The sequence below is a fragment of the Hemibagrus wyckioides genome, linkage group LG20 (assembly GCF_019097595.1).
Source record: "Hemibagrus wyckioides isolate EC202008001 linkage group LG20, SWU_Hwy_1.0, whole genome shotgun sequence".
Taxonomy (NCBI): domain Eukaryota; kingdom Metazoa; phylum Chordata; class Actinopteri; order Siluriformes; family Bagridae; genus Hemibagrus; species Hemibagrus wyckioides.
This window is the reverse complement of record NC_080729.1, coordinates 15,530,063-15,672,154: the sequence shown is the minus strand read 5'-3', so window position 1 is coordinate 15,672,154 and position 142,092 is coordinate 15,530,063. Positions and strand designations below refer to the sequence as shown.

Sequence of the window (142,092 nt, the reverse complement as noted above, 5' to 3'; positions counted from 1 at the left end):
TGCTGGGTTTTTTCACATAAAATATGTGATCCAAAAGTAGACATTTTAACATATTCAAAATATTAGATTCCTGCAGCCAGCTTGTAAGCAATAGTTTGTTTTAACTTCCCTAAATTTCATTATTCTGTAAAGGTGTGTAATGATAAAACGGTTAGAATTGCTGCAAATTAAAATGTAACAATTGAAATTACAGTGGCAACAACCACAGATAGATTTTTGCATTAAATTTATTCTAAATCTATTATAAAAAAGGTAGAGAACTGGTGTGTAAAATAGCTAGCAATTTGCACTCAATTGTGGATCACGTAGTGGAAACTATATATTTTACTAATAATAATGCACCATAAGTTTTGATCTCTGTCCCTGACAATCTGCAAAAAACTAACTAGCAATCATCCTCACAAACTAGAATATTTCAGAAGTCATGAAATTACATCAGCTATCATGTATAGATTATATCAAGTATAATTAAATGGTGGTGAATACATATGGACTTTACACTTCTGTTTCATTTACCATTTTTGTGTTTCATTTATAAATAGCTTCTAAATAGTTACTATTTTGGTTGATGTGAATAAGAAATTGAATAAAAGTCAAAATTTGCTCCAGAAATGCACACATAAGCAAGTTGGCTTACTTCTGCCATGTATTAAACTTTATTTGCAGCAATAACATATTGTAATGGATTTTAAGTCAACACAGATAATTAAAATAGTGTTACAATATTAAAATACAACTCCCAATATACACTATATTGCCAAAAGTATTCGCTCACCCATCCACATAATCAGAATCAGGTGTTCCAATCACTTCCATGGCCACAGGTGTATAAAATGAAGCACCTAGGCATGCAGACTGTTTTTACAAACATTTGTGAAAGAATGGGTCGCTCTCAGGAGCTCAGTGAATTCCAGCGTGGAACTGTGATAGGATGCCACCTGTGCAACAAATCCAGTCGTGAAATTTCCTCACTCCTAAATATTCCACAGTCAACTGTCAGCTGTATTATAAGAACGTGGAAGTGTTTGGGAACAACAGCAACTCAGCCACGAAGTGGTAGGCCACGTAAACTGACGGAGCGGGGTCAGCGGATGCTGAGGCGCATAGTGCGAAGAGGTCGCCAACTTTCTGCAGAGTCAATCGCTACAGACCTCCAAACTTCATGTGGCCTTCAGATTAGTTCAAGAACAGTGCGCAGAGAGCTTCATGGAATGGGTTTCCATGGCCGAGCAGCTGCATCCAAGCCATACATCACCAAGTGCAATGCAAAGCGTCGGATGCAGTGGTGTAAAGCACGCCGCCACTGGACTCTAGAGCAGTGGAGACGCGTTCTCTGGAGTGACGAATCGCGCTTCTCCATCTGGCAATCTGATGGATGAGTCTGGGTTTGGCGGTTGCCAGGAGAACGGTACTTGTCTGACTGCATTGTGCCAAGTGTAAAGTTTGGTGGAGGGGGGATTATGGTGTGGGGTTGTTTTTCAGGAGCTGCGCTTGGCCCCTTAGTTCCAGTGAAAGGAACTCTGAATGCTTCAGCATACCAAGATATTTTGGACAATTCCATGCTCCCAACTTTGTGGGAACAGTTTGGAGCTGACCCCTTCCTCTTCCAACATGACTGTGCACCAGTGCACAAAGCAAGGTCCATAAAGACATGGATGACAGAGTCTGGTGTGGAGGAACTTGACTGGCCTGCACAGAGTCCTGACCTCAACCCAATAGAACACCTTTGGGATGAATTAGAGCGGAGACTGAGAGCCAGGCCTTCTCGTCCAACATCAGTGTGTGACCTCACAAATGCACTTCTGGAAGAATGGTCAAAAATTCCCATAAACACACTCCTAAACCTTGTGGACAGCCTTCCCAGAAGAGTTGAAGCTGTTATAGCTGCAAAGGGTGGACTGATGTCATATTGAACCCTATGGATTAGGAATGGGATGTCACTTAAGTTCATATGCGAGTCAAGGCAGGTGAGCGAATACTTTTGGTAATATAGTGTATTTATAAAGAGATGATTTTTTAAGCTAAAATGCTGGTTGGCTGACATGTCTAATATGGTGAAATGAAGGTGTCTAATTTACCCAAATTTAACAATTAGTCAAATTTAACAGTGCAGACATTAAACAAGGCGATTAGTAATGAGTATTTGATAAAAGGTCAATATCAGACAAAATCAGTATGGTTATATAAATGTATATGCAGACATACTGATGGTTATTATATTCTACACAGGACTGCAAGTGCATTCACGCTCATGAAAAATAAAATGAAAATCAAAATATGAAAATAAAATGTCTAATATTTCAGGCAGAAAGACCCCATATGCATAGTTACTAAATTAGTTTGTGATCGTCAGCTCACAAGGAGAAGCACATTTCTATTTCCTGCCATAAGTTTCGTTGAATCTTGACAGGAGATAATCCAGCGATTTCACTGGAGGATATTTGTTTGAGCCATCACAACACGTAATGATGGCATCATCATCCGGCTGCACAAAGAACACCAACGACTGCCTTGCACTTGAGTCACACACAGGAGGTAGTAGAACTCTGTGGACCTGAAACAGGGTCGTGTAACATTAAATATAAGATTAATGATGTAAGGTTAGTAGAAAACAAGGCTTTACTGTGAAAGAATGGCCATATTTACAGCAGACACCAACACGTCACTGGTCCACCTCTGCATCATATCTGCAATGTTGATCAGCACTGTTCCAGGGATACTTGGAGCTGAGATAAACTCGCCTTTGCGATTTAATACCTAAAGGAGAAACACATGGCAAAATAAATGAAATGTACTTCACTATAAAAGTCAGACAAAGGCATGAATCTACTGCATACAGATGTGGCATTTAAAAATGCGCGCTTTTCTGCGAGTCGGCGCTTTGGTATTTAAATGCATGTGTTGTACTTCACAGAATTTCCACCAGGTGGCACATGGTACAACTCTGGCCAGAGCACATTATACAGTATAACGCAGTTCTTTTATATATATTATATATATATATATATATATATATATATATATATATATATATATATATATATCTATAAAGACATATATAGACATATTTACATCTGCCATCTGCGCATAACTTTTTTTGTTCAACTTTAAAGATGTCTGTGCAAAGATAAAAATTAAAATGGAAAACCTGTTGAGATTAAAGTCATTATAATGCAAAATTGAACTGGTAGTTATTAGGTCAAACTAAATAAAAATTGTGACAAAGTAGTGATATTTCGCGAATAAAATTAACACTATGAGAATAAAGTAAAAATCACGAGATTCGTAGCAATACGGGATTAAATCCGTAATATTTTGAGAATAATGTCATTATTTACATTAACGTGTTTAGAGTGATGAATAATATATTAGGCCTATTTGTGTATAGTGAAATGAATGTATTAATAAAACGACTTAATGCATTAAGCGACGTTGAGAATACGCATAAAAGTGAAACTTTACTCGTTGCATGCGCATCTACCTGTTTTAATAATAAGGTAGGTATAACTTATCTGCTTTGAACATTACTCCAAACACGTTGATGTAAATGGCATTATAAATAAAACATTACAACTTAATCCCTATTGTTAATAGCCATTGTTATAATATTATAGCAATATGTAAAAATTTGTTTATGGACTGGTCAAATGGCTCTAACATTTTTATGGCTCAGTTATTAATAGATTTTACATCATACGCGTTTGGTCGTTACTGTAGCACTTATATATTATCTTATGTCACGTTTATATATTCTCTAAAACACTTCTAAATATGAAATATATCTACCTATCTGAACATGGTCTCTGTTTAATAATCAATGCGGCATCTCACTCCCGCAGCCTGCTGCTACTGTAGAACTGTTTAAGATCCAACAGTTTTCTTAAAGGTGCAGTCTGTAATGTTTACAATTGTAATAATAATAATAATAATAAAAATAATAATAATAATAATAATAATAATAATATTAAGCCAACATAATAACAGGAAATGGTCATCATGTGACCATGCACAGGTTTAACAGACTGGGCAGGAAAAATTATAATATTAATTGTACATGCACTTTATCTAGCTTGCAAAAGAGGGCTCTAAAAAATTTTATAAAATGTACCAATGTCCCAAGAGCTGTAATATATACTGTAACTTCTATGTCTAGTTCGCTGTAAAATCATTCTTACCTGCAGGCCTTCCTGTTGGCTCTGGAAGACTAAAGTGATGCTGCCATAGTCTGAGTGCTCACCACAGCGGATCTGATCTTTCTTCACACTCTCAGTCTTCACCGGAGCGTAATACAGAGAGCGCAGGGTCGTGCCATTATTATCACCTTATTATTGATAGGAAGATCTGTCACTCAGTAGATCAGGGTTTAGATTGTTAATCTTTGAGTCATTGCAGAGAGACACTTCACTGAGTTTGTCTTTGGACTTAAACATTTTTATCCATGAACGAGATTCACTTGTAGCAGTAGATTCAGTGGGTCAGGGTCAAATCTTTCATTCCTGACTTTGGGTTTTTTTTAGTGTTCAGGCAATTGAATCTTTCTGTCATAATGGAGATTCACTCCAATCATGGTCAGGTCAGGGTCTGAGTTAGTGAATTCTTAGATCATGGCAGAGATCGACTCGTGTCATTCAGCAGGTCAGTTTTAAGATAGCGTATCTTTCATGACTGTCATTTACACTTCAGTCACACAGCAGGTCAGCGTGTGTCCTATGTTGTCCTATTCTAAGTGAATTCTGACAGTTTGTTGCATGCAAGAGTAGTCTTTATCTGTTTTTTCTAAACATAAAGGAACACACAAATGTGTGTGTGTGTGTGTGTGTGTGTGTGTGCGTGTGTGTTCAGCTTACCTCCAATGTTGCAGTGTTCTTTGAGAAAAAACTCTGAATCCAGGCCTAAACTGAGAGCCATGACCCTCAGTACACGGAGAGACAGCTCCTTACAGTGTAGGAAAAAGTCGACTTTGATATCACGAAAGCCATCACAACCATCGGAGGGCCATTTCTAAGCAAGAAAAAGAACACCACAATTAGAGTCCTTCTAAATATCCTCAATTATATATCACTAGCTGTTGCAGTGGTGTTTAAAATAATTACAATATCAGGGTGCAGGGATGTAGTATTAAAGACCTCCTTCAAGTCACCTGGACGTCGAGGATTTAAACTGTGGACAGTAAAAGTGAATTTACACTTTAAATACTCAAATATTTCCAAGCTGGATGCCTTTATATAAATGACAGAAGAGTCAGCTACCTTTCTGTTTCTGAGGACACCCAACCGTGATTGCCGTTATTTGCATAACTGCCCCTACTGAAGGGCCTTTTCTGTTCTTCAGGAAGCAGGAAGAATTTCTTAGAAATCTCCATGACACGATCCACCTAAAACAGACAAGAGATTTTCTGCAAACACCTTAAAACAAACCCAATCTGCAATGTCTTTTTAATTTCTCAAATTGAGTAAGATTGTTCTAGTGGAAATACACACCTCTTTTTGATCTATTCCAGTGTTTTTGAGATACACAAACCCCACTTCAGTGAAGGCCTTTTGAATTTCTTTGCCTAACTCTTGCAAGTTTTTGTCAGCGACATCGCTGGTACCAAGTTTGTAGACATTGAAATCAACCACAGGTATAAATGCCATTGTCCAACAGAAGGGTAGAGCTTCTATTTTTTAAAACCAAAAATAACTCAATAACTATGTCAAATTGCTACACATAAGATCCACATCTTACTTACATATAAAATGCCAGCTCACGTATTATCAGGGGTCTCACACACAAGCGGCGAAAACGTCAGCGTTATATAATAGGGTGAAGTTCGCTGGAGTCTACAGCTGCAGCCAAAGGTTTTGAGAATGGCACAAATATTAGTTTTCACAAAGTTTGCTGCTTCAGTTTTTATGATGGCAATTTACATAGTGCAGGAATGGGCTGCCATTAGTCAAAATGTGGTCCAGAAGCTGATTGACAGCATGCCAGGGCAAATTGCAGAGGTCTTAAAGAAAGGCCAATACTGCAAATATTAACTATTTACATAAACTTAATCTAATTGTCAATAAAAGCCTTTGATATTTATGAAATGCTTGTAATTATACTTCAGTATACCAGAGTAACATCTAACAAAAAGATCTAAAAACACTGAAGCAGCAGACTTTGTGAAAATTAACAGTTGCGTCATTCTCGAAACTGTTGGCCACGACTGTGCTCTTCAACTGAACTTTCCTGACAAACCAGACAACCACGGCACAAACTCTTTCAGTTTCACTTTAAAAGCCCAAAAGTGTGCAAAGAACAATCCTACATACTACATTAAAAACACCCATCAGAAATAATCTGCATAGTGTGATAACAAATGCACTTAAATTTACGAACATAATCGAAAGAGAGAAAAAAAACCACGACGTTACTGCTGTGTATTTAAGTAGAGATGGCTTATGAAAGAAAGTTAAGCCTAAAAACAGTAAAGTTTCCACAGAATGTACTTCATCAGCTCACAGCAAGTGTTTCTGTACCTAGATATTCAGGATAAGTTATATTTATCTTTAGCATGTAAAGGATGTTACTCATCGTATGATGTTCAGCAAAAATACATGTCTTCTATCCATAAACAGCTATAAAATATATTCAACACGAGTTCATATCTAAACAAAAGCAATCAGAGAGTCAGAGAGGTTAATAGAGTCTCACCACCAGCTCCAAAATTATAATGTAATTTATGGTTTCCTGATGCACAACGAGGCAGAGACGAAAATAAATAAATGTACTGAACCTGTGAATGTTAGGGTAGTGCAGACTTAAGAGGAAGTAGCTCTCTTGCGCTCTCTCTCTCTCTCTCTCTCTCTCTCTCTGTGTGTGTGTTCACATTTTAAAATAAAATATGAAATACAATTAATAAATATAAATAGTATAACATATACAGTTAAAAGGGTGCAAAGGCGTCAACAGCATAGGTATGGTTAAGGTCCGGTGTAAATAATGCACTTATTCCAAGTAAAGAAATAAATAATATAAATATGAATATTGGGCGTGTCCATTGATGGTTGGGCATCAGTCTAGTTACACTGATGAGATACACTATATTGCCAAAAGTATTCGCTCACCTGCCTTGACTCGCATAAGAACTTAAGTCACATCCCATTCCTAATCCATAGGGTTCAATATGACGTCGGTCCACCCTTTGCAGCTATAACAGCTTCAACTCTTCTGGGAAGGCTGTCCACAAGGTTTAGGAGTGTGTTTATGGGAATTTTTAACCATTCTTCCAGAAGCGCATTTGTGAGGTCACACACTGATGTTGGACGAGAAGGTCTGGCTCTCAGTCTCCGCTCTAATTCATCCCAAAGGTGTTCTATCGGGTTGAGGTCAGGACTCTGTGCAGGCCAGTCAAGTTCATCCACACCAGACTCTGTCATCCATGTCTTTATGGACCTTGCTTTGTGCACAGTCATGTTGGAAGAGGAAGGGGCCAGCTCCAAACTGTTCCCACAAAGTTGGGAGCATGAAATTGTCCAAAATGTCTTGGTATGCTGAAGCATTCAGAGTTCCTTTCACTGGAACTAAGGGGCCAAGCCCAGCTCCTGAAAAACAACACCACACCATAATCCCCCCTCCACCAAACTTTACACTTGGCACAATGCAGTCAGACAAGTACCGTTCTCCTGGCAACCGCCAAACCCAGACTCATCCATCAGATTGCCAGATGGAGAAGCGCGATTCGTCACTCCAGAGAACGAGTCTCCACTGCTCTAGAGTCCAGTGGCGGCGTGCTTTATACCACTGCATCCGACGCTTTGCATTGCACTTGGTGATGTATGGCTTGGATGCAGCTGCTCGGCCATGGAAACCCATTCCATGAAGCTCTCTGCGCACTGTTCTTGAGCTAATCTGAAGGCCACATGAAGTTTGGAGGTCTGTAGCGATTGACTCTGCAGAAAGTTGGCGACCTCTTCGCACTATGCGCCTCAGCATCCGCTGACCCCGCTCCGTCAGTTTACGTGGCCTACCACTTCGTGGCTGAGTTGCTGTCGTTCCCAAACACTTCCACGTTCTTATAATACAGCTGACAGTTGACTGTGGAATATTTAGGAGCGAGGAAATTTCACAACTGGATTTGTTGCACAGGTGGCATCCTATCACAGTTCCACGCTGGAATTCACTGAGCTCCTGAGAGCGACCCATTCTTTCACAAATGTTTGTAAAAACAGTCTGCATGCCTAGGTGCTTGATTTTATACACCTGTGGCCATGGAAGTGATTGGAACACCTGATTCTGATTATTTGGATGGGTGAGCGAATACTTTTGGCAATATAGTGTATCTGAGTTCAGTAGTTTAACATCTTTTGGGAAGAAGCTGTTTTTCTGTTTCTTCTGCCTAACAGACTGTGTCCAGGATGATACTTTTAGAATGTATTGTCTCACTCTCGTCTCATGATCACGCGCTCACTTCAAAACATAACTCAGCCTGCAGAAGTAAAACCACTGCTTTAGAGGAACTTCAGATCCTCCAGACTACCAGGAAAAAATATTTACCAATTACTTTTATTTTTAACCTTTTTTAGGAAGGAAATGAGTATACTGAAAACATGTTTTTGGACAAAAAAGCTTTTATTTTAAAAATATCATGTAGTAGACACATTGTACATATGAAAGTGGTACATGTAAGTCTGTCCTTTTCCATTTCTACAAAACTAATTAGCAAAACTAGTACAAAACCAATTAGGAAAATTAGAGTTTAGGTCAGGACTCTGTGCAGGCCAGTCAAGTTCCCCCACACCAAACTCGGTCATCCATGTCTTTATGTACCTTGCTTTGTAACTGATGTGCAGTCATGTTGGGACAGGAAGGGGTCATCGCCAAACTGTTCCCACAAAGTTGGGAGCATGAAATTGTCCAAAATGTCTTGGCATGCTGAAGCATTAAGAAATCCTTTCACTGGAACTAAGGGCCAAACCTAACCCCTGAAAAACAACACCTGAATTCAATTATATGGAGAAGTATCCCAAAACTTATAACAATATAGTGTAGTGTGTCAATATTAAAACACAACTGTTAAGTATATTTATAAAGAGATGATTTTTTTAAGGTAAAATGCTGGTGAAATGATTATTTTGCTATTTTTAATTAAGGCTACACAAATTTATAGAAATAAAATAAATCTTTAGACACATCTAACATATAGTGAAATGAAGGTGTCTAATTTACCAAAATTTAACAATTAATCAAATTTAACAGTGTGGACATTAAACAAGACAATTAATAATGAATATTTGATAAAAGGTCAATATCAGACAAAATCAATATGTTAATGTATAATATATAAATGTATATGCAGACATCCTGATAGTAAACATCCTTATTATATCCTACACAGGACTGCAAGCACATTCATGCTCATGAAAAATAAAATGAAAATATGAATACGTCTTATATTTCAGGCAGAAAGACCCCATATGCACAGTTACTCAATTACTTTGTGATCATCGGCTGACAAGGAGAAGCGCATTCTGTTTCCTGCCATAAGTGTGGTTGAATCTTGACAGGAGATAATCCAGCGATTTCACTGGAGGATATTTGTTTGAGCCATCACAACACGTAATGATGGCATCATCATCCGGCTGCACAAAGAACACCAACGACTGCCTTGCACTTGAGTCACCCACAGGAGGTAGTAGAACTCTGTGGACCTGAAACAGGGTTGTGTAACATTAAATATAAGATTAATGATGTAAGGTTAGTAGAAAACAAGGCTTTACTGTGAAAGAATGGCCATATTTACAGCAGACACAAACACGTCACTGGTCCACCTCTGCATCATATCTGCAATGTTGATCAGCACTGTTCCAGGGATACTTGGAGCTGAGATAAAGTCGTCTTTGCGATTTAATACCTAAAGGAGAAACATATGGCAAATTGAATATTTATTAATGTACTTGAAAGTCAGACAAAGGCATCAGCTTACTGCTTAGAACTGTTTAAGATCCAACAGTTTACTTAAAGGTGCAGTCTGTAATGTTTAAAATTGTAAGAATAATAGTAATAATAATAATAGTAGTAATAATAATAATAACAACAGGTAATGGTGTATCATGTTTCTGTTTTCTGGTCCTGAAATTAGCTCCACCCACATTTACAACAGCTCATCATGTGACCATGCACAGGTTTAACAAACTGACCAGGAAAGAATTATAATATTAATTGTACATGCCCATTATCTGGCTTACAGAAGAGGGCTCTTAAAATTACAAACTGCTCGCTTAGTAAAATGTACCAATGTCCCAAGAGCTGTAATATATACTGTAACTCATATGTCTAGTTTGCTGTAAAATCATTCTTACCTGCAGGCCTTCCTGTTGGCTCTGGAAGACTAGACTGATGCTGCCATAGTCTGAGTGCTCACCACAGCGGATCTGATCTTTCTTCACACTCTCAGTCTTCACCGGAGCGTAATACAGAGTGCGAAGGGTCGTGCCATTATCATCACCTTAATATTGATAGGAAGATCCTTTCAGTCATGACCGTCATTTACACTTCAGTCTCACAGTGGGACAGCGTGTGTCCTATGTTGTCCTATTCTAAGTGAATTCTGAAAGTTTGGTGCATGCAACAGTAGTCTTTGTCTGTTTTTATCTAAACAACACAAAAATGTGTGTGTGTGTGTGTTCAGCTTACCTCCAATGCCGTAGTGTTCTTTGAGAAAAAACTCTGAATCCAGGCCTAAACTTATAGCCATGACCCTCAGTACACGGAGAGACAGCTCCTTACAGCGTAGGAAAAAGTCGACTTTGATATCACGAAAGCCATCACAACCATCGGAGGGCCATTTCTAAGGAAGGTGAAGAACAAAACAATTAGTCTTTCTTAATATCCTTAATTATATATCACTAGCTGTTGCAGTGGTGTTTAAAATAAAAGGTAATTACAATATCAGGGTGCAGGGATGTAGTATTAAAGGCCTCCTTCAAGTCACCTGGACGTCGAGGATTTAAACTGTGGAAAGTAAAAGTGAATTTACACTTTAAATACTCAAATATTTCCAAGCTGGGTGTCTTTATATAAATGACAAAAGAGTCAGCTACCTTTCTGTTTCTGAGGACACCCAACCGTGATTAACTCTATTTGCGTAACTGCCCCTACTGAAGGGCCTTTTCTGTTCTTCGGGAAGCAGGAAAAACTTCTTAGAAATGTCCATGACACGATCCACCTAAAACAGACAAGAGATTTTCTGCAAACACTTTAAAACAAACCCAATCTGCAATGTCTTTTTAATTTCTCAAACTGAGAAAAACGTGAGATCAAATGGAAATACACACCTCTATTTGATCTATTCCAGTGTTTTTGAGATACACAAACCCCACTTCAGTGAAGGCCTTTCGAATTTCTTTGCCTAACTCTTGCAAGTTTTTCTCAGTGACGTCGCTGGTACCAAGTTTGTAGACAGCGAAGTCGACCACAGGTATGAATGCCATTGTCCTAAATTGTCCTACACAGCTGGTAAAGTGTGATAAAAAAAAAAATTCAAGCCAGGCCCCTCGATTCACAGTCACGTTTAGTAAATCATCTGTGGAGCGTGCCTGCAAGGGTTGAGAAATTAAGAAAATTAAATCAGTAGTCAGAACTCTCTAACACCATCCTCAGAACAATAACTGAGTACAGTTTCTTAGACAGGCAGAGTGTATGATAGGCACACTGGCATACATTTAGGCAGCTAGTGGGGCTCCAACAACTAACACAGACTTTTTTGGGTTTTCCTATTAATTTAATCACCCATCTGTTAATGACACCAAATATATTTGCCAAATATGACGCTCTCATTAAAATGTTTAAGTTCTGACCTGTTAAATCAAATTGTTCAAACTTTTTAAGAAATAATAAACAATTATTCCACAGTAATTTGACATTTCATGTATTTCTCATTTTTATTTTTTGTATTTCATGTCCATGGAGTCTCTTCAGATGTCATATGGGCACAGACTTACAATGCTGTAAAAAACATTACTTCTTTGGACCATTCTGAAGAGCTTAAAACTGTGTTAAGCTGAAGGTTATTGGATTGGATTACATTCTACCTGGTATCTGCATTGAACTTCCTCAACCAACTGAATGAACATTTTGGAAGGTTTGAGGCACAGAATAGGACACCAGCAAGAAAAGCAGTACCTCACTCGGATGAGCAGGCACTAACCCTTGAAACAACAGCCGTCCGCAGGATCTTAAAGAAGATCAACACCCGGAAGGCAGCTGAGCCAGATGGCATACCTGGGGGGCTGCTCAGGGAGTGTGCGGACCAGCTGGCCCTGGTTCTGATGGACATTTTTAACACCTCCTTGAACCAGGCCATTGTGCCATCCTGTTTCAATACAACCATAATCACACCAGTGCCAAAGAAATCCACTATAACCAGCCTAAATGATTATCGCCCCATCGCACTCACTCCTATTATGATGAAGTGCTTTGAGAGACTCATAAAGCAACATATGGTCTCCCAACTCCCCTACACATTCGACCCATGCCAGTTTGCTTATCGGCCTAACCGCTCCACAGAGGACGCCATCTCCACTGCAGTACACCTAAGCCTTCAGCATCTAGAGGAGAAGAATACACACGTGACAATGCTGTTTGTGGATTTTAGTCGAGCGTTCAACACGATCATCCCCCAGCATATGGTAACAAAACAGGGCTTTGATACTTCTTTGTGTAACTGGCTGTTAGACTTCCTCACCAATCGGACCCAGTCTGTGTGAGTGGGGAAGAACACTTCCTCGGTCATCATTCTGAGCACCGGCTCCCCACAGGGCTGCATCCTGAGCCCCCTTCTTTTCACCTTGATGACTCATGACTGCATTGCCGGGTCCACTGCAAACCACATCATCAAATATGCCGATGACACAACAGTAGTGGGCCTCAACAACAACGATGACGACAGGGCATATAGACAGGAGGTGGAACAGCTGGTGGAATGGTGTGGGAAGAACAACCTCTTCCTGAATGTTGATAAAACTAAGGAGATTATTGTGGACTTCAGGAAGAGCCAGCCACGCCACGCTCCGCTGCTAATTAACAACACAGCAGTGGAGATTGTGGGAAGCACCAGGTTCCTAGGGGTGCACATCAGACAGATTAACCTGGACTGAGAACATCACGTCTCTGGTGAAAAGAGCACAGCAGCGACTGCACTTTCTCCGCAGGATGAGAAGATCACATCTCCCCACTCTGATTCTTACCACTTTCTATCGAAGCACCATAGAGAGCACTTTGACAAACTGTATCTCTGTATGGTGTGGCAGCTGTAAAGCTGCAGACTGGAAGAGAGTGGTAAGGACAGCAGAGAAGATCATTGGGACTTCTCTCCCTTCAGTCCTGGAGACCGGACACAAACGCTGCCTGTCTCATGCCCTCAGCATCATCAGAGACTGCTCACACCCTCATCGAGGACTGTTTTCTCTGCTGACCTCTGGCAGGAGGTACCGCAGTCTGAAGTGCAGAACAGCCAGGTTCCGTAACAGTTTCATTCCACAGGCCATCAGAATCCTGAACTTAGTTTATACAATATAACAAGAATTTCAAATCATAGGTCTCTTGCTGTGTGAACCTACATGGTGTGTTACAACTCAATCGCTGTGGAATGTTATACAGTCTTGTTATAATAAACAGTATGAAAGTGCAATACATGGGCAATAAGTGCAATAGATATCATTCACTGGTATGTCTGTATAGAAATCATTTTAGTCTTGTTAGTGATATTCACATAGCACATGTACAGTATTTTTATTTGGGACTTCTAAGGTTTGTGCACTGTAATCCTATTCATATTTTATTTTATTTCATCTATTATTTTTATTCTATTTAGTCCTTTCTATTTTCATTACATATTCTACCTCTTCGCTACTTATTTTACCTCTCCTCTACCTTGCGAGCAATGAAAATGTAATTTTCGTTCATATGCATATTTGTGACATAAAAATGAATGACAAAGTTGAATCTGAACTTTGTCTTTCCTATAAATTTGCTGATTTTATATAAACTCTTCTGCAACAGGTAAACTGAATTTGCAATGCACACAGTAAATGCACAGGCTTCTACACGTACAGGTACTGTTATGATTACAATATATTAATAGATCCCTAATATCAGTGTCTTTATACTGCGTGATTAAAAATAATGACTTGTATAATGTTTGATGTTTTTTAATTATTTCTTGGCCCTACATCCTGCTCTTTTTATTTTGCCATTTACCACCATGATAACGATGTCGATACTGCTTAACCAAACAAAATGCAAAGAAATGCATTCAAATGCAAAAAAACAAAAAAGATACATTAAAACACTAACCTACGTGAAGATGACTATAAACAAACAGGTGGAAACAGGTGTTCGGAGAAATTCTGTTCCCCCGTTTCCCCTTGAGCTCGCAGGCTAAATGTTCTAACCTGTTTAATCAAATTGTTTTACCTTTTTAAGAAATATAAACAATTATTCCACAGTAATTTGACATTTCACATGACATGTCATGTATTTCTCATTTCTATTTTTGTATTTTATGTCCACAGAGTCTCTCTACAGCCAAAAGTTTTGAGAATGACACAAATATTAGTTTTCACAAAGTCTGCTGCTTCAGTTTTTATGATGGCAATTTACATATATTCCAGAATGTTATTGAAATTGCAATTTATTAAATTTAATTAAATTTATTAAATTAAATTTATTAAATTAAAAATTCCTTCCAGAAAGCCTTCCACAAAAGGACCAGCTGACATCATGTGAGTGATTTTCACGTTAACACTTATGAGAGTGTTGACCAGGACATGGCTGGAGATCACTCTGTCATGCTGATTAACTGACTGTAAGCTTTAAAAGGAGGACCGAAATCATTGTTCTTCCTCTGTTAACTATGGTTACCTGCAAGGAAACACGTGCAGCCATCATTGGGTTGCACAAAAAGGGATTCATGGGCAAGGATATCGATGCTAGTAAGATTTCACCTAATCAACCATTTATCGGATCATCAAGAACTTCAAGGAGAGAGGTTCAATTGTTGTGAAGAAGGCTTCACGGCACCTAAGAAAGTCCAGAAAGCACCAGGACCATCTCCTAATGTTGATTCAGTTACGGGATCGTGGCACCACAAGTGCAAAGCTTGCTCAGGAATGGCAGCAGACAGGTGAGAATCCATGTGCATGCACAGTGAGGTGAAGACTTTTGGAGGATGGCCTGGTGTCAAGAAGGGTAGCAAAGAAGCTACATCTCTCCAGGAAAAAAAAAAAAAAAAAAAAAAATCACGGAAAGACTGATATTCTGGAAAAGGTACAGGGATTGGACTGCTGAGGACAGAGGTATAGTAATTTTTTCTTATGAATCCCCATTCCGATTGTTTGGGGCATTCGGAAAAAAAGTTTGTCTGGAGAATAAAAGGTGAGCGCTACCATCAGTCCTGTGTCATACCAACAGTAAAGCATACTGAGACCATTCATGTGTGGGGTTGCTTTTCAGCCAAGGGAGTGGGCTTACTCACAATTTTGCCTGAGAACACAACCATGAATAAAGAATCGTACAAAAACATCCTCTGCAACTTCTCCCAACCATCCAAGAACAGTTTGGTGACGAACAATGCCTTTTTCAGCATGATGGAGCACCTTGCCATAAGGCAAAAGAGGTAACCAAGTGGCTTGGGAAACAAAACATCGAAATTATAGGTCAATAGCCAGGAAACTCCCCAGGCCTTAACCCCATTGAGAACTTGTGGTCAATCCTCAAGAGCTGGGTGGACAAACTAAAACCCACAAATTCCAAGCATTGATTATGCAAGAAATGGCTTTTATCTAATTGTCAATAAAAGCCTTTGATATTTATGAAATGCTTGTAATTATACTTCAGTATACCAGAGTAACATCTGACAAAAAGATCTAAAAACACTGAAGCAGCAGACTTTAAGAAAATTAATATTTGCGTCATTCTCGAAACTGTTGGCCACGACTGTGCTCTTCAACTGAACTTTACTGACAAACCAGACAACCACGGCACAAACTCTTTCAGTTTCACTTTTAAACGTTTCCACATATTCAGACTGATCAGGTTGCTGAACTAAGGCCTAGTCCACATGTACACTGGTATTTTTAGAAACGGAGTTTTTCCCTCCTTCGTTTAAAAAAAAAAAAAAATCTCGTTCACCTGAAAACGCAAAAACGTGGTCTGAAGCGCTGTCAAGAGCATGCAACACCAACAGGTGGCGCTATAATCTCAACCGTAAAGCCATGTTGGCCAATCAGAAGCCTGAGACGCCGACTTCACAAGCAGTGTTGCCAGATTATGCGCGTTTTCCGCCCACGCGTCTCACCGGGAAAAAGTACACTGGGCGGGTCGATAAAACCTGGGCTGTTTTTTTTTTTTTACTATAAACATGATATTTTATTAATTTTCTATTCAAACGATTAAATAAAAAGTGTAATATGTAATGTTGAGGTTTTAATTATATGGTTCAGTTTAGCCAATAAGGTTCAGGAGAGTCCTGTCCAGTCAGACTTCAGTCTTGCTTAGCGGGTTGTTGTAATCGTTCTACTCGTTAAACCGATATCACAAAGTTATTAACTGTTTGTTATTGTATTTGTATTAGTTACAACAGTGTGCATTTTGGGCCGGAATTTTTTATTTTTTTAAACGGGCGGGTTTTAAGCTGTAGTTGGGCTGGAAATCTTCAGGCCAATCTGGCAACCCTGTTCAAAAGCCAAAAATGTCTGGTTTCGCTGTCTACAGGATAACACTGAAACCGGAGTTTTTACAAAACTTCACCCTGGCAGAAGTTTTCAAAAAATGTTCGGTTTCAGTGACCTGATGCTGCGTTTGCGTGTGGACGAAAGGCCAAACCGCATAAAAAAGCTGCGGTTTTAAAAATATCCACGTTCGCGTGGACAGGGCCTAATAAGAGAGACATTTGATAGCCCACAAGTTTGTAAACAAAGAACTGTCCTACATAACCCGTAAAAATACCCATCAGAAATAATCTGCATAGTGTGATAACAAATGCACTTAAATTTACGAACATAATTGAAAGAGAGAGGAAAAAAAAACCACGACGTTACTGCTGTGTATTTAAGTAGAGATGGCTTATGAAAGAAAGTTAAGCCTAAAAACAGTAAAGTTTCCAAGGAAAGTACTTCATCAGCTCACAGCAAGTGTTTCTGTACCTAGATATTCAGGATAAGTTATATTTATCTTTAGCATGTAACGGATGTTACTCATCGTATGATGAGAAATACATGTCTTCTATCCATAAACAGCTATAAAATATATTCAACACGAATTCATATCTAAACAAAAGCAATCAGGGATTCAGAGAGGTCAATGGAGTCTCACCGCCAACTACAAAATTATAATGTAATTTATGGTTTCCTGATGCACAACGAGGCAGAGACGAAAATAAATAATGTACCTGTGAATGTTACGCAAGCGCAGACCTAAGAGGAAGTAGATCACACTCTCTCGCTCTCTCTCTCTCTCACTCTCTCTTCCTCTGTGTGCGTGTGTTCGTATTTCTAAGAAAAACAAGAAATATCAAATACAAGAATTAAATATAAACAGTATAACGTATACATTTACAAGTGTGCAAAGGCGCACAGGTATAGTTAAGGTCCGGTGTAAATAACGCACTTATTCCAAGTAAATAAATAAATAATATACATATGAATATTGGGCGTGTCCATTGATGGTTGGGCATCAGTCTAGTCACACTGATGAGATATTTGAGTTCAGTAGTTTAACATCTTTTGGGAAGAAGCTGTTTTTCCTGTTTCTTCTGCCTAACAGACTGTGTCCAGGATGATACTTTTAGAATGTATTGTCTCACAATCGTCTCATGATCACGCGCTCACTTCAAGACATAACTCAGCCTGCAGAAGTAAAACCACTGCTTTAGAGGAACTTCAGATCCTCCAGACTACCAGGAAAAAATATTTACCAATTACTTTTATTTTTAACCTTTTGTTAGGAAGGCAATGAGTATACTGAAAACACGTTTTTGCACAAAAAACAGCTTTTAAAAATATCATGCAGTAGACACATTGTACATATGAACCTGGTACATGCAAGTCTGTCCTTTTCCATTTCTACAAAACTAATTAGCAAAACTAGTACAAAATCAATTAGGAAAATTAGAGTTTAGGTCAGGTCTCTGTGCAGGCCAGTCAAGTTCCCCCACACCAAACTCGGTCATCCATGTCTTTATGTACCTTGCTTTGTAACTGATGTGCAGTCATGTTGGGACTGGAAGGGGTCATCGCCAAACTGTTCCCACAAAGTTGGGAGCATGAAATTGTCCAAAATGTCTTGGCATGCTGAAGCATTAAGAGTTCCTTTCACTGGAACTAAGGGGCCAAACCTAACCCCTGAAAAACAACACCTGAATTCAATTATATTGAAGTATCCCAAAACTTGGGTTAGGGTAATATACCGTAATATGTCAATATTAAAATACAACTGTTAAGTATATTTATAAATAGATGATTTTTTTAAGTTAAAATGCTGGTTGGTCTGACTAAAAATATTTTTCCCTGACTACTAATTATTTTACTATTTTTAATTAAGGCTAAACAAATTTACAGAAATAAAATAAATCTTTAGACACGTCTAACATATAGTGAAATATTGTAATGAAGGTCTCTAATTTACCAAAATTTAACAATTAGTCAAATTTAACAGTGTGGACATTAAAAAAGACAATTAATAATGAATATTTGATAAAAGCACATTCATTCTCATTAAAAATAAAATGAAAATATGAATATGGAAATAAAACCTCTAATTTTCCAGGCAGAAAGACCCCACATGCACAGTTACTAAATTACTTTGTGATCATCGGCTGACAAGGAGAAGCACATTTCTATTTCCTGCCATAAGTGTCGTTGAATCTTGACAGGAGATAATCCAGCGATTTCACTGGAGGATATTTGTTTGAGCCATCACAACACGTAATGATGGCATCATCATCCGGCTGCACAAAGAACACCAACGACTGCCTTGCACTTGAGTCACCCACAGGAGGTAGTAGAACTCTGTGGACCTGAAACAGGGTCGTGTAACATTAAATATAAGATTAATGATGTAAGGTTAGTAGAAAACAAGGCTTTACTGTGAAAGAATGGCCATATTTACAGCAGACACAAACACGTCACTGGTCCACCTCTGCATCATATCTGCAATGTTGATCAGCACTGTTCCAGGGATACTTGGGGCTGAGATAAACTCACCTTTGCGATTTAATACCTAAAGGAGAAACATATGGCAAATTGAATATTTATTAATGTACTTGAAAGTCAGACAAATGCATCAACTTACTGCTTAGAACTGTTTAAGATCCAACAGTTTACTTAAAGGTGCAGTCTGTAATGTTTAAAAGTGTAATAATAATAATAATAATAATAATAATAATAATAATAATAATAATAATAATGACAGGAAATGGTGTATCATGTTTCTGTTTTCTGGTCCTGAAATTAGCTCCACCCACATTTACAACAGCTTATCATGTGACCATGCACAGATTTAACAGGAAAAGAATTATAATATTAATTGTACATGCACTTTATCTGGCTTACAGAAGAGGGCTCTAAAAATTACAAACTGCTCCCTTAGTAAAATGTCCCAAGAGCTGTAATATATACTGTAACTTCTATGTCTAGTTTGCTGTGAAATCTTTCTTACCTGCAGGCCTTCCTGTTTGCCCTGGAAGACTAGACTGATGCTGCCATAGTCTGAGTGCTCACCACAGCGGATCTGATCTTTCTTCACACTCTCAGTCTTCACCGGGGCATAATACAGAGTGCGCAGGGTCGTGCCATTATTATCACCTTAATATTGATAGGAAGATCCGTCACCCAAGAGATCAGGGTTTGGGCTTGTTAATCTTTGAGTCATTGCAGAGAGACACTTCACTGAGTTTAAACATTTTTTATGCATGACCGAGATTCACTTGTGTCAGAAGATTCAGTGGGTCAGGGTCAGAGTTAGCAAATCTTTCAGTCCTGACCAGGATCCTGATCATTCCTTTTTTTTTTCCTCAGTATGTTGGGGTTCAGGCAATTGAATCTTTCTGTCATAATGGAGATTCACTCCTATCATGGCCAGGTCAGGGTCTGAGTTAGTGATTTCTTAGGTCACGGCAGAGATTGACTCGTGTCATTCAGCAGGTCAGTTTTAAGATTTTTTAACACTTCAGTCACACATCGGGTCAGCATGTGTCATATGTTGTCCTATTCCAAGTGAATACTGACAGTTCGGTGCATGCAACAGTAAACTTTGTCTGTTTTTTTCTAAACGACACAAAAATGTGTGTGTGTGTTCAGCTTACCTCCAATGCCGTAGTGTTCTTTGAGAAAAAACTCTGAATCCAGGCCTAAACTGAGAGCCATGACCCTCAGTACACGGAGAGACAGCTCCTTACAGCGTAGGAAAAAGTCGACTTTGATATCACGAAAGCCATCACAACCATCGGAGGGCCATTTCTAAGCAAGGTGAAGAACATAGCAATTAGTTTCCTTCTTAATATCCTCAAATATACACTGCCTGTCCAAAAAAGTGTCACCACCTGGATTTAACTAAGCAAATGGCTAAGAGCCTCCCAATAGATAATTACTGCTTGGACGATTATGTTTCAGCTGGCAACAAGTTATTTAACCCTAACTGAAGCAAGGAGTAGCTTCTCATTTCCTAAACAACCATGTTGGAATACACATCCTGTGGTCGTGGAAAAGACGTTAATCTGTTTCAGAAGGGTGGCATGAATCAAGCAAAGAAAACATTAAGAAAATTGCTGAAACTAATAAAATTGGGTTAAGAACTGTCCAACGCATTATTAAAAACTGAAGGATAGTGGGGAACCATCATCTTCAAGGAAGAAATGTGGTCAGAAAAAATCCTGAATGCTCGTGATCGGCAATCACTTAAACGTTTGGTGAAATCAAATCGTAAAAAAACAACAGTAGAACTCACAGCTATGTTTAATACTGAAAGTAAGAGCATATCCAGACGCACAGTGCGGAGGGAACTGAAGGGATTGGGACTAAACAGCTGTGTAGCCTTAAGAAGACCACTTATCAGTGAAGCTAATCGGAAGAAAAGGCTTCAATTTGCTAGGGAGCGTAAAGATTGGACTCTGGAGCAATGGAAGAAGGTCATGTGGTCTGATGAGTCCAGATTTACCCTGTTCCAGAGTGATGGGCGCATCAAGGTAAGAAGAGAGGCGAATGAAGTGATGCACCCATCATGCCTAGTGCTTACCGTACAAGCCTGTGGGGGCAGTGCTATGATCTGGGGTTGCTGCAGTTGGTCAGGTCTAGCTTCAGCAACATTATGTGCCCAAAGAATGAGGTCAGCTGACTACCTGAATATACTGAATGACCAGGTTATTCCTTGAATGGATGTTTTCTTCCCTGATGGCATGGGCATATTCCAAGATGACAATGCCAGGATTCATCGGGCTCAAATTGAGTGGTTCAGGGAGCATGAGACATCATTTTCACACATGGATTGGCCACCACAGAGTTGGACTGTGAATAGACCCCATTGAGAATCTTTGGGATGTGCTGAAGAAGACTTTGCGCAGTGGTCCGAATCTCCCATCACCAATACAAGACCTTGGCGAAAAATTAATGCAAATAATTAATGCAAAAAATTAAAGAACAATTAAACTCTGGACGGGAATAAATGTTGTGACATAGCAGAAGCTTATCGAAACGATGCCACAGCGAATGAGTGCTGTAATCAAAGCTACAGGTGGTCCAACAAAATATTAGTGTGTGAGACCTTTTTTTTTTTTGGACAGGCAGTATATATCACTAGCTGTTGTAGTGGTGTTTAAAATGAGAGAGAATTACAATATCAGGGTGCAGGGATGTAGTATTAAAGGCCTCCTTCAAGTCACCTGGACGTCGAGGATTTAAACTGTGGAAAGTAAAAGTGAATTTACACTTTAAATGATCATAATTATTATATTTCCAAGCTGGATGTCATTTATATAAATGACAGAAGAGTCTACCTTTCTGTTTCTGAGGACACCCAACCGTGATTAACTCTACTTGTGTAACTGCCCCTACTGAAGGGCCTTTTCTGTTCTTCAGGAAGCAGGAAGAATTTCTTAGAAATGTCCATGACACGATCCACCTAAAACAGACAAGAGATTTTCTGCAAACACTTTAAAACAAACCCAATCTGTATGTATGTCTTTATAATTTCACAAATTGAGAAAAACTTGAGATCAAATGGAAATACACACCTCCTTCTGATCTATTCCAGTGTTTTTGAGATACACAAACCCCACTTCAATGAAGGCCTTTCGAATTTCTTTGCCTAACTCTTGCAAGTTCTTGTCAGTGACGTCGCTGGTACCAAGTTTGTAGACAGCGAAGTCGACCACAGGTATGAATTCCATCGTCCAAAAAAATTGTAGGCTAAACACAGCTGGTAAAGTTTTTTTTTTTTGAAGTTCTTTTTTTATTTTGTCTAAAGAGAGCAGACACAGTGACAGATAAAGCATTAACAATGTGCAATCTTTAAAGGAGGAGGAAAAGAAGAAAAAAAAGACAGCAGTGTGGTCAAAATCAAAACAATATTACCATCATGTAGACAGTTAAGGATACTTAATAAATTTACAATCAATGCCAAGACAATTCAAAGGAGTTACCCATATCTTCTGAAATGATTTAGATTTACCTTTCAATATATATCCAATCTTTTCCATAAGTATAGTATCTTTAATCAAGATTATCCAGTCCTCGATAAGAGGGGGTTCCGTCCCGATCCATTTATTCATAATTAATTTCCTCCCCAACATAAGCAAGGATTTAAAGACATCTGAATGTTCCGAAAAGGAGGAGGGCAAAACACCCAGCAGGCAAATTAACGGGGAAGCCGTGACCTTCTGTTTACATATTATAGATAGTTTATCACAAACACCATTCCAGAAGTCAGCAATCATAGGGCATTCCCAGAGACAATGAAAGAATATGCCGATATAGTTATTGCATTTGGGACATTGGGGTGATGCAGTATTATTTATTTTGCTATATTTATTTGGAGCTATATAAGCTCTGTGTACAATATTAAAGTGCATTTCTTTAAATTTATTGCAGACTGAGATATTTAAGGGTAGTCTAATAATGTCTTCCCAGACATTTTCGTCAATGTACAGCTAGTAAAGTTTGATAAAAATGAAAAATCAAGCCGATACTGCTTAACCAAACAAAATAAAAACAATAAAAAAATTTTTTAAAAAACACTACGAGAGGATGAATATAAACAATGGGGTCATATACAGTATTACACATACCGGTACCGGAGGTTTTAAAAATAAAATTAATGTAGAGAATATTTCAAATTATTACATATAAGATCCATATCTTACTTTCATATAAAAATGCAGCTCACGTATTATCAAGAAACACCTACGCACGCGCACACACACGCACTCGTAGAAGCGTGCACTGCTACCGAACTTTACTGACACACTAAACTACGCCACGCCGCTGGCCCCGCCCTCTCCGTCTTGCTCAGCAAATCACATCGGCCCTGTCACAACTCGAACCGTATAGGAAACACGATCTGCGCATGTGCGGAAACTCAGTCTTTGTTCTGCGCATGCGCTAGCTGCTGCCGCTTTTGCAGAGGGTTTTTTTGAGGGGGGGATACAAACGTCATTTTTGAACATCATAAAGACTGGTTTACTATTAGTATATTTACATTTATGAATATAGAATTTAGCCAGTGGTGGGCCGTCAGGGCCAGCAAGGCCTTCTCTGCTGGCCTAAACAGCAGGGATCTGAATCACTGACTTGCATTTTAATACATTAAATATATTTTTCCATGAATGTGTATTAAATTATTCCCAATAGTCTATTCTCTACATTTCATAGCTTTTCTCTTGGTTGCACTGCTTCCATTAGTGTATATTTATTGTATTTATCCAACCATATTTCAGCTAGTGGCTGGCATCATGTGTTGCCAGGGTGAAAGAAATCTGCCTTAAGGCCTTCAGAATCAATAGTGCAGGCGCCCGTAGCTTAAAATAAGTGGCAATGAAATTGTTACATTAACCAATCAGATTTCGAGTTGGCGTCACTGGGGCCATCTAGCAGGCATACGATTACATTAGCAATTTCCCGTCCTTTGATTGGATAATTGGAGTAGTCAGAGGCAGCGAACCGCACAAACTAAATAAAATATATATCTATTTTAACTCACAATGGCTGACAGAGGAGAAGAAATCGATTTGGTCACAGACATCCTTACAAATGCATTTGTAAAGGCAGACTGTAATAAAATTGACTATTGTCCTCTGATCCTCGCTCTGCGACGCCACGGTCTGCGGACTGAAGAACGCGCTGAAGGACGGGGAGGAGCCGAAGTCTGCCGCCGTTTTTATATGAAATTCAAAGGGGACTGAGGCGATCACAAATTTGTGTACAGTTTATGGAGACTTGCAGAATTTTAGAAGGGCTGAGTAGAAATGTTAGGGGGGATACCCCCTAAAAATGGTCTAGCGACGCCCATGGTCAAGAGCACCAAATTCCTTGGTTTTCACCTGGCGGAGGACCTCACTTGATCACTCAACACCAGCTCCATCACCAAGAAAGCGCAGCAGTGTCTCATCTTCCACCTCCCATCCTGACCACCTTCTACAGACCACCATGTACTGCGTCAGCTATATATGGTTGAAGTGAAAATATAGCTTCTTTGACTTTTTTGCTTTGATTTAGAATTTTAAATGTCACTTCTTTGGCTTTAGGAAGGATTGCATATGCTAAATATCACTTTCTTATTTTCTTTGCCTCTTCTTTACTAAATTTTTGAAGAACATATTTTCTTTTCAGTTGACTGGGTAAGTATTGTTTTGCTAATACTTTTCTAATAAACTTATTTGTAAATTGTTTGCTCTTTAAAGTTGTACCTTTAATACAGAGTGATCTCATTTATGGTACAGTATTAAAGTAAAACACAAACTGTTGAATCATTGTTTGAAGGGGTAATGGGATGGCCTTCATTACTTTGTTGTATTTTCTAATTGAGCATTGTAGATTAAATTTATCACACAAATCACTATAATATAAAAAATTACCATAATTATCCATCAAATACGATATTGCCCATATTCCTTTTTCCATCCAAGTCCCTACACACAGTGATTACTAAGAATACATCTATTGTTCCACAGGGGTGTATTATGTGGAGTAAAATTGTGTTTAAATATTAAGTTCCAGGATTAAAGAACCTGCTGATGAAAATCTGATAGTTTCCCAGGCAATTTTTGTAAATCATAATCACAGCACAATAAAAAATCAATTCCACCCAGTTTTCCAAAAATCACATTAGGGATGTTAAACCAGAAGGAGTCCTTATTACTAACAAAGGAATTCAACCATGTCAACTTTAGTACACCATTCATCACAGAAAAATCTATAACATTCATGCCACCTTCCTCAATACTCTTAATCATATCAACTTTCCTAATGTAATGGCATTTTTCTTTCCAAATAAAGTTGAAGTTTGTTTTGTTCAATAAATTAGATATTATATTTGAAATCCCTAATGAATAAGCTGGATAAATACCTCTGGATATACTCTCCATCTTGGACAGCAAAACTGCCAAATACAGTTATATCCCTTCGTAGCAATAATTTTCTAAGAATATTTTCTTTCTCTCTTATTTCATTATTTTAGGTGACTGTAATATCTAAATATTTAACTTTTGTTTTAAGACTTATGTTACTGATTAAGCGAGCTTGCTGTTTATCCAAAGCAAGAATTTCATACTTATTAATATTTAACGTAACACCTGACGCTTTAGAAAATTGATGAATTAAATCTAATGCTGTAACAATTTTTTTTTTTCAATAAAGTTGTATCGTCTGCAAATTGAATTGTTAAGATGTGTTTCCCCAATATGTTAAAGCCTACAGATCCACTGTTCTCCACCATAATGGACTGTATGGACTTTACCATAATGAATTCAGCAACCATTATAAAAAGTAAAGGAGAGCTGTTACACCCTTGCCTAATGCCCTTCTTAACTGAAAATCTTGGGCAAGTGCCATGTTCTAAAGATACACAACTATTAATATCATTATAATGTATAGTAATTAGATTACTAATTCTGACCAAAACCAAAACAGGCCTTTTCCATTCGAGCTGCTATAATTCCCAATAATAAATTGTAGTCGGTGTTTAAAGGTGTAATGGGTTTTAAATTATTTAGTAATCTCGTCTTTGCCCTGTTTAGGAATTAGTATTCTTAGGCCTTGCTTCATACTTGTTAGTAATTCTTTCCTTTCTAAGCATTCTTGAATCGCTTTGAATAACAAATGTCTAATGTCTTTCCAGAAGAACCTATGAAATTCAGCCCCTCTGAGCCAGGAGCCATTTATTCAAAGACAGTTTGACAGCTCTCATCCAATTCTTTTATTCTTAAATCAGACTAACAAAATTCTTTAAATGCGTCATACATTTTGACTATCACCTTTTAAAACCACCATTAACCAATGACCTTGATCATCTGACCTTGATCATCTGTAATTATGTCACCTGAAAACCTATTAAAACAGTTTGTCACACCAACACCAACTTTCACACTGCCTATTGTCTTCATGGACACTGTTCAGACCTGCGGCAGTTTGCCAGCACAGGTGTGTGGCCTTCTGAAGCTCGCAATAGACCTGCTCGTCACCAGAACAAGCGGTATGACATGTTTCAGAGGATATGTATAGAAAAAACATAAAACCATACCGTGTGATCTATAGGTTGCTTGCCAACTGACAGTGTTTGTTATAACGTTACAGATGCAGTGTCCAGTGCAGGCCTGTGAACAGACATCACTTTTTTCCAGATTCTCCCACTCAAGTTACTGAGGAGAATTTGGTATGTAAAAGTCTCAATATGAGAAAACTCCTTGCTATCCTCTAAACACTTTAGTTATTGCTTAAATTATACTGCCATGAATGCAGACTGTTAATGGATATTTTATTCAACATGTTGTTCCCATTGGGCCCAGCACTTCTGTCAAGCATGGTCCCCACACCAAACAAACATTCACTGTGCTTGTGGTCCCTTAGTCACCACCACTCCACAGCCCAGCAGAACTCCAGCCTCTGTAATAGTCCATTAGCCAAGCAGTGTTCCTTCAACTTCAGCATTTCAACCACATGCATACGTTAGGTGAGTGGAAGGCCAACACTTGCAGAAATTGTGGTCGTTATAGGACATCAGTAACTGGACATAGCCAGTACAAGGGCAGAATTTTGAATTTCTATACATATGTATAAAAAAGCCATAATTTGCATCGAATTAAATCACCAATATCAGTACACTACACATGAGTAAAATCATTTTGATGGCAGGAATGTTTCTGTAGACTAACAGATGTCGTTTCAAAACTGAGTGCAATATTTATTTTTTGTCTGTGGTGGGATTCGAACCGTATCAGTACTGATGGCAGGGGGACTTCAGTTTTTTGTGAAGTTTGCCTGAAAAAAGCATGTTTGTTGGAGAAAAATACAAAACAAGCACATATAAATCATATATGGCACTCTCTCTCTCATTTTCAAGATTCTCTCAAGGCTATGCTCTCTGAATCTCATGTCTGAGTCTCATTCAGCAAACCTCCCTGAGTGCTGGTACAGTGGCAGCAGAGCAAATACAGACTTCTTGGTCAGAATTGAACCCAAAGAAGTATATCACAGGGTGTGTTATGTCCTCTGTGATATTCCCAGCCCTGCTTACAGAGCGAATGCTGTGAAGACACCCTAGTGAAGGCAGTTCTGTTTCAAAAATGTCTTGTGCTGCTTTCACAACACACTGGAGGACTTTTTTAAAATCAGGTTTGGTAATGCTGATTTTTGCATTTAATTTATTCTGAATCAAATATAAGAAAAAGGGGGTGTGTAAGAAAAACTGTTGTGTAAAATAGCTAGCAATGTGCACTCAAGTGGCCATCTGTTAATCAAGGTGTGGATTGTGTAGTGGAAACTAGACAATTAATAATGAATTTGTGATAAAAGGTCAATATCAGACTAATTCAAGATAGTTATATAAATGTATATGCAGACATGCTGATGGTAAACATAGGTAGGTAGGTAGGTAGGTAGGATACTGTATCCTACACATTACTACAAGTGCAGTCATGCTCATGAAAAATAAAGTTACTTACTAAATTACTTTGTGATAATGCGCTCACAAGGAGAAGAACATTTCTATTTCCTGCCATAAGTGTCGTTGAATCTTGACAGGAGATAATCCAGCGATTTCACTGGAGGATATTTGTTTGAGCCATCACAACACGTAATGATGGCATCATCATCCGGCTGCACAAAGAACACCAACGACTGCCTTGCACTTGAATCACACACAGGAGGTAGTAGAACTCTGTGGACCTGAAACAGGGTCGTGTAACATTAAATATAAGATTAATGATGTAAGGTTAGTAGAAAACAAGGCTTTACTGTGAAAGAATGGCCATATTTACAGCAGACACCAACACGTCACTGGTCCACCTCTGCATCATATCTCTAATGTTGATCAGCACTGTTCCAGGGATACTTGGAGCTGAGATAAACTGACCTTTGCGATTTAATACCTAAAGGAGAAACATATGGCAAATTGAATATTTATTAATTTACTTGAAAGTCAGACAAAGGCATCAACTTACTGCTTAGAACTGTTTAAGATCCAACAGTTTACTTAAAGGTGCAGTCTGTAATGTTTAAAAGTGTAATAATAACAATAATAATAATAATAATAATAATAATAATAATAATAATAATAATAATAATAATAATAACAGGAAATGGTGTATCATGTTTCTGTTTTCTGGTCCTGAAATTAGCTCCACCCACATTTACAACAGCTCATCATGTGACCATGCACAGGTTTAACAGAATGAGCAGGAAAAAATTATAATATTCACTGTACCTGCACTTTATCTGGCTTACAGAAGAGGGCTCTAAAAATTACAAACTGCTCTCTAAATAAAATGTACCAATGTAATATATAATAAAGCTGTAATATATACAGTAACTTCTATGTTTAGTTTGCTGTGAAATCTTTCTTACCTACAGGCCTTCCTGTTTGCCCTGGAAGACTAAACTGATGCTGCCATAGTCTGAGTGCTCACCACAGCAGATCTGATCTTTCTTCACACTCTCAGTCTTCACCGGAGCGTAATACAGAGTGTGAAGGGTCGTGCCATTATCATCACCTTAATATTGATAGGAAGAGCCGTCACTCAGTAGATCAGGGTTTATATTGTAAATCTTTGAGTCATTGCAGAGAGACACTTCACTGAGTCTGTATTTAAACATTTTTTATTCATGACTGAGATTCACTTGTGTCAGTAGATTCAGTGGGTCAGGGTCAGAGTTAGCTAATCTTTCAGTCCTGACCAGGATCCTGATCATTCCTGGGTTTTTTTAGTGTGTTATGGTTCAGGCAATTGAATCTTTCTGTCATAACAGAGATTCACTCCAATCATGGTCAGGTCAGGGTCTGAGTTAGTGAATTCTTAGATCATGGCAGAGATTGACTCGTGTCATTCAGCAGGTCAGTTTTAAGATAGCGTATCTTTCACGACTGTCATTTACACTTCAGTCTCACAGTGGCTCAGCGTGTGTCCTATGTTGTCCTATTCCAAGTGAATTCTGACAGTTTGGTGCATGCGAGAGTAGTCTGTGTTTGTGTTTTCTAAACATAAAAGCAACACAAAAATGTGTGTGTTCAGTTTACCTCCAATGTTGCAATGTTCTTTGAGAAAAAACTTTAAATCCACGCCTAAACTTAGAGCCATGACCCTCAGTACATGGAGAGACAGCTCCTTACAGCGTAGGAAAAAGCCGACTTTGATATCACGAAAGCCATCACAACCATCGGAGGGCCATTTCTAAGGAAGGTGAAGAACAAAACAATTAGAGTCCTTCATAATATCTTCAATTTTATATCACTAGCTGTTGCAGTGGTGTTTAAAATAATTACAATATCAGGGTGCAGGAATGTAGTATTAAAGGCCTCCTTCAAGTCACCTGGACGTCGAGGATTTAAACTGTGGACAGTAAAAGTGAATTTACACTTTAAAATATTGCCAAATATTTCCAAGCTGGGTGTCTTTATATAAATGACAGAAGAGTCAGCTACCTTTCTGTTTCTGAGGACACCCAACTGTGATTGACACTATTTGTGTATCTTCCCCTGCTGAAGGGCCTTTTCTGTTCTTCAGGAAGCAGGAAGAATTTCTTAGAAATGTCCATGACACGATCCACCTAAAACAGACAAGAGATTTTCTGCAAACACTTTAAAACAAACCCAATCTGCAATGTCTTTTTAATTTCTCAAACTGAGAAAAACTTGAGATCAAATGGAAATACACACCTCTTTTTGATCTATTCCAGTGTTTTTGAGATACACAAACCCCACTTCAGCCTTTCGAATTTCTTTGCCTAACTCTTGCAAGTTTTCGTCAGCGACGTCGCTGGTACCAAGTTTGTAGACAGCGAAGTCGACCACAGGTATAAATGCCATTGTCCTAAATTGTCCTACACAGCTGGTAAAGTGTGATAAAAAAAAATTCAAGCCAGGCCCCTCGATTCACAGTCACGTTTAGTAAATCATCTGTGGAGCGTGCCTGCAAGGGTTGAGAAATTAAGAAAATTAAATCAGTAGTCAGAACTCTCTAACACCATCCTCAGAACAATAACTGAGTACAGTTTCTTAGACTGGCAGAACGTATGATAGGCACACTGGTATACGTTTAAGCAGCTAGTGGAACTCCAACAACTAACACACAGACTTTTTTGGGTTTTCCTATTAATTTAATCACCCATCTGTTAATGACACCAAATATATTTGCCAAATATGACATTCTCTTTGAGGTGTCACTTTATACATTAAAATGTTTAAGTTCTAACCTGATAAATCAAATTGTTCAAACTTTCTTAGAAATAATAAACAATTATCCCACTGTATTCCCAATTATTTGACATTTCACACGTCATGTATTTCTCACTTTTATTTTTTGTATTTCATGTCCATTCTCTTAGGATGTCATATGTGATTACAATGCCATTCTGAAGAGCTTAAAACTGTGTGAAGTTGAAGGTTATTGGATTGGATTACACATTCCCTGGTATCTGCATTAATCTTTGTTTGGATTATATAAACTCTTCTGCAACAGGTAAACTGAATTTGCAATGCAAACAGTAAATGCACAGGCTTCTACATGTACAGGTACTGTTATGATTACAATATATTAATAGATCCCTAATATCAGTGTCTTTATACTGCGTGATTAAAAATAATGCCTTGTATGATGTTTGATGTTTTTTTAATTATTTCTTGGCCCTACATCCTGCTCTTTTTATTTTGCCATTTAAAATTTCAAATGCAAAAAAAACAAAAACAAAAAAGACACATTAAAACACTAACCTACGTGAGGATGAATATAAACAAGGGGGTCATATACAGTATTACATTATTACACATACCGGTACCGGAGGTTTTAAAAATAAAAACAACTCATTAAATATCTCAAATTATTACATATAAGATCTGCATCTTACTTACATATAAAATGGAAGCTCATGTATTATCAGGGATCACACACACACACATCCTGCAACCGAACTTTACTGACAAAAGCTGAACGCCTCGCCTCTCCCCCATTTCTCCTTCAGCTCACAGGCATGAAATCATGACGTTAAAATTAATAAATAAATAGCAGGACCAAAAAAGTGCTATAGAAATTTGAAAAGCTTTAGAATTTTTATTGTTTTCATATGTTTCTTATTTTGCGATCTCCTATTAGAAAGGGTTTCAAAATATATTTTAAGATCAGTGTTATAAAAGGTAATATATGATGGTTTCTACTGAATTCTTTTTGTCTCATGAATATAATACTTTGCTAAGATAATTAATAGATTAATGATGTAATTTTGTTTATCAGAACTTAGTCCAGGTGGAACAGTTACAAATACCAGACACAAAACCTTCTGCTAGAAAGCTGAAGACGAAGAGGATCTTCATCTTTCAGCATGACAATGACCCAAATCAACAAAAGAATGGCTTCACCAGAAGAAGATTACAGTTTTGGAATGGCCCCGCCAGAGCATAGACCTGAATCCAATTGAAAATCTGTGGGGTGAGCTTAAGAGGGCTGTGCACAGGATATGCCCTCGCAGTCTGACAGATTTGGGGGCATTTTTGCAAAGAAGAGTGGGCAAATATTGCCCTGTCAAGATGTGCCATGCTGACAGACTCATACCCAAAAAGACTGAGTGCTGTAATAAAATCAAAAGGTGCTTCAACAAAGTATTAGTTTAAGGGTGTGCATATTTATGCACACCCAAACTAAATAACCAAATAATTTTTAGTAATCAATTCTCCAATTATGGGATTGAAGTCAAATTTAGTGGGCCATCTGTCTTCCCATTCATCCAGGGTCATATTCCAATCATCTCCCATTAAAATAAAATCTGTAGGGTGCAATGTTTCGAGCTCTAATAGGTCTGCAGTGGTCAGTATCTATTAAAAGTGGTCCAAGGAAGGAACAGTGGTGAACCGGCGACAGGGTCATGGGCGGCCAAGGCTCACTGATGCATGTGGGAAGCGAAGGCTGGCCCGTGTGATCCAATCTAACAGATGAGCTACTGTGGCTCAAATTGCTGAAGAAGTTAATGCTGGTTCTGATAGAAAGGTGTCAGAATACACAGTGCATAGCAGTTTGCTGCATGTGGGGCAAACCAGTCAGAGTGCCTATGCTGACCTCTTTGCATCACTGAAAGCTCCAACAATGGGCACGTGAGCATCAGAACTGGACCACGGAACAATGGAAGAAGGTGGCCTGGTCTGATGAATCAGGCTTTCTTTTAAATTCACGTGGATGGCCGGGTGCATGTGCGTCGCTTGGCAGGGGAACACATGGCACCAGGATGCACTATGGGAAGAAGGCAAGCCGGCAGAGACAGTGTCATGCTTTGGGACCAACACAATATTTGGCAGGTGGTCATAATGATATGCTTTATATGTATGTTTTATATATAGATACTTTGTTTCAGTAGTTTTTCTCTTTTGTTTATAGTTAAATATATATATATATCTATTTTATAATTTGTCAGTTGAATTTATTGTTAGGGTAAATGTAATGTATTATTCTTAATCTGGTGTATTTGTTTATTTAGTTTCCAATATCTTGTATTTGAGTGTATTCTTTGTTTAATCATTATAAATAAGTTTTAGGATGTTATTGCATATTTATGTATGTGCTTTAATATTTATATTTAATAATATAAATATAGATAGTGTTTTGTTTATGAATTTTTATACTTTGTTACAATTTTATAATAATTTATCACTTATGTATATTGTTATGGTGTGTGTCTTGTCTGAATTGTTCTTATCCATTTTTTTAAATTTAGTTTTTAAATAAAATGACAAAGTTTTATATACCATTGACGAGTCAGTGATTTATTTTACACTTTTCAGTAATCAGTCTGTGACCTGGGATGGTAAAAAGTTCTGTTATTCCATTATTTTTGCATTCTGAAGTACCTTAACAACAGATCTTTACATACACTATATTGCCAAAAGTATTCGCTCACCTGCCTTGACTCGCATATGAACTTAAGTGACATCCCATTCCTAATCCATAGGGTTCAATATGACGTCGGTCCACCCTTTGCAGCTATAACAGCTTCAACTCTTCTGGGAAGGCTGTCCACAAGGTTTAGGAGTGTGTTTATGGGAATTTTTGACCATTCTTCCAGAAGCGCATTTGTGAGGTCACACACTGATGTTGGACGAGAAGGCCTGGCTCTCAGTCTCCGCTCTAATTCATCCCAAAGGTGTTCTATCGGGTTGAGATCAGGACTCTGTGCAGGCCAGTCAAGTTCATCCACACCAGACTCTGTCATCCATGTCTTTATGGACCTTGCTTTGTGCACTGGTGCACAGTCATGTTGGAAGAGGAAGGGGACAGCTCCAAACTGTTCCCACAAAGTTGGGAGCATGGAATTGTCCAAAATGTCGTGGTATGCTGAAGCATTCAGAGTTCCTTTCACTGGAACTAAGGGGCCAAGCCCAGCTCCTGAAAAACAACCCCACACCATAATCCCCCCTCCACCAAACTTTACACTTGGCACAATGCAGTCAGACAAGTACCGTTCTCCTGGCAACCGCCAAACCCAGACTCGTCCATCAGATTGCCAGATGGAGAAGCACGATTCGTCACTCCAGAGAACGCGTCTCCACTGCTCTAGAGTCCAGTGGCATTTTACACCACTGCATCCGACGCTTTGCATTGCACTTGGTGATGTATGGCTTGGATGCAGCTGCTCGGCCATGGAAACCCGTTCCATGAAGCTCTCTGCGCACTGTTCTTGAGCTAATCTGAAGGCCACATGAAGTTTGGAGGTCTGTAGCGATTGACTCTGCAGAACGTTGGTGACCTCTTCGCACTATGCGCCTCAGCATCCACTGACCCCGCTCCGTCAGTTTACGTGGCCTACCACTTCGTGGCTGAGTTGCTGTCGTTCCCAAACACTTCCACGTTCTTATAATACAGCTGACAGTTGACTGTGGAATATTTAGGAGCGAGGAAATTTCACGACTGGATTTGTTGCACAGGTGGCATCCTATCACAGTTCCACGCTGGAATTCACTGAGCTCCTGAGAGCGACCCATTCTTTCACAAATGTTTGTAAAAACAGTCTGCATGCCTAGGTGCTTGATTTTATACACCTGTGGCCATGGAAGTGATTGGAACACCTGATTCTGATTATTTGGATGGGTGAGCGAATACTTTTGGCAATATAGTGTAGGTAATGGAGCATTCATGAAAAAATAAATTCCTAACAGTACATATGTATAGAGAAGGCATAAATTGCATAGAATTAAATCACCAATATCAGTACACTACACATGAGTAAAATTGCACATGAGTGCAATATTTATTTTTGTCTGGGATTCGAACCGTGTCAGTACTGATGGCAGGGGGACTTCAGTTTTTTGTAAAGTCTGCTTAAAAGAAGCATGTTTGTCTGAGAAAAATACAAAACATGCACATAGAAATCACACATGGCATTCTATTTCTTGTTTGCTTTCTTTCTTTCTATCTTTTTTCTCTCATTTTTTCTCTTTTTACCACCTTCCCCTTTTCCCCCATCTTTTTCCTTTCTTCCCCACCCGAAACAGACTATTGTTTTGAATATATTTGCTCGCTCTTGTCTCACGATCACGCGCTCATTTCATTTACTTTGTTTCCCGGTCTTGTACACCTCTTTCTTGATGACTTGGTATTAATTCATCCTTGCTTTTGAGACTCTTTTTGACATAAAACATAACCCAGCCTGCAAAAGTAAAACCAGTCATATGAGGTAAAGTTTATAGTAGTGTCTTGTGCAAAATAGACATTTTTTATTCGGCATATACTCTGTGCCTCTCAGTAAGCTCTGGAAGACTGTGCTCTCTGAATTTCATGTCTCTGAGTCTCATTCAGCAAACCTCCCTGAATGCTGGTACAGTGGCAGCAGAGCAAATACAGACTTCTTGGTCAGAATTGAACCTAAAGAAGTATATCACAGGGTGTGTAATGTCCTTTGTGACATTCTTAACCCTGCTTATGGAGCGAATGCTGTGAAGACACCCTAGTGAAGGCGGCTCTGTGTCAAAAATGTACAATGTAGTTTAATCTGCACAGAACTAACTAGCAATCATCCTCACAAACTAGAATCACTCAGAAGTCATGAAATTACATCAGCTATCATATACAGATTATATCAAATTATATCATATAATTAAATGGTGGTCAATACATATGGACTTTACACTTCTGTTTCATTTACCATTTTTTGGGTTACATTTATAAATAGCTTCATCTACTATTTTGGTTGATGTGAATAGGAAATAGCATCAGATTCAAAATCTGCTCCAGAAATGCACACATAAGCAAGTTACTTCAGCCATGAATTAAACTTTATTTGCAGTAATAATGTAATGTAATGGATTTTAAGTCAATATTTACAATTCTATAAAAAAAATACAAAAAATAAATGACTAAATTATTTTGCTATTTTTTAATTAGGGTTAAACAAATCAATGGAAATAAAATAAATCTTTAGACAAGTCTAATATGGTGAAATGAAGGTGTCTAATTTACTGAAGTTTAACAATTAGTCATATTTAACAGTGTGGACATTAAACAGGACAATTAATAATGAATGTTTGATAAAAGGTCGTTTTCAGACTAAATCAATATGGTTATATAAAAGTGAATGCAGACATGCTGACGGTAAACAGCGTTATAGCGCCCTCTGGTGAGTAACTCTCTACTCAGGACTGCACGCGCATTCATACTTATTTAAGAAAATGAATATGAAAATAAAACGTCTTAAACTTTTCAATCTGAAAGACCCAATACAAACAAACAAACTGGGGAATCTATACTTCATTATACCATCAGCATGCATTGTCCTCCACTACTCTACTGTTTGAGCAACAATAACGCTATGCTGTGATGCTTATGATGGTGTAATGATACACTTGTCCAGTTCATTAAAATACTCTTTAGCATAATAACAGGAAGTGACACGATACTACAACAGATAAACCGTACGACACTGACCAATCAGATGAAACTAAATGACGTAGGATTTAGAATCCGAATCCGAATCAGTGACGCAGTCAAACAGTGAGAGAGTAAACGTCAGTCTACTAAGATACACAGAGAGAATGGACGCGTATTTCAACGCAGAGAAAATGAGATCTCCGATTCATGACCAGATCTCAGAGATACAGAGAAAAATCCAGCTGTTGGAGAGAGACAGGAGCTTGCAGTATGAGAGTTCAAAGTCTTTAATAGAGAAGAATAGAGAGAAGATCCTGCAGCTCAGACGGGAGAATAAACTCATACACAGGAAACTGGCCAAGGCACTCGCTGCAGATGAGCAGGTCATCAGGGAGGCTTTTCAAGCCCACAGATCAGAGATGGGTGCCTACAGGAAGATGTCCGGGAGGGCTGCAGTGGAGGTTTTGGATCAGAAAGTGTGTGATAAAGTGAAAAAGCTGAACGCAATGAAACACATGACGAACACACAGCGCCACCGCCTGGAAGAACTGAACGCCGAGTACAAAAGTGTGATAGCAACCAGTCCTGGCCTGCTGACTGATGGGGTCACCATGAATAAAGTGGACTTCGCTGATGAGCAATCCCAAAAGAACCTGCGCATGTTGGAGACCCAGCTAGAGAAAGCACAACTGAAATGTCAGGAGACCAAACACATCATAAGGAGCTACCAAAACCTAAAGGAGCACGTGCAGGAGGAGAATCAGACGTTCCAGTCTCAGATGGATGACTTGGAGTGTGAGGTTAATCAACAGAAACAGGAGCTCAGATACCTGCAGGAAATGTACAAAAACGTACATGAGGCCAAACGTCAAGCCAAGGAGGAGCTGCAGAGTCAGAAGTTGATTATGTGCGATGAGAAGAGAAAGCAAGAGATTGTCCTGAACAGCTACAAAAAATACATAGAGGAACAAAAAGCACAAAGTGACAGGGCAGAACGCAGAGCACAGATGATTGCTCTGAACACAGGTAAGCTGAGCAGTGAAGCCCAGCGCTGTGGACCAGTAGAGGGAGAGGAGAATAAAACCTTCTCCAGCATGAAGGAGGCTTTCAATCGCATCAAAGGAGCTATGGGAGTCACTGACACACAGAAGTTGGTGGACAGGTTTGGTTCTCAGTGCAACACTCTCGCACTCCTGGAAAAGATGAAGTTGCAGAATGAGCATGAACTTCAGCAACTGAAGGAGGAGAGAGACGCAATACACACTCAGTACCAGGACCTGAAATACTCAGCTGGAGATACCGAACTGATACCTGACCTAACCGATGGAAGGATGGTATTATCTCAGCTAGAGAAGGAACAACAGAAACTCACACACACAATGAAGTGTGTGGAAATCCTTGTGGAACTTCTGTGTTACAGGCTAAAGCACATCACACTGCAGGATGCTACTCTGCAGCGAGAGTGTGTGTCTCCTGTGTGTGTGTTAAATCTGTTTCAGGTGGCGAAGCTGAAACTGATGCAGCTGCAGGACGAACTACAGGGACATGATATACCCGCAGTGATGAAGGAGATAGAGGAGCTCCGTGCCAGCACTGAGAGGAACCGTTCTGACTCTAGCACCAGCAGCACACTCCTAGATAATCAGATAGCCGACCTGTACAAAGAAGAGTACGACGGTGAGGATGATGATGATGATGATGAAGTCGTCACTCGGATGTCCCTTAAACAGCAGTCGCAGTTCATCATCGACTCAAGGAAGAACAATAAACATGAATAAAATAAAATAATCCTTAATAAAAAAGAAAGAAAACATTTTGTTTTTAATTCCTAGTATTTTGTGTTCTTTTCTTTTAGTTATTCAATTCTGTGATTAGTCAAATTTAACAGTGTGGATATTAAACAAGACCATTAATAATGAACATGATAAAAGGTCAATATCAGACAAAATCAATATGGTTATATAAATGTATATGCAGACATGCTGATGATGAACATTATTATATCCTACACAGGACTGCAAGTTATTAAAAATAACTAACTAAAATACGCACAGTTAATTACTAAATTACTTTGTGATCATCGGCTGACAAGGAGAAGCACATTTCTATTTCCTGCCATAAGTGTCGTTGAATCTTGACAGGAGATAATCCAGCGATTTCACTGGAGGATATTTGTTTGAGCCATCACAACACGTAATGATGGCATCATCATCCGGCTGCACAAAGAACACCAACGACTGCCTTGCACTTGAGTCACCCACAGGAGGTAGTAGAACTCTGTGGACCTGAAACAGGGTTGTGTAACATTAAATATAAGATTAATGATGTAAGGTTAGTAGAAAACAAGGCTTTACTGTGAAAGAATGGCCATGTTTACAACAGACACAAACACGTCACTGGTCCACCTCTGCATCATATCTGCAATGTTGATCAGCACTGTTCCAGGGATACTTGGGGCTGAGATAAACTCACCTTTGCGATTTAATACCTAAAGGAGAAACACATGGCAAAATAAATGAAATGTACTTCACTATAGACAAAGGCATGAATCTACTGCAAAGAACTGTTTAAGATCCAACAGTTTACTTAAAGGTACAGTTTGTAATGTTTCAAAGTGTTTTCAGATTAACGACAACAATGATAATAATAATAATAATAATAATAATAATAATAATAATAGGAAATGGTGTATCATGGTTCTGTTTTCTGGTCCTGAAATTAGATCCACCCCTATTCACAACAGCTCATCATATGACCTTGCACAGTTTTAACAGACTGAGCAGGAAAAATTATAATATTCATTATTATAGCAGCAGACAGCTCAAAAAATAAAATGTACCATGTCTGTTTTGGTGAAGAAATTGTTACATATACTGTAACTCATATATCTAGTTTGCTGTAAAATCAGTCTTACCTGCAGGCCTTCCTGTTGGCTCTGGAAGACTAGAGTGATGCTGCCATAGTCTGAGTGCTCACCACAGCGGATCTGATCTATCTTCACACTCTCAGTCTTCACCGGAGCGTAATACAGAGAGCGCAGGGTCGTGCCATTATTATCACCTTATTATTGATAGGAATATTTGTCACTCAATAGGTAGGGGTTTGAGTTAGCAAACATTTTTGTTCATGAACAAGATTCACTTGTGTCAGTGGATTCAATGGGTCAGGTTTGGAGTTAGGAAATATTTCAGTCCTGATCTTTCCTGTATTTCAGTGTGTTGGGATCCGGCAAGTGAATCTTTCTGTCATAACAGAGACTCACTCCAATCATGTTCAGGTCAGTGAGTTAGTGAATTTTTATTTAAGGATAGAGATCAGCTCACGTGTCATTCAGCAGGTCAGTTTTGATTTGTCGTATCTTTCAGTCATGGCCGTCATTTACACTTTGTTTACACAGTGAGTTAGCGTGTGTCCTATGTTGCCCAATTCCAAGTGAATTCTAAGTTCAGTGCATGTAACATTGATCTGTGACTGTTTTTTACAAACAAAAAGCAACACAAAAATGTCTAGGCCTAAACTAAGAGCCATGACCCTCAGTACACGGAGAGCCAGCTCCTTACAGCGAAGGAAAAAGTCGACTTTGATATCACGAAAGCCATCACAACCATCGGAGGGCCATTTCTAAGCAAGGTGAAGAACATAGCAATTAGAGTCCTTCTTAATATCTCCAATTTTATATCACTAGCTATTGCAGTGGTGTTTAAAATAATTACAATATCAGGATGCAGATAGATGGATGGATGGATGGATGGATAGATAGATACTTTATTCATCCCAAAGGGAAATACACAGTTTCTAGTAGTATCCACAAACAGGGGTAATAGATAAAATAGGAAGGAATATAACAAAAATACTAAAATACCCAAATTAGGGTACAAAATAACAAAAAAACAAAATGTTTCCAAATATAGCAGAATATAGCAATATAACAAAATATAGGAGAAAAATACTACAATACCCAAATTACGGTCAAAAATATAACAAAATATATATCAAATAACAAAATATAAGATATAGCAGAATATAACAATATAACAAAATATAGCAGAAAAATACTAAATACAGAGATTTAGGAATAACTATGGAGAATGAGATGAAAAACAAGATAAGTAATGTGCAAAAACAAGTGTTTAAGGTTACAGACCTAGTTGATGTGCAAAAACTGCATGTTTATGAGTCCTGTGCAAATCTCAGTTTATTGAGAGTTCTGTATAAACCGGAGTGTATTATGTGTAGTGTGTTTTATTGTACAGTCCAGTACAGAGAGAAGAGTAGTGTCAGCACTGACTCCTCCCACCCCGTGTTGAATTAAAGAGTCGCATGGCATGGGGGATGAACGACCCCCTCATTCTGTCAGTGGAGCAGGGCAGTGACAGCAACCTGTCACTGAAGCTGCTTCTCTGTCTGGAGATGATGCTGTACAGTGGATGCAGTGGATTGTCCATGATGGACAGGAGCCTGCTCAGCGCCCTCCTCTCTGCCACTGATGTCAGGCTGTCAAGTTCTGAGCCTACGGTCGAGCTCGCCTTCCTCACCAGCTTGTCCAGACGTGAGGCGTCCGTCTTCTTTATGCTGCCTCCCCAGCACACTGCCGCATAGAAGAGGGCACTCGCCACAACAGTCTGATAGAACATCTGCAGTAGCTTTTTGCAGATGTTAAAGGAAGCCAGCCTTCTTAGGAAGTACAGCCGGCTCGGTCCTTTCCTACACAGAGCGTGTGTGTTGGCAGTCCAGTCCATTCTTTCATCCAGCTGTACTCCAAGGTACTTGTAGGTCTTGACAAACTCCACACAGTCCCCGTTGATAGTAACAGGCTCAGGTTGAGGCCTGGGCCTCCTAAAGTCCAACACCATCTCCCTGGTCTTTGTAGTGTTGAGGTGCAGATGGTTAATGTCACACCATGCACCAAAGTCCTGTATCAGTTGTCTGTACTCTTCCTCCTGTCCCTTCCTGATACAGCCAACGATAGCAGTATCGTCCGGAAACTTTTGCACGTGGCAGAGCTCTGAGCTATACTGAAAGTCTGAGGTGTAGATGGTGAACAGGACCAGAGAGAGAACAGTCCCTTGTGGTGCCCCAGTACTGCTGACCACAGTGTCAGATCTGCAATCCCCCAGTCTCACGTACTGAGGTCTGCCGGTCAGGTAGTCTGTGATCCACGCGATCAGGTGTGAGCTTACTCCCATCTCTGTTAGTTTGTCTGTGAGGAGCAGCGGCTGTTGAATGCACTGGAGAAGTCCAAAAATGTTATTCTCACAGCCCCGCTGCCGCTGTCCAGGTGAGAGAGGGATCTGTGTAGCGTGTAAGTAATGGCATCTTCGACTCCCACCAGTTTCCTGGTATGCAAACTGCAGAGGGTCGAGGGCGTGGCAGACCTGTGGCCTGATGTGATGTAGTATTAAAGGCCTCCTTCAAATCACCTGGACGTCGAGGATTTAAACTGTGGACAGTAAAAGTGAATTTACACTTTAAATACTCATAAATATTTCCAAGCTGGGTGTCTTTATATAAATGACAGAAGAGTCAGCTACCTTTCTGTTTCTGAGGACACCCAACCGTGATTAAATCTACTTGTGTACTGCTGGTCCTGAAATTAGCTCCACCCACATTTACAGCAGCTTATCATGTGACCATGTACAGATTTAACGGAATGACCAGGAAAAAAATTATAATATTAATTGTACACGCCCTTTATCTGGCTTACAGAAGAGGGCTCTAAAAATTACAAACTGCTCCCTTAGTAAAATGTACCAATGTCCCAAGAGCTGTAATATATACTGTAACTTCTATGTTTAGTTTGCTGTGAAATCTTTCTTAACTGCAGGCCTGCCTGTTGGCTCTGGAAGACTAGACTGATGCTGCCACAGTCTGAGTGCTCACCACAGCGGATCTGATCTTTCTTCACACTCTCAGTCTTCACCGGAGCGTAATACAGAGAGCTCAGGGGGCTGCCATTATTATCACCTTATTACTGACAGGAATATTTGTCACTCAGTAGATCAGGGTTTGGGATTGTAAATCTTTGAGTCATTGCAGAGAGACATTTCACCGAGTCTGTATTTAAACATTTTTATTCATGACTGAGATTCACTTGTGTCAGTACATTCAGTGGGTCAGGGTCAGAGTTAGCTAATCTTTCAGTCCTGACCAGGATCCTGATCATTCCTGGGTTTTTTTAATGTGTTGTTGTTCGGGCAATTGAATCTTTTTGTCATGACGGAAATTCACAATCATGGTCAGGTTAGTGAATGAGTTAGTGAATTCTTAGATCATGGCAGAGATCGACACGTGTTATTCAGCAGGTCAGTTTTAAGATAGCGTATCTTTCAGTCATGACCGTCATTTACACTTCAGTCACACAGCAGGTCAGCGTGTGTCCTATGTTGTCCTATTCTAAGTGAATTCTGACAGTTCGGTGCATGCAACAGTAGTCTTCGTCTGTTTTTTTCTAAACAACACGAAAATGTGTGTGTGTGTGTGTGTTCAGCTTATCTCCAATATGGCAGTGTGAATTGAGAAAAAACTCTGAATTCAGATCTAAACTGAGAGCCATGACCGTCAGTACACAGAGAGACAGCTCCTTACAGCGTAGGGAAAAAGTCGACTTTGATATCACGAAAGCCATCACAACCATCGGAGGGCCATTTCTAAGCAAGGAGAAGATCATAATTAAAGTCATTCATAATATCTTCAATTTTATATCACTAGCTGTTGCAGTGGTGTTTAAAATAATTACAATGTCAGGGTGCAGGGATGTAGTATTAAAGGCCTCCTTCAAGTCACCTGGATGTCGAGGATTTAAACTGTGGACAGTAAAAGTGAATTTACACTTTAAATACTCAAATATTTCCAAGCTGGGTGTCTTTATATAAATGACAGAAGAGTCAGCTACCTTTCTGTTTCTGAGGACACCCAACCGTGATTGCCGTTATTTGCGTAACTGCCCCTACTGAAGGGCTTTTTCTGTTCTTCAGGAAGCAGGAAGAATTTCTTAGAAATGTCCATGACACGATCCACCTAAAACAGACAAGAGATTTTCTGCAAACACTTTAAAACAAACCCAATCTGCAATGTCTTTTTAATTTCTCAAACTGAGGAAAACGTGAGATCAAATGGAAATACACACCTCTTTTTGATCTATTCCAGTGTTTTTGAGATACACAAACCCCACTTCAGTGAAGGCCTTTCGAATTTCTTTGCCTAACTCTTGCAAGTTCTTGTCAGTGACATCGCTGGTACCAAGTTTGTAGACATCGAAGAGAAACACAGGTATGAATGTCATTGTCCTAAAAAAAAATATATATACATATATATATATATATATATATAGATAGATAGATAGATAGATAGATAGATAGATAGATAGATAGATAGATAGATAGATAGATAGATAGATAGATAGATAGATAGATAGATAGATAGATAGATAGATATGCTTTTTATAAATTAAATGCCAGATGTATGTTGATCAATTGCATATGTTTGTTTAGAAAGAATTTTGCGAGTAGCCAAAAAAATACATGAAAAATGTAATTATTATATGTGCAAATGTAAGTGAAGCCTTTTATTTAGTAGCTTGTGGTACCTCTATTTGCAGCCATTCCTTCAACCAAACATCTTCTCTAACCACTGACCAGTCTCTCACATCTGTCTTTGAGGATTTCTGCCCACTCCTTGCAGAAGCCAGTTGAGAGAGGTCGGAAGGACATCGGGCACGTACCGCCCACTTCAGGTCTAGCCACAACATTTCAATTGGATTGAGATCCAGACTCTGACTAGGCCAATCAAGAGTGTGAAACTTCTTTCTTTTAAGTCATTCCTTGATGGATTTGCTTGAATGCTTAGGGTCCTTGTCTTGTTGCATCACCCACTTTCAGCCCAGCTTCACCTCTCTGACTGATGGCAGGAGATTCTCTTCAAGAATTTGTTGATAGGTCTGAGAATTCAAGTTTCACTGAATAATATGGAGTCGCCCAGAGGCAGAAAAGCAGCCCCAGACCTTCACATTTCCACCACCATGCTTCACTGTTGGGAGGAGTTTCTTTTCCGGGAATTCAGTGTTGGCTTTTCTCCAAACATGGCAGCTTTGATTATGACCAAATAAATCTATTTTGGACTCATCTGTCCGAAGAATGGACTTCCAAAAGGCCTCTGGTTTGAAACGGGCAGCTGTGTTCTTTTTTGAGAGCAGAGGCTTCTTTCTAGCAACCCTCCCATAAATGTCATGTCTGTTCAATTTTCATCGGATTGTAGATGCATGTACGTTTACCCCAGATGGGGCCAGAGAGGTCTGCAACTCTCTAAAGGTGATCTGTGGGTTGGCCATTACCTCATTTGTTATTTTTCTGGTGCTTCTTGATGATAGTTTTGATGGGTGTCCACTTCTAGGCGGAGTTGTGGTCATTCCCTCCATTTGCAGATGATATGTCTTACAGTGAATGGATGGAGTTGGAATCTCTTGGAGATGGTCTTATAGCCTTTCCCAGACTGATGGGCTGTCACCACCTTCTTCCTGATGTCCTCGGATATCTCCTTTCCTCTTGGCATTGTTTGACTCCTTGGCACTACAGTGGTGTGGTTGGTTTCCTCTCGATTTTAATCGGTGTTGCCCAACCACTTTCCTAAGAATGTCTAATTTGATTGGTCTGCTTAACTGATCAATTAAGAACCCAAATGTTTTTCACGTGAATCTGTTACCCACTTGACTTTACCAATGCAGCTCAGGCTTCACTTACTTTTGCACATACAATAATTCAATCTTTCATGTAATTATTTGGCTACTCGCAAAATTCCCTCTAAACAAACATATGCAATTGATCAACATACATCTGACATTTAATTTATAAAAAGCAGGTGATGATAAAAAAAAAAGAAAATCAAAATAAAACAATAGAAAAGTCTGAACAGCTCAAGGGGTTCACAAGCTTTCAAGCAGCACTGTATGCCTTTGCGAAACACAAAGTTCGCAAAAATTCCCTTTAAATTTCTATAACTTTAGATCTAAAAGAGGTATTGCCTTCAAAATGGATGTTTCTCTGTAGAAAATGTCGCTTTTAACATAAAACCACTCTATACAAGTGATTTTTAAATAGAAATTCAGTACGTTATTATTTATTTTCACGGATGATCAACTCATCTAGATCATTTTCAACATGTAAAACATCACCTCACATAAAAAATTAATAAAAGTGTCTTGTAAAATATAAATAATTTTTTATAGCTGAAATCTTCAATAAATCTGGTAATTAATGCATATTTTCAGTAAAATCATGATGGAATATAGTTATATATTTGGCATCATAGTTTCAGAGTTACAGTGAGTATACATCAAGTAAATTATATGAAAAGACTCTATGCACGACTACTTCCGCATTTCGTCTCTATCATTTCAATGAGAGCTATGAGCATGGCATTTTACACTCGCTGCTTGCAAGAACTTCCACGGATTACAGTCAACGATGTCAGTCGAATTGTAAGATTAGCATCGGTCAATCCTTCAATTAAAAAGGAGAAGGGCTTCAAATTGTATGTTTCGAGTTATATCGATCACTTTGAAGGCACGTATTCTCAAGCTAACAAGCTAATGTTAGCTAGTATCGTTTGTGACAGTGCATACTCTAATCGTCAGTGTTTTGTGTTCTGTTTACTTACCCTTTTTAAAATCTTCTGTTTTATAGTTTCAATAATGTTATGTTAATACGATATGTATGAACATTTAAAGCTATAAATGTCATTTTTTCAGTTTCTGAAAAGGATCAGGCGACAGGAGAGGTCAGCGTGAGGGCGACTTGTTTCAGATCTATGAGGAAGACAGAGAAACCACAAAGTTGTATCAAAGTTATAAATATTTACATGTTCACATGAACACTATCAAAGTTATTTATATTTACATGTTTACTGAAACGCTGTATCAAAGCTATTTATTTACAGACACATTATTAAAAATGTTTAGAATTAATCAACATATTTACATTATTTACAAATAAATGTAAATGAATCCATCCCCTACAGCAAGTGTCCTGTCTAGTCTTTAGTCCTTTGATTAAAGATCACAGAATTAAACCTTGAGGATGTTTCACATAACAGGACACAGAAATACATAGACGCTGCACCTTCACGCTGAAGGCACTTAAAGCTTCTTGAACTCATTAATAAAACATAATATACTAAAATGTTATGTTAACACAGTTAATATATAAATAAAATAATTGTTTGTAATAGCTATTACCACAGCTTGCTATCGGAGAAGGCTAAACCTAGCGGAAATACGTAGGCAGTGGGTCGTCCATAGAGTCCATTAGCATTACTAAAATCTTTATTAATTAAAATCTTCATAATTATTCTGGGATCATGCCAGAGGCAAGAAGAATTTCTGGCTTTACTTTTATCACTGTAATCAATGTTTTGTCTTTAATTTGCTATGAAACACAATCTGGAAAATATTAAGTTGTCAAAAAACGCGCACCTGCTACAATCATGACCTACGATTTTCATTTCATTAAAAAATGTAGTACCATATAACAGTGGTAAATAATTACATACATATCAAAAATATTTTCTTACCGAATAATTTGATGCAGTTTTCACTCGTTAAATAAAAGAAAATTTTCCCCGATTCAATGAATAGATTTTTCACCTATGTCAGAAAAGTAGTTCCACAAAATGGCGTCTCGGAAAAGTAGTTCCACAAAATGGCGTCTCTCTAATCGAGGACACCGCGCAGGGTCAAAGGATCGTTTATAGAAAAAAAAAAAAGAAAAAAAAAAAGAAAAAAAATATATATATATATATATATATATATATATATATATATATATATATATATATATATTTTATTATATATATATATATATTATATATATATATATATATATATATATATATATATATATATATATATATATATATAATATATATATATATATATATATATATATATATATATATATATATATATATATATAAATAATATATATATATATAAAACATCAAAATAAAGGTCGTAATCTGTACTTTAAGAATATATAACCGTTTTTGCTGTAGCTGGTCGGGAAGCGCAAATATTTTGGGCTGACTTTTGGAACTAATTTCTCAGCGTAGGGTTATCAAGTGAAAAAGTTTGCACCAGTGGCGGCAGGTGCTAAAAAATGTTGGGGGTATCATTACTGCTAAGATATGAAATTGAAAAAGTCAGGGGTTACAGCATGCAATAAATCTAGTATGAATCAGTGAATCTAAGTTCAATGTGGTTTTATTATCAATAATGAAATAATGACGGTAATCATCAGACTGCTGCTGAATTTGCAAATTGGCTAGATCTGCTCCAAGCTTCTTTATTATTTTATTTTCTTCATCCGAATACCTTGTGAAAGGGTATTTTTGTAAAGATTATAACCAAATTTCCTTTCATCTCCAGTTATTTCGCTTGCTTCCACATTAACCAGTACCTGCCCGTTAACTGACCATCTACTGAGCAGTAATGAGACTCGCTGAGAATGGTCCAATCACATGAGGCCAAATAATATAAAGACGATATTGATTCGCTGACAATGAAAGTAGGCGGTTCCGGGGTGCAGCGTGTAAGCCAATTAGAGCTCAGGTTTAAGTCACATGCTTTTCTAAAGATTACGTAACCACATACACACTCGTTTGGCCGGCGCCCCCCGCGCGCGCGCGCGCGCACACACACACACACACACACAAATGAGCGAAATACAGTTTTGATTTTTTTTTTTTATTTTAAGTAAATGATAATATGATTAACAGAGGAATAGTACGACAAAATGATTTTATTTCGTTACTGAAATATATAATTATTGTTAACGGGTTAAAGTAGCTTTCTTCTCTGGCTAACTAACGCCAAATGTATGATATTTGATACATGAGTTCCTGAGACCTCTGCACCACCTGCATTATCAATACTTTCCTCAAAAACCTGTAGTATACAATCTGACACTTGTCTTCTGCCCCTAGTTGATTTTCCCATGCTCTGCAGTCAATAGCAGGCTTTAGAATGTCATTTCCAAAATGCCTGCCTTCATGGATTGACTTGCTAGTTTTTTGTAGGGACATCTTTGTTCATTTTGAAAAAGTTACGGTAAAATACTGATGCTCATGCTGATACTGATTTTTTAATATAAATATGTACTTTACTGAAGCAACTAATAATGAATTCATATTTCATACAGAATGTTATAGTAAAATCGTGTTGAATATATGTTTATCAAATATAATACAGCAGGTATATAAGGTAATTTACCTTAGACATCACTGTATTGCATTTCATGACGCAATCTTTATTATTCCTGCCAAAAAAATGTCTTTATCATTTATTAAACTAATTAAATATTAAAGTGTCATCTTAAAATAATTTTTAATCAAGCCCAACCTAATGGACTTGAACTATTTATGTGATTTTTTTTATATGCTACCTAATGTTGTATCTTGCTAATAATTGTCTTATGTTGTCATAAATTTTCAGTAACACAATTAAATGATTATCATAATCTACTTCTTATATTTACCAATTCAGAGAAGAAATTCAGAATACATAAACAGTGTTGTTTGTGTATTTTCAGATGTCAAAAAAGTACAGTGATGAAGATGTCATCAGCATTCTTATGGATGGCAATTCAAGTGACAGAGTAGTTAGGAGAAGATGAGGATGATGAGGAGTGGTCTCCAAATGTAAAGCTTAGAGAGGAAAGCTCAGACAGTAGTGATGAAGACTTTGCAGATGATGGTGTCAATCAGACCAGTGCAGAGAGAGAGAGGGTCCATCAGTGTTAGATGAAAGTGTAGACCAGATGAGGACAGAGGGCTCAATGACACAGGACAAAATAACTTCTTTTTTTTTTTGCTTTTCACAAGGTGAAATATAAAAGTAATTAAAAGGTTTGAAACATTTCAAATACAATAATCAGTCTTTGTTTTTGTTGTAAAATAAACATTGTTGTGGTCAGTAAATTGCCATAAATGCCCGGTGTTTCAAATATGATACAAAAAAAAAATCACATTTGTAAATTGTAATCAATTTTTATTATTATTATTATTATTATTATTATTATTATTATTATTTTGTTTAAAGACCCAGTAAACACTTCGTTTTCCAAAAAATAGAATTTTCTGTCAATTATTTTATATGTCAGGCTTTTCAGGGTTAAGGGGGCGGCGCCCCAGCACCCCTTATTGACCGGCCTCCACTGGTTTGCACCTACAGAAACTGTGTTTATTCACACATTTCGTGAATGTCACTTTATTAATCAATCCAAAGTATTTAGCCTTTTACCTCAAAACACACACAATACACAGGATGTTGCAAAATAATGGCATTGGTAATTACACAGGCAGATGGTCAGTTTAACAAAGAGCATTTTGTTTTTGATATATCAGATTAAAGGGAATTTTTTTTAGCTTTCTAAACAATATATTCGCATTCAATTGGAAGCACAAAGAATAATTTAATAGCAATTTTGACTGACCTGAGCCTGTGGACCTGGTGGTGCAGGACACTGATTAAGAGTCTGGGTTGATACAGAGATAAGACTGTGCTGCAGAAACCACCTCTAAATATTCTATCTAGTAAACATGCTCATTTTGAGTACAACACTGTCAGAGCAACCAGACCTGGCCTGCAGACTGATGGCATCATCACGAATGAAGTGGAACGATGGGCAACCCCAAAAGAACCTGCGTGTGTTGGAGAACCGGTTAGAGAAAGCACAACTGAAATGTCAGTAGACCGAACACATCATAGGGAGCTACCAAAAACTACAGGAGCACCTGCAGGAGGAGAGTCTGACATGAACACAGGCACAGAAATGCACACATAAGCAAGTTGCCTTACTTCTGCCATGTATTAAACTTTATTTGCAGTAATATCATATTGTAATGGATTTCAAGTCAACAAAATTAAAATAGTATTACAATATCTATATATTTATATCTGTATATTTAAGCATATTTACAAAGAGAGGAGGTTTTCTCTTTTTTTAATTGAGGCTAAAATGCAGGTTGGTCCTTATTGTAAAATTTTCACAATTCCCTGGCTTTAAATTATTTTGCTATTTTTAATTAGGGTTAAACAAATCTGTGGAAATAACTTTAATCTTCTGACATGTCTAATATGGTGAAATGAAGGTGTCTAATTTACTAGACTAGTTACTAGTTAATTTTAATTAACAATTAGTCAAATTTAACAGTGTGGACATTAAACAGGACAATTATTAATAAATATTGAATAAAAAGTCAATTTCAGACTAAATCAGTATGGTTATATACACCAGTCAGCCATAAAATTATGACCACCTGACTAGTATTGTGTTGGTCCCCCTTTTAATGCCAAAACAGCCCTGACTCATCGAGGCATGGACTCCACTAGATCCCTGAAGGTGTGCTGTGGTACCTGGCACCAAGATATTAGCAGCAGATCCTTTAAGTCCTGTAAGTTGCGAGGTGGGGCCTTCATGGATCAGACTTGTTTGTCCAGCACATGCCACAGATACTCGATTGGAGTGAGATCTGGGGAATTTGGAGGCCAAGTCAACACCTCAAACTTGTTGTTGTGTGACAGGGTCATGGCCAGCCAAGGCTCATTGATGCACGTTGGGAGCGGAGGTTGGCCCGTGTGATCCGATCCAACAGACGAGCTACTGTTGCTCAAACTGCTGAAGAAGTTAACGCCGGTTCTGATAGAAAGGTATCAGAATACACAGTGCATCGCAGTTTCTTGCCACAGCACACCTTCAGGGATCTAGCGGAGTCCATGCCTCCACAGGTCAGGGCTGTTTTGGTATTAAAAGGGGGACCAACACAATATTAGGCAGGTGGTCATAATTTTATGCTTGTTCAGTTTATATGTGTGTGTGTGGGTGTGTGTGTACACATATACACCTTTATGTACATGTAATTTAAAATACTTCAGTGTATATTTTAGAGTTAAGGGCCTGTTCTAATTACAGCCACATTGCTAGATCTTAAGCTGTCAGTATTCAGTATAGCGGCAAAGGAAAAAGCCCTTAGAGTTGGTTGACATAAAGAAGAAACCTCATAAGAAACCAGACTCAAAGGGAAGACAGAATTGTCTAGGGTGACTGGCTGCATAGTGAGATTTTAACTCATTTCTCGTCTATAAATGTATATTATACAGTCAAACAGTATGAAGTGTGAAGCATGATGAAGGGCTGGTCAGCATGATCAGTCCTTATGGTACAAACCTACAGGGTCCAGTTGAGATTATTCATGAATCAAGTGTGAAATTTGGACATTGATTGTTTTTTAGGAATTTTTTGTTTGTTTTTAAAGAAATTTTTAGAGTTGTCTTGTTGAAGCATGCACAGCAGCAGAAAGTGAGTCATAAGCGAAGAAACTCCACTCAGACGTTGGACATCAGGACGAATCAGACAGATGCAGAGGGTGATTATAGTCTGTCTTATATCCTGTATATAACACATTGTATATTTTGAGGTTGTGGATTGAGGTGGACGGTGTGGATCCTTTAATTATTTATTTTTAAGTTAGGTGTGAAATATAATTGTGACGCTTCCCCTCCAGACCACCAAAGGGCAACCCGGCACATATATATCGAACTATATTTCTGTTGTGTTTTTGTTTACGTTGCCATGTGCCTTTGTTTTGTTTCCTGTCCTGTTTCCGAAAGTTGTTTACATATCAATCAGAAGTCACTAAATCTAATTACAATTGAATTCTAACATATCATCAGGAACACTGAGGTTTAAACCCCTGATGCATAACATTTACATGCTCAAGTGGCCACTGTCAATCAAAGTGTGGATCATGTAGTGGAAACTGAATATTTTATTAATAATAATGCAGGATAAGGTTTAATCGCTGTCCCTGAAAATCTGCACAGAACTAACTAGCAATCATCCTCACAAACTAGAATAACTCAATAACTCATCAGCTATCATGTATAGATTATATCAAATATAATAAATGGTGGTCAATACATATGGACTTTACACTTCTGTTTCATTTACCATTTTTTGGGTTACGTTTATAAATAGCTTCATCTACTATTTTGGTTGATGTGAATAGGAAATAGCATCAGATTCAAAATCTGCTCCAGAAATGCACACATAAGCAAGTTACTTCAGCCATGTATTAAACTTTATTTGCAGTAATAATGTAATGTAATGGATTTTAAGTCAATATTTACAATTCCCTGACTTTAAATTATTTTGCTATTTTTAATTAGGGTTAAACAAATCAATGGGAAAAAAATAAATCTAATATGGTGAAATGAAGGTGTCTAATTTACTGGAGTTTAACAAGTAGTCATATTTAACAGTGTGGACATTAAACAGGACAATTAATAATGAATATTTGATAAAAGGTCGTTTTCAGACTAAATCAATATGGTTATATAAAAGTGAATGCAGACATGCTGACGGTAAACAGCGTTATAGCGCCCTCTGGTGAGTAACTCTCTACACAGGACTGCACGCGCATTCATACTTATTTAAGAAAATGAATATGAAAATAAAACGTCTTAAACTTTTCAATCTGAAAGACCCAATACAAACAAACAAACTGGGGAATCTATACTTCATTATACCATCAGCATGCATTGTCCTCCACTACTCTACTGTTTGAGCAACAATAACGCTATGCTGTGATGCTTATGATGGTGTAATGATACACTTGTCCAGTTCATTAAAATACTCTTTAGCATAATAACAGGAAGTGACACGATACTACAACAGATAAACCGTACGACACTGACCAATCAGATGAAACTAAATGACGTAGGATTTAGAATCCGAATCCGAATCAGTGACGCAGTCAAACAGTGAGAGAGTAAACCTCAGTCTACTAAGATACACAGAGAGAATGGACGCGTATTTCAACGCAGAGAAAATGAGATCTCCGATTCATGACCAGATCTCAGAGATACAGAGAAAAATCCAGCTGTTGGAGAGAGACAGGAGCTTGCAGTATGAGAGTTCAAAGTCTTTAATAGAGAAGAATAGAGAGAAGATCCTGCAGCTCAGACGGGAGAATAAACTCATACACAGGAAACTGGCCAAGGCACTCGCTGCAGATGAGCAGGTCATCAGGGAGGCTTTTCAAGCCCACAGATCAGAGATGGGTGCCTACAGGAAGATGTCCGGGAGGGCTGCAGTGGAGGTTTTGGATCAGAAAGTGTGTGATAAAGTGAAAAAGCTGAACGCAATGAAACACATGACGAACACACAGCGCCACCGCCTGGAAGAACTGAACGCCGAGTACAAAAGTGTGATAGCAACCAGTCCTGGCCTGCTGACTGATGGGGTCACCATGAATAAAGTGGACTTCGCTGATGAGCAATCCCAAAAGAACCTGTGCGTGTTGGAGACCCAGCTAGAGAAAGCACAACTGAAATGTCAGGAGACCGAACACATCATAAGGAGCTACCAAAACCTAAAGGAGCACGTGCAGGAGGAGAATCAGACGTTCCAGTCTCAGATGGATGACTTGGAGTGTGAGGTTAATCAACAGAAACAGGAGCTCAGATACCTGCAGGAAATGTACAAAAACGTACATGAGGCCAAACGTCAAGCCAAGGAGGAGCTGCAGAGTCAGAAGTTGATTATGTGCGATGAGAAGAGAAAGCAAGAGATTGTCCTGAACAGCTACAAAAAATACATAGAGGAACAAAAAGCACAAAGTGACAGGGCAGAACGCAGAGCACAGATGATTGCTCTGAACACAGGTAAGCTGAGCAGTGAAGCCCAGCGCTGTGGACCAGTAGAGGGAGAGGAGAATAAAACCTTCTCCAGCATGAAGGAGGCTTTCAATCGCATCAAAGGAGCTATGGGAGTCACTGACACACAGAAGTTGGTGGACAGGTTTGGTTCTCAGTGCAACACTCTCGCACTCCTGGAAAAGATGAAGTTGCAGAATGAGCATGAACTTCAGCAACTGAAGGAGGAGAGAGACGCAATACACACTCAGTACCAGGACCTGAAATACTCAGCTGGAGATACCGAACTGATACCTGACCTAACCGATGGAAGGATGGTATTGTCTCAGCTAGAGAAGGAACAACAGAAACTCACACACACAATGAAGTGTGTGGAAATCCTTGTGGAACTTCTGTGTTACAGGCTAAAGCACATCACACTGCAGGATGCTACCCTGCAGCCAGAGTGTGTGTCTCCTGTGTGTGTGTTAAATCTGTTTCAGGTGGCGAAGCTGAAACTGATGCAGCTGCAGGACGAACTACAGGGACATGATATACCCGCAGTGATGAAGGAGATAGAGGAGCTCCGTGCCAGCACTGAGAGGAACCGTTCTGACTCTAGCACCAGCAGCACACTCCTAGATAATCAGATAGCCGACCTGTACAAAGAAGAGTACGACGGTGAGGATGATGATGATGATGATGAAGTCGTCACTCGGATGTCCCTTAAACAGCAGTCGCAGTTCATCATCGACTCAAGGAAGAACAATAAACATGAATAAAATAAAATAATCCTTAATAAAAAAGAAAGAAAACATTTTGTTTTTAATTCCTAGTATTTTGTGTTCTTTTCTTTTAGTTATTCAATTCTGTGATTAGTCAAATTTAACAGTGTGGATATTAAACAAGACCATTAATAATGAACATGATAAAAGGTCAATATCAGACAAAATCAATATGGTTATATAAATGTATATGCAGACATGCTGATGATGAACATTATTATATCCTACACAGGACTGCAAGTTATTAAAAATAACTAACTAAAATACGCACAGTTAATTACTAAATTACTTTGTGATCATCGGCTGACAAGGAGAAGCACATTTCTATTTCCTGCCATAAGTGTCGTTGAATCTTGACAGGAGATAATCCAGCGATTTCACTGGAGGATATTTGTTTGAGCCATCACAACACGTAATGATGGCATCATCATCCGGCTGCACAAAGAACACCAACGACTGCCTTGCACTTGAGTCACACACAGGAGGTAGTAGAACTCTGTGGACCTGAAACAGGGTCGTGTAACATTAAATATAAGATTAATGATGTAAGGTTAGTAGAAAACAAGGCTTTACTGTGAAAGAATGGCCATGTTTACAACAGACACAAACACGTCACTGGTCCACCTCTGCATCATATCTGCAATGTTGATCAGCACTGTTCCAGGGATACTTGGAGCTGAGATAAACTCACCTTTGCGATTTAATACCTAAAGGAGAAACACATGGCAAAATAAATGAAATGTACTTCACTATAGACAAAGGCATGAATCTACTGCAAAGAACTGTTTAAGATCCAACAGTTTACTTAAAGGTACAGTTTGTAATGTTTCAAAGTGTTTTCAGATTAACGACAACAATGATAATAATAATAATAATAATAATAATAATAATAATAATAGGAAATGGTGTATCATGGTTCTGTTTTCTGGTCCTGAAATTAGATCCACCCCTATTCACAACAGCTCATCATATGACCTTGCACAGTTTTAACAGACTGAGCAGGAAAAATTATAATATTCATTATTATAGCAGCAGACAGCTCAAAAAATAAAATGTACCATGTCTGTTTTGGTGAAGAAATTGGGATCATACCATGATCCCAGGAGCTGTTACATATACTGTAACTCATATGTCTAGTTCGCTGTAAAATCAGTCTTACCTGCAGGCCTTCCTGTTGGCTCTGGAAGACTAGAGTGATGCTGCCATAGTCTGAGTGCTCACCACAGCGGATCTGATCTATCTTCACACTCTCAGTCTTCACCGGAGCGTAATACAGAGAGCGCAGGGTCGTGCCATTATTATCACCTTATTATTGATAGGAATATTTGTCACTCAATAGGTAGGGGTTTGAGTTAGCAAACATTTTTGTTCATGAACAAGATTCACTTGTGTCAGTGGATTCAATGGGTCAGGTTTGGAGTTAGGAAATATTTCAGTCCTGATCTTTCCTGTATTTCAGTGTGTTGGGATCCGGCAAGTGAATCTTTCTGTCATAACAGAGACTCACTCCAATCATGTTCAGGTCAGTGAGTTAGTGAATTTTTATTTAAGGATAGAGATCAGCTCACGTGTCATTCAGCAGGTCAGTTTTGATTTGTCGTATCTTTCAGTCATGGCCGTCATTTACACTTTGTTTACACAGTGAGTTAGCGTGTGTCCTATGTTGCCCAATTCCAAGTGAATTCTAAGTTCAGTGCATGTAACATTGATCTGTGACTGTTTTTTACAAACAAAAAGCAACACAAAAATGTCTAGGCCTAAACTAAGAGCCATGACCCTCAGTACACGGAGAGCCAGCTCCTTACAGCGAAGGAAAAAGTCGACTTTGATATCACGAAAGCCATCACAACCATCGGAGGGCCATTTCTAAGCAAGGTGAAGAACATAGCAATTAGAGTCCTTCTTAATATCTCCAATTTTATATCACTAGCTATTGCAGTGGTGTTTAAAATAATTACAATATCAGGATGCAGATAGATGGATGGATGGATGGATAGATAGATACTTTATTCATCCCAAAGGGAAATACACAGTTTCTAGTAGTATCCACAAACAGGGGTAATAGATAAAATAGGAAGGAATATAACAAAAATACTAAAATACCCAAATTAGGGTACAAAATAACAAAAAAACAAAATGTTTCCAAATATAGCAGAATATAGCAATATAACAAAATATAGGAGAAAAATACTACAATACCCAAATTACGGTCAAAAATATAACAAAATATATATCAAATAACAAAATATAAGATATAGCAGAATATAACAATATAACAAAATATAGCAGAAAAATACTAAATACAGAGATTTAGGAATAACTATGGAGAATGAGATGAAAAACAAGATAAGTAATGTGCAAAAACAAGTGTTTAAGGTTACAGACCTAGTTGATGTGCAAAAACTGCATGTTTATGAGTCCTGTGCAAATCTCAGTTTATTGAGAGTTCTGTATAAACCGGAGTGTATTATGTGTAGTGTGTTTTATTGTACAGTCCAGTACAGAGAGAAGAGTAGTGTCAGCACTGACTCCTCCCACCCCGTGTTGAATTAAAGAGTCGCATGGCATGGGGGATGAACGACCCCCTCATTCTGTCAGTGGAGCAGGGCAGTGACAGCAACCTGTCACTGAAGCTGCTTCTCTGTCTGGAGATGATGCTGTACAGTGGATGCAGTGGATTGTCCATGATGGACAGGAGCCTGCTCAGCGCCCTCCTCTCTGCCACTGATGTCAGGCTGTCAAGTTCTGAGCCTACGGTCGAGCTCGCCTTCCTCACCAGCTTGTCCAGACGTGAGGCGTCCTTCTTCTTTATGCTGCCTCCCCAGCACACTGCCGCATAGAAGAGGGCACTCGCCACAACAGTCTGATAGAACATCTGCAGTAGCTTTTTGCAGATGTTAAAGGAAGCCAGCCTTCTTAGGAAGTACAGCCGGCTCGGTCCTTTCCTACACAGAGCGTGTGTGTTGGCAGTCCAGTCCATTCTTTCATCCAGCTGTACTCCAAGGTACTTGTAGGTCTTGACAAACTCCACACAGTCCCCGTTGATAGTAACAGGCTCAGGTTGAGGCCTGGGCCTCCTAAAGTCCAACACCATCTCCCTGGTCTTTGTAGTGTTGAGGTGCAGATGGTTAATGTCACACCATGCACCGAAGTCCTGTATCAGTTGTCTGTACTCTTCCTCCTGTCCCTTCCTGATACAGCCAACGATAGCAGTATCGTCCGGAAACTTTTGCACGTGGCAGAGCTCTGAGCTATACTGAAAGTCTGAGGTGTAGATGGTGAACAGGACCAGAGAGAGAACAGTCCCTTGTGGTGCCCCAGTACTGCTGACCACAGTGTCAGATCTGCAATCCCCCAGTCTCACGTACTGAGGTCTGCCGGTCAGGTAGTCTGTGATCCACACGATCAGGTGTGAGCTTACTTGCTGTGAAATCTTTCTTAACTGCAGGCCTGCCTGTTGGCTCTGGAAGACTAGACTGATGCTGCCACAGTCTGAGTGCTCACCACAGCGGATCTGATCTTTCTTCACACTCTCAGTCTTCACCGGAGCGTAATACAGAGAGCTCAGGGGGCTGCCATTATTATCACCTTATTACTGACAGGAATATTTGTCACTCAGTAGATCAGGGTTTGGGATTGTAAATCTTTGAGTCATTGCAGAGAGACATTTCACCGAGTCTGTATTTAAACATTTTTATTCATGACTGAGATTCACTTGTGTCAGTACATTCAGTGGGTCAGGGTCAGAGTTAGCTAATCTTTCAGTCCTGACCAGGATCCTGATCATTCCTTGGTTTTTTTAATGTGTTGTTGTTCGGGCAATTGAATCTTTTTGTCATAACGGAAATTCACAATCATGGTCAGGTTAGTGAATGAGTTAGTGAATTCTTAGATCATGGCAGAGATCGACACGTGTTATTCAGCAGGTCAGTTTTAAGATAGCGTATCTTTCAGTCATGACCGTCATTTACACTTCAGTCACACAGCAGGTCAGCGTGTGTCCTATGTTGTCCTATTCTAAGTGAATTCTGACAGTTCGGTGCATGCAACAGTAGTCTTCGTCTGTTTTTTTCTAAACAACACGAAAATGTGTGTGTGTGTGTTCAGCTTATCTCCAATATGGCAGTGTGAATTGAGAAAAAACTCTGAATTCAGATCTAAACTGAGAGCCATGACCGTCAGTACACAGAGAGACAGCTCCTTACAGCGTAGGGAAAAAGTCGACTTTGATATCACGAAAGCCATCACAACCATCGGAGGGCCATTTCTAAGCAAGGAGAAGATCATAATTAAAGTCATTCATAATATCTTCAATTTTATATCACTAGCTGTTGCAGTGGTGTTTAAAATAATTACAATGTCAGGGTGCAGGGATGTAGTATTAAAGGCCTCCTTCAAGTCACCTGGATGTCGAGGATTTAAACTGTGGACAGTAAAATGAATTTACACTTTAAATACTCAAATATTTCCAAGCTGGGTGTCTTTATATAAATGACAGAAGAGTCAGCTACCTTTCTGTTTCTGAGGACACCCAACCGTGATTGCCGTTATTTGCGTAACTGCCCCTACTGAAGGGCTTTTTCTGTTCTTCAGGAAGCAGGAAGAATTTCTTAGAAATGTCCATGACACGATCCACCTAAAACAGACAAGAGATTTTCTGCAAACACTTTAAAACAAACCCAATCTGCAATGTCTTTTTAATTTCTCAAACTGAGGAAAACGTGAGATCAAATGGAAATACACACCTCTTTTTGATCTATTCCAGTGTTTTTGAGATACACAAACCCCACTTCAGTGAAGGCCTTTCGAATTTCTTTGCCTAACTCTTGCAAGTTCTTGTCAGTGACATCGCTGGTACCAAGTTTGTAGACATCGAAGAGAAACACAGGTATGAATGTCATTGTCCTAAAAAAAAATATATATACATATATATATATATATATATATATATATATATATATATATATATATATATATATATATATATATATACATATATATATATAGAGATAGATAGATAGATAGATAGATAGATATGCTTTTTATAAATTAAATGCCAGATGTATGTTGATCAATTGCATATGTTTGTTTAGAAAGAATTTTGCGAGTAGCCAAAAAAATACATGAAAAATGTAATTATTATATGTGCAAATGTAAGTGAAGCCTTTTATTTAGTAGCTTGTGGTACCTCTATTTGCAGCCATTCCTTCAACCAAACGTCTTCTCTAACCACTGACCAGTCTCTCACATCTGTCTTTGAGGATTTCTGCCCACTCCTCCTTGCAGAAGCCAGTTGAGAGAGGTCGGAAGGACATCGGGCACGTACCGCCCACTTCAGGTCTAGCCACAACATTTCAGTTGGATTGAGATCCAGACTCTGACTAGGCCAATCAAGAGTGTGAAACTTCTTTCTTTTAAGTCATTCTTTGATGGATTTGCTTGAATGCTTAGGGTCCTTGTCTTGTTGCATCACCCACTTTCAGCCCAGCTTCACCTCTCTGACTGATGGCAGGAGATTCTCTTCAAGAATTTGTTGATAGGTCTGAGAATTCAAGTTTCACTGAATAATATGGAGTCGCCCAGAGGCAGAAAAGCAGCCCCAGACCTTCACATTTCCACCACCATGCTTCACTGTTGGGAGGAGTTTCTTTTCCGGGAATTCAGTGTTGGCTTTTCTCCAAACATGGCAGCTTTGATTATGACCAAATAAATCTATTTTGGACTCATCTGTCCGAAGAATGGACTTCCAAAAGGCCTCTGGTTTGAAACGGGCAGCTGTGTTCTTTTTTGAGAGCAGAGGCTTCTTTCTAGCAACCCTCCCATAAATGTCATGTCTGTTCAATTTTCATCGGATTGTAGATGCATGTACGTTTACCCCAGATGGGGCCAGAGAGGTCTGCAACTCTCTAAAGGTGATCTGTGGGTTGGCCATTACCTCATTTGTTATTTTTCTGGTGCTTCTTGATGATAGTTTTGATGGGTGTCCACTTCTAGGCGGAGTTGTGGTCATTCCCTCCATTTGCAGATGATATGTCTTACAGTGAATGGATGGAGTTGGAATCTCTTGGAGATGGTCTTATAGCCTTTCCCAGACTGATGGGCTGTCACCACCTTCTTCCTGATGTCCTCGGATATCTCCTTTCCTCTTGGCATTGTTTGACTCCTTGGCACTACAGTGGTGTGGTTGGTTTCCTCTCGATTTTAATCGGTGTTGCCCAACCACTTTCCTAAGAATGTCTAATTTGATTGGTCTGCTTAACTGATCAATTAAGAACCCAAATGTTTTTCACGTGAATCTGTTACCCACTTGACTTTACCAATGCAGCTCAGGCTTCACTTACTTTTGCACATACAATAATTCAATCTTTCATGTAATTATTTGGCTACTCGCAAAATTCCCTCTAAACAAACATATGCAATTGATCAACATACATCTGACATTTAATTTATAAAAAGCAGGTGATGATAAAAAAAAAGAAAATCAAAATAAAACAATAGAAAAGTCTGAACAGATTATAAATTATAAATAATTTTTTATAGCTGAAATCTTCAATAAATCTGGTAATTAATGCATATTTTCAGTAAAATCATGATGGAATATAGTTATATATTTGGCATCATAGTTTCAGAGTTACAGTGAGTATACATCAAGTAAATTATATGAAAAGACTCTATGCACGACTACTTCCGCATTTCGTCTCTATCATTTCAATGAGAGCTATGAGCATGGCATTTTACACTCGCTGCTTGCAAGAACTTCCACGGATTACAGTCAACGATGTCAGTCGAATTGTAAGATTAGCATCGGTCAATCCTTCAATTAAAAAGGAGAAGGGCTTCAAATTGTATGTTTCGAGTTATATCGATCACTTTGAAGGCACGTATTCTCAAGCTAACAAGCTAATGTTAGCTAGTATCGTTTGTGACAGTGCATACTCTAATCGTCAGTGTTTTGTGTTCTGTTTACTTACCCTTTTTAAAATCTTCTGTTTTATAGTTTCAATAATGTTATGTTAATACGATATGTATGAACATTTAAAGCTATAAATGTCATTTTTTCAGTTTCTGAAAAGGATCAGGCGACAGGAGAGGTCAGCGTGAGGGCGACTTGTTTCAGATCTATGAGGAAGACAGAGAAACCACAAAGTTGTATCAAAGTTATAAATATTTACATGTTCACATGAACACTATCAAAGCTATTTATATTTACAGGTTTACTGAAACGCTGTATCAAAGCTATTTATTTACAGACACATTATTAAAAATGTTTAGAATTAATCAACATATTTACATTATTTACAAATAAATGTAAATGAATCCATCCCCTACAGCAAGTGTCCTGTCTAGTCTTTAGTCCTTTGATTAAAGATCACAGAATTAAACCTTGAGGATGTTTCACATAACAGGACACAGAAATACATAGACGCTGCACCTTCACGCTGAAGGCACTTAAAGCTTCTTGAACTCATTAATAAAACATAATATACTAAAATGTTATGTTAACACAGTTAATATATAAATAAAATAATTGTTTGTAATAGCTATTACCACAGCTTGCTATCGGAGAAGGCTAAACCTAGCGGAAATACGTAGGCAGTGGGTCGTCCATAGAGTCCATTAGCATTACTAAAATCTTTATTAATTAAAATCTTCATAATTATTCTGGGATCATGCCAGAGGCAAGAAGAATTTCTGGCTTTACTTTTATCACTGTAATCAATGTTTTGTCTTTAATTTGCTATAAAACACAATCTGGAAAATATTAAGTTGTCAAAAAACGCGCACCTGCTACAATCATGACCTACGATTTTCATTTCATTAAAAAATGTAGTACCATATAACAGTGGTAAATAATTACATACATATCAAAAATATTTTCTTACCGAATAATTTGATGCAGTTTTCACTCGTTAAATAAAAGAAAATTTTCCCCGATTCAATGAATAGATTTTTCACCTATGTCAGAAAAGTAGTTCCACAAAATGGCGTCTCGGAAAAGTAGTTCCACAAAATGGCGTCTCTCTAATCGAGGACACCGCGCAGGGTCAAAGGATCGTTTATAGAAAAAAAAAAAAAAAAAAAAAAAAATATATATATATATTTATATATATATATATATATATATATATATATATATATTTTATTATATATATATATTATATATATTATATATATATTATATATAATATATATATATAATATATTATATATATATATAATATATATTATATATATATATAATATATATAAATATATATATATATATATATATATAAATTAATAATATATATATTTATAAAACATCAAAATAAAGGTCGTAATCTGTACTTTAAGAATATATAACCGTTTTTGCTGTAGCTGGTCGGGAAGCGCAAATATTTTGGGCTGACTTTTGGAACTAATTTCTCAGCGTAGGGTTATCAAGTGAAAAAGTTTGCACCAGTGGCGGCAGGTGCTAAAAAATGTTGGGGGTATCATTACTGCTAAGATATGAAATTGAAAAAGTCAGGGGTTACAGCATGCAATAAATCTAGTATGAATCAGTGAATCTAAGTTCAATGTGGATTTATTATCAATAATGAAATAATGACGGTAATCATCAGACTGCTGCTGAATTTGCAAATTGGCTAGATCTGCTCCAAGCTTCTTTATTATTTTATTTTCTTCATCCGAATACCTTGTGAAAGGGTATTTTTGTAAAGATTATAACCAAATTTCCTTTCATCTCCAGTTATTTCGCTTGCTTCCACATTAACCAGTACCTGCCCGTTAACTGACCATCTACTGAGCAGTAATGAGACTCGCTGAGAATGGTCCAATCACATGAGGCCAAATAATATAAAGACGATATTGATTCGCTGACAATGAAAGTAGGCGGTTCCGGGGTGCAGCGTGTAAGCCAATTAGAGCTCAGGTTTAAGTCACATGCTTTTCTAAAGATTACGTAACCACATACACACTCGTTTGGCCGGCGCCCCCCGCGCGCGCGCACACACACACACACACACACACACACACACAAATGAGCGAAATACAGTTTTGATTTTTTTTTTTTATTTTAAGTAAATGATAATATGATTAACAGAGGAATAGTACGACAAAATGATTTTATTTCGTTACTGAAATATATAATTATTGTTAACGGGTTAAAGTAGCTTTCTTCTCTGGCTAACTAACGCCAAATGTATGATATTTGATACATGAGTTCCTGAGACCTCTGCACCACCTGCATTATCAATACTTTCCTCAAAAACCTGTAGTATACAATCTGACACTTGTCTTCTGCCCCTAGTTGATTTTCCCATGCTCTGCAGTCAATAGCAGGCTTTAGAATGTCATTTCCAAAATGCCTGCCTTCATGGATTGACTTGCTAGTTTTTTGTAGGGACATCTTTGTTCATTTTGAAAAAGTTACGGTAAAATACTGATGCTCATGCTGATACTGATTTTTTAATATAAATATGTACTTTACTGAAGCAACTAATAATGAATTCATATTTCATACAGAATGTTATAGTAAAATCGTGTTGAATATATGTTTATCAAATATAATACAGCAGGTATATAAGGTAATTTACCTTAGACATCACTGTATTGCATTTCATGACGCAATCTTTATTATTCCTGCCAAAAAAATGTCTTTATCATTTATTAAACTAATTAAATATTAAAGTGTCATCTTAAAATAATTTTTAATCAAGCCCAACCTAATGGACTTGAACTATTTATGTGATTTTTTTTATATGCTACCTAATGTTGTATCTTGCTAATAATTGTCTTATGTTGTCATAAATTTTCAGTAACACAATTAAATGATTATCATAATCTACTTCTTATATTTACCAATTCAGAGAAGAAATTCAGAATACATAAACAGTGTTGTTTGTGTATTTCCAGATGTCAAAAAAGTACAGTGATGAAGATGTCATCAGCATTCTTATGGATGGCAATTCAAGTGACAGAGTAGTTAGGAGAAGATGAGGATGATGAGGAGTGGTCTCCAAATGTAAAGCTTAGAGAGGAAAGCTCAGACAGTAGTGATGAAGAAGACTTTGCAGATGATGGTGTCAATCAGACCAGTGCAGAGAGAGAGAGGGTCCATCAGTGTTAGATGAAAGTGTAGACCAGATGAGGACAGAGGGCTCAATGACACAGGACAAAATAACTTCTTTTTTTTTTTGCTTTTCACAAGGTGAAATATAAAAGTAATTAAAAGGTTTGAAACATTTCAAATACAATAATCAGTCTTTGTTTTTGTTGTAAAATAAACATTGTTGTGGTCAGTAAATTGCCATAAATGCCCGGTGTTTCAAATATGATACAAAAAAAAATCACATTTGTAAATTGTAATCAATTTTTATTATTATTATTATTATTATTATTATTATTATTATTATTATTATTATTATTATTATTATTATTTTGTTTAAAGACCCAGTAAACACTTCGTTTTCCAAAAAATAGAATTTTCTGTCAATTATTTTATATGTCAGGCTTTTCAGGGTTAAGGGGGCGGCGCCCCAGCACCCCTTATTGACCGGCCTCCACTGGTTTGCACCTACAGAAACTGTGTTTATTCACACATTTCGTGAATGTCACTTTATTAAGTGACATGTCACTTTATTAAGTTACATTCATATCTTCTGACATGTCTAATATGGTGAAATGAAGGTGTCTAATTTACTAGACTAGTTACTAGTTAATTTTAATTAACAATTAGTCAAATTTAACAGTGTGGACATTAAACAGGACAATTATTAATAAATATTGAATAAAAAGTCAATTTCAGACTAAATCAGTATGGTTATATACACCAGTCAGCCATAAAATTATGACCACCTGACTAGTATTGTGTTGGTCCCCCTTTTAATGCCAAAACAGCCCTGACTCATCGAGGCATGGACTCCACTAGATCCCTGAAGGTGTGCTGTGGTACCTGGCACCAAGATATTAGCAGCAGATCCTTTAAGTCCTGTAAGTTGCGAGGTGGGGCCTTCATGGATCAGACTTGTTTGTCCAGCACATGCCACAGATACTCGATTGGAGTGAGATCTGGGGAATTTGGAGGCCAAGTCAACACCTCAAACTTGTTGTTGTGTGACAGGGTCATGGCCAGCCAAGGCTCATTGATGCACGTTGGGAGCGGAGGTTGGCCCGTGTGATCCGATCCAACAGACGAGCTACTGTTGCTCAAACTGCTGAAGAAGTTAACGCCGGTTCTGATAGAAAGGTATCAGAATACACAGTGCATCGCAGTTTCTTGCCACAGCACACCTTCAGGGATCTAGCGGAGTCCATGCCTCCACAGGTCAGGGCTGTTTTGGTATTAAAAGGGGGACCAACACAATATTAGGCAGGTGGTCATAATTTTATGCTTGTTCAGTTTATATGTGTGTGTGTGGGTGTGTGTGTACACATATACACCTTTATGTACATGTAATTTAAAATACTTCAGTGTATATTTTAGAGTTAAGGGCCTGTTCTAATTACAGCCACATTGCTAGATCTTAAGCTGTCAGTATTCAGTATAGCGGCAAAGGAAAAAGCCCTTAGAGTTGGTTGACATAAAGAAGAAACCTCATAAGAAACCAGACTCAAAGGGAAGACAGAATTGTCTAGGGTGACTGGCTGCATAGTGAGATTTTAACTCATTTCTCGTCTATAAATGTATATTATACAGTCAAACAGTATGAAGTGTGAAGCATGATGAAGGGCTGGTCAGCATGATCAGTCCTTATGGTACAAACCTACAGGGTCCAGTTGAGATTATTCATGAATCAAGTGTGAAATTTGGACATTGATTGTTTTTTAGGAATTTTTTTGTTTGTTTTTAAAGAAACTTTTAGAGTTGTCTTGTTGAAGCATGCACAGCAGCAGAAAGTGAGTCATAAGCGAAGAAACTCCACTCAGACGTTGGACATCAGGACGAATCAGACAGATGCAGAGGGTGATTATAGTCTGTCTTATATCCTGTATATAACACATTGTATATTTTGAGGTTGTGGATTGAGGTGGACGGTGTGGATCCTTTAATTATTTATTTTTAAGTTAGGTGTGAAATATAATTGTGACGCTTCCCCTCCAGACCACCAAAGGGCAACCCTGCACATATATATCGAACTATATTTCTGTTGTGTTTTTGTTTACATTGCCATGTGCCTTTGTTTTGTTTCCTGTCCTGTTTCCGAAAGTTGTTTACATATCAATCAGAAGTCACTAAATCTAATTACAATTGAATTCTAACATATCATCAGGAACACTGAGGTTTAAACCCCTGATGCATAACATTTACATGCTCAAGTGGCCACTGTCAATCAAAGTGTGGATCATGTAGTGGAAACTGAATATTTTATTAATAATAATGCAGGATAAGGTTTAATCGCTGTCCCTGAAAATCTGCACAGAACTAACTAGCAATCATCCTCACAAACTAGAATAACTCAATAACTCATCAGCTATCATGTATAGATTATATCAAATATAATAAATGGTGGTCAATACATATGGACTTTATACTTCTGTTTCATTTACCATTTTTTGGGTTACGTTTATAAATAGCTTCATCTACTATTTTGGTTGATGTGAATAGGAAATAGCATCAGATTCAAAATCTGCTCCAGAAATGCACACATAAGCAAGTTACTTCAGCCATGTATTAAACTTTATTTGCAGTAATAATGTAATGTAATGGATTTTAAGTCAATATTTACAATTCCCTGACTTTAAATTATTTTGCTATTTTTAATTAGGGTTAAACAAATCAATGGGAAAAAAATAAATCTAATATGGTGAAATGAAGGTGTCTAATTTACTGGAGTTTAACAAGTAGTCATATTTAACAGTGTGGACATTAAACAGGACAATTAATAATGAATATTTGATAAAAGGTCGTTTTCAGACTAAATCAATATGGTTATATAAAAGTGAATGCAGACATGCTGACGGTAAACAGCGTTATAGCGCCCTCTGGTGAGTAACTCTCTACACAGGACTGCACGCGCATTCATACTTATTTAAGAAAATGAATATGAAAATAAAACGTCTTAAACTTTTCAATCTGAAAGACCCAATACAAACAAACAAACTGGGGAATCTATACTTCATTATACCATCAGCATGCATTGTCCTCCACTACTCTACTGTTTGAGCAACAATAACGCTATGCTGTGATGCTTATGATGGTGTAATGATACACTTGTCCAGTTCATTAAAATACTCTTTAGCATAATAACAGGAAGTGACACGATACTACAACAGATAAACCGTACGACACTGACCAATCAGATGAAACTAAATGACGTAGGATTTAGAATCCGAATCCGAATCAGTGACGCAGTCAAACAGTGAGAGTAAACGTCAGTCTACTAAGATACACAGAGAGAATGGACGCGTATTTCAACGCAGAGAAAATGAGATCTCCGATTCATGACCAGATCTCAGAGATACAGAGAAAAATCCAGCTGTTGGAGAGAGACAGGAGCTTGCAGTATGAGAGTTCAAAGTCTTTAATAGAGAAGAATAGAGAGAAGATCCTGCAGCTCAGACGGGAGAATAAACTCATACACAGGAAACTGGCCAAGGCACTCGCTGCAGATGAGCAGGTCATCAGGGAGGCTTTTCAAGCCCACAGATCAGAGATGGGTGCCTACAGGAAGATGTCCGGGAGGGCTGCAGTGGAGGTTTTGGATCAGAAAGTGTGTGATAAAGTGAAAAAGCTGAACGCAATGAAACACATGACGAACACACAGCGCCACCGCCTGGAAGAACTGAACGCCGAGTACAAAAGTGTGATAGCAACCAGTCCTGGCCTGCTGACTGATGGGGTCACCATGAATAAAGTGGACTTCGCTGATGAGCAATCCCAAAAGAACCTGCGCGTGTTGGAGACCCAGCTAGAGAAAGCACAACTGAAATGTCAGGAGACCAAACACATCATAAGGAGCTACCAAAACCTAAAGGAGCACGTGCAGGAGGAGAATCAGACGTTCCAGTCTCAGATGGATGACTTGGAGTGTGAGGTTAATCAACAGAAACAGGAGCTCAGATACCTGCAGGAAATGTACAAAAACGTACATGAGGCCAAACGTCAAGCCAAGGAGGAGCTGCAGAGTCAGAAGTTGATTATGTGCGATGAGAAGAGAAAGCAAGAGATTGTCCTGAACAGCTACAAAAAATACATAGAGGAACAAAAAGCACAAAGTGACAGGGCAGAACGCAGAGCACAGATGATTGCTCTGAACACAGGTAAGCTGAGCAGTGAAGCCCAGCGCTGTGGACCAGTAGAGGGAGAGGAGAATAAAACCTTCTCCAGCATGAAGGAGGCTTTCAATCGCATCAAAGGAGCTATGGGAGTCACTGACACACAGAAGTTGGTGGACAGGTTTGGTTCTCAGTGCAGCACTCTCGCACTCCTGGAAAAGATGAAGTTGCAGAATGAGCATGAACTTCAGCAACTGAAGGAGGAGAGAGACGCAATACACACTCAGTACCAGGACCTGAAATACTCAGTTGGAGATACCGAACTGATACCTGACCTAACCGATGGAAGGATGGTATTGTCTCAGCTAGAGAAGGAACAACAGAAACTCACACACACAATGAAGTGTGTGGAAATCCTTGTGGAACTTCTGTGTTACAGGCTAAAGCACATCACACTGCAGGATGCTACTCTGCAGCCAGAGTGTGTGTCTCCTGTGTGTGTGTTAAATCTGTTTCAGGTGGCGAAGCTGAAACTGATGCAGCTGCAGGACGAACTACAGGGACATGATATACCCGCAGTGATGAAGGAGATAGAGGAGCTCCGTGCCAGCACTGAGAGGAACCGTTCTGACTCTAGCACCAGCAGCACACTCCTAGATAATCAGATAGCCGACCTGTACAAAGAAGAGTACGACGGTGAGGATGATGATGATGATGATGAAGTCGTCACTCGGATGTCCCTTAAACAGCAGTCGCAGTTCATCATCGACTCAAGGAAGAACAATAAACATGAATAAAATAAAATAATCCTTAATAAAAAAGAAAGAAAACATTTTGTTTTTAATTCCTAGTATTTTGTGTTCTTTTCTTTTAGTTATTCAATTCTGTGATTAGTCAAATTTAACAGTGTGGATATTAAACAAGACCATTAATAATGAACATGATAAAAGGTCAATATCAGACAAAATCAATATGGTTATATAAATGTATATGCAGACATGCTGATGATGAACATTATTATATCCTACACAGGACTGCAAGTTATTAAAAATAACTAACTAAAATACGCACAGTTAATTACTAAATTACTTTGTGATCATCGGCTGACAAGGAGAAGCACATTTCTATTTCCTGCCATAAGTGTCGTTGAATCTTGACAGGAGATAATCCAGCGATTTCACTGGAGGATATTTGTTTGAGCCATCACAACACGTAATGATGGCATCATCATCCGGCTGCACAAAGAACACCAACGACTGCCTTGCACTTGAGTCACACACAGGAGGTAGTAGAACTCTGTGGACCTGAAACAGGGTCGTGTAACATTAAATATAAGATTAATGATGTAAGGTTAGTAGAAAACAAGGCTTTACTGTGAAAGAATGGCCATATTTACAGCAGACACAAACACGTCACTGGTCCACCTCTGCATCATATCTGCAATGTTGATCAGCACTGTTCCAGGGATACTTGGAGCTGAGATAAACTCACCTTTGCGATTTAATACCTAAAGGAGAAACACATGGCAAAATAAATGAAAGGCATGAATCTACTGCAAAGAACTGTTTAAGATCCAACAGTTTACTTAAAGGTACAGTTTGTAATGTTTCAAAGTGTTTTCAGATTAACGAGAACAACAATAATAATAATAATAATAATAATAATAATAATAATAATAATAATAATAATAATAATAATAATAATAATAGGAAATGGTGTATCATGGTTCTGTTTTCTGGTCCTGAAATTAGATCCACCCCTATTCACAACAGCTCATCATATGACCTTGCACAGTTTTAACAGACTGAGCAGGAAAAATTATAATATTCATTATTATAGCAGCAGACAGCTCAAAAAATAAAATGTACCATGTCTGTTTTGGTGAAGAAATTGGGATCATACCATGATCCCAGGAGCTGTTACATATACTGTAACTCATATGTCTAGTTCGCTGTAAAATCAGTCTTACCTGCAGGCCTTCCTGTTGGCTCTGGAAGACTAGAGTGATGCTGCCATAGTCTGAGTGCTCACCACAGCGGATCTGATCTATCTTCACACTCTCAGTCTTCACCGGAGCGTAATACAGAGAGCGCAGGGTCGTGCCATTATTATCACCTTATTATTGATAGGAATATTTGTCACTCAATAGGTAGGGGTTTGAGTTAGCAAACATTTTTGTTCATGAACAAGATTCACTTGTGTCAGTGGATTCAATGGGTCAGGTTTGGAGTTAGGAAATATTTCAGTCCTGATCTTTCCTGTATTTCAGTGTGTTGGGATCCGGCAAGTGAATCTTTCTGTCATAACAGAGACTCACTCCAATCATGTTCAGGTCAGTGAGTTAGTGAATTTTTATTTAAGGATAGAGATCAGCTCACGTGTCATTCAGCAGGTCAGTTTTGATTTGTCGTATCTTTCAGTCATGGCCGTTATTTACACTTTGTTTACACAGTGAGTTAGCGTGTGTCCTATGTTGCCCAATTCCAAGTGAATTCTAAGTTCAGTGCATGTAACATTGATCTGTGACTGTTTTTTACAAACAAAAAGCAACATAGAAATGTGTGTGTTCAGCTTACTACCAAGGTGGCAGTGTGCTTTTAGAAAAACCTCTGAATCCAGGTCTAAACTTAGAGCCATGACCCTCAGTACACGGAGAGACAGCTCCTTACAGCGTAGGAAAAAGTCGACTTTGATATCACGAAAGCCATCACAACCATCGGAGGGCCATTTCTAAGCAAGGTGAAGAACATAACAATTAGTCTTTCTTAATATCTTTAATTTTCTTTCACTAGCTGTTGCAGTGGTGTTTAAAATAATTACAATGTCAGGGTGCAGGGATGTAGTATTAAAGGCCTCCTTCAAGTCACCTGGACGTCGAGGATTTAAACTGTGGACAGTAAAAGTGAATTTACACTTTAAATACTCAAATATTTCCAAGCTGGGTGTCTTTATATAAATGACAGAAGAGTCAGCTACCTTTCTGTTTCTGAGGACACCCAACCGTGATTGCCGTTATTTGCGTAACTGCCCCTACTGAAGGGCTTTTTCTGTTCTTCAGGAAGCAGGAAGAATTTCTTAGAAATGTCCATGACACGATCCACCTAAAACAGACAAGAGATTTTCTGCAAACACTTTAAAACAAACCCAATCTGCAATGTCTTTTTAATTTCTCAAACTGAGAAAAACTTGAGATCAAATGGAAATACACACCTCTTTTTGATCTATTCCAGTGTTTTTGAGATACACAAACCCCACTTCAGTGAAGGCCTTTCGAATTTCTTTGCCTAATACTTGCAAGTTCTTGTCAGTGACATCGCTGGTACCAAGTTTGTAGACATCGAAGTCAACCACAGGTATGAATGTCATTGTCCAAAACAGTTGTAGGCTAAACGCAGTTGGCCAAGCTTAATAAAAAAGAAAAAATTCAAGCCAGGCCCCTCGATTCCCAGTCACGTTTAGTAAATGGTCTGTGGAGCGTGCCTGCAAGGGTTGAGAAATTAAGAAAATTAAATCAGTAGTCAGAACTAGCAGAACATATGCTAGGCACACTGTCGTTTTGGCAGCTAGTGGAGCTCCAACACAATTTTTGGGATTTTCCTATTCATTTAATCACCCATCTGTTAATGACACCAAACATATTTGCCCAGTGCCACGTTCTTACTGAGGTGTCACTTTATAGATTGAAATGTTTAATGTTTCTAATCTGTTCAAACTTTTTCAGAAATATAAACAGTTATTCCACAGTAATTTGGTATTTCACCCAACATGTATTTCTTTTCATTTTTTGTATTTCATGTCCATTCTCTTCTGATGTTAGATGTGCACAGAATTACACTGCTGTAGTGTACTTCTTTGGACTTCGGCCTGTAAGAAACTACAGACTGCCTCAACCCAGATTCCACTCCACAGTACACATCTGAAAGAGCTCATTCCCAAAAAGGCTTACATATCATATAGATACATGTTTAATTCCAAACAGTTTATCTATTTGGTATCTTTACATTGGCTTAAAGCAGTGTTACCAAACATTTAGAACACTTAATCCAATCAATTATTAGTCTGGGAGTGGCAGCAAGACATCAAGAACCGTCACTGAACAAAGGGTATACGTGACCGTGATTACCATTTAGTGGCGCCCGACCATTTGGATGATAACACCTAGAACAATACCTAGCCAAGGTGTACGTGAATGTGATTACCATTGAAAGACATCTGGCTAGACGACAGTATCATCCAGCCATTTGGGGAATACTCATTTCTTACACTAATTTACATTTAAAATGAAACTCATTTAAATTACACACGGGAAACACTGTATAAAAGGTTTGAGCAGGATTTTCCCTGCGTTCTTTTTGACTCCGATGAACCCAAAGTACTTTATGTATTTTGTCACTGCGACGCTGCAGTAAACTTCTACATTAAGATCTTCAATGCCATCGTTTTATTTTTCTTACAGGACTGTTCTGAAGAGCTTAAACTGTGTTAAGTTGAATGTTTTTGTATTGGAATACATTTTCCCTGGTATCTGCATTGAACTTTGTCTTTTCTATAAATTTGCTGGATTATATAAACTCTTCTGCAACAGGTAAACTGAATTTGCAATGCACACAGTAAATGCACAGGCTTCTACATGTACAGGTACTGTTATGATTAGATTATATTAATGGATCCCTGATATCAGTGTTTTAACACTGTTTGATTAAAAACATCTTGAATGATATTACTTTGCAAACTCTTTAATACATTCAGGTATATAGGGTATATTATTTCCTGACCCTACATCCAGCTCTTATTAGTTTACCATTTACTGCTGTGATAACGATGTCAATACTGCTTAACCAAAGACAATTTAAAAGATGCACTTGATTCAGAGAAAAAAGACAATAAAACAATAAGCTACGAGAGGATGAATATAAACAACAGGATCATATACAGAATTACATAAACACATAACAGTAGCAGAGCTTCTGGTTTTAAAAACAAAAATAACCCAGTAAACATTAAATTACGACACATAAAATCCACATCTTACTTACATAAGAAATGCCAAGTCACGTATTATCAAGGGTGTCACACACTCTGAAAGTCTAATATTATATAATAGGGTAAAGTCTTCTGGAATTATATGGTTTCAAACTCAAATACTTCAGTGTATGGTTTAGAGTCAAGGGTCTGTTCTAACTACAGTCCTATTGCTAGATCTTAAGCCGTCAGTATTCAAGGTTCAGTTTTGCAATCAAAATATCTTTACATTCTTTTCTGAGAGGTGGAGGAGGGACAAGGTTCACTGGGTAAGAAATGCTGCTTTAAAGCTTCAAGGTTCAAAGTTTGATCCTGAGCTTGTTTTCTTGTCTTGCACAGAATTTGTTCCTACTACTGTCCCAAAAGAATGCCAGGGGAATGACTACAGTAAATTGCCTATTGGTATGAATGAGTGTGTATGTGTATACATGGTGCCCCATGATGGACTATTTTCACATCCAGTGAAATATTGACCAACCCGACCTGCTGGTTTTTTTTTGTTTGTTTGCTTGTACCCACCCCCAGTTTCTCATTTAAATTGGTTATATTTCCTAAAATATAAACACGTGTAATTTACAGTAATTTTACATGTAAATTTTACAAAAAATAGCAAGTGGAAACTTCGTGAAATTATCCATGTTTATTCCGTAATCAAAGCATCAGGGTTCTTCTCTCATTCATTCTCACAGAAAAAAAAAGAAAAGAAAAAGGTCTTTCAACTTGCAATCTTTAAAAGTTAAGTAGTGGTCTTTCAGATTGGACAGGAAATGATGCATAATAAAGTCTTACACCGAAGGTTTAATGGATTCTGTTACACCTATTGCACATACTGCCTACAGATACACAAATGGTCGTTATTCAACTGACTTGTTTCATTCCTTATTTTCTGTCACACCACACACACACACACACACACACACACACACACACACACATTAAAGATGCAGTTGTTTACAAAAATGTGATTCACAATATTGTAATGACTGTAATGGATCTGATTCTCTCAGGTTTCAGTATCTTTCTGGCCAGGAAATTAGCTCATCCCCTAGTTGAAGCAATCCTTCTCCTTAAAAAGGCAACTCACAATTCACACATCATCAGCTTCAACATCTGGGTGAGATCAGATTGGAAACAGGGCTAATCATTTTTCATTGAAATGATCTTCCTTAGACAGCAGAGAGCTCTAAAAATTTATAACTGCCTCTTTAATATTCTCTCACACACAAACTACATAAGCACTATTTATACATAAAAAAAAAAACACTTTCAGATTAGTGCCGAACCCAGAGTACAGTAAGCACAAATAAAAGTTCTGCAATTTTTAAAAAAAAAAATGGAACAGAAGATATTTTGGACATCTAAAGCCCACTCCTCATTTTCTGTACAGTCAATAAACCTGGCCTTAAAATGTTGAGTTCAGTCCAGTGTCCAGATCAGACCAGGTCTAGTTAGTCTTTAAATATTATGGTGCATTTTTCTCTACCAGCTTGGAATAAAGTTGTATGAGGAGCAAAGGTCTGCATGCGAGTAAACATTCCTGCAAGACGGCCCTTTTGCACAACGGCAGGTCGATGCATAGACGTCTATGTACGGAGTTGTAACGATGGGAGACTGAACAGTGGTACCCAGTTATAAATTAATGTGGAAGATTGGATAGTGGTAATAAAGTCTGTATGAATGTATACGAATGTGAGATATTCTGTGGGCTGGGCGTGTTCAGTAGGTTGTATTTGGGGCATCGTGGGCAGAACTAAACAGAATGTCCGCCTTTGAGCTGATAAAGTATGTCACCACCAGGGACACCAGCAAAACAGCTATGCCCACTCCTAGTGTCAGCATCTGTGAGACAAGAAGAGGAAGGTTTGACAGTTTGCACATAAACAAAGCAGCTCTTTTAGTGGCTGCTGGTGGCGTTTGTGATGATTATATTTCTCAATTAATAAAACATTCTACTGCTACACTGGATTACCTGTAATTGTGGACTTGCGACTAGAAAGATACGCGCTTTGATGGTCTTCCAGCGTGACTCTGTCCATGTGGAGTACTCTCTGGAGCCATATTGGCGAAGCTCGAATGCAGGGGACATAGCCTTTGCCAGGCGCACGGGAGCACGTACACAAAAAGGTTCCCCTGCTGTATGGTTCTCTGACGCGGGGCCGGATATCCAATCATATATGTACAACTGAAACACAACAGTAAGAGAGACCTTCTAAGTATAGTGTAATTCTGAGTGAGTGTCTTTACAGGCATACTAATGAAATTACTATTATCTATATTAGGTGATCCTTTAAATAGCATATGATTAGAATAAATCACAGAAATAATTGGACTTGTATGTGCATGTGTACTGGGATACCTGGATAAACCCAGGAAGAAGTAAAACGTGTCCTTTGACTTTAGTGACTTGGCAGAAAAATTGCAAAATCAACAGCAAAATTTTTCTCAGAAAGAAATCTGATCATTTCCTCATGCACGTGCATCCAGATATTTTACTGTTTTATTTCCCTGATTAAATATATTATAATTCCTTAAACAGTCGCCTCTGAAACAATACAAGGATCTCACTTTTCTAAATGCCCCATAGATTTAATAGGATCTGCTCTTTATAGACGTTTGTGTGTCATATCCAGACGTTACAACGTTAAAAGAATCACAACGAAGGGTTAAATGTGACCCAGACACCTATTTACAAATCATGTTCCATTTAGCAAAGCTCTATCAATCTATATCGATATAGAGTGCCGACTGCATTAACACTGATGTGCACAGACTCTGAAAATGAAGCCATGAAGATTCTGACAGCTTTAGTGTACTCGAGTGTATTAATTTGGACGTACGTCTTTGCTCTCGCCAGGAATGTCTTTCGGATTCTGGCACTGACTCTGGTTCAGGTTGGTGGCGGTGCCGGTCATATTGGCCAGAATGTACTTCACGAAGGTGGTCACACTCTTAGGTTGTTGGTTCTGCGACAGGCTGACGTAGTACTGAGGAGGGCTTGACTCTGCAGAGGTTGGAAGGAACAAGAACAATAAATGAATGAGGGAACAGTGATGAGTATTGCAAGGTAAATATTTACAAGCAAAAAACAAAAACAAACCCAAGATGCGATCCTTGGACACCATTTCACGAGGCAGCAAGGAACGAAACCAGCTGTTATTGGACTTGACCAGAAAGCCATACAGCAATTTGGCCATCTGAAACAAAGAGAGACAGAAATATATGATCTCACTGCTTCCACTTCCTCCAGCAGCAGATCATGTGATGATGTGAGTGAATCAGTGCATCATGTGACTCACTGTCTTTGTATCAGCAGTGATGTTCTTAAGCACGCTGTTTTCCCCTCCAGCCTGCTTATACAGTGAGCGAGCTACAAGAGTAGCCACTTCAGTCAGAGACTAGAAATATGAGAAAGAGATATTAGGCATACAACTTCTACTACAACCAGAAGACAATACACATTCATACGGTTGTACTGATATATACACACACAGTTGAACTTCTGAAATGATAGTGGTACCTTGGCAGCCTCTGTCTCATACTCTAGCTGCTCCTCTGGGCTCAGGTTGGGAGGGTAGCTTACTTTCAGGTACTCTGCTGTGTCATACAGACTCTCATAATACCTATACAACGTAGGCAAAAACAATTCATATAACTTTCCTTCAGCATCTGTACATTATTCAAACTAATTTAACTCAACGTTTTTCCTTGACAATTACTCAAACACAACAGCTGTGGTCTGCATTTGAAGCTGAATCCTATCATAACTAAGTAAAGCAACAGTAAACTGTGTGACACTATTTAGCAAGGTGTTAGTGTCGGACGAAGCATCAGACTAAATGACAAAATCAAGCATTTTCGTTTGTATGTTGGGTAAAAAAAAATTTCATCAAATAAAAGGCTCTTATTTAACTTTGAGCAAATCTTAAACGCTTGCCTATAAAAAGGTAAATATCAAACATATGAGCAGTGAAATGTGCTCTGACAACATGCTCTTAACATGGATATAAACGCCTACTTGTTGATAAACGAGGACTGATGGTCTGCCAGCACCACTCCCGGGATTGGCCGAACCCTCAGGAAGCGCTGAAAGGAGGAGGGAGGTAAAGCCTGCGTGGCATTCGGTTCATCCAATGTCAGATTCGACATGGAGGCTGCAGACTTGATGTTGGACACCAGAAATGCAACCTTGAAAGGACAGAAAGGAAGCAGGTGATTTAGACAAGGAAGCCTTGGCACAGAAACTTTTTCGCTTGCTGCTTGATTTTGTTTTTTTACTCACTTCCTCGTTCACTGTTTCATTCCTCCGAGATATGGGATCCGAATGCATCCACAGGTTCTGTTCCCTCCTCAACCCCACCTGTAAACACTCCAGGGTTATTCTTTGTATGCATGTGTATGCGCAAAACAATGAATGTGTGGGTGTGTTGTACACATCACAAACCTGTCCGATCTCCAGAAACGAGTGCACGTTGTCAAAGTCGATCACCGATTTATTGTTCTGCATATCGTACACCATCCGTGAGCTACCGATGTAATCAAATGTTTCCTAGTGACACACAGTGACCAGGCAAAGAGGTAAATACTGATGAGTTACATACATAACACGCTGCGTAATGGCACTGGAGCACATATGCAAAAAAATACACTCACCCCCTGGAAAAAGACAAAGAAAATATTTCGTGGGGGCGGAGCCACTTGAGTGACCGAGCGGAGGGCCTCTGCGGCAGCCAGCAGTGTCACGATGCCAGAGACGGTTCCCTCTGCTGATGGAGCGAGGTCATAGAAAAACGATCGCCCGTCCAACTGAAAAAGATAGAGAGAATGAAAAACAAAGCTCTCTCTCTCTCTCTATATATATATATCTATCTCTCTGCATATATACACACACACACAACCACATACGCTGTCTGTGGTATATGTAGTCAAAAAGCTTTAAACCACAAGACACTTTCCCCCCTAATATAAAAGTGGCTCTTAACTCATTTCTGACTATTTAAACATGAGGGTCTGTGGTTCGTGTAAAATTTAACACCCATACCCATGCCACACATACTGAAACTAAATTTTAGCAGTATGTTTGTAGCAATGCAGCACTTCTGCTTTCACTGCAACATGGACCAAAGAGACACTTTATTGGAGATACATGCTATATTCCTCTCCACATCAGTCACAGTGCTCACCCTGGTTGCTGCAATGACCATGCTCTCATTCTGCTTGTGTCCCTTGGCGGTGGCGTTAATGGGTCGGATGGTCGCCCACACGTTGTAGTCCATTAGAGGATCGCACAGTTGCTCTGATGGGGTAGAAACGGAAACAGTTCACATAAATACAGATTTCTTTAGACTGGTCAGGTTGCTCTTTAGCAAGAGCCACATAGTGTGTGAGTGTATATGTGTGTATGTGTGTGTGTGTGTGTGTGTGTGTGTGTACCTGGGTTGATGCTGAAGCTGTTCTGCAGGTCTGTGCGTCGCATGCAGGTCACTGTGTCTGTGACTGCGTGCATGTGAGAGAAGAGCTGCATGGCACACAGTGGGTACACAGGAGCACTGCCATTCACACGCTTGTTGTGGTCCTCATAACACTAGAGAGAGAGAGAGAGAGAGAGAGAGAGAGAGTGAGAGTGAGAGTTTAGCCCTTTTCTGACCATATAAGCCAAAACCCAAATGGTTTGTATGTACTACATATGCTCACTAGACAAAGTATAACACAGAGGTATTCAAGTATCTACATCACATACCAAATAAACCCGAGATTCATAACGCATACAAACATCTTTCTTAAGTGCTTAACAACATCTTGGGATGTCTGTAAGTTGCCTTAGCACAAACACCCACCTTGCGAATGACTTGTGTCTCATTGTCATCGGCAAGAGAGAAAATCGGGAAAGGAAAGTCTTCGTAGGACAAGCCGTTCCCCAGAGGGTTCCACACTGTAGTGCTGCAGTTGGCCAGATCAGGGCCGTAGCTCTCGGTGTACACGCCTGACAACAATCAAAAAATGTACCATGCTGACACCGTTTTACTAAAGAAAACTTATATAAACTCATTGACTACCCTCTGAATCACATCCAAATCCCAGCAGCCATTACAAGTACATGTTTGTATACGAAAACCGTGTGCATACAAACCTGTGTTCTGATTAGGGCACGACGTATGAGGAGAGAATCCTTTATCTGGAGGTGTGCTCATATGAATGACTGCAACTCCTGCAACCCGGCTGGAGTTCTTCAGCCTCATCATCGAGGATCTGCACGCAGACATGGAGAGACAGAGCACACAATCAGTATTAACCAATAATGGGGTGAGTATAAAGAAACATGAAAGAAGAAAGTAAAAAAAAAAAAAAACAAAGAGAAGTGTAAAGAAGCAAGTAAGCAAGAAAGAACACATGATGGAAGGAAAAGAGGAATTAAGTAAGAAAAGACCAACAGCAAGAGAGCAAGAAAGAAAAAACTGGAAGACAATCAATGTGAATTAAAAAGGGGGGGGTGAACAAAAATAAATGAAAAAAAAAGGTAAAAAGAAAGAAAGAAATCAAAGAGAAGGGAAAGTAAAAGAACAAGCTACAGAATGAAAGAGGAAGCGCATGTGTTTGTGGTTTGCTAACAGCACCTGGTGAAGGTGAATGAATCCATGAGCACCATGTAAGGAGCGTGAGGTCCTGTTTTGGTGATCCAGTCCAGGTCGTCGTCCGTCTCCAGCACATGGAGAACCCCTGTGTCTCCAGATATGGATGCTAGAGAACACAGATGCGCAATAAACATTTAATCAGAAGCATCCAAGCAGAAAAAGACAAATCATGCATTTCTAAATGCCCTTTACGGCATATACTCGGAGGTCGATTGGTTTTCTAGAACAGCAGCTCTGACTGTTATTCCAGCTATAATTTAAATCACAGATGTATATTAATGGGCTGGTTCTAACTGTGTCTATGGCAACACCTCATTCACGTGTGATGGAACATGGACAACAAGCATACTTTTATTTCTCCTTTTATTTAACATTTATGTCAGGAGTTTCCACTGTCAGTGCTCTGTTAAAGTCAGTAGATTTTTCCACATTTACACTTACATTTCTGGCATTTGGCAAACACCCTTATCCAGAGCGACTTATCTCGTTTATATAACTGAGCAATTGAGGGTTAAAGGCCTTGCTCAATGTCCCAGAAGTCGCAGCTTAATGGACATGGGATTCGAACTCACAATCTTCCAATCAGTAGTCCAACACCTTAACCATTAAGCTACCACATCCCATTTCCACCCATTTAACCATTAAGCTACCACACCCTATTTCCACCGTCAGAAACTCTTCTTGACACAAGACATATCACTTTCTCAGTAACATGACAAGCTGTGTGTATACTTTTGTCATTTTAAGAGAGAGAATGTGTAAAAAAACAAAAAACAAAAAACCAAAAAGAGTGAGGTAAGGGAATAAGGGACTGTTTATCAATGTAATAACGTAAGTCCTGATGGGAACGGACGTCTCAACGACATTTTCTAACTATAGACGCCTCAACAACTATTCTCCAACAGACAAAAAGTATGAAGGGTCGTTAATTAAATCATTGGAAATCAGTCATTGTCAAATCAGTGTGGAATAAAAGGGGAGAAAAAAAAAAAAAACGCTGTTATGTGCTGTTTTGGGGAGGGTAACGATAACCTCAGGAATGCCCCATCCTACTGTTGATTATTTTCCTACCCCATGTATTTTATTCCATATCTACAATTTTTTTTATCCTCCATTCCACCAACCTTTAGAGAGATTTTAGCTTGATTTTCTTTCCATTACGTTTCCAACTCATAAAACGTTCTTCGGGTCACGTTACACCCTCTGTCCTCAATGTCCTATTGTGCCCAGTTGTGTTTTATTCCTCACACATCCCAGTGACTGTACTTTATCGCTTTAGTGTTTTATTACAAGTAAAGGTCAATATGTGGGGTAAAGCTAGATCCTGTAAAGCAAAGTCACGTCAACTCTAATCCAGTAACATCATCTCATATTGTCTTTGCTCTGTTTGCACTTCATGTGGCTAAGACAAACTTCGGTCCTGGCTCTGTGTTGTTTTTTGTGTTTATGTAGCATCAGGGTCCTGGAGAAACGTTTTCGTTTCTCTATGTGGTTTGAAATGACAATAAAAGCTTGTTGAACCTAACAAACTGGCAGGTTATTACCCTGAAGCCTGGTGTACAAAAGCATGCTGTCTGGATTCTCTTATCCATCACAGGCACTGGTACTCACACTGACACCCGATCTGATGGGTAGCATTGAGAAGCCGGACACAAGGAGTCGTATTGTTCAGGGCTACATAGATCTTCTGCTCCACAGAGCTACAGCTTACACCTGAGACAGGAGAGAAATGACACAGCACTCTGTAACACTCATGCACAATGCACTCTACATGCTGTTATAAAACGATGAACCTATGTAGAAGCGTCATGGTCGATTATCAGATATTAAAGTGTAAGACATGGCAGCTCTCAGAGGAAATATGGGAAGCCAGCGTTTCCCGGCTAGACCAGCCATTACTAAAGAAAGTTAGCAACCACGACTTTTCAACCTTACGACAGAAATGGTGACGGGTTTCAATAGGTAAGGCGCGGTTCTTACGACTTACGTGCATAAAAGAAACAAATAAGCAAAAACTCAATCCTTTTTACGGATCCCATCTTCCTGATTTTATTTTAATTTTTTCTACTCTTCTGACAAAACAAAGGAAGTGCATAAGAGCTTTTCCGGTTCCGGTTTTGACGCCCAGGCTATGTCATAATGCTAAGCCGTATTTATTACATTTCATATCAATTCATTTATTCTACGTCCCATGTAGTACAATATATACGGTTAATAATCGAACAAAAAAAAAAAAAGCTGTGAATAAAAAAACTAGTTGCTTTTTATATTTTAAAGGATGCTTACTGCCACGTAGTGGTGGGTATTTATCAAAATGTATTTAAAAAAATAAATAATTTGGTGTTTTGGTTGATAAAGTGACATTTTTATTTGTTTTCCCAGTGAAGTGTAAATCAAATTGTATTAAAAATATATTTGTTCACTAAAATCCAGTTGTTTTCCTGATGCGTGTTTATTTTCTTGTTTACGGTAGCGCCTTAACCTTAGTGCAGGGTTGCCAGATCTACATTTTTGTCTCGTGTGTTTTCTTTTTTTTCTTTTTACACCCCCACGTGAAGTATTTGCACATTCATATCATATGATCAGGGGAGGACACAATTACCTGGGGGTGCTAAATTAATTAATTAATTAATTAAAATGTACATTTCTACACGCAGTGGATCTCCACAGTAAGGGTAGACTTTTATTAGGGCACTTTATGATATTCTCTTGCAGGAGAATCTTGTAGAGCATGTGCAAGAGTGCACTTCGAAGTTTTCTAGCAAGTTGCACTCTATAAGGCCCTGTATCGTATATTTTCCACTGGAAGGCCCTCTGTGTTTTCTTGCATGTAAGGAAACCCCTTGATTAAGGATAAATATCAAAAAATGGGGAGGCGAAAAAAAAACCCTTTGCCATGCTCCAGAATCTAGTGGAAAGCTTTCACAGAAAAGTGATTGATATTATAATAAAGGAATAACTGGAATGTAGAACTGGATGTTCAAAAAGCACACAAGGGGTTTTTTTTTTTTGGTCAGGTGTCCACAAACATTTAGCCCTAAAGTGTATATAGAGATACTGTAAAGAGATTGAATGTATTATGTTTTGCAGACCTGCGTTGGAAGACTTGGAAGTTCTTATAACATGACAATATATGGAATAAAGGGAGATTATTATTATTTTAGGGAAACTAATAAGTGCAAATTCGTGATTATTGTTAAATATATATATTATGCACAATGTTAATCATGTTATTGTTACGTAGTAAGCAGGGAAATCTTATGGTTTTATCTACATAGATCTGGCAACCACGAGATAGTGTCTCTTCTTCCGTTGTGTGGTTGTCCTGGCATAAAACAACGCAATCCTTGTCTTTTTGGCAAAGTCTGCAGGAATAAAAAAAATCTCAGCCTTGTCCATTACTGCTGAGCTGAAAGAAGGTGGAAAAGGAGCCGTGACGGAAACTTCTCGGTTTGGGAATCGGTTTTGTGTTTATGTAAATGAGATGGACAACATGTCCAGCGGTGTCGCTCTTCAAAAGCAAATAGCATCGATCATGGACGAGCTCGCCAAAGCCGCGGTGGCCGAGATCAGCAAAGTGGTGGACGATGGCGTCGTCATGCTCCGGCTGGAGATCTGCGAGCGCGAGCACGAGATCGACTCGTTAAAGCGGAATCTGCAGATGGTGTCCGAGGAGCTGCGCGAGACGCGGCGCGCGCTCGTCCGCCAGTGTGTGAGTGCCGCGCGCCCCAGACAGCCGCTCAAAGGTGACGTGAAACTCATCAGACCTTTCACATGATGAAGATGATGATGATGATGTCTTATTGATCCTGGTGTTCTTTGTGTAAGATATACACGATACAGATAATGCCTTACTGCATGTCGTGTGTAAAAGTTTGCATACCCTTAGGTGTGTAAGGGGAGACAAAACGAAAGTTCCTTAAGGAACACACAAGTCATATGGTGTGTGTTAGGATAATTTAGTAATGAAATAAAACAAAAACCTGTTTATCTCTCTTATGACATGCGCTGCCTTCTTCTAGACGATCCTGAAAACTGATCACAACGAGCGGTCACTACGAAACTTCTTCTAAGACTTTTCCTGTTTTTTTTTTTTTTTTTTAATTTTCTCTGTCTCACTCTTTTTGTTTACCAAACTGTCTTTTGTTATGAATTTATTATAGTCAGTAAGTGCTTTATCCATCTCAGGGTCATGGTAGATCCAGAGCCTATACAGGGGGACACAAGGCATGATTTGGGAATGCTCACTGGAAAGGACATTGGTCCACTGCACATCATCATCATCATCACACACACACACACACACACTCCATCTACTGGAATGTTTATTGGGAGGAAGAACCCAGAGAGAGTACGCACATAATCTGCACATCCATGGAGTGCTACCATGGAAGTTCTGTTATTATTATTATTATTATTATTATTATTATGTACATAGAAATTATAAATATAAACATAAATTGTAATATAGGATTTTTCTTTTACCCATAAACAATGGGGGTGAAAACTTTTGCACTTTTCTTCAGGCCTATGAAATGAAATAAAATAAAATAATTTATTATTGCATTTATTTACAAATCGGCCTGACAAAAGTCTAAATCGTAACCTAAAATAAGCAGAATAATAACTAGAAGTTGCTCATGAGTAATTAAAAAGTAAAAAAAAAAGCTGATAAAGAAGTCAGTAGGTAGCAAGCAAACACTGATTTCGGTTTTAATCTGTTTTCTCTAAACCTCCTCAGGTGCCAAAGAAAGTGATCAAAGAGATAAAGAAAGACAGCCTGTAACGGACGACTCCGACAGACCGAGCGACGACGCGTCAGCATCTAGAGTGGTTGTAAAGCTTGAAAAAATAGATGACGAGCAGGCGGAGGACGATGGAATCCAGGGCACGAGAACTGAATTTGAACCACACTCAGGTTCCACTGATGAAGACCAACTGGCCCAGGTTTGGTCATCAGAGAACAATTTCTATTCCAGACAGGATCAGTCTCGACACAGGACGGAGCATTGCTCTGAGGGAGAGCAGAATAATAACGACTCGCTCGGGGGCAGAGCAGAGACGCAGGGCCTGAGTGGAGAAGATGATCTGTCGGTAGATAGCCTGCATGCAGCATCGGATGAACTTCTGAGAGCGCAGCCACGTTCTCTCACACACAACTCGCTGGTGCACCCTCCTCCTGAATGTCAGGGTGATTTCGGTGCATTCGCACTCAGCGTAGCATCCAGAGGGAGACCGATGGTTGGGGCGGCTTTGCAGAAGAGACGATTCGCCTGTGCCTTTTGCAGCAAGAGCTTTGATCGTCTCAGTCACCTTGATAGACATCAGCGCATACACACGGGAGAAAAACCATTCAGCTGCATGTTATGTGGCCGGTGCTTCACCCAGAAAAGCAGCTTAAAAAGCCATCTGAAGACCCACCGAGGTGAGACCTATCAGTTATTGGTTAGGTATGGAGCATAATACTTAAATTTCTATTAAATTTCTTTGTCATGACACAGTCCACAGTGGTGCTTAATGACTTATATGGAAGGAGATACTCAATTAAGAGTTTGCGGTTTTTCATTTTTCCTGGCATACCTGGGGCAATATATTCATAGAAATGTGCCAGAAAAAACCTCTGAGATGCCCCAAGTGCTTGTTCATAAGCATCAAAAATTTGATGGTGTTATTTTCAACCACCAAAATTCTGTATAAGGTTATCCACCGGAGGGGGAAAAAAACACGTCTCACACTGAAAGCCAACAGACTCCTGACTCATTTTAATGAATGATTTTCATATTTTGTAATCGAAACTTGTCATTAAATCTTGTCTTTCGTGTTTTTGTTTTTTCTATTATGTTTATTTGATCACTAAGGCTTTATTTTCATTTCAGGATTCACCGGCGACTTAGACGCAGCATCTTTGTTGCCTAGTGAAAACAATCTCTTCAGTGATGAGTGGAATATGGCAACTCACTGTGAAGAGCAGCTCGCGCACAACTTTGACCAAAACGCAGAAGAACCGAACTCGCACCCGACCTACCTGAGCCAAGAAGGACCTCACTTCATAAACACAGATGAAGAGAGCATGCACCAAACGTACAGAGATCAGATTAGAAACTTCCCTGCAGAAAAAAACAAGATGGCAGCCGATCTACCTGAGCCATATGAGAAGAATAGGCAAGAATTGGAAGAAGATGAAGATCCGGGGTTATCTGATTGTCGTCTGGACGAGCCTAGGCACTCTGGATCTGAGAGCGTCCTGGACGAGGAAGATGCTCAGGCACACTCTTTGAACGCAGCAAGCTTTGGAAAAGACTCGATGGAATCCGAATGCGTTAGCACAACCGAGCAAACCTCAGCTCAAAACCAACAGCGATTAGAATCTACCTCGTCAGTCCTTCTCATGTGGGGGGTCTCTGAAGCCAATAGTGTTCCTGCGGACCAAATCCACGTCAAAGAGGAGGAAGAGGACACGTCCCGCTTGGATGACCAAGAGTCCAATCTGAATCCAGAGGCGTCCTATGACCTGAACACAGCTTCACCTTTAGATCAGAACTTGACCTCTGAGTCTCTCCGGAGTGCAGAGACTGCAGCGGTGCCTGATTTTCCATACGACACGTTACCTCGGAGACAGCAGGTTTTGAATGGACGTGAGAGGCGCTTCGTGTGTGTTCTCTGTGGTAAGAGTTTTGACCGTCTGAGCCACCTGGACCGGCATCAGCGCGTGCATACCGGAGAGAAGCCCTACAGCTGTGGGACATGTGGCAGGAGCTTCACACAGAAAAGCAGCCTCAAGGGTCACATGCGAACACACACTGGCGAACGCGGCTTCAGCTGCTCTCAGTGTGGCATGAGCTTCCCTACGCGAGCGAGTCGCTACCGGCATCACTGTAATTAACTATGACCTGCGTTTAACACTTAATCTCAAAGGTCCTGCTGTATGAACTAAACAGTGCGGAAGAAAATGTTTTTAGGTAGGTTCTTATAACTCATCAGCTTTCTACTTTGATACAGCTGTTTTCCTCTGTCCTAGACCACGTTTGCTGTACAACGAATTACATTTCTGATATTAAAGTGTGTGCAAATCATCCACCCTGCATTCAAGGGTTACACAAAGTAATTCTATTTTTTTGGGAAATTCTACATCAGAAACAAATTTTAACGTTTACAAAAATTTTAACAATGACTTTACCTGAAAGACCAATTTTACAAAGTTTTCCATGTTTACTCTGTCTATCTGAAAGGCTAGTGACGCAATCAGCTGCTGTGTGATGCCAATTATATCCCTGAAGCTGTTACAGCGATGTAAAAATCATGATTACAGACAACAGTGTCAGACTGCGAAACGTATCATTATGGACAAACATCTCACAAACTTGCCTTAACCAAGCATTTATAAGCTCAACGTGCCCTGACTAGCCCTGGAGAAACAATTTTCTCGCTTTTGTCTTGGCATAAAATTAAAGAACTACACTCAGTCAGACAACTTAAAGAGGATGCAGTGGGATTTTTCTGCGTGAGCTGAATCAAATCTAATATCCGTTCATCACACATTTTCTGTGGATGTTTAGAAGCCAAGGTTGAGGTTGGTGCTTTCAGGGCTTTTTAAAAGAAATAAATCAGTAAGTTAAAGCAGTGGTGTTTTATTCCCCAGTTAAAACTGGGATGACGTGAAACATCCATTAGCTCTAAACTTAGTAGGTTATTTTATGTGCTTTCTCTTTATAAGAATCATAATAATTATGAACATGTAATGGTATTTATCATTAGGTTGGGCTGCAGAATGTGTGCCGTCCCTTTTTGTTAAACGTGCTGTCAGGTCGTAGCAGCCAAACGCCTTCGGTTTTGGGGGTAATTTAGTGTAGAGAAGAGATTTCGTCTATTAGGAATAGAATTTATAGCTAATTGTCACAACTGGACAGGAATGCAGTATATGTCCTTATTTTTTTGGTACTGTAATCACATGTTGTGTACTTTTTCATCACTGGAAAGCTGGAAACATGCGATGAGCCATCAACAGGACTGGGCATTGATGTAATTGTTTCTCTGCAGACTTTATTAAATCATGAATTGCTAATGTATAAATGTTTGTTTCATTTTGTTTGGTAAATGTTAGATCAATGGCTTTTGAGAAGATTTAAAGAATCTTCCCAGAAACTACTCAGTTTTGTCACTTCAGTTTCACAAGAGCTAGCTAGCTATCTCTTATCTTACAACACCCACAAATATCAAGACAAGGGGTACCACTTCCCTTGAGTCTGATAAAGACACCATATCTGTTTAAATTGTTGCTGATGCTTAAAACAGGGCAGCTAGGTGACATAACTGCCACTTTACATCAGCTAGCATACTGCTGTGATGAAGGGGAAAGAACCATTCCTCCCACCCATTTGGCAGGACAATGATATGACCTTTATTTTCTCAGGCTTGGCATCAAAGTATTCACTAGAGGGTATGTTTTTTCAGTAATTGTGACCTAGAAACCTTTGCTTTCATATGAAATAGAATGAGAAGGTAGAGGAACAACAGACCTTTACTCATAGCCTTTCAGCAAACACGTAAGATTATCTCGTTTACTAACAAACCTCTTTAATTGAACTTTTGCAGACAGAATTCCAGGAAATGACTTTTAATCCACTGATTATATTTTGCTCCTAAAAAGTTAATTGTGTTGTGATGTTTGAATGTTTGTTTTTCTGCATAGAATTGTGTACACACAGAAGTGCAGAGAGCCCGTCAGATTGCAGCCTTCAAGATCCTGAAGCTCATGGCCAGAAGAGTGTACAAAACATATCAAACATTTTGTGATCTGTGAGTGGAGCCTTTAAAGCTACCAATGTGGCCTCAGAGGATTGCTAAGCTTTTGGATTTCCATGTTCCAGACACAGAGAGAGAAAAACGAAAATATATGTAGGGCTAATTGAGCCGTACGAACGTTCAAAGAAATTTTAACATGTGTGCAATCTCATATCTTATACCCCAGGGAGACAATAAATTTACTAGAGATTCGATACAATTTTACAAACATGCATTTTTTTTTCTTTCTCTGCCCTGTGAGCGTGAAGTTTTCATGGTCTCCTTGTGTTTCCAGGGTCATTTGGTTTCCTCTCCAAGTCAAAAGACATGCATTGTAGGCTGATTGGCATCTCTAAATTGTCAGTATTGTATGAAAGGATGTTTGAGTGTCCCCTTCCTTGTGTCCCAAGTCCCATAGCTTCCCCTGTATCCCGTGTAGGATTCAGAAAAAGGACGGACGCACGTTGAGATATATTTAACATTTATGGAAGGAGTCTCCAGTGTCAGTGAGTTGTAGGCCATCATGTTTTCCACCATGAGGAGGACAGAGGGCATTCTGCTTCCTGGGTAAAATGACAACCTGATAACCTTATTACTGCGAAAATCTGATATCATTTAATAGATTAACTAACCTGTGGTGTGCAAGGTGTTATTCATTAAGAAATCAAACAATGTAATTGTTAGTGAATCTCTAGTATAAGAAAAATAAAAAATCTTTAGTTGCTTCACACCATATTTACATATGTTGGATTAAAAGGGGTGTGTGTGTGTGTTGTAACACATATACAAGAGTTCTAAAGGTGAAGAAAATCACTGAAATTTGAGTTGAATGCACAGTGTAAACAAAACAGGCTAGCTGTTAGCTTCAAACTGAACTAGGGATAAAAACTCGCTAGAAAAGCTAAAAGCTAAAAAAAAAAAAACATCATAGGATTTTATATCATGTATTTCCCAACACAATTCATAGAATAATTTCGTTCGGTGACATTTTATAATCACTGTACAGTATTTGGGATTAGGATGGAGGTGAGATTACAGCTACACACACGGGATTTTACGGTAATTTTTTAGGTCCGTCAACGTAACACTTGGGTCAGGGTTGCCAGATCACCGAAACCGTGTACCAAATCAAATACATGAACAATATACACGTTTCTACGTGTAATATTAGTGAACATATGTTTTTCACCAGTTATTTTACTTCCCTCTACTGTTTCCTTCTTTTCAGACGGTCATGTTGTTAAAATAATTTACCAGTGATGTGTATACTTAAACGACATGTTTTGAATATTTAACTACTTCAGCATTGCATGTCATCAGAGTTATATGACTCGTAATAATGTAATATGTAAATAGAAAAAAATATATTAAATTACGCATCAAACTTGAAGGTGTTCAAACTTTTTCACTCACTTATTTGTACTATATCGATGAGGGTAAGGGGATTTTTGGTTGCAAACGTTGGCAACCCTGTCTGCTGGCTGAGTAAAGCGGAAGAACCCAGTGATGCAGGTTAAAAAAGCGAGAGAGGGCTCCCGATTTTTGTGGCAGAGATATTTGTTTATCTAGGAAACAGTTGTGAAGATTGCAATAAGGACCAACAAGATGCCGGCGTGTGTGACTCTGGAGACTCAGATTTCCACCGTGATGGAGAGTCTGACCCGAGCGGCGGTGGCGGAGATCTGCAAACTGATCAACAGCGAGTGTGTGGAGATGCGGTTGGAGATCCGCAGGGGCCAGAAAGAGATCGAAGCCCTGAAAGGAAAAATACGGGATCTGAAAAGAGAGGCACATAATCCTTCTTTGGTCGCAGTGTCTTTAATCGAGCCTCAGACAAATCGGAGAGATGGAGGTACTGTTCATTTAGGACCTGCGCCATGTATTGCTTACCCATATCTCCAATCTGTCACTCCTAAAATTCATGGTTTTATGTTCTGGCTGCTATTTATCAGATGCCAACTCCCCAAAAATAAACGTCTGCAATTTAATCTCATTAGGATTGGTGGCTACTTGGGTGGAACTGGGTGATTGGTGCCATCTTGCCACCTCAAATGCAACCCCTGTTCACATCACAGCAGTTCAAAGGAAAAATCCATCCCAGTTTTACCAGCAAGCAGATAATGTGTGCTCAGGCAGCTTTGCTAGAAGGTGTTGGATGGTGTAATGAACCAATTTGCATAATAATTTGATCCTCGTGATTACTGGCATAGCAAAACGACACGAAGATTTTTTGACGAATAGAAATTGGACATAAAAGATTATAAGCCTTTGGTCGTTAGTGATTGGTCATTTGGAATATTGGGGATCAGTGGTTGGTCAGTGGGAATCAGTGAATGGTTGTTTAAAACTACCTCAATAGTGATCGGTTCTTTGGGATTAATGGTGATCATTGATTGATTGTTGGGAAAAGTGGTGATCAGTGATTGGTCAAAGGGGAACAATGGTGATCAATGATTGGTTGTTTGAAACTACAGCGATAGTGATTGGTTCTGTAATGGCGATCAGTGATTGTTGGGAAGAGTGGTGATCAGTGATTGGTCAAAGGAGAACAATGGTGATAAACGATTGATTGTTTGAAACTACAGCGATAGTGATTGGTTCTGTCATAGTGATCAGTAATTGATTGATTGTTGGGAAGAGAGATGTTCAGTGATTGGTCATAGGGAACAATGGTGATCAGTGGCGATTAGTGAATCAGCAACTCAGTCAGGCTTTCTACAATAGTTTTAAGTTGACCGAACCTCCTCTCTCAGCTTGTATACTCACCCTGTGATGTAAGCTGGAGAGCTGTATTAAATGCAGCCACCAAATTTGTTCTTAAGGGCACTAAATTGGCTCCAAATCTTGTTGGCATCACTGATCCGTTCTGAATGACTTGGTGTCCAAGATTTGTTTTGTAATCAGGAGAAATTATTCTGAGTTGATTTTTTTTTTAAAGTTTGAAAGCCTCAGTCCATTTTAACAGTTTCCTTCAGTACCAACATTATCACCCCTGCTAATAAAATTCTTGTTGTTTGGTTTTTGTTTCCTTAGATAACAGATTCGATGATCTCAGCACAGTGCCTGATTGTCAGAATGAAGAAAAGGATAAGAAAACAAATACTCCAGCACCAGTGAAGAACCTACAGGAGAATGAGGTTCAAGCAGGAAGCAGGAATTCTCTTCCAAACTCTGGGAGTAAGCGCAATCAGACGAGTATGTTTTCCCCATCTGAAAGCGGAGTTCAGTTGAAGGAGTCCCAAATCCTTATAGACTCATTGACCACTGAATGTATAGCTGACATCCGAGGACTCAACACTGCGGCTGTAAAGGTGGAGGGTACGAGTCCACCTGTGTCCACTGCCAATTGTGTTTCAGAGGTCTATCAATCTGACCATGCGCAATGCACAAACACACACAGCCATTCAACCGGTACGTAAACCATCCCAATGGATCACATCATTCACATACATGCAGGTTCACTAGTCCTTACAAATAACGATATTGAATTATCTGTAAGTATTACAAGTCATTAAGTTGAATTGAGGTACAGATGACCGCTTGAGACATTAGGCCTGTTTTGACCAGGTTCAGGAAGTTTGAAGTTGTCCAGAACAATAACTATGCAGTTCTGTGATCAGTTTTTCGCTTGTATTTCCTTTGCTACTTTGGAACTGTGACAATTCTGTAAAATAGCACATGTAACACAAAGTACGAGATTGAGAGCAACAGCAAATGTAAACTATGATGAGGTGTTTTTTAATTTCCTGTCAGAAAACCTCCCAGATTAGCTCATGCTAGCTAACTGGCTAGCTGTAGTAGTGACCAGATTAGAAATAGATTAGCCTTTTTATTAACATATATGAGTATGAATTAAGATCCTCTCAGAAATCCTGTCAGGTTAGCGCATGTTAGCTAACAGGCTAGCTGTAGTATTGGAGAACAGATTATTTATTAGCTAGTTTGCTATCATTAGAGTTCTGTTAGCTTGTACCTTGTTTGCTGTTGAAAATGTTCACACTGATAACTTTGTAATGGAGCTCTGTATGTTAAATCTGTTCTTACTTGATGTTTTTTTAGGAGACGACAGTAATCAGTTTGGCTCTGCAGAAGAGCTTTGGTCACAATCTCATTATTCAGCGCATTTCCATAACAAACAGCTCACTGAAGAAGACTCGAACTACAAATATGAGACAGACTTTAATCATATAAATGGGCATCGCAGCAATGAAGGGAACACTAATGGATTGCTTCTAAAGACTGAGGAGAATGAGGAACCTTTAACAAAGACAACAAATGAACTGGCACCGTGTGGAATGATGGACAGCGAGGCTTTGTCTTGGCCGTCATTAACTTCGGTTAACTTTCCGGTAAGTGGTGGAGGTCCAGGCTGCTCTTCGATGCTCCAACAGACTATACACGCTTCTCACCCTGAACACCCTGGATTTCACCTCAGCATGACCGGAGAGATTGAGTATACAATTGAGCCTGAAGCAAAACAGGGAGGAGGAAGAAATATACAGGACATGATTCACACCTCAGCACTTAGACAGAGCTCCACAGTGTCCGCAATGCTGACAAAAGCGAAGGCTCTGCCAATAGCAGATATGCGGCATAAGCTGTTCTCTTGCTCTTTCTGTCCTAAGAGTTTCCAGAGTGGTGCAGACCTGAAGAGACATCAGCGCATTCATACAGGCGAGAAGCCGTACGGTTGCGCCGTGTGTGGGAAGCGCTTCTCCCTCAGGGGGAACCTTGTCACCCACGAGAGGGCACACAGTGGCAGCAAGCCCTTCATTTGCCGCCAGTGTGGGAGAGCCTTTGCCCACGGCTCAAACTTAAGGGCCCATCAGCGTGTCCATACTGGAGAAAGGCCTTTTCATTGCTCTCTGTGCGACAAGACGTTTGCGTGGTACTATCCCTTCAAAAGGCACCTCAGCTTGCATTTTCTGAATAGTCAAAACTCCTGATTACATTTGTGTTTTTTGTAAGTAACACCTACCAGGCCCGGTATTGTCTTGCAAATCACTACAGGCTTTGAAACTAAAATGAGCACTTAGTACTGTTTGTACCTCGATGTGACTGTGGTTGTGTTTTAATTTTTGTTTTTAAGTAAGCTTTCAGCAGGAAATGGGAAGTCCAGATAATATGCTATGAAAAGCTTAGAATTGAGTGTCTTAGTTTGTTAGAGAACACTATCATGCATTGACTAACCTAATAAACATGACTAATGAACCTAATTAAAAGAAATTGCTCTATTTATTTGCCGAAGGAAGCACATTGCCTCTGTCATCTTGCACTTTGTAGGTGTGCCTCCTGCAGTTTTTGGACTTGGACCACTCCAAGGTGTGTTAGCTATAAAGCTGTTTACACGTTCTCTACTGTGGAAACTGATATTTGGGAATTCTTCTTCTTCACGGTTGCTGACAATCAAAATTCAGAGACTAATCATTTCCATGGTGAATGGCCTATTCATATTGATACGTGTGATTATAAATAAATAAATAAATAAATAAATAAATAGTCTAAAATACCAATAGAAAAACAAATATGTTTATTCATCTCTCTTTCTCTATCCTGAAGGTTAGACTTTTATTTTTAGTACGTTTTTAAAACTGTTGTTCTGTGAAACATCACTAGGTGGAGACATTTCACCACAAATAAAAATAGTTCAACTCAAATAGAAAATTAGTTTATTTATGCTTATTATTAATAATGCTCCTAATACCCATTAGTTAAAAAATGTATTTTCCTGAATGTCCATGTATTTTTAGCTTGTATTTATATATATTTTAGGGTGTTTAGATTTTATAATGCAATGATGATCACATTTTTAAATAAATATGATGTCATTATTATATGACATGTATGAAACATGCTGCATAAAGTAAATATGTATAAACAGATAACACAAATTTTATATTTTCAAGGAAGTGCTGGTATCTCAGGAAGCTATTGTCTAAGAATCTTGGGCAAACAAGCTATTTGTGTTTAATGACGGGTGTGTTTCTCAGTTTAAAGTTAAAACTGTAAATACTAAAAGTACAATCTAATACTAAATTAACAGTGATAATAAGCTACAGAAATCCATATACTGTTGAAAAACAAGGCTTACAGAGTGGGGGAAAAAATGCAGCTTGCCAGTTGTAAGAAGAAAAGGAAGGGCAGGAAGGAAAATGGCATTCATGGTAGGTGGTGGGCCTAAACATTTGGAAATATGTGTGCTGATCCATTTAACAGAATAATTCTAGCCAAAATAATACAAACCATTTCACGGCAACCATTTGCCAATATATATTACCATGATGATGATAATGATAATTATTATTATTATTAGTAGTAGTAGTAGTAATAACCGTAATGTTCACAATCTTTTAAAATTTTCACAGAACCTTTCACCCAAAAAGCAGTTCAACATGCATAACATAGTTTATACCATGGTGCTGTGGAAATCTGGAACCTGATTGGTCGGGAGGTGGTTTTAATAATTTTTTATATCAGCAGCTCAGACAGGTTCGGACTTTTATTCCAATCACAGAATTATATGAATTCACTTGTTCTTATACATTATTGTTTCTATGGTAACAACTCATTTACAAGGCTACCAATAACAAATGGATGAACTAAAAGTGTTGTTATTTAACCAAGATGTACCAAATGTACAATTGTTGCTATTTATTGACAAAGCTAACTGGGGAAATAGTCATTGCTAGTAAGCCGGTATCAGTGCTTTTGTAACTCAGTTACTACGTAACAACTGGTTAAACTGGTACAAATGTGAATATATGTGTGACATAAATCTTTTTTAAAAAGGTTTCCCACAATTCTTTGCTTTGTTATACAGGAGAAAAATCAATTGGACAGTGCTGAGATGGCTCTTAGGCCAATAACTGCCTTCTATGCAGAAAGGCTGGACGCTGAGCAATGATCAAAGCACCACTGCAACATGTTCTTTGTGTCAAAGGGGGAAAAAAACATGCACCATCTGTTCAGATCAAAACACTTTTTAAATTGACCTGAGGGACATTTTGTCTTTTTGTCACATCAAAATCATAATCATGGATTGTAAAAAAAAAAAAAAATATGACAAAGAGGCAGGGCTGACGCTGTAGAAGCAGACTTCTGCATTCAAAATGTCCCATGAACAATATATTCCTATAAAAGCTTTATATTGTTTGCCATCTGCATTGCCTGTAAGGTATACTGTCAAAGCCTCTGATGCTTTTCATCTGTTAAATAAAACAGACATATAAAAAAAAAATAGGGAAGATTTTTATATAAGTGGTTTCACCAAAACCATTTGCATCCAAAACCGCATAATATACTGAATGTCAAAATTGCATCTAGGAGGCAAAAGGCAGTATGTGGTTTTGGCTGTAACCTGTGTCTTTTAATTATTACTGAACAGTGGACTGGTCTTCCTGAAGCTCTATAAATAGCTTTGTTTAGTGAAGAGTGTTCTATGATAAGGAACTAGCCGTGGGTCTGAAATAGTGCCCTACTTTCTATCCCTCACAAACGACAAAGTCTAGTATGGCCAAAAGGCTTCTTAAACCTTGTGCAGTTAGAAACTCCTTTCAGTGTAAACAAACAAAAACAAATAACGAATGAATAATAACGAAAGTCACATTTTATGATCACAAGGCATGTGTATCAGTATATTTCTTTATGAAAGCCATGCCATAACACAAAATTTAGATTCGGTGATGCTATGGAGCATTTTGTTACAGTCATAATAACTATAACCTACCATTACTGAAGTTGTTACGCCTGTAAATAACTGGAAACTATTTTATCACGTTTTAAATTCATTAATTCATGCACAGATATTGCTTAATTGTGGTAGATCACACACCCCAGGTGGGACACTTAATCTGTCACAGGGAATTATGCACACATGTTCAGGTACTCATTTAGACCTTACAACAATTTAGAATATTTAATACAATTGCATGCATGCATGATTTTGTGCAATGGGAGGAAACCGGAGAACCACAGAGGAAAACTGTTATTAGTCTAAGGTCATATGTTCTAAACTAAACCATTTAGAGATACAGAAATAATAATAATAATAATAATAATAATAATAATAATAATAATAATAATAAAAATACTATATGTAATAATACACATTATATACTGCAGTACCACTTATATAGCAAAATGGTTCACTGAATAGAGAACGTGCCTACTGGTCATGTATTTTCCTCGGACTGTACACAATTAGTGAAATGACTATATTGAATTTAAAGTAGCTAAAAAACAGATAAATTGAGTTTGTTTAACTACAGAGGCGGATAATTGATGGTAGTGATGTTGTACGCGTGTTCTGGCGTGTGGGATCTGCGTGCGCGCTCCCGTGTGTGTGTCAGTGTTGAGGGCTTGGATTTCTCCGCGCGCGCGCTCGGTGGCTCTCTGGAAACGGCGATCCGGCGCTGCAAATCCCCCGGCAAACATGTCCAAGCTGGAGCAGGTTCTCATCCTCGATCCCCCGACTGATCTCAAATTCAAAGGTAAGGCAGTTGCGCTTCCGACCCATAACTGACACCTGATCAGGAGAATTTTTAGAAAATAAAGTGAACCACGGATTTCACACTCCCACTGCCTGCATCCGCCGCCATGTTTGAGGCAGGGGAACTCGGGCAACTGCGGATCCCCGGGCTCGAGTGACGTCGCTATGCGGCCCAACACTCACCTTACTTCGGCTAGCTTCGCCGGATAGCTCGCATTACACCTTACACAACCACGATAAACTGTTCATTCAACATAACCGATTTCTTGGTCACATTTCTGTCTAAATACACACGGGTGATTTCAGAGCCCGGCTTCTTTTTTGGCACCGAATTGATTAGTTAGCATCTGACGCTAGCGTTAGCATGAGCTAGTCAGTGTGGATAGGGTTACAGGGACGACGTGGATGTTGCTAGCTGGCTAGCAGGTGCTGATGTAGGCTAATTCGTTGGCGTAACTTTAAAAAAAAAGGCCAAGTTAAATAAAGAAAGTTCACACACAGTTGTATGTTTAAATCGTTAAATATGACACGTGCGTATGTTTAATGAACTAGTTTAGTCTCATCGGGGTTTGAGTTGAAGGTTGTCAGATAGCGAGGGTAGCTCGCATGAATATTTGATGCTCTGTCAGACAAGGTGCATTACAAGAAGACAGTGTTCCCGGTTCAACTTTTTTTTTTTAAAGGAAGCCATCTAGCAACCCTGTTGTTTTTGGCAATTACATTTGGTTAGTATGCTTATTAAAAAAAAAAAAAGGCGATTAATTGTTCACTTTAGCTTGAGTCTCGCCTTAATGAAGTATCCTTAAGGAGGGCGGGGTTCTTTAGCCAAATGGGACTTTAGCTTGATGGCTTGAGCATGGAAGCAGGGTGTGTGCACAGATCAATTCTGCATCATCATCATCATCAGCTATACATTTCAGACTGCTCATTTATCCTACATCAGGCAGCCTGTAAAGTGACTAAATTATGCAAGAGCTGCAGTCTGGGTGGGGGGAAGAACACGCACACAAGCTCATAAACATGTAATTTAACATCAGTGATGGTCTCGAGCTTAAAAGTAATAAAAGATCTGTTACCATGTGCCTTGTTTCGTACTACTAGGTCGCAGACAACATCTGGTAGGTTAATGTGACGGATCAAATGGATGAATGACACGAAAAGGGACAACGTAAACATTCAGCCAATTAAATCTCACTATATAATTGTCACATGGCCACTCACAACACCGTGTGTCACGTGATCAATTAACGCGGCTGCCTAAGAAATAGCTTTAAAAATGAGTTTTTATAATGGCACAAAAAAATTCCAAATATAATCAGAGTATCATAGGTGAAATCTGTTTTCAGATTGCTTGGATGAATATTTCCGCCTGTACTCTACACGAAATGGGTCAAATTCTATATCTTAGCATCTCTGCTTTGATTTGAATCGGACCATTCATATGTTTGAATGTGATTTCAAACCTAGGTTAAAAAGAAATTTTTGTAAATCAGTGAACTGATTTTCTTTACTCATCTTGTCCGTGAAGATTTTGATGTCATTGATTTGCATCAGCAACAACATCAACAACAGCATGGTTGCAAATATCCTGAAGCCAGATCAGGGTAGGATGTTAGACCGCATATTATGCAGACATTGAGTTGGACCTTGTCAAGCTGCAGTGCCTGTGGTTCCAGCAGCTGCAAACCTGGCATACACCACTGCTGTCTGCGACAAGTCTTCCAGAACTGCGATTGGACTTTACAGTGATGTAAAACACAATTCAAAATGATTTCCATATTATCAGAGAGCTTTACCTAGCTTGCATAGCATTATTATTACACAACCAAAGTGGATATGTACACACACAAAGAAAATTCTAATTGCTTATGTGAAGAATTCTCGAAGACCACACAGAATTGTCCTGTTGATTAGTTTATGTTCGTGACCAGGACTTGGTCAAGTATTTGGGCCAGAAAGTCAGGAGATCAGTTGATCATGTCCTGTGAGATTCCTTGTCTTGAGGAGTGTTTGTTGGATCTGTTTCTCTGTCCTCCTCTATATCTGATCCATAATGATGTTCAACATGTTGCTCAACACCTCAGCTGGCTTGCATGCTTTGTAGCCTAATCATAGCCAGCAGAAAGCTCTGTTTCCTGTGAATTAGGTCAGGATGCTGTTACACAGGTCTGGCAATTGTGTCAGTGACGTAAAATGGTACAGATTGTAGGTACCATTCCAAATTCGTGCTCACCATCATAATCAACATCCATGCTTGGATTTTCTGCTGGAAAATAAATACACAAGTAACAATGTTTTTTTTTTTTTTAGTGATTCACTTGAATGACACCCCCATCCAAAAAAATCCCCACTGAATACCAGCTCCAAAGCTGCATCACCACATTATTAATACACCACTTTAAACATTTCATCCTTCTGGTCATACATTAACTAAACCCCACCCGTCCTGAGCTGCACTGTTGATTTCCACCATTAGTCACATGATCTGGCAAACCTTGCCTGCAGGTGCAGGTCGACTCAAGTGTCCCTGTATCACCCGGCACAGAGATCTCCCTTAGTCCATCAGTGCAGGAGGAACGTGTTCGTTTACCTCCTGTTTACATGATTCTCTCAGCACTGAACTGCTGCTTGAGCTTTGGAAAGGCCAAAGCGGACCCAAGCAGCCGTGTCCATTGAGCTAAAAACGGCAGCAGCAGGGCTGCTCCGATCTGCGTCTCTCTCTCTCTCTCTCTCTCTCTCTCTCTCTCTCTCTCTCTCTTTCTGTCTGTCTCTCATCTGTTCTCTTTTTTTTTTCTATCTCCATCTTTATCTGCTTCTTTATCTATCAGTTCTCATTGTTGTCTGTCTGTATTTTATGTCGTTCTTGCTCAGGGTCGCTATCCATCCATTCTTTTCCTCACTTTTTCCTCTATGTCCATTGTCTGTCTCTTGTTCTCTCTGTTCCTCTGAGTCTGATGTCTTTCTCCATCTTTCTCATTCTCTCTCTCTCTCTCTCTCTCTCTCTCTCTCTCTCTGTCTGTTTTTCTCTCTTGTGCTGTTTGTCTGTATGTCCGTCTCTCTCTCTCTCTCTCTCTCTCTCTCTCTCTCCCCCTCAGTCTCCCTCTCCCCCTCGATGTTATTTATAGAGACAGGGAGGCCTGGGAGACTGGTACAGCATGAGTGAAAGTGGAGGAGATGGTGAAGCCACTGTAGAGAAAGAGGACACAAGCTTCCTAGTACAGAGCAGCTTTGCAACATTGTTTTTCTGTGACAACGAATATCCGGTGAATACAGTTACAGCTGCTAGCGTACTGTAGACCAAAGGTAAGGATAGAATATACTGGATGTTTCATGAGTCTTGATTATCAGGGTTATATCCAGCTAGGGATTTTCCATATTGAAATGAAAGTAAATGCAAAGTAAAGGACACAAGGAGAAAATGCGGAATGTATTCAAATGTAACGAGGCAATTTCCATATTAACATACAAGAATTCAGCCTCTCTAATCGAAAGCAAATCGGATAAAAAGAAATCCAGATACAAGACTTGAAATATTCAGTTGTAAAAGGGTATCTTATTACCTCAAGAGCATCCCAGTGTGGGCATTTTGTAACACATTATATGCAGTGCAACACGAGTAACCAGCACCCAAGCATGTATCTTAGTGGACTCGGTCACTGAGTGGCGTGGCATAGCACGGACATTTCTCAAGGATTAGATTTACAAATGGAAGCAGAATTGAATCACGAAGCCATTTAGCAAACAGACAAGCCTCGAAAACCCTGTTTTTCTTCGCCGCCTGATTCGAGACTGGAAGGGAACTGGAATAGACCTCATCTTATGAAGGAGTGGTTTTGCAGAACCAGATTGACATGAGACCTTGAATGTCTTTTTAAAAAAATCAACAGGCAATTATCACTAGGTATTGAGCAATAAAGCTACTTTCATTTTGAAAATTTAGCTAGCTGGAAAAGGAAAATGGAAAAATATAACTCGTACATGTAATATAAGTATTCTGTTTAAAAAAAAAAAAAAAATACATACCTCGTACCAAGGGAATTACCTACACACAACAAACAATAAAATGATGTTTTCTGTGCATCTTGTTTGTCTGTAGCGTCACAAGCTCTAAAGATGAGTGATTGAGGACTTGCTGGACGTCCTGTTTGTTTGTATTGACTGCAGGAATACTATCAAGGGTCTCTGTTACACTGCTGAGTGAATGAATGACCAAAGCCTACAAGTAATTCCCCCTTAAGTAGCAAAGCACTTCGCTGCATCATCTGCAATGACCTATTATGTGCATGCTATTATTATCTGTTACAAACCTGGCCATCAGATAAAGCATTGTGATCGTAGTAGGCGATGGTCTGAGTCATAATGAGCTGAGTCACGCAATTGACTTCTTCGCGTTTTGTCAGATCCGAACGTGTAAAACAAACATCCGTAGTCTTTTAAAGAATGTTTTAAAGAATGGTAAAGAGACGGTACAATAACAAAAGTGACTTGCTGCATTATGCAACTCTGTGAGTCATGGCACTTTTTAAAAAAAATATTTAGGCCACATCATGAGATCCAGACCTTTCTGAGGAATGTTGATTAGTATAGAAATGTTTTGTTGTGACATTTAAGTGTATGCTAAGCTGATTTATATTGTATACAAAGTTTCTTAAAGAGAGCGTTACATACAATATATTTTTTCCTTAAAATGGAAGTTCTGGTAGTTAGGGTAAAATCTATAACCTAGATGGACATTATTGTTAACTAGTGTGTAATAATGGACGTTGTGGTCTGCAGTAACAAACATATTCTATCAGTATTAACTGTTAATGGTTTGGTTATTGATGTAATATAGATATTAGCTTTTGGAATATGACGAATCATATTGTGGTGCTAAAATAGATTGTATACGTAAACCACAACATATAGGCTTGCGTACAAACTGCCAGCAAAATTATATAGTGACAATAACAATGATATTTGTTAAATCCGAATGGATATTAATGCTCTGAAGGTTGTAGAAACACATTATCTGAAGCTGTAAAATGCTTCTGGGGTCAGACCGAACACAAAAACCTTTCATCCTGTGAGAGAGAGAGAGATGTCTGAGCCACACATTTTATCCAGCCTGCTGGTTTTACATCATTTTCTTTATTACGAGTAGCATTGTAGTACTCCTACCTATCACTATCACTTCCAGTACAACTTTCATATGTAGTGCTATGTAAAAGGAAACAGACACGCGCATATTCCGCCAGTACTACGGCTAGTTTGGATTTATTTCCAAGCTGTGCTTTGCTCTTCAGCGCTCCAAATCGTGATCTTCGCCAGCTTTGACACTGGAGCATAAATAGACTGAGGAGCATAAGCCGGTATACAAATCAGCTCTGGCCTAGATTTCTGAAAAATGACGTCTAAACATCTACGGGGCTGGAATTAGCACGTCTTCAGAATTTGGACGGAAGGCAAATGCTACAATCTTGTGACTTCTTTTTTACTTGTGCTGTGCATCAGCATTTTTGCGATGGCCTCCCGAAGCAAAGCTCATCATTAGGTTGACTGTAAACTCTCTTACAAATACACGGCAGTGTATTCGGATCTTCACGTCACCAGCAAGTTCATGTTAATGAACCCATTCTGTCTGTTATTTTCGAAAAAATAACCATGATTTTGCTTGTAGCGTAGGAGGAGATCTTTCATCCGTCGCTGGATCAGTTGGAATGCTTTTAATCACTGTGCCGTGACCCGACCGAGAGCCTGAGCTGGTCAGCTCTGTATATAACTGAAGAATTCTTTTCTAATGATGCTTGCTATTTGCTTGAGCATCTAAAAAGTCAGTGATCCTTAACTATTTTATTTTATTTTTTTATTTAAAGTCTGGGTTAGTGCAGGATGTGATGCTTTGGGGGATGGTTGATAGAAAAATGTAGCTCTTGCCTTCACTTTTAATAAGTATATTGGTCCAGTGATTGTGGCCTTACATGGCAATTGGGTTTTTTTCCCCCTTTTTCTTAGTTCAGCTGCATCGTTGCTAATGTGTGTTTTTTCTTAATGAGGTTGCAGGTCCGCTTTAACATCAGGCTTTCATCTGTTACAGATGTTGGTGATGAGTAATGAGTCCGTATTGGGTGGGCCTGTGTTTACTCTCTGGGTGGGATTGGCAGACTAAGACCAGGCACTAATAGAATTTCAAAAGTACTTTCTGCTTTTTCTTTGCTCAGACAGGGTTTTCATGTAAGCAGTGTTTAGTCCTCGGTGTGATTTGTTTGGGCAGGTGAGAACACAACAGTCACACTCGGGTGTCGAGGAGCATCAGAGCGAGGTTACCTCGGTCCACTTTTTAGAAGACTCTAGATCGGGTTCAGTTGCAGTGAATCAAGCCATCTGCATCAAGACACAAGACATCACTTGGACAAGACACAAGCTAAGCAGAGGGAGAGGACTGTCTGGCTTTTTGTTATTCTTTTTTTAATAAAATGATGTAATTATATTACGTTGTTTTTTTTTATAAAAACATTTAGTACATTTTGTGTAGAGCTTCTGCAGTACAGAAGAGTGCTTGTTCTGTTGATGAAGTTGAGCATCAAACGTTTGGCTCTGGGTTTTCAAAACAAGCTGAACTTTATCTGATCGTTTCGGAGCGTACCTGATGATGGTTAATATGCTAATACGAGTCATGCCCGGTCATAAGATCCACCGCTTTGTCGTAATTGAACTTCATCTCAATTAGTCTGTCTCTCATTGGCCATGCCATCCAAGACATGGAGCTCAGTAGATGGACCATGGTGTGTATGTGGAAGCTAAATCAGCTACAGTTCGCTCCGAAACTATTGGAACGACAAGGTCAATTTATTTGTTTGTGCTATAATTAAAAGACATTTGGGTTCGAGATCAAAAGATGGAAATGAGACGAGAACATCAGGTCTTATTTCCAGGTCTTAAACAACATTGAACCATTTCTATCGGACAACCTATTATTTAGGTGAGCAAAAGTATAGGAACAGATCATTTTTGAAGCTGAAAGTAAATAACACTGTGGCAATGTTAAATTGGTTTTGTGATGCTTTCAGTCGTTTGTTTCAGATGGGTTTCTCTCTTCAGTCTCCTCTTCGGGAGGTTAAAAGCTGCTCAGTTGTGTTAAGGTTTGATTGACATCGCCAGTTTAGAACCTTCCACTTTTTTCCCCTGATAATGTCCTTTGTTGTGTTGGGAGTGTGCTTTAGGTCATGGTCTTGCTGCATGATAAAGTTCCACGTGATTTATTCGGATGGATTTCTCAGTTTGATCGCAGACCAAATGTTCCTGAAAACCTCTGAATTCATTCTGCTGCTATTATCATATCATAGAGTCCCATCATCAATCAAGATTAATGTGCATTGTTATAGAAGCAACCATGATACCACCACTACCATGTTTCACACCTGAACTATGTATTGGATCATGATTAGAGTCTTACTTTATCCACATTTCGGCCTTTCCATCACAAATCTGCTGTATGGCCTCACTTTCCTCTCTCACTGGTGGGTTGCGATGCCTTCATGTCTGCCCTGTGGATGTCACTGACTGTTGTTTTTTGTGTTTTCCTTCTAATCTCTCACATTTGTCATCAGTTGCTGTTGTTTTCCTTGGCCAACCTGTTCAGCGTCTGTTGTTCAGTACATTAGTGGTTTCTTCCAAATTGTTGTATTGGCTATGCCCGATGTTTATGCGATGTTTCTGACCGATTTTTTCCTCTTTTCTCAACATCAGACTGGATTACTTTTCTTCCATAGACAGCTCTCTGATCTCCATGGTGGCTTATCCTTATTAACAACAAATGCAGTCTTCACTGCTGAAACTAAAAGCTAACACCAAAGTGATGTTCAAAAGATCTAACAAGACACACCAGGGTAACTAGAAACACCTGTCAGTCGCAATATTTTTGCCTGCCTGAAAATTGCCTGAGCTCAGACAAAATGTGCTATATTCTACATCTAAACGTAAATACCATCTCTACAGAAATACCAGGCTGTATTCTCATATTTCTATCCAAATAAGAAATTCTCATATTCATCTTTTGGTCTGAAACCTTCCATCTACAGCAATAAATTGGACGTGCTGTTCCAATAGTTTTGAAGGAGGATCTGTTTATATCAAAATCTATCTCTCCAGTGGGAAGGTAAGAGTGTTAGATGGTTTCTCTAAACTGTTATTAAATTCTAGCCATCACGTCTACTGGTGACTGTAGGGAATTGCTGGATACGTCACATGGAAACCTCTGAAGCCTCACCACTAAAAAATGAAGTGGGTATTGTGAACAATATGCTGCACATCCTGTTATGGGATTGACGTATAAAGCTGTTCCTGGCTGACTCTGAGAACCGAGGAGGAGAAATTTCTAAGTAATAGTGTACTACTAAATGAAGAGGGATTAATGCAGGATCAGATTACGGACACTGATACTGATTAGGTCTCGACTGCCTCACTGCTGGTGGTGCATTGAATCAGTTAAGCCACAAGTATCATAATTTCATAAGTGTCCAGATCAGGTTTATAATCAGTGGTGGGGAAAAAAAAAAAGGATAAGAATGTTCAGTATTAGGTTTGGGCAGGAAGATTACAATCACATGACATTTGCTACTGATTTAATAATTAAGCGATAAATCTCAGCAGGCATGCTGTGATAGGAAAATAGCTGGAAGGTACACTCACAGTTATTACTTTCCCATAAGTATAAGTAGCATCGAACTTGTTTTAAATGTAAATACTAACAATTTTTGATTTATTAAAGAACAACACAGTGTTTCCTTACAGAAATCCTCACAGTATCAAATGCACATCATACACATTGGGTCCTTGTGTAGGCTGTTACTATAGAAATGATACGAAATTAATGTAAACACTGCTGTGGAATAATAAGGTTTATTGTCAAAAGATAATTTTAAAGGTTGATGGCTAGCTTGTTTTTAATCGATAAGTTCGCCATCTCGAATGAAATTATAAATTGAGTGGGTGGTGGTGTTTAAAGAATTCTCACAAATTTCGAGTGAGATCTGATTGCCCGTGCTTTCTTAGAGGTAACCCAGACGTCATCCCGCAGACAGGGTTTAAAATCATTTCTCGATATACAATTAAAGTATTGCCATTTGGTATCAGATTGTATTCTGTCTGTTTTTGTATAGTTGCCACTTTCAGTTGTATTCTTCGTGCCATGGTCTGATAACAGGTGCCATCTAGAGCAAAACCAAAGCACACTCTGGAGTCACTCTCACTGCACAGTGCTTCACTTTTGGAATGTTCTCAGTGAAACACCCTCTCCTTCCCCACACCCAAGTGTAAAGCAAACAATCTCTGGAAAACAATGGGGCTGGTTCAGCAGTAACTAAACAGCAGATAAGCAACATTACGGTCCAAAAGTTTGAGTATCATTAACTATTTTTATCAGTTGCCGTACAGGCAGGTGACAATTGAAACAAAAGCACTGGCTCCGGTATGCTGTGTGTATTATTGCTGCCTTATGTGTAGGTCGACTTATCCCCTTACAGAGGAACGTCACTATGAGTCTTTCGACCGATTACCTGTCCTATGTTGAAACATTTCTATCCTGATGCACGGTCTCTTCCAGAACAAGGCGTCCATATCGACAGAGCTTCGACAATGGTTATCACGAAGATGATAATGATGTAAATCATATGCTAGGCCCTTCACAGTCAACCCAGGGAGATTTTGCAACATGTTAGACAGCCCTCTCTACCATCACTATCATCAAAACACAATCACGCCATGTGGCCAAAGGTTTGTGGCCACATGAACATCACACAAATGTGGGTCGTCTTTAAACTGTTACCAGAAAGTTTGCCACAGAGAACTAAGTGGTCAAAATGTGGTCCAGCACAACAGTACATGAAGACTTGGTTTGTCAAGGTTGGGATGGAAAAACTTGAGTGGTCTGCACAAAGCCCTGACCGCAATCCCACTGAACACCTTTGGGATGAATTAAAACACCAATTGCACCCCAGGCCTTCTCGTCTGACCTTCAAATGCCCTCGATAAAACCTCAATAGCCACACTCTAGTCGAAAGCTTTGCCAGAAGAGTGATGCTTATTATAACGGCAAAGGAGATTACATCTGGAATGGGGTGATGATCTGGTGTCCAGAACGTGGATTAATGAAACTGGGATATAGCTGATTTTTCTGGTCAAACATGAATTGCTTCTTCGTTTACCCTCAGGATCCCGTAATCTATTACGACATGGAAGAATTATGTCTTCATATGAACACTGTTAATGACTTAACTCTTAATCACGCAACATGGCATGCTGACTCACTCACTACAGTGCTTTATGGGGTGTCTTATCTTCCCCTGTGTTTCTTATCTAACATTTTTAGTCTTTAGAATTTGTTCTTTAAAAAAATCACATGTTGAGGGTGGATGTTTGCCTATCCTACAGTTATACATGTCACGAAATGAAAGACACTATCCACTAGACCCAACTGGGGAAGGGTGAAAGCTAACTTGTTCTTCCTCTGAGACACATGAAGCCATCCAGGTCCAACAATTCTGCATTACAGGGCATACTTGGAGGAAAGCGTTTTCTGCCGCCTTCCACATACATGAGCTCCCACACTCCTGCAATTGGCTATTGTTGAGTTTTTGTCTCTTGGCTCCTGGCTGTTGAAGGTTGTGGCATCATTACGGTTCAAACCTGTGATTTCTTTACAATAAGAGTTTCCTGTGATATCACAACACATAACCGTAGACACCTTTGTTTGAACAGAATACATGTTAACCAATAATATTCTTTTCCTTTCGTCTGTATTAAGTAAATGAGCTTATACTCTCGCACATGTTGTGGATACGTAACTCAGTTTTGCTTTAAATTAGTGCATCTGTGTCAGGTTTCGCTAAAGCATATAATGAGTTCCTGTATCACTGCACCGCATTGCAAAATGTTAAAGGGGGCATTGCAACATAAAATCACCATTTGATGTTCCTGTTCCTGTTATGTAATATTCTCTTTAGCACAACATGTACGATCATTTTGTATAGTTGCTGCTGTTCCTAGTTTCACAACTCTGCATTCTAAGGCATTGCATGACTTAAATAAACAATGTCCTACAGGATTTTGCTGAGTTTTTTCGCAGCTTGTGTAGGTTTATTTATATATTTATTTATTTATTTTATTTTTCGGCGAAAACTACTTGAATTGACGAAATTCTCCCTTCAAGATGCTTCATCAGTTTGAGTAGACGGTTTTCAACTAATATCTACAAAATCAGCGATGAATCCATCTTCCGGCTTCCGACTCGCATTCAATTCGCAGCAAGCTCCGAATAGCTCACAGAGAAAGGAAAGTGAGAGATTACGTTAGGAACAGGCTAACAGTGTTTAGTGTAATATAAACACATTCAACCTGAACACTTCTCTCCGGGGTTTTCTCAGTCATTATTTTCACGTTGCTCAGATAGATGGTGAGAGTTTCAGCCTGTGAAAAGACAGTCAGGCTGTGACCCCTACACCTCTTCGTAAAATGCAGCCACCGATCCGAATAAGCGTGAAATGGAGATTTCACAGTTGTGAAGTAATTACGTGAGTAACACTCAATTACTTGCTGTTAAAGCACAAGGGACTCAGTATGTGCAAGGGTCCCCCCCCCCCCCCAGGAATGACTCAACCGTGTTCATGTTGACCATCCTGTATAAAGGAAAACCTTCTAAGGTCATGTTAAACAGACTGGAATATGTGAACCGCTTCCTTTTTAATGCACGTTTCTGCTGGTGTGTGTGCTTTTTTCGCTCCTAGTCTGGGTGCAGAATAGGTAATTATGTATTTAGTCACAAACAATTTAGCTTGTATGATTGCTTTTATGAAGCTGGAGTAAACAAAAAAAACCCAACAACATAGATTTAATCTGCATCTTAAAACGCACAGCAGGCTTTTTGTACCGTGTCACAAATCAGGCATGAGGTGGAAGATAATTCATGAAGTACTAATTATCTGAATACCCGACAAAAATACGGTAGCAGAGCTGACCAAGAAATGGAAAAGGAAAGTTTTAAGAAATTTTTTTGGTCTTATTAGTGAAGGAACCGCTTGGTTATTAAGGAGGAATACATACAAAATATGGGTTTGTTCTCAGTTTAAATAAATACATACCGATATATCTGTTGGTTGTGCATGGCTTTAGTCGGATGTGGTAATGTGAAGCGCTGCTATGAAACAAAACAAAACATAACCACGTAATTAAATCGATGTCTTATTTATAGCTATGAATGAATCATTAATGGTTATGCATTGAAAGAGAACTGTCATGGCTGGAAGTGGACGCTCAGTGGTTAAGATGTTGGGCTACTGATCAAATACCAGGACCACTAAAGCTGGACTGTTGAGCCCTTCAGCAAGGTCCTTAACCCTCAACGGAGCTGATCTAGTGTGCAAAAATGATAATTGGTGTGCAAAAAATAATTAAATTATACACGTGACTGAATGGTTAAAAAACGGATCTTTCAAGTAGTCAAATTTTCTCCTATCCCTTCAGGTCCGTTCACAGATGTCGTCACGGCTAACCTGAAGCTGACGAACCCGTCAGACAAGAGAGTGTGTTTCAAAGTGAAGACCACAGCACCACGCCGGTACTGCGTACGGCCCAACAGCGGCGCCATCGACCCTGGCGCCTCGATCAGCATCTCAGGTCAGCTTCTTAAACCAGTTGTCAATCGTCTCATTTTACTTTATACATTTATAACCAAGAGTTATGTAAAGAAGCAGGGGGAAAAAAAGTCCAAATGTGTTTACATGCAAATGTTTGTGAAGTATTAATATTTCAGCTGCTGTGAATTTGAATTGTCAAAAGGCTGATGCAGTCCAGGGACTAAAATACCTTCAGCGTCATCATTTATTAATCAAACAACACTCAGATTTCCTAGTCTGAAATGGTGCTTTGTTTTAATGCTATTATGTACCCACAGCCTTCATGTGTATATAATAGGTTTAAGGTCACTGTTTTTGAGGTTTCCTTATGTGAAATTTTTAATGGGTTAATAATTACCATAATCAACTGTAGCAATGAAGTGCTTCATGTAAGAATTCCAGTCTGATTGTGTTTTGTTTTAGCATTTAGAATGATCACATTGATCAATATGATGAATATGAGTGTAGTTTCAGCGAATTATACTGTCAGGTTGAATTAGTTTGCTAATTTATTTCACTTATAAATATAAAATAAATGTGAAAAGTGTTCCATATATTTTTTCCTCCCCGATCCTTCTGAAAAAATAAAACAAAAAAGCGTCCTGTAAAACAAGAGCGTGGGGTTATTTAGTCTGTCACTGATGCAGTGGCTGAGCTACATTACAGGAAGTAGATTCAGATCTTCCATGAACATGTTTGGTAATTTGTTGTGATGATGAGGAAAATCAGTATTAAAAGTTTTGGTGGGAAGTTTTAGTCTGATTCAGCTTACTAAAAAATTTACAAACTTGTGTGTGTGTGTGTAAATAAACAGCACACTAAGTGACGGAGAAGCAGGTGATCCCACTGAGGTTAATGTTTGCTGTAGGATTTTTAATAATCATGTAGAGTTTAAGGTTTATTTCTTGAATATGGAATTCTTGTGCAAAGTTGTGCATAAGCTCAGGGACGTTTCTCATCATTTCTTTATTCTTTTAAACAGTAATGCTACAGCCCTTTGACTACGATCCCAATGAGAAAAGTAAACACAAATTCATGGTGCAAACCATCTTTGCACCGGCCGCCATCACAGACACAGAGACCATGGTGAGTATGAAGTGGAGATTTGTGTGAGATTGTATTCCTCCTTCTCAGTCAGTAGAGGGCAGCAAAGACTTTTCTGTAGCCATGTGTATTTTTTTTTCCCCATGATGCCTTGTGCAGGATGTGTGCAAGTTCTTGTGAGAGATAAATGCAACTTATTATTATTATTATTATTATTATTATTATTGTGGCAACTAAAATGACCAATTTGGGAAATGAACAAAAACGTTTAATAAGACGACGTTCTGCCCTTGTTTATTAAGTGGGTATGAACAGCATGGAAAGCTCATAGCAGTAAACTGAGCTTCAGTTGACCGTTACGTTATATCAGTTCAGATATTAAACATCCCCAGGATCTCAGTGACCATACCACGAAGCTTAAGTGGACATTAAAGATTCCATGTAGAACCAGACAATAGGAACAGGACAATAAATCACACCCAGGACACGTTTTAGTTTTGTCCGACTGAATGTAGCTCAGGATTCCATCCTGACGCCACTCCATAATAAACCCACAAATCCTTGACAACACCGTGTAATTGTTTATTAGCCAAACCTAGCAGAGGTTTTACACTCTGCACCTTGATGCATGTAAATCCTACATATGTTCAACACTGTAACCTTTTGTAAGATAATCTGTCGCAAATCATGAAAGAATTCCTCGGTCGCGAGTTAACATCTTCGGTCTCAGATGACTTGATATGATTTAGCGCCTTCGCAGTCAAAGATGCCCGACAAAACAAGTTCTGGCAGACATCTGGGAACGTGCGCGTGAAAGCCAATGTTGCATTGTACGACTATCGCAACAGGACCGGAATCGCACAATCTGATGTGCGGCACACGTGAACGTTACTGATCTCACGCAGTCTGCTGCAGACCAAGACCAAGACCATTTGACCAAGATTTTATTAGTATGGAATAAACTCCTAGTATTGCCGTTGTCTCAGTGTAAAGCAGAACATGAAATGCAGCATAAAATTGACATTTTATTTGTCACATACACAGTATAATATGTAAGGAAATACTTTTAAACGGTCCACAACATAAAAATATAGTCAATAAGAATAAAAAGCGAATAGAATAAATATATCCTATAATATAAACTGTATTTAAAAAAAAAATAAAAATATAAAACTATATTAAAAAATGAAATGAAATGAAAAAGCGAGAAAGTATATGGAAAAATATTTAAAAAAAAAAACAAATATATAGTGCACGCATGCTGTGCAAAACTAAATAAATAAAAAAAAAAAAAGAAATTTATTATTTTTTTAAAAAATCTATAAAATGTTGCTTATATTGCTCAGGAGAAATGAACCTTTATTCAGTATAGTACTTTTGGACTTAGAACTTTTGCAGCTAACAGCAAACAACCTCCAGCACTCCCTTAAGAGTCTCATCCTTAAAAGTTTTCCGAAGAACTGACATTTATTATTCTTTGTTTTAACCTTTTTTCGGTGTACACTGCTAAGAATCGGAACAGATCACCCAAAACATTAAAGTTAACAAAAGCTATTGTACCTTGTGTTGCATTGAGTTTTTTTTTTTAATTGACAAGAAGAAACAATACACACATGTACTACAGTGTCCTCTATATCTATAGAAACGTGTTGTAGACAGGAATAATATAAGGTTTCTTTGTCCTTCTGTACGAGATAGCAACGTTGAGTTCCGACAGATCCGGTCATTTTAGAAGCATTAACAAATTTATCGGTTTATTTAAAAACATAACTAACATGTTGGCAGATTTATTTGCAGTTCTGTCAAATATGTGGGCAAAAGGTCTCCCATCACGGGCAGAGTGCAACAGGAAAATATGCCGTTTAATAAGTTAATATCTGTTATTGAAGAATTACTGAAAGGTATATTGTCTTAACATTTTATATTGAGCCAAAGTTCCACTCAGGGATTTACAGAAAGTCTATAAGCATCGAAACCACACCACAGCGGTCGAGCTGATTTAATAGAATTGCGGGTGTTGGGTCTTATTCAGCCCTTCACTGCACCTGCACTACAGTAACGTGTCAGACATTTTCCTGGCTGCAGTTTAACCTCAAACTTGAACCAAAAACACAGAGTCAGTGGTATTTCTGCCTTGTTAGTCTGGGGGTGGGGTGGGGGTGGGGGTCACCAGTTTAAAGAAGGTGCGCTGGCATGCGTGCTTGTGCACAAGCTTGTGTGTAAACATGTGGTGTGTCTGATGTGTTACTGTTTCACTGTGACTGCTTGTATGATGTTTGTACGTGTGTGGGATGAGGTTCCAGCTGCTTCGCTTGTCGAGGCTGATGAATTGCATGTCTGTGTTTCGACCCTGCAGTGGAAAGACGCAAAACCCGATGAGCTCATGGATTCCAAACTGAGATGTGTGTTTGAGCTGCCTTCTGAAAACGATAAAATGGTGAGTACATGAGTAATGGAGGGATGGATGCGGGGAAGACACTGTAGGATAGGAGGAAGAAAAGAAGAGCTGAGGAAGATGGAGCATGGAAAATAACAAAATGGCAGAGAAAGTAGAAAAGGAGAAGGAAGGAGGAAAAAGGAAGGAATAAAAAAGAATGGAAAGGGATGGAAAGAGGAAGAGTGGGGGAAATTTGAGATAAAGGGGGGGGGATCAAGGAAATAGAATCAAGGAAAGTGAAATGGAAGGAAGGAATGAAAATTTAGGGATGGGGGGAAAAACAATGAAGGAAAAGAAGGAATAAAAAAGACAGGAAATGTAAGGGAACATAAGACTGGGGAAGGGATTAAAAGAAGGAAAGACATGTAAGGAAAGATGGAAAGGGTTGTATGAGGGAAAGAATAGAATTCAGGGAAGGAAGAACAGGTGACAAAATGAAAGAAGGAAGGAAAAGAACTGAACTGGGAGGAAGAGTATAAAATATTTGTAGGAATCAGTGAGGTTGGGGAGGAAGGGAGAAAAAGCTCTTCAGTGTTTCATGTCAATCCCAGCACCTGCAGTCTGCCATAGGAACCTCTGTACCTGTCCCTGGTGCAGCTGTTCCTGCCACTGGACAGGGCAACACAGCTACCCCCCACCCCCACCCTCTTCACCAAACTCCCAACGGCCTTAATGGTAGGAGTGAGAAACAGGGCTTCAGGACTGCCCCCCATTCAGAGATCAAGAACAGGAGAACTCACATGAGTGAGGGTCAGACAGGCTGGCAGGCAGCAAGGCCAGGGCTGGCACATGGACATAGCGTAGGTCAAAGGTCAATCAAGATGAGGTGGTGCACAAAAGTGAAATGTTTCATCAATAGCCAGGAGACATTCTGTAAAACATCTAGTTTATTAGGAGTCAGTGGCTGACCGTTTGATGTCTGTAACAAAGTAGCAAAAATTTGACCACAATACAAAAGCTTTCCTAGCCCCCTTTTCACGAGTGTGATGTCATCACGAGTGTCCCTGGCGATGGCCCACATCAAGCTGCAAACTAGTGTTAGTGCCACTCCCAAGTCCTGTCGCATTTGACTACGCGTCTATCTCTGTGTTTTTACTGGCAATCGTAGAACGATGTGGATGCTGTGAACAAGTCTGCCCCCGTGTTGGCCTCCTCCAAGGCGGAAGGACCCGCTGCACCCAAACCTGCCAGCGCTGCCCTGGACGACACAGAGATGAAGAAGGTTCTCGAAGAGTGCAAGCGACTGCAGACGGAAATGAGCAAGCTGCAGGAGGAGAACCGGCAGCTTAAGGTAACATCAGCATAGAGGCCAGAGCGATGAGGGGGTGGAGTTAAAAAAAAAAAAAAAATGTCTGAATCGTGTGAAAGTGGCCTCAAGATGAACGAACATAACTTGGAATTGGAGTTCATTTTCAACCACTTGGAGACCACTGGAACCCACAACAGTCTGAAATCTGAGTGGTTTATAGGCTCAGAACAATTTCAGATGTCAAAGTGATTTGACCGCTGCCTGCTTGAATTTGTCAGTATAGTGATTTAACTCCAATCAGTTATGGTAGGAATTCTGGTTAGGTTGTGAGATTAAAAAAAAAAATCTGTCAGAAATATTAAGGAGTATTAAAGATTAATTTTGGGTTGGTTGGTTTTGGGTATGTTACCATAATTTTAGCATTTAACAAATCTCTAGCTCTTCAGCTGACACTTTGAATTGAAAATCACCACTGCTGGTGACGCACATGTGTTTGAATCATGTCTTGCATTTACCCTACATTTTCAGGATGATGGATTAAGACTGAGGAAAGCTCAGCGACCCGAGCACACGGCCTCCAACTCCAGCTCTCTGATTGGCCGGGAGGTGGCCACCAGCTCCCTCCCATCACTCCTGGTCGTCATAGCAGCCATCTTCATCGGATTCTTCCTCGGCAAGTTCATCCTGTAGATGGACGAGTGGAGAGGAGTCTGACGTGTTTGCCTGCCTATCAACCGGTTCCAGAGAGAGGGAAAGAGAGAGGGAGAGAGAGGGAGAGCTCACATGGCCTGGATGAAAGGAGAATGTCTTTCTGTTGACTTTGCCATATCATTGGTAGCTGGGCCAGCGGCAGAAACACACATCTGTGCGGCATCATAACGTCCTCAGCCTCACACACTGTTAGTCCAACACGAGAGAGAGAGAAAGAGAGAGAGAGAGGGAGAGATGGGGGAGACTAAGAGAGAACAAAAAGAAGGAGCAGAATTTAAGGCTCTTTTTCCCTCTCTGTCTCTTTTTATTCCCACACCGTACTTTACTTTGTGATCTAGACAGAAGGTAATTCAGCAGACAAGCTTAAAACACAGCATTGGTTTAAGAGAGAGTGATGCAACCATCACACAGAGAAAAAAAAAAGACAGGACACATCTCAGAGACCCAAATTCTAAAGGTGTTAATATAAATATTTTTGCCCTTTTGCATCACCACTAGAACAACCACCACCATGCTCCTCGCTCTCTCTTTCTCGTTTTATTAAAAAGTTCAATGGAATTTTAGGTGTCTTGTAAATGTAATTTTAATCCTTTTTAAGAAAAGGAAAAGCAACCTCAATCAAAACAAAACAAACAAACAAAAAAAGACCTTGTGACCCTTTTCATCCCCGGCAGCCTCAGAAAGACGGCAGATATTTCTACCCTTCGCTGCCTCTCCATTTCCACGGGAACGTCAACAGTTGGGCTGGGATCAAAGATGCCTCCTTTTGTACATTTGTCTTTTTTCCTGTCCCTAACGATACCAATGCAGACTTTTATTACTGTTATATCATATTATTAATATTATTAATGTTCTTTATTTTCCCTCAATACAAAGCATTTATCCCTACTTGAGGCAAATGTTGACTGAAGTTCGAGTCTACACCTCTCCTGTCCTGTCCAATGCTATTCAACATTAAAGAAATAAATAAAGTGGGAAAAAAAAAACCTCCATTTGTACAGCTGTGGGTTTTTCCCCAGTCTTTGTGTTCTGTCTGATCTATCCATGTCCTTCTCTTCTAGACATATGTGCGCACACACACACACACACACACACACACACCTAAACCATCATGTTTAAGTTTCCAGAAGAATTTCAGATGACTATCTTCCATAGTCTCCTTGTGTAAAACCTTCAGGACTGACTTGTATATATGTGTTAAGACTTTCTGCAATGCTGACCGTGTGTCTTTTTAGGTTGGTAAGTAACTAGCAGCCACATTTCATGGTTTAACCCTATATCACAATATCTCACCACAATATCTACAATACTTGAAGGACTAAAAGAAAAACCTGTCAGGGTTTGGTCTCCATAAGATAATATGGGGTTAAAAAGTGAAACATGGCTAGTATCAAGGCACATTTGTTATTACCACAAATAATAATTTTAAAAAAAATCTCATTACATATAATCCATTCAAATATTTTATTACTACTCTTACAATCCAGTTATTAGGACACTGTCTGTCTTTTTAAGGCACTTGCAGGTAATGATGCATGTAGTTCAGCTGTGGATCTACATAGGCTTTAGTGACAATATAGTACTCTGTATCAAAAAAATCTATAATGCCTCATAACCTCTGTCACAAACAGTATCATATTCAACTCTGCTTGCTTTTTCAGCAAACACAATTTATACCAGTGGGGGAAATTAATATCGCCGTTTCATTTCCGATCCAGTTCTGGATCAAACTGCAGTGAAGAATGTCAGTTTTTGGTGGAACATCCCGAAGCCACAATTGCTTGGAATATTCTTCATGCCATAACCCAATACAGTATGCAAAAATGATAGCTTAGAGCACGCAAGCAGACATCAAGAACCATCAGGAAATCAGAACTGGCACTTGTCTGCCGCCCAGTTCCAACTCTACTCCAAACTAAACATGGACAACATTTTTTCGCTTTCCTGTTTCATGGATGAAAAATAAACGTTAATTTTTTACTGTCCTGCAAGAGTTCATCACCGACAATATGGTATGCTGCTGTTCCCTTTCAAGCTACACAACCCTGAATTGGTTCATTTTGTCATTTCAAATGCACTTGCACACACACACACTCATCATACCATAGAAAAATATCTCTGTTAGCATACAGTAAAGGTTGAGAAAATAAACAGGAAACCCTCTTTGATGAAGCTGATAACATTTTTTTTTTAGAACCGTACAAGTTGCCAGTCATGCTTGATTTTTTTAAAGTGCAGTTACTGTGGTGCAGCAATTTCAGTTCTTTGCAGTCTGTTCAGTACAGAGACAGACAAATGACATTCTGCCTCTCTACATGCTTCTCCATCTCCATTGTAGACCAGAAACCAGAAAAGTGAGCAGAATGCCCCAAGTGCGTCAAGTAAACTTGTTCCCAGATGACCAGAGTGCGTTCTTTGATATCTCTGGTCCTCCTTGTGTCAATATGTACAAAAGATGTACAGAAATATCAGTTCAGCTTCTGGGGTTGTCCTTTCAACCAAAGAAGTACATAATCAGCATGTTTAATCCCACAAGGACCACAGTTTCCATCAAGTAGCTTTGGTGAGCTGGGTAACAGCTGTTATTCAACTTTTGCTGCTGTTTTGTATGGTGACCAAGATTGACCTCTGACTTCTGGCTGTTGGCTGAGCACTGCACCAGAGGCGTCTGGTAGGAGGTGGCCCGTTTGCCAGGCCGACTAGGACTGGAGCCGTCGCTGGGGCGCTGGCCGTTGTAGAGCAGGTAGCGGCTGTGAGCGTCCTGCTCCATGCGAAAGAGCTCGTACTCGGTGTGTGGGAGGCGGATCCCCAGCGCCATGCAGCCATTGGTGTGTGTCACGTCCTGCTCCACTCCAATCTGCCACGAGCCTTGAGCACCACAGTCATTCCCATCAAAGATGTTCAGGAGAGATGTAGTGCCAGGGTCCATTGGTACCACCCGCATGTGAGTCACTACAATCAGAAAGACAGAGTTAGATACTATTTTCCATATTTCATTTTACATTGATGTCTGGATTGAATTCCTTTAAGTATCAATGGTCTAGTGTGAGGATCCCCCACACTAGGCAATTTTTGATCCACAGAGTACCCTGACTACTCTGGGCTGTTGAAATCACCCCCCCTGAAAACTCTGCATCTGATTAAAAAAAACAAGAAGAGTTGATGTACTTGCAGTGGCATCACCAACCCTCACAGTCCTTAAAAGACTACTTACAAACTGACAAACGACAAAATTTACCTACACTTACCCTTAAAGACAAACTCAGTTCCACCCATGACCTTTGTTGAGCGCACGCCATGGCTGTACCTCCCCCTGGCAAAGATGCTGAAAGTTGGGTGCTTGCAGATGGGATCTGAGTAGTGGTAGTAGTGACCCTCCCATGTGTTGTTGTTATCATGGAAGAAGAAATGTCTTGTGAGGAAGAGTGCGTCCGGGCGAACTTCGCACCGCTGGGAAACCCACTGGCCATGAAGGTCTATGGCGAGCTCAGGCCGTGGCGGCAGGATCGGAGGGTGGAACTCGTCTGAACGTGAGATGATCCTACATGCGATGCAGTTCTGCTCATGACTCTGAAGGTGGGGAGAGAAAGATCAGAACTGAGATCTCTACAAATTTCACAGCTAGAAATGGTTTCTATTGATCATGCAGCCAATAGTGTTCCTTAGTTCAAAGGCATTAAGTGGTTTGCAAGGGACAGCACCCACCTACCTCACCACTTTCTTGAGTTTTATGTTCCCACCCACAACCTGTGATCTGTTAACAATTGACGTCTAGTAGTGCCTACTCAGTGAGGCATGAGGTCCCTTGCCAGAACTTTCAAACTGACTGCCCCTTAGTGGTGGAATGAACTTCAACCTCACTTCGGACAAAAGACCTAATTCTTCTTTTAAAAAAACGCTCTTACACCTCAACTCTTTGGACCTTGATCCTCTAGCATTCTTGTATGGTAGCATTAGTTGTATTGTCCATTATATTTATCCTTTGTGTTGTATTTAATGTTCTATCCAAACAAGAAGGCTCAGTATATGACGCTAGGAGTATATTTTTCCCTTTAAAGGAATTCAAATGCTCAGTTGATTTTAATAAGCTAACAGCAGAATGTGAACACTTTTTTAAAGACTTTCCCATATTATGGCCATATGGGGGATTATCACGTACAAGAATGTAGACATAATTGCGTGAGAAAAAGAATGGAAATCCTATTTAATCACAAAACTAGTTACTGATGCAACTGTGTTTTTATAAACTCCAGATAACCACCGGGGACAGCGTCCAACACCTGGATACTGAACTGAAGGAAGTTCTACAGCAGGTTAAACATTCTAAACACTCGAAGAAAGGATGAGAGAAAAATGAGAGACAAGTTATCTGCTAGTTTTAGACAAAGATTACTTGTTGGTTATACTTGTGGTATCCATACATCTGTACAATCAGCACAAATTTATGCTCTTCTGTGAATAATTAGGGTTTAATTCATGAGATTTAAATATTCATGAAACCAGAGGTATCAATATTTTGAACAGGAAAATCCTAGCATGCAGAGAGAGGAAAAAAATTTGCACTAAAATAGTGGACAGTAGATACGATGGCTATTTTTCTCAGCCAAGCAACAATAAGAAAAAAACAAGGCAAAGGATCACTACTGAATAATAAGAACAAAGATACCACACCCACTTGCTGGCTTACTATATTGGCTGAAAAGAGTGTGGCTCATGAATTCTCAGGTCAAATGTCACCAGTGCAGAAAAAAAAAAAGTAAAAACAAAAGTGTCTTTAAAACATCTCAGGTCATTTCCTCTCGAGTGAATTGGCTGTTCTGGCATTTTATTAGTGTTTGCTCTGAAATTTTTATAAGATGTATTGGCATAGAAATGAATGAAATATTTGTAAATGCTACGATTATATACTGTCGGAATTGCTACCTCTGAGAAAACATGGGAATATGTTTCCCAGAAACATCACCGGAATTCATCATCCGCCTTTAGACGTCTTTTAAAAGTTGAGTTTAATGCGAATGGATTATCAGTTGTTTTCTCAGTATATGGAAATGTTCAAATTCTAGTCCAGGTTTCTCAAAATGTGGTGGATAAAGATTACATGAAAAACACTAGAAGCTCATGCTTTTGCATTGAGGAATATGAAACAGTGTGTGTCAAAGCTGAGGTCAAGCGAAACCAGCCACATGTTTAGACTTTACTAGCAAAGAGGGACTGTGAAACGGGATCGTCAGGTTTTGTTCAAATGCTTCAACAGGCTGCAGCGTCTAACAGACCCATGCCAGTGTGTGTCTGAAGGATTGTATATTCTGTCTGGGAAAAGAAAAAACAGTTTGGACTTTTTAGATAACTGGAGAGTTGGGCATATCTTACCGGAATTTAGTATTTATTTTATTTTATTTTATTTTATTTTATTTTATGGAATTGCAGTAAACTTTGGGCATATTTTCTTTCCTCCTGTACTTTAGTGTGCAAAGCAAAATATTTAATGATGTGCTAGAACAAGGCGTCTCAACTCCGGTAGAGACTACAACACAGGAAACAATGAAAAGAAGAAAAAAAAATGACAGACTGCATGTGTGGACAAGATGTGTTCACCCCATCCTGCTGATGAAGATTTCAGTTGATGAATCCCTGCTCTTCTGGCTAACCTCAGACTTAGCAATGCAACACATCTGACAGCATGTCTCACGCTCTTTTCCTCTCTCACTCCGCCTGGCTCCAGTTTCTCTTTCATCTAGCCAAAGCGAACCAAAGTCATTTGGAAGTTGTGATTGCTGTAGTTAAACACACCACATAAGAAAAAACGACGTGTATTTTCCTTTCGCGTTGCTTTCTGCACCATTAAAACATGATAACGCCAACATCTAATTTGTGCGCTGACTTACCCAGTTGTGCCAATCAATTAACAATCGACAACGCTTCCAGACTGGCTCGAACTGGTTTTGGGTTGGGATGATGGAAAGCAGTCGCAGAGGAATGGGAAACAAGAGGAAAACAGTTGTGACTGCTGCTGGCCTCTGCCCATGTAGCTCTGATCCACCCAATAACCGCAAATGAACAGAGTGGCACTCTCAAATCCTCTGAAAACAGATCCGGAGCTGGGCACGAGCTGCTATTTGTGATTTATGGCTGGAATTGTCATTATGGCAATAAAACATCTAAAAAAAGGAAAGAGCCCTCCTCCCGTGGATGGTGGAGTTGTTAATTAAATGTCTTTTATTCGTGGTTCTGCCATATTTGGCTGATGTGGTCACAACACATCCAAGTGTAGACCAAATCGTTAGGCTTGATTAGAATGAAAATGAGTGCCACATGCTTCAAAGCTCATTTACGGTTGTTGTGTTTTGTTTTCTTCTCCTGTGGCTTAGTCGTTAGAGCAACTCTTGTTTGGAATTCCATGTGGCTGGACTGTGCAAGACCGTTTTTAATGGCACACATTTATGTGGACATCTTTTCTGTAAGGCAGGCTTTCTGTCTCATTTAAACAGATCTGAAATTATAGCAGACACAAAAAGTTATGGGCTTTTGGAAAAGTGGGAACGTTTTCCACATATATATATATTTTTTTAATTTATACTGTACAGTTCTTGAGTCCAAGGCCAGCCAGCTCATTTGTGGTGATCTTTGCTGTGTTTCTGAAGCATCCCATATAAAACACTTGAAAGGCGTTATATTCCATAAACTCAAAGGCCAGTCTTGAATAAGCCTCTTATTTTCGTATTGTGGACAAAGACAGAGGGAGAGAGAGATGGCTGAGAAACGGAAAACTTTCCAATACTGCCTCAGGCATGCATGAAATCAGACCTGGAATGTGTTTGCTGGAATAATTCATACAGCCGCGTGAATTCTACAAATACCACATGTTGATTGCTCTGGGAGATAGGATAGGGTTCACATTCGTGTCTTTGCTTGGAAGAGCTTAACACGGTGAAAAGCTTGTTGTTGGACATTGCCGTTCCACCCTGTTCGCTAAAACACTGACCCTATGCTGATCTGTTAAATGTTAAATCTTCTAAAACAAGGCTTGGTTTATTTAGACAGCTGTTTAACGCCGGGCTGGTGTATGATGTGACCTGCGCTATGACATGTATCCAAATGAGACAACTGCTGGACAGGAATGCACACACATGTCTAAGGGGATAAGGAGACAGACAATGTGAGTGATTGTGAAGGACTAAAGTATGAGCCAAAGTATAAATGGGCTGAAATGTTCATCAAAGCTCAAATCAGGGCAATTTCACTGTCGATTTATTTTGAGTGTTTGACATAGCAGTGCCAAAGTGTGGTGAACAAAATCCAGTGGTTCTAAAATTTTATTGGGAACTTTGATCTTGTAGAGGGTTCATTTTATTGAGGTAAACAGACTGAAGTGGTTGATTTAACTATGCTTAAAAGAAGAAGAAGAAAAACACCCTGACTAGACCTAAAGTTGTGACATCCTTCCTTCCTTCCTTCCTTCCTATATATATATATATATATATATATATATATGATCCCATATTATAAAGTGACATTTGGTCCATCCAATTTCTGTCTTAACAGCTGGAGAAACCATATATTTCACTTTCACTCATGCACACACAGATACATACAGTATATATATTCTTAAACCGCCTTCCAGCAGTTTTTAAATGCACATATGGAAAAGTTCATTAATGCAAACATACTGCATGCACAAACACTGACCTTGACGTTCTGCAGCGGTGGCTGATAGCTTGAGGGCCTGTGGCTTATCCTCTGGTGTGGTTCAGTATCGATATCACCTAGAAAGAGTTCCTCCACAGGCTGCTCCATGTTCCTGTTCACGTATTGCTTCTCGACCCGCAGCAGCTCCAGCTCATGCATGGTGAAGTTCATGTCCCGAGTGCAGTTGCAGCTTCCTTCTTCACTACACAGCTCATAACTTTTGTTCAGCTCCAAGGTGGCACCTTTGGTTTCCTCGCAGCTCTGTGCCATACGCCTGCTCAGCTCCTTGGCCATGCCTGTACAGTGGCATACCACCTGGATTACAGGTAGAGAGAAAAGAATACAGTCTCCTGGTATCCCATTTACATCACAATAAACCACACTGCTAAAGGAGACCAGGTTCAAATTTAATCACAGATCAAAATCAATATCTGTAATAGTCTTCAAGGTCGGAATGTAACCATGACAGTGAGAATAAATAACGCCAGTTTTAATCCTTTGCTATTTTCTTCACTACACTCAACAGAAGGAAAATCTCATTTTCCAGTTTACAGAGTAAATCCACAGGTGCAGTAAAATTAAACTTATCCAGGGTATGTGACCCAGTGAATTTGCTGGTCGTTCATATCAGTGTTCCTGGATTTTTCAGGTTTCCATCTGGAAGAACCCTTAAATGTTCCATAAACATGTTTCAAAAATGGTTTCATGAACCCTAATCCTACACCAGACCAACAGTGTGAGGACCGTTGTGTCTCCAGTTCCCCACTCACAACTTTTAATTACCTCTTAGCCTCCGATTTCACCTTCTCCTGTCATACATGACCTCTCATGAAATGTTTATAGAGATTTTAGAAAGAAAAATAAATCTTGGAAGGAAGTAGGAGAGATCATTTGTTCCTCTGGTGAGTGTATCTTGATAGTACGCTTAGCATGCTTTGCTAATCTGCCAATGAAGTTAGTACAAAGCCTAGCCATTTACACACTGTGGACAATTAAGAGATGGCAATCATCCGACAATGCATGTCTTTGGACTGGTGGGAGGAAACCCCCCAAAACACAAAGGTTTAATAGAGTTACAGATTTCTTTATTTCGGTTTCCCATTGTGCCGTCTTACCTGAATACGGTGGATGTGGTAATCAGCCTCTGTACCACCGCGAATGACCCACGAGGCCTGTCTCATGTGCACACGGCCCTGGATCACCAGCGTGTAGGTGGGAACTGTGCAGTGGTTGTCAGCGTAGTAGAACTGGTGGGCCTGAAATGTGTAGTTGTGCTGGAAGTGGTAAAGGCGGGTGATAAACTCCGGGCCAGGACGCACCTCACAGCTGCCATAGCAAACAGAAAATGAAGGGTAGAAGCAAGGTGTAGACGGAAAAGGAAGACAGACAGGAAAACACAAGGAAAGTTAAAACTAATTGTACAAACTCACATTCTTTTTCCTATTAAAGCCCTAAAAGTCATAAAAAGTGTTAAAAATGACTTCGTTTTAATATGACACTACATGTGATCTCTGACAGCTGATGGCTGATATCCCTATGAATATTTAATGTATTAATGTCAATTAATTTTTTTCAAAAATGACATTTTTTAAAGTGTAAAATAGTACATTTTATTTATTTTTTTATTTCACTGCGAAGGCACTGTCACTTTTAAAGATGTTTGTTGGAAAATTATTTATTTATTAAGAAAATAGCATGTAAAATATTTAAAAATAAATGATATATATAATTACACTATTTTTTTAGATCCAAACTTGGTAATTTACATTTTGGGAAATCTTTTATGAATTATTATTTTCATTAGGTATAGAAATGAACAGAAGGTTTCCTAAAAACAGAGATTTTGAGTTTTTTGAGTATTTTGTTTTAATAAAAAAATATGTTTTGTTGTGTTTCCACTCTAGTTATATGTATATAATATATATCCAAAAATGACTAATATGAACAAAATAGTCATTACTATCTGTGAATTTATTTCCGCAGAAGAAGTAAACAATCAAGCTATAATGCTAAAGAGAGTCTCTGCAGTGTCTGTAACAGATTTTCCAATAAAATATTAACGTTCCAAACAAACCATGAATGCCAAAGTGGGAAGATTATTCCTGGAATAATCCGTCGTTTTCTTCATTTCCTGTACAGTGTTAAGCATGTATTTTCATTTTCTATCACTATTACAATTCAGCAGCAGGTCTGATCTCAGGTCACACCCTCACCTGGTGGACACCCAGTGGCCCTCTATGTTGGGGGGCATCTGCACGGTAACACGAGCGCCATTATGGAGACGCTTTAGCATGTTCTGGCACTGTGTGTCTTTGGGCGGCCAGCTCAAGCTCTTCTCCAGAGCCAGACGAGGTGATCGTCCATCTGCGACATACAGAGATGAGCCCACTGTCCAGCCTGCTGAACACACAAGCACATCACACACAATCTTTAATCTATTATATATTAAAGCACTGGTTATTAATTAGGATTTGCATGCACAACATTCTCAAGAGTTTACACATAATGGTGCGAAAAACAAAAAACAATGAGTCAGGAGTAGTCCTGAGAATGGAAACATTTTTATTAGAGAGATCGTAGGAGAAAAAACCAGACTGATTCGAAATGACAGGGAAGGTGACTCAAATAACCACCCTTTACAACCAGAGTGAGCAGAAAAGCATCTCAACATATTAAAACTTAAGAGGGATAAGTTGCAAAAGAGGAAGACCACATCAGGTCCACTCCTTTCAGCCATGAACAGGAATCTAAGGACACAGTGAACACAGCCTCATCATCTCCTCTCATTATCAGGTACATCACCTCTGATACATTATTGTCTTTAATTTTGTGTTAATCTTGGACACATTTGTTAGCTCCTATTCGACTACAATGAACTCTGTGGTCACCATGAAGCCCCAAAACAATGGGGAATTTAGAGGCTTAGGCAAACTTATCTGAAATGAAACAGCTTTAGAACCTGAGACTTTTGGGTAAACATCCATGTATGAGGATGTAGTTTGTATACCAAGATTACTGTAGGTTTCCTTATTATTAGGGATGATTGTGTGCCAATGCTGGTCATAGACCATGCTAGTGCTACTCTCAAAACTTTATCTATTTTATCGAAAACACAGTCAACATTCAACACTTGAGATCTCTCTAAAGAGCTAAAATATGGTGTAGCCATGAACACAGGATTATCTTTCATTTACATTCCTGGTATTTGGCAGACATACTTATCCAGAGTGACTTACATTTATCTCATTTTATACAACTGAGCAATTTAGGGTTAAGGGCCTCGCTCAAGGGCCCAGCAGTGGTAGCCTGGTGGACCTGGGGTATTAGGTCCAAAACTGATGCCTTCCATGATTCATTTGCATGTCAATAACATGCAATATGCAATAAACAGGCCAGGGATAAGCAAATAATATCTCCTTAGGATCCTAAAAGCTATCTTAATGCAAATTTCAGACACAGATGTGGCTGAATGGTGAAACTCCACTCATATTTTGCACTCTTTTCCTGATTTGTAAATAATAGCTGAAGCAGAACAGTTGACACTAGGCTTTGGAGAATAATTGTGAGAAGATTTATGACTTTAGGAGTTACAGGTGCAGATGTGTGGCCTGCTAGACTGCAGCTATCTCAGCTGTCTTCCTCCCCTTCTTATTGAAAGTCATTATTTATGGAAATATGCAATGTGTTGGAAATATATAAAGGGAAATCTTTTTACCACAAAAAAAAAAAATAAGTAAAGTATGACAGTATTGAAGCCTTGCTGAAACTTTTGCATTAAGGTGAGTAGTTTGAGTTATAATCAGTTATAACTGTGGTGTTATATAAGTGCAATATTAGCAAAGTGGCAAGCTTTGAATTTTGCTGGATGGAATAAACATATTCTTTAAGGCTGTTGAAATGTCACACATTTACAGGTTAATTATTAGAAATACATGGATTTTATTAGGGCAGGAGTTCTGTCGTTACTACGACCGATTCATACAAGTAAGATCTGTCCCGATTACCAATAAGTATTTATAGGATGTTTGCAGTGTCATCAGACCAAGAGGCACATGTGTAAATTTCATCATCATCATCATCATCATCATCATCATCATCATCATATCCTCAGTGTAAACTGAGCGGATTGAATTTTTAGAAACAAACCCTTGCAGGGCTTGTTTTCATCCATTTTTTGTTACATGTTAATAAAACATATTTAAGCTACACCTTTATCGAGGAAAACAGTAGATCTTGGGGTATATTTTATTATTCGCCACTTTCAACAAGCGTTCAAGTGACTGGACAAGACACATTTAAAAAAAAAACAAAAAAACAATAGGTCTCTCTATGCTTTAGAAAAAGGCATACAGGTTATGATGGAAACTTTTCCAACATGTAAATTCATAGCGGATATTTATATTACCTGCATTTATTTCTAAGTAAAAAACAGCATAATTTTTCCAGACATGAGAATTTTCAGTCCATCAAAAATGATGCTATTGCACATTCAGACAAAACATTATCTTTATTTTCTATAAAGATAGTGAGCATCATTCTGACCATTGAGGAAAAAGCAACAGTAATCCTTCCTGAAGCGATCTGAAAGCTGATAGAGGAAAGGTGTGAGCGGAATCTTGACCCAAATGACCAATAAGCCCCTTAAAAGACTCATTCATATCTCCTAAGTGTTCTTTAGTCTTTGCATCCTCCTTGTCTCCTGTCTGTCTCTCTCTTTCTCTCTCTCTCTCTCTGCACCCTGAGGCCATACCGGCTCCATTTGCACCTGCACCTACTCCCACTCATCAAGCCTGCCAAGTGAATAATTCGAAACCGTGATATCTGAAACCACTGTGGAGAAGTTGGCCACTGCAAAACCCGGAAGGCTTCTATTATGTAAACACACAGCGATAACATGAAAAGGCAACCTGACATGTCTGCTTTTGGGAGAATTTCTAATGGCACGTTAGCACCCTGGTCTCGTCATTGACTTTTTTTTTTTGAGGAAGGCCTGGGATTTTATACTGAAAGCATTTTAACAGAAAACCTTGCTGCTATTAATCCAAAGGTTGATAAGTCTGATGTTATGTTTATATCCAAGGACTTATGAGGAATCTGATCCAAGCTGACTCGAAGAGCCCAAGAGAGATGAAAGGAGATTTGATATTGCATGAAGCTTCATGAACAGAATAATGCTAGTACAGTGATGATCCACTGGAATAAATAGGATCATCCTCTCATAAGATCGCCAGCATTTTGAAAGCATCCATGATGCCAAAACCTACAGTATAAATACTCAGTGGCAATGAAGCATGGAGAATATTTATGACCCATGACCCACATAGGGTATTTACGATCTACTGGCGTCCTGCAGCCTGGGTACAGAGAGTTCACGACTGGACGTGACTTCATTATAATTCCCATGTATGACTCTGCTGCCAGGCTTTGTCTACTGTACTCTTCAACGTTAGCAGTGTATCTGCAAATGAGATGGTGCCTGACCCTGCCTGGTTTTCTGCTTTCGTTAAACAAATCTGCTTTTTAAAATCCTTCATATGAGGTTTAATTGTCAAACCTCCATGCCTGGAAGCCAAATAGCCCCTTCTACTCCAGCCTGAGGCCCATAACCACTTTTTCCCAAGCTCTAATTCAAAGCACCCACTCAGTTCCCCACGCTTTAACCACCAAGAACATTTCCAGTTGGACAGATCCCACTGGTGAGCTAACAGTCCTGGGATGGCTGACAAACGGACGGATGAGCTTCAGGACTGGTGAGGGAAATCCAGGACTTCTGTGACATGCTGCTTTCCTTCTAAAGCACTTTTCCATGTCTCCCTTTATTACCGTGGGACAACCTGTCTCTGATAGCTGTCTCTCAAAACACCTTTTATTAGTCCTGTGTCAATACAGGTTATATAAACACGTTTTATGTATCCACAGGAATTTTACTGAATGTATAAGAAATGAAAAAAGATCTTAATGTGCACAGGAGTAAGTATATGTATTAGGTTACATTGCATCATGTCTGTTTTGCTTAGTGTCTAATTACATCTGGGCTGAATATTAAAAAGTTTTTATACATGATTAATGTTTTCTTTATAATTTTATGTGCATGTGCCAGCAGCATAATTATCTTGTTTATATTAGTCTATTTCACAGCTTTAGCTTTACGTAACATCTCAGCTCTAGGCTGCTCCTTTGGTTTGTCTTCAACCTTATCCTGAGGTTCCCCCCCCCCATAAATTTACAGTGCGCTCTAATCCAGCCTGACATCGGCAGTTTTATGGGTGCCAGGAAAGGCTGCAATAACGTGCCACTTAATTGAACGTTAGATTCCTTTAAACACACTCGAGAGTTAAGTGGATTTGAAAATATCGCTTTTTTATCTCTGGGCCCCATTTGAAGTGAGAGCTGAATGTTTGGCCTCTGGCTGTCATTTCTAGCAGATGGAGCAGGTCAAAGGCAATGCAGTAATCTGTGTTTCCCCTCCATGCCAGGCCAGCATCACAGTGAAGCCTGCAACTCTGGGATGACCCTCGTCTAACCCAAGAGCCCCGGGGAGAACACTTTATTGCTTTCTCTTCCTCTGAGAAGAAATGATTTAAACATAATCTCCCTTTTGAACCTCTACAGTATAGAAACTTTGCTCTTACAAATGAGAGCTGCAGGCCTTCTTAAAAAGGGAAGAAAGTCAGTGATGCAGAAGACTACCTCTGTGTCCAGCACAGGTGGTGTTTTCCCTGCACACGTCAACTCCGTAAGTGCTGGTAATTATCTGATTAACTGAATCAGGTGTGCTGATAAAATACTAAAATGTTCAGGACAGGACCAGAAGGTGCTCGTGAGCGCCCTCTGTGTGCCCTTACTAAGCCTGCTGAAGCAGACACAGCAGCAGTCTATGACCCAAAACCTGCTTGGATATTTAAAGTCAATTACTGCAGACAAGCTGTTAAGTACAAGACAAGACTGTAATGCAGTAACATTAAATCCAACAACAATAAATTTGTCGTAACGTGTCTTTTGCTATTCATTTAACTTAAGGTCAAGCAGCATTGGAGAGTGCAAACAGTTACCTGTTTTATGTGTATAGTATACACATTTATAAACCATGGTCAATTTTAGAAAGACCTACAACATGCAATCCGATGATTTTGTCATGAAATATCATATAAATTTGTCACACACACACACACACACACACACACCCAAACATCACCAAGGTTCGAGAAGGAACGCAGGACTCAGGACTCTGTTTAGAAGGTTCACTTTTCACTTTGCCAGACCAGTATTTTCATCTTTCCAATCAACAAGTGATTACATTTTGAAAAACCTTTCCTCTTCAGATTGAACATATTTCCAGACACGGATCGAGATGGATCCTTTGCAAAACAAACATGATCAAACATGATCTACAAACTAGAAACACTAAAAACCAGGATACAAAACCATGATCAAGTGGATCAACATCATGGGAGTGTAAAAAGGAACAAATTACTGAAGCTCATGTAGCAGTAAAGTTATGCAGTAATTGCGTAACATGTTTTGACTATAAGGCTGCACAACCCATGACACCATTTGTACTTCTTGTAACGCAGACAAAAATGAAAAAATAAGATTTTGCTTTAGATATTGACAAGGTACAGCAGTTTATGATGTGATGCCTGGCACATTTTAAGCAAAACATTGTAGGATGCAAAGAATCTAATATGCGATTTGAGGAAGATGAAAAGCAGTTTGTTTGTCAAAAAACAGCATTATAGACACGACAAGAATAACCTGTGAATGAAATAAAAAATGCCCTGATGCCTGATTACAGCACAAGTCTTAATGATAATATGGAGAAAATCTTCTATTAAACCAGTGTGGGTGGATGAAACATGTTCCGTCTTATATCTGATGAATATCTGATCATAAATTATGATTTAGGGCAGTTAAATACACACCCAAGTGAGTAATTTCACACTGAAATGTGCTTACTGAGTTACTTCATGCATGCACACTCTGACATTTGCAATATGCACATTTTGGGAAGTGTCCAGTAGAATTATTATCTAAAGATACTGGGCATTTAAGAGCCCTAAAGGTTTTGGTTTGTCTCTCTGAGGAACTGCACGTTTGAGAAAAAAGTAAGAACTATTTAGAAAGCTTGGAGTGTTAAATGTCCCTATGAGAGTAACATGGGAAGCATGAATGAGTGGCTCGGACTCACCAAGCGTCACGAGCAGCAGTGTTACAGTCATGTCCATTCTCCTGCTGCTCCTCATGGTGTCTTCATGCAGATCCACTTTAGTGCTGCCAAAATAATGCAAAAAACAAAAAACAAAACTCTCAAAGAAATCGCTGGAGACTCTGCAGGTTCACAGTGAGCCTCCCGATCCTCGCTTGCTGAAGAGTCGACTCGTAGCCCAGCGGACAAGCGCGCGCGATGTGATGAGCCGAAGAACCGGTGATATTTGTCGGTGTTTTAAGTGTCTGGAGTCGTTAGACCGGGTAGAAGAGCAAGCGCATTGCAGATGAGCTGAAAGATAACTCCCGTTAGCGAACTCTCAACTCCAAGTTGTCCATTACCACTGGAGGCTGCTCTCTAAAACTCCGAGCCTTTTGCTAGTGACAAGCGATTCGATTCACTTTACTGATCCGACTCTTTTGAACATACTGTATTGCGATAACTGAGTCGACTCATGCGAGGCTTGATACGTTTGATTCACCAGTCAGAGAGCCTGCTAATTCTAAGTAGAGTACTATTGTTAAAAGTCCAATGGCAATACAGCTTAAGCAATTTATTCCCTAGTTTCAGTCCTGCTTTACAAACTGTATACATTTACAAATGCTATTCACTGTGTAAATATACGTTTTAATTTTACAACTTGTCACAGTTGTAATCACTAGGATAGGACAGACGTACACTAAACTTACACAAGTTGATCAATGAAATCCAACATGTTTTAAAACTCTGCCCTTTCAGCAACATTTCGTCATTTGTGCAAAATATCAATAATGTTAAAGTTGCTATATTTAATGTAATATAAACAGAATAATCTATGAGAAGTGAGCTGCTGGGATTCTGCGATTATTCATGTTTACATCTCATATTATTAATATTATATTTGTATAATATAAATTTGGCATGCATTATAATTGAGATAAAATGTCAGTCAGTACCTATTTACCTTTACCATATGAGATAAAATATAGCCAAATTGTACTGTAACAGGTTTTATTTAATTCCTACGTATTAAGGAATAAATTAAATGAATATGGACATGTAAACATTGTGCACTTCACATTTAGGTGTTTGCTCTAAAACACCTAATCCAACTCATCAGCTCATATTTACATAATAAAAAATATGAATTGTAAAGAGCTGAAAAACTATAAATATAGAGTTACTACATGAGCCGGATTGGAAACACTGGACTATTGTAAAATTACATTACACAGTTATATTGAGTAAACGTATATTGCGTTAACATAACCACAGTCAAAACTCATTTACATGATATTAAACATGAAAACCTTTCGAAAAACATTTCTCTTAAATCTTTCACTTTGTATTTTGGTTTTAAATGTTGGAATAGTACAGAGAAACGGAAAGTGCTCCACTCTCACTATCCTATCTAAAGCCATTATGTTTTCTCCTATGGCATTAACAATATTGTCGAATTTCTAAACACAGCAGTGCCTCGGGGAAGAGATGTGCAATTTCCTGCGACTGTGATAACTGTGTGACCATATGGAAGGGGAAAAAGCACATGCATCCAGAATTTGGGTTTGGTTTCTATGTGTTCAAAAGACTTTAATCTCACAGTTTGGCCAGAGTTGGACATGGGCTTTTTTTCCTCCCTTGCTCTTTCTTTTTCCTTTTTTTTGTCTCTGTGTCTCTCTCTCTCGAGACCCCGCAGCTGTAAAAGTGAGAAAATAGAGAGGCCGGAATGGTGTCTATAAAGTGGTGACTTCATGCATATCTGTTTCTGTCAAACTTGGTTTTTCGCCCTCACCCTCTCCATTGTTCTAACTAAATGTTTTTAGTTTGGGAAAACCACAGGTATTAGAAAAAAAATTGCATCCACACCCTTTCTCTCTCTCTCTCTCTCTCTCTCTCTCTCTCTCTCACACACACACACACTTTCCTGCCGTGTTCTCTAGTGAATAGCCTTCTGAGATCACAAGTAAAGACAAGCTGAGATAAAAAAAAAAAAAAAAAAAATCCCACTTGGCAGGGATGAAAAAAGCCTACAGAGCTTATTATCTGTGGATTTCCAGTGACCTCACTCCCAATATGAGCTAACTTCAACATGGAGACTTCTCCTCTAACAGCAACATCAGTATGGACCTTTAACAATAAATCAGTCCACATTCTATCCTGTTCAAAAATCCCTCTCATGTAGACATTCTTGCATTGAAAACATAATGCCTTGTTCTAGTCAGAATTATTTCAGCCAAGAGCTCTGTGTAGGTCTGAGATTGTGTATTCAGGGTTGGGAGCAGTGTATGTGTCTAAGGCGCGGCGTACATTCTAATTTATCAGTTTTATTAGTCCACGTCCGTGGTGGAGATCCATACAAGAACTGCAGAAATCCATAAACACCCCACATCACACGTGACCTTTGCGGTGGAAATCCGTCTTAATTCAAAAGATAAAATAACAGAGAAGTCGTGTACAAGGAACAGCAAACTTTTATTCTCTGCAGAGAGACGTGAGAGAATCAGCACGGAGAGAGGTACTTCCCCTTTCTAGCATTCTCCTTTAGCTGCCTGTACTTTCTGTCCTTTATGTTTTATTATTATTCATGCCATATAAGAAATTTTTGTTTTTGTTTGCTTTTTTCACTTTTTTTTTACTGAAGTTGAAATACACCATGATCAGCATGTGACAGTCACACACACACACACACACACACACACACAGAATAATAAAAACCTTAATTTTTCCATTCCACCTTTGACCCCTGCTCTTTGATTTTTGTGTGTCTGTGCGACCTGTAGCACTGATCCATGAATTGCTTTTACACACCCTCTCTGAAGTTTTAACCCGTATGTGTGCTTCGAGAGTCAAAACAAACACCAGCCTCCTGCCTCAGGCACTAGAGATACCTCTGGGATGAGTTCCTCGAGCCTTACTCAGCACTTAACACCATGGCTAATTCTGTATGCTCCACTTAAGGCACTGTGGTTCTATGGTTCTCTGAACACTGTTCACTCAAACAAACCCTGGCAGATATACAGAGTGAAAAGAACAATAGTTACACATCCATCTATCCATCCATCCATCCATTGTCTATACCCGCTTATTCCTAATTAGGGTCCACAGGGTTTGATGGAGCCTATCCCAGTGCACATAGGCAGGGGTACACCCTGGACAGGTCGGCAATCCATCACAGGGCCACATATAGACAGACAACCACACACACTCACTCATATGGGCAATTTAGTATTACCAATCAACCTGATGTACATGTTTTTGGACTGTGGGAGGAAACCGGAGTACCCAGAGTAAACCCCCACAGGCACGGGGAGAACATGCAAACTCCACACACCCTGCCTGTTCGAACCCGGGACTCGAACCCAGGACCTTCTTCCTGTGAAGGGATGTAACCAAAACCAAAAATTTTGAATGAATAGAAAATGAGTTCAAAACAGATAGAAATGCAGATATGAAGATTATTATTACTATTATTATTTTGCCAAAACGGTTGGCAGAAAGGTCACTAAAGGCTGATGTTAACTCTGAAGGCTGAAGGCTGATCTTAACTGAAGGGCCAAACAATGGAATTTTCACACAAGTTCAGCATTGAATTTCATTGCCATGTGACAGTCCACAGTGATGATGAATTGCTCACATGAAAATAGACACTCAGGACTACAAGTATTTGTAGCTTTTTTGTAAGTATTTCTGTCTCTCTACCTAGGGGCAGTGTATTCGATGAAAAATAAATAATTTAAAAACAAAACCAGTTGAAAGCCAACAGTGTTCTGACTAATTTTATATCAAACTTGCAGAAATTAAGTAATTCAGTTGTTTATACTGATTGAAAATGTCTGATAAGACCCATGATCAGTGAGTGGTGTCTCAGCCCATCTGTGGTCTAAGGCAAGGGTGTCCAATCTTATCCGCAAATGACCGGTGTGGGTACAAGTTTTCATTCCAACTGAGCAGAAGCCATTTCTGAGTCTACTTAAAGACTGAGTCTTATTAAACAGGTGGAATCAGGTGTGGCTTCTGCCTGAATGGAATGAAAATATGCAGCCACACTGGCCCTTTGTGGATAAAACTGGACACTCCTCATAGTTCATCACAGTGTAAAAGAGCTCTCTTTATTTTCCTACAGCTTTTAGAAGTCAATTATTTAGTCAGTCACTATTGATTATGTACACTTTTTTAAAGCTGGATGAAAGGTGAGAAAGATAGCAAGATAAATCATGCTAGTTTATTAGCTAACATTAGCAGAATTATACGTCAGAATTATAATTTTTTGGAAAACAGAACAGTAAATGAGTAAAAAAAGAAGTGGGTCCTTCTTTTTTTGCTGATATTGTCTAGGTTTGATTTCTAAAATATATTTCTGTCTGTTTGTCTGTCTTTTTCTCTTTCTCATAAAATCATGATTAAGAGATTTTAGCCCACACCCAGCGTCTCTAATTCAATTTATTGTTTGGGGGATTTCGTCTCCTGTTGCGTTACCATGGAGTTTGTCACGGTATCACCCTCCCTTATGGACGCTCCGCTCTGCTCCACACATCCCCTCGTTCCCTCTTTCCTTCCCTCTCCTTCTTTTTCCCAGATTACGGATAGGCAGAGGCCAGGATCCGGAACAATGCTCAAAGAGAGAGGTGGGATTTAGCAGCCTGGCTTAGAAATGAGAGAAGAGAGAGAGAGAGAGAGAGAGAGAGGGAGAGAGAGAGAGAGGAAGGGAGCAAGGGAGACAGAGCAGTCATGGTGTGTTAACCATGTCTGTGTTCAGTAATCAAAGCCTCTGCGGTTCCTCTTTCAGAATCAGGATATGCCTAAAGAAGTTATACACCAGGGTTTCTATAGAAAGAATAGTTAAGTATGCTTATACTTTAAGACTCTGTACTTATAGTGAAACTTATACCTTATACAAATATTATGTAATACATTGTAGCACAGAACTATTGAATGCCTGGTCACAAATGATTTATTTTCTATAACAGCAGCTTTGAGAGTAGCTCCATCTGCAAGGCAAATCACAGGTTATATTAATGTGCTCGCTCTAATGCACTGTTTTCATAGCAACAATAACTAAATACACAGGAACTTGTCTACATAATCTAAGGCTACTAATGCACAACAGACTGAAGTCTAAAGAGATGAAATAAAATTAATAAAAATTTTTATATATATATATATATATATATATATATATATATATATATATATATATATATATATATATATATATATATATATATATAGAGAGAGAGAGAGAGAGAGAGAGAGAGAGAGAGAGAAATAGATATAGACATATAGATAGATAGATAGATAGATAGATAGATAGATAGATAGATAGATAGATAGATAGATAGATAGATAGATAGATAGATGGCAAAGTTTTCCTGTACAGAGATTTTTAAGTATTAAATTAAGTATTTTCAAAACTTCTTTTTAAGGTTTCTGGTCTATATACACTATATTGCCAAAAGTATTCGCTCACCCATCCAAATAATCAGAATCAGGTGTTCCAATCACTTCCACGGCCACAGGTGTATAAAATCAAGCACCTAGGCATGCAGACTGTTTTTACAAACATTTGTGAAAGAATGGGTCGCTCTCAGGAGCTCAGTGAATTCCAGCGTGGAACTGTGATAGGATGCCACCTGCAACAAATCCAGTCGTGAAATTTCCTCGCTCCTAAATATTCCACAGTCAACTGTCAGCTGTATTATAAGAACGTGGAAGTGTTTGGGAACGACAGCAACTCAGCCACGAAGTGGTAGGCCACGTAAACTGACGGAGCGGGGTCAGCGGATGCTGAGGCGCATAGTGTGAAGAGGTCGCCAACTTTCTGCAGAGTCAATCGCTACAGACCTCCAAACTTCATGTGGCCTTCAGATTAGCTCAAGAACAGTGCGCAGAGAGCCTCATGGAATGGGTTTCCATGGCCGAGCAGCTGCATCCAAGCCATACATCACCAAGTGCAATGCAAAGCGTCGGATGCAGTGGTGTAAAGCACGCCGCCACTGGACTCTAGAGCAGTGGAGACGCGTTCTCTGGAGTGACGAATCGCGCTTCTCCATCTGGCAATCTGATGGACGAGTCTGGGTTTGGCGGTTGCCAGGAGAACGGTACTTGTCTGACTGCATTGTGCCAAGTGTAAAGTTTGGTGGAGGGGAGATTATGGTGTGGGGTTGTTTTTCAGGAGTTGGGCTTGGCCCCTTAGTTCCAGTGAAAGGAACTCTGAATGCTTCAGCATACCAAGACATTTTGGACAATTCCATGCTCCCAACTTTGTGGGAACAGTTTGGAGCTGGCCCCTTCCTCTTCCAACATGACTGTGCACCAGTGCACAAATCAAGGTCCATAAAGACATGGATGACAGAGTCTGGTGTGGATGAACTTGACTGGCCTGCACAGAGTCCTGACCTCAACCCGATAGAACACCTTTGGGATGAATTAGAGCGGAGACTGAGAGCCAGGCCTTCTCGTCCAACATCAGTGTGTGACCTCACAAATGCGCTTCTGGAAGAATGGTCAAAAATTCCCACAAACACACTCCTAAACCTTGTGGACAGCCTTCCCAGAAGAGTTGAAGCTGTTATAGCTGCAAAGGGTGGACCGACGTCATATTGAACCATATGGATTAGGAATGGGATGTCACTTAAGTTCATATGCGAGTCAAGGCAGGTGAGTGAATACTTTTGGCAATATAGTATATATATATATATATATATATATAAAATATATATATATATTTTAACAAACCTTTAAATAATAAGAAGGGTCTTTAAATGAAAATAAATAAAAGAAATGTATTTAATAAATAAATAAATAAATAAAAATTGTAATCCTCCAAATTGTTGTGGTGTAAGAGGAGGATAAACACTATGGGAATTCACTGGGAAAATAATTATTTTTAAAAAGCTTGGATAGTAAAAGTAATGGTAATTTGTGTCAGCCTTCATCACACCACCCTGTAATTCGATTACTTTCCTGTAGCAGTATGCCATGTTGTGTTTTGTTCCTTACACATACACATTTTCCTTTTTTTGTCTCTCTATCTCTCTCTCTCTTTCAGCTTAAATGAACAAATATTTTTCTGTTCCATCTTATATAATTGTTTAAACTATCCAGACAGTGTGCTGTGGTGACTGTTGATATTCACCTTTCTGTCCATCAACACCTGTATTATTGCTTGTAAGTTGAACTTGTCACAATGAAACACTTGCTTTTCAGTAAAACCGGACATTCACCTTTCTGTCCTGCAGCTACTGTACGGTTGCTTTGTTGCTGAACTTGCCTCACTGAAAGCTGATCTTCTCATTCTCACTTCCTAGCTGATGGCTGCAGGCTTTCTTCAAAACTTTGCCTGTATTTCGTGCCATCCATCTTCCCTTAAATCCTGACAAGTACCTCACTCCAAGCTAAAGAGAAACACCTGCACAACAGGATCCTCTCACCACCATCTTTTACTGCACAGATGATGGTTAAATATACTGGCTTTTCTCCAGACATACTATCTTGGATGAAATCCAGATTTTTTTTTTCATCTGACCACAGCACCTTTTTCCACTTTGCTAGAGAATATTTAAAGTGCTATTTAAGTAAAACCTAACTGAGACTTAATGTGGCCTTGTAAAGTCTAGGATCTCTTTCATGCAGGAAGAACTGTCGAGAGATTGTAATATTTCTGTCAGCTGGACCAACATTTGACATAAAAGCTGTAACTCATCAGGTTTACGTTTACATTTTTTAATTTCTTTTTTCCCAATTGGCTGATGCTTTTTTCAGTGTGATTTAGAAGTGAGACAGGACACAATTCAGGCTCACAGATTGACAGTTGAAAAGTTAAGACTCCAACTCTCAGCTCGTCCTGGGATTTGGACTCATAAACCTTTGAGACACCTTAGCAAAGAACCACTGAGCTTTTACTGCTAATGCACAAGTAAATCTCAACCTTTTCACGCATTAGGGTTAATATACAGAATCGACATCTCCAAAAGTTACATGAATATAAACTGGTAAAGTTATTCATTTTCAGCATTAGGTTATGTACTCGATGTAAAAGGATTTTCATTTACGGCAATTGGCAGATGCCCTTATCCAAAGCGACTTACAATTTATCTCACATTATACAACTGAACCATTGAGGGTTAAGGGCATGGCTCATAGGGCCCAGCAGTGGCAGCTTAGTGGACCTAGGATTCAAACTCACAACCTTTGGATCAGTAGTCCAACACTAGCAACCACTGCATTTCAACACAAACACTTGCCTTTAAGCCTATACAAAAAAATCAAGGGGATAGAAAATGCAGACTGATGGACCACCATAGCCCTTGGCTTGCTCATTAAGGATAAATAAAAATAAAAAATGTATATAATTTATTTCCTAGACATACACATTTCTACAAAACTGCTTTGTGGCCATTTCTGTCGTTAAAAGTGACATACAAATAAAACAAAACATTTTTTAGAGTGAAAAATTGTGCCTACAAATCATCAGACAGTGACGCTGGACTCAACACTGCTTCTCGCTTGAACTGAAATCTCACGAAAAAAAAAATGCTTAAGTCTAAGGATAGAATTGCAAGTATCAAAAGCACACATCTGTTTTTGCTAAAGTCCACCCCACGTGTGTAATTCTTGCACAAATGTCCGAGTAGCACTTGCCTGAGTGTCTGGTATATCTGATTTCAAAATACTGATACGAATTTTAGTATCAATTTTGGAAGTCCTCAACACACACGCTTAACTCAAATCTAAATAAAATAAAAATGAAATAAAATCACCAAGAAATGACATCCAGTTAAATATCTATTTTGAAATATTTCTTATATATATATATATATATATATATATATATTTACGAATTTATATGAAGAAATGTAGCTATGAATTAAATTGTGTGTGTTTTTTTGTGTGCCATTCGTGTCATTAAAATGAGATGTTTGTGGTCTTTAAAAACAAAGAAACATGGACATGTGTTTAAGCACAAGTGATATTTTAACTCACACATACAGAAAATCACGATGATGTTTATTATGGAGACTTGCTTTCCATTGCATTTTTATCATAATGATATTCTAGTTGAGCTGAAAAGAGCGTAGACATTTTATTGGTCTTTTATACATTGCCTTATTTAGACATATGGTACTGCTATGTATACAGAACATGTCTGATCCGAACAGATTTTTCTTGTACTTTGACAAAGAAAGATACTGCATACTGCAAGTGTGCAGTGATAATCAGCATATAGAAGAAAATAATAATCATCAGCAATATTACGCGGAGGTTTTGAACTTTCCGGAGAAGCAGATAGCTGAACAATAAGCCCTCAAAGCTAAGAAAGTAAGTAGGAGAAAGAGGAAGAGGGTATGAGATCAACACTGTTTGGCAGTCAACAAGCCAGAGCTGAGCTTCAGTATGGCCAGCATCTGCTCAGAGCATGGCTGAGACTTGTTTAAACAAATCCAGATTTAGAGAGAGAGCTCAACGAGAGAGAGAGAGAGAGAGAGAAGGTTCTGGTGATGTGGACTTACACAATCTTACCCAGGTTCACAAATGTTACAGCAAATAAAAATATCTCAGAGAGAGAGAGAGAGAGAGAGAGAGAGAGAGAGAGAGAGAGAAGACATCTAAAGTTCCATCTTCCTCACACCACACCCTTTCAAACATCCCATTGAGAGAGAGAGAGCGAGAGAGAGAGAGAAAGAGAGAGAGAGAGAGCTGTGACCCCTCTTTCACTCACATTTCGCTCTCTGCCATCCACTGCCAGATCCCTGCTCCAGAAATGGAATCTCTCTGTAGTGTGGCCACAATCCCACAATGCCCCACCACGTCCTCCCTGCACGGTTCAGACCTCCGTGGGTGAGCTTTGTCAAAGCGTCTCTCTTTCTATCCCGTTTGATGTGGTTTGATGGGAAGATTTGCCCCAGCACTGGATCTGCATCTGAGCCTTCGTCTGTTCTCTATTTAACAGGTGATGCCATTCCTATAAAACCT

General features: G+C 39.0%; 14 protein-coding genes and 1 pseudogene across 25 annotated transcripts; 6 read left to right on the top strand and 9 right to left on the bottom strand.

Annotated features, from left to right (window-relative positions):
* Positions 1–621: 621 nt before the first annotated feature.
* Positions 622–6,800, bottom strand: LOC131370680 (uncharacterized). 3 transcript variants are annotated; one of them, XM_058418087.1, is made up of 8 exons: positions 6,764–6,800; positions 5,481–5,659; positions 5,250–5,374; positions 5,094–5,160; positions 4,848–5,001; positions 4,176–4,321; positions 2,647–2,757; positions 622–2,554 (listed from the first exon to the last, which is right to left on the bottom strand). In XM_058418087.1, the coding sequence occupies exons 2-8, from the start codon at positions 5,634–5,636 to the stop codon at positions 2,375–2,377; spliced, it is 939 nt and encodes a 312-aa protein (XP_058274070.1). In that variant the 5' UTR covers positions 5,637–5,659; positions 6,764–6,800; the 3' UTR covers positions 622–2,374. The 3 variants fall into 3 exon arrangements, with proteins under 3 accessions (XP_058274070.1, XP_058274068.1, XP_058274069.1); XM_058418085.1 differs by having other exon boundaries at positions 6,682–6,799; XM_058418086.1 differs by lacking the exon at positions 6,764–6,800 and having other exon boundaries at positions 5,481–6,757.
* A 1,770-nt stretch (positions 6,801–8,570) lies between these two features.
* LOC131370677 (uncharacterized) lies at positions 8,571–18,913 on the bottom strand. Of its 5 annotated transcripts, XM_058418079.1 has the most exons (11): positions 18,779–18,913; positions 18,213–18,368; positions 17,417–17,519; positions 11,304–11,481; positions 11,070–11,194; positions 10,914–10,980; positions 10,663–10,816; positions 10,329–10,474; positions 9,770–9,880; positions 9,464–9,677; positions 8,571–8,951 (listed from the first exon to the last, which is right to left on the bottom strand). In XM_058418079.1, the coding sequence occupies exons 1-10, from the start codon at positions 18,807–18,809 to the stop codon at positions 9,471–9,473; spliced, it is 1,278 nt and encodes a 425-aa protein (XP_058274062.1). In that variant the 5' UTR covers positions 18,810–18,913; the 3' UTR covers positions 8,571–8,951; positions 9,464–9,470. The 5 variants fall into 5 exon arrangements, with proteins under 5 accessions (XP_058274062.1, XP_058274061.1, XP_058274065.1 ...); XM_058418078.1 differs by having other exon boundaries at positions 8,571–9,677; XM_058418082.1 differs by lacking the exons at positions 18,213–18,368; positions 18,779–18,913 and adding an exon at positions 17,665–17,854 and having other exon boundaries at positions 8,572–9,677.
* Positions 17,932–23,508, bottom strand: LOC131370676 (uncharacterized). Of its 3 annotated transcripts, XM_058418076.1 has the most exons (9): positions 23,381–23,474; positions 22,690–22,830; positions 22,253–22,479; positions 22,016–22,140; positions 21,855–21,921; positions 20,330–20,483; positions 19,684–19,829; positions 19,135–19,245; positions 17,932–19,042 (listed from the first exon to the last, which is right to left on the bottom strand). In XM_058418076.1, the coding sequence occupies exons 2-9, from the start codon at positions 22,808–22,810 to the stop codon at positions 18,863–18,865; spliced, it is 1,131 nt and encodes a 376-aa protein (XP_058274059.1). In that variant the 5' UTR covers positions 22,811–22,830; positions 23,381–23,474; the 3' UTR covers positions 17,932–18,862. The 3 variants fall into 3 exon arrangements, with proteins under 3 accessions (XP_058274059.1, XP_058274060.1, XP_058274058.1); XM_058418077.1 differs by lacking the exon at positions 22,690–22,830 and having other exon boundaries at positions 23,381–23,508; XM_058418075.1 differs by lacking the exon at positions 23,381–23,474 and having other exon boundaries at positions 22,690–23,289.
* A 4,709-nt stretch (positions 23,509–28,217) lies between these two features.
* On the bottom strand, positions 28,218–30,712 carry LOC131370683 (uncharacterized; annotated as a pseudogene).
* Positions 30,713–36,343: 5,631 nt separating this feature from the next.
* Positions 36,344–38,350, top strand: LOC131370671 (outer dynein arm-docking complex subunit 3-like). Its single transcript, XM_058418069.1, has one exon. It carries the CDS (start codon positions 36,736–36,738, stop codon positions 38,347–38,349), a length of 1,614 nt encoding a protein of 537 aa, XP_058274052.1. The 5' UTR covers positions 36,344–36,735; the 3' UTR covers position 38,350.
* Positions 38,351–38,676: 326 nt separating this feature from the next.
* LOC131370687 (uncharacterized) lies at positions 38,677–43,853 on the bottom strand. The gene is given in 7 exon segments (XM_058418094.1): positions 38,677–38,856; positions 38,949–39,059; positions 39,486–39,657; positions 40,068–40,192; positions 43,308–43,374; positions 43,464–43,588; positions 43,698–43,853. Coding segments are annotated over 7 exon segments (936 nt in total).
* Positions 43,854–53,281: 9,428 nt separating this feature from the next.
* On the top strand, positions 53,282–55,037 carry LOC131370672 (outer dynein arm-docking complex subunit 3-like). The gene has a single exon (XM_058418070.1). It carries the CDS (start codon positions 53,423–53,425, stop codon positions 55,034–55,036), a length of 1,614 nt encoding a protein of 537 aa, XP_058274053.1. The 5' UTR covers positions 53,282–53,422; the 3' UTR covers position 55,037.
* Positions 55,038–55,363: 326 nt separating this feature from the next.
* Positions 55,364–59,940, bottom strand: LOC131370686 (uncharacterized). The gene is given in 7 exon segments (XM_058418093.1): positions 55,364–55,543; positions 55,636–55,746; positions 56,199–56,370; positions 56,781–56,905; positions 59,396–59,462; positions 59,551–59,675; positions 59,785–59,940. Coding segments are annotated over 7 exon segments (936 nt in total).
* Positions 59,941–67,690: 7,750 nt separating this feature from the next.
* On the top strand, positions 67,691–70,036 carry LOC131370670 (outer dynein arm-docking complex subunit 3-like). Its single transcript, XM_058418068.1, has one exon. The coding sequence runs from the start codon at positions 68,422–68,424 to the stop codon at positions 70,033–70,035; it is 1,614 nt and encodes a 537-aa protein (XP_058274051.1). The 5' UTR covers positions 67,691–68,421; the 3' UTR covers position 70,036.
* A 324-nt stretch (positions 70,037–70,360) lies between these two features.
* On the bottom strand, positions 70,361–74,748 carry LOC131370681 (uncharacterized). Of its 2 annotated transcripts, none has more exons than XM_058418088.1 (8): positions 74,275–74,748; positions 72,449–72,718; positions 72,215–72,339; positions 72,059–72,125; positions 71,815–71,968; positions 71,208–71,353; positions 70,635–70,745; positions 70,361–70,542 (listed from the first exon to the last, which is right to left on the bottom strand). In XM_058418088.1, exons 2-8 carry the CDS (start codon positions 72,602–72,604, stop codon positions 70,363–70,365), a joined length of 939 nt encoding a protein of 312 aa, XP_058274071.1. In that variant the 5' UTR covers positions 72,605–72,718; positions 74,275–74,748; the 3' UTR covers positions 70,361–70,362. The 2 variants fall into 2 exon arrangements, with proteins under 2 accessions (XP_058274071.1, XP_058274072.1); XM_058418089.1 differs by having other exon boundaries at positions 71,818–71,968.
* A 137-nt stretch (positions 74,749–74,885) lies between these two features.
* Positions 74,886–83,030, bottom strand: ncstn (nicastrin). Its single transcript, XM_058418065.1, has 17 exons — positions 82,877–83,030; positions 82,501–82,602; positions 80,872–80,995; positions 80,388–80,506; positions 80,095–80,240; positions 79,691–79,841; positions 79,441–79,553; positions 78,911–79,063; positions 78,702–78,806; positions 78,540–78,617; positions 78,276–78,445; positions 77,778–77,880; positions 77,557–77,655; positions 77,358–77,454; positions 77,098–77,261; positions 76,230–76,442; positions 74,886–76,099 (listed from the first exon to the last, which is right to left on the bottom strand). Exons 1-17 carry the CDS (start codon positions 82,926–82,928, stop codon positions 75,977–75,979), a joined length of 2,112 nt encoding a protein of 703 aa, XP_058274048.1. The 5' UTR covers positions 82,929–83,030; the 3' UTR covers positions 74,886–75,976.
* Positions 83,031–84,187: 1,157 nt separating this feature from the next.
* Positions 84,188–90,191, top strand: LOC131370667 (zinc finger protein 263-like). Of its 2 annotated transcripts, XR_009207456.1 has the most exons (4): positions 84,188–84,635; positions 85,631–86,314; positions 86,766–87,848; positions 89,579–90,191. XR_009207456.1 is itself a non-coding variant. In XM_058418066.1 (3 exons), the coding sequence occupies exons 1-3, from the start codon at positions 84,374–84,376 to the stop codon at positions 87,770–87,772; spliced, it is 1,953 nt and encodes a 650-aa protein (XP_058274049.1). In that variant the 5' UTR covers positions 84,188–84,373; the 3' UTR covers positions 87,773–88,943. The 2 variants fall into 2 exon arrangements, 1 of the variants encoding a protein (XP_058274049.1); XM_058418066.1 differs by lacking the exon at positions 89,579–90,191 and having other exon boundaries at positions 86,766–88,943.
* A 953-nt stretch (positions 90,192–91,144) lies between these two features.
* LOC131370674 (zinc finger protein 721-like) lies at positions 91,145–95,010 on the top strand. Its single transcript, XM_058418073.1, has 3 exons — positions 91,145–91,522; positions 92,704–93,081; positions 93,730–95,010. The coding sequence occupies exons 1-3, from the start codon at positions 91,276–91,278 to the stop codon at positions 94,614–94,616; spliced, it is 1,512 nt and encodes a 503-aa protein (XP_058274056.1). The 5' UTR covers positions 91,145–91,275; the 3' UTR covers positions 94,617–95,010.
* A 2,990-nt stretch (positions 95,011–98,000) lies between these two features.
* Positions 98,001–116,522, top strand: vapal (VAMP (vesicle-associated membrane protein)-associated protein A, like). The gene is made up of 6 exons (XM_058418273.1): positions 98,001–98,159; positions 110,657–110,809; positions 111,791–111,894; positions 114,209–114,289; positions 115,398–115,580; positions 116,067–116,522. Exons 1-6 carry the CDS (start codon positions 98,102–98,104, stop codon positions 116,226–116,228), a joined length of 741 nt encoding a protein of 246 aa, XP_058274256.1. The 5' UTR covers positions 98,001–98,101; the 3' UTR covers positions 116,229–116,522.
* A 1,177-nt stretch (positions 116,523–117,699) lies between these two features.
* Positions 117,700–132,539, bottom strand: LOC131370770 (protein APCDD1-like). Of its 2 annotated transcripts, none has more exons than XM_058418270.1 (6): positions 132,124–132,539; positions 126,149–126,335; positions 125,051–125,261; positions 123,936–124,250; positions 119,498–119,819; positions 117,700–119,201 (listed from the first exon to the last, which is right to left on the bottom strand). In XM_058418270.1, the coding sequence occupies exons 1-6, from the start codon at positions 132,176–132,178 to the stop codon at positions 118,744–118,746; spliced, it is 1,548 nt and encodes a 515-aa protein (XP_058274253.1). In that variant the 5' UTR covers positions 132,179–132,539; the 3' UTR covers positions 117,700–118,743. The 2 variants fall into 2 exon arrangements, with proteins under 2 accessions (XP_058274253.1, XP_058274254.1); XM_058418271.1 differs by having other exon boundaries at positions 126,149–126,332.
* Between the last annotated feature and the right edge of the window lie 9,553 nt (positions 132,540–142,092).

Coding starts and splice junctions, on each gene's coding strand:
- LOC131370680 (XM_058418087.1), bottom strand. CDS start 5,636: ATGGCATTTATACCTGTGGTTGATTTCAATGTCTACAAACTTGGTACC. Junction 5,161..5,249: donor GTGTCCTCAGAAACAGAAAG/GTAGCTGACTCT, acceptor TACTGTCCACAG/TTTAAATCCTCGACGTCCAG. Junction 2,555..2,646: donor GTGACGTGTTGGTGTCTGCT/GTAAATATGGCC, acceptor ACCCTGTTTCAG/GTCCACAGAGTTCTACTACC.
- LOC131370677 (XM_058418078.1), bottom strand. CDS start 18,809: ATGTGGGGTCTTTCTGCCTGGAAAATTAGAG. Junction 11,482..17,416: donor CGCTTGCGTAACATTCACAG/GTACATTATTTA, acceptor ACACTTTACCAG/CTGTGTAGGACAATTTAGGA. Junction 9,881..10,328: donor GCCAACAGGAAGGCCTGCAG/GTAAGAATGATT, acceptor TTTCTCCTTTAG/GTATTAAATCGCAAAGACGA.
- LOC131370676 (XM_058418075.1), bottom strand. CDS start 23,089: ATGCACTTTAATATTGTACACAGAGCTTATATAGCTCCAAATAAATAT. Junction 20,484..21,854: donor CATCCCTGCACCCTGATATT/GTAATTCTCTCT, acceptor CACCTTGCTTAG/AAATGGCCCTCCGATGGTTG. Junction 19,246..19,683: donor GCAAACAGGAAGGCCTGCAG/GTAAGAAAGATT, acceptor TTTCTCCTTTAG/GTATTAAATCGCAAAGGTGA.
- LOC131370671 (XM_058418069.1), top strand. CDS start 36,736: ATGGACGCGTATTTCAACGCAGAGAAAATGAGATCTCCGATTCATGAC.
- LOC131370672 (XM_058418070.1), top strand. CDS start 53,423: ATGGACGCGTATTTCAACGCAGAGAAAATGAGATCTCCGATTCATGAC.
- LOC131370670 (XM_058418068.1), top strand. CDS start 68,422: ATGGACGCGTATTTCAACGCAGAGAAAATGAGATCTCCGATTCATGAC.
- LOC131370681 (XM_058418088.1), bottom strand. CDS start 72,604: ATGACATTCATACCTGTGGTTGACTTCGATGTCTACAAACTTGGTACC. Junction 71,969..72,058: donor CATCCCTGCACCCTGACATT/GTAATTATTTTA, acceptor CACCTTGCTTAG/AAATGGCCCTCCGATGGTTG. Junction 70,746..71,207: donor GCCAACAGGAAGGCCTGCAG/GTAAGACTGATT, acceptor TTTCTCCTTTAG/GTATTAAATCGCAAAGGTGA.
- ncstn (XM_058418065.1), bottom strand. CDS start 82,928: ATGGGATCCGTAAAAAGGATTGAGTTTTTGCTTATTTGTTTCTTTTAT. Junction 80,241..80,387: donor GTGCCCTAATCAGAACACAG/GTTTGTATGCAC, acceptor GATTGTTGTCAG/GCGTGTACACCGAGAGCTAC. Junction 79,554..79,690: donor CAGCTTCAGCATCAACCCAG/GTACACACACAC, acceptor CTACCCCATCAG/AGCAACTGTGCGATCCTCTA.
- LOC131370667 (XM_058418066.1), top strand. CDS start 84,374: ATGGACAACATGTCCAGCGGTGTCGCTCTTCAAAAGCAAATAGCATCG. Junction 84,636..85,630: donor CCCCAGACAGCCGCTCAAAG/GTGACGTGAAAC, acceptor AAACCTCCTCAG/GTGCCAAAGAAAGTGATCAA. Junction 86,315..86,765: donor CCATCTGAAGACCCACCGAG/GTGAGACCTATC, acceptor TTTTCATTTCAG/GATTCACCGGCGACTTAGAC.
- LOC131370674 (XM_058418073.1), top strand. CDS start 91,276: ATGCCGGCGTGTGTGACTCTGGAGACTCAGATTTCCACCGTGATGGAG. Junction 91,523..92,703: donor GACAAATCGGAGAGATGGAG/GTACTGTTCATT, acceptor TTGTTTCCTTAG/ATAACAGATTCGATGATCTC. Junction 93,082..93,729: donor CACACACAGCCATTCAACCG/GTACGTAAACCA, acceptor ATGTTTTTTTAG/GAGACGACAGTAATCAGTTT.
- vapal (XM_058418273.1), top strand. CDS start 98,102: ATGTCCAAGCTGGAGCAGGTTCTCATCCTCGATCCCCCGACTGATCTC. Junction 114,290..115,397: donor CTTCTGAAAACGATAAAATG/GTGAGTACATGA, acceptor TGGCAATCGTAG/AACGATGTGGATGCTGTGAA. Junction 115,581..116,066: donor AGGAGAACCGGCAGCTTAAG/GTAACATCAGCA, acceptor CTACATTTTCAG/GATGATGGATTAAGACTGAG.
- LOC131370770 (XM_058418270.1), bottom strand. CDS start 132,178: ATGAGGAGCAGCAGGAGAATGGACATGACTGTAACACTGCTGCTCGTG. Junction 125,262..126,148: donor GGCCACTGGGTGTCCACCAG/GTGAGGGTGTGA, acceptor TTGCTATGGCAG/CTGTGAGGTGCGTCCTGGCC. Junction 119,202..119,497: donor AACTGAGTTTGTCTTTAAGG/GTAAGTGTAGGT, acceptor TTCTGATTGTAG/TGACTCACATGCGGGTGGTA.